This window comes from Adiantum capillus-veneris, chromosome 30, assembly GCF_014529385.1.
Source record: "Adiantum capillus-veneris isolate H3 chromosome 30, ASM1452938v2, whole genome shotgun sequence".
NCBI lineage: Eukaryota > Viridiplantae > Streptophyta > Polypodiopsida > Polypodiales > Pteridaceae > Adiantum > Adiantum capillus-veneris.
In genome coordinates, this window is record NC_140960.1 from 49581107 (window position 1) to 49725285 (window position 144179).

Genomic DNA, 144179 nt, shown 5'->3' on the forward strand with positions numbered 1-144179 from the left:
TATGTCTTCATCCAACTTCGTCAGTCGAATGGTGCATTGATTCGCAATGGTGCTCCACTTTGTTGTTGTTGTCATAGAAGTCTTCGTTTTGCAATGCATTCTTGTGCTTCTGCTTGAGCTTCCTCTCGTACTCTCTATTTTTCCTTCATTCATTGTTTTCCTTGATGAATTTGTTGGAGCATATCCTATGTGAGTGGTAGATGATATTTCTTTAGTCGACATCCACTAATCCAGTTTGGCATTTCTTCACTTGCTAATGTAGCAAGCTTGACAGCTCCACTTTGTGATAGATCACTAATCACAAATGGTCCCATCCCTCGCTTTTTAAGTTTCTTGGCATGTTGCTTCAAAGTATAAACAAGTACATAATCACCTGTTTTGAACTCCTTGGTGCGCACATGCTTGTCAAAAAACTCTTTTTGTCTTCTCTTTTTAGCATAGATTGAAGCTACAGCTCTCAAGAAGAGTTCATCTAGCTTTTCAAGATCATCTATTCTTGAAGAGAGCTCATGCCCTGTCCATTCTAAGCGTTTAGCTACTCGTAGAGTTGGAATTAAAAACTCTATGGGTAGTATAGCATTTAGGCCAAACACCATGTTGTACGGTGTTGTTCCTATTGATTTTTTGTAAGCTACCCTGTATGCCCATAGTGTTGAGTGTAGCTGCTGATCCCAATCTGTTCTTGACTCTAACACTATTTTAGTAAGAACCGTGCATAGTGTTTTATTTGTAGCCTTGGCTTGTCTATTGGCCTGTGGATGGTATGGAGCAGATTTCCTATGTATGACCATGAATTCCTCTAGCAGATATTCCATGACTTCATTAAGAAAATGTGTCCCACGATCACTGACAATTTCTATTGGTAAACCGTATCGTACAAAAACATTCTCATACAAAAGTTGTAAAGTAGTTCGTGCATCTGCTTTTTGTGTTGCCTTGGCTTCGACCCATTTTGTGAGATAGTCCGTAGCCACAATGATATATTGGGTATGGGTGCGATATGCAGGGGGTGAGATAGGTCCCACAAAATCAATGCCCCATTTTGCAAATGCTCTTGCTCCCAGCATTGGCCGTAGTGGCATCTCATCTCTCTTTATCGGCACCTTGGTGCGCTGACATGCGTCACAAAGCTTTACAAACTCCTCAATATCCATGTGCAATGTAGGCCACCATATACCTACGGTTAGGATAATTTTTGCATCTTATTGCCCGAAAAATGGCCTCCACTTATTCCGCTATGTGCATGTTCTAGAATCAGCAGGTATTCACTTTCACTTGCGCAGATTCTAAGTTGATTGTCCTTTCCTTGCTTATAGAGTTGGTTCCCAATCAACTGAAAGTCACGAGCTTCCAGCCCTATATCTTTTTTCCGTTCTCTTGTTATGTTCTTAGGAAACGTCCTTGTGGTTAAGAAATCAATGATATATTGACTCCATGCAGGTGCAATGTTTACCTGAAACAATATCACGTGATCTACTGGTCATTTGGCACTACATATAATACAATTGGTAACATAAGTATATGTGTCCGCATACATAGTTGGCCAATAAACCCCTAACTGTTTTAGTCTCTGGTGTGTTTTCACTGTTGAACAATGAAATGCACAATCCTGGATATGTGCTTCTTCAAGGTAGCACTACAATTCTTCTGGTTATACATAATCGTAGGATTTGGTCCGATCCTAGATGATACAGCCGTCCTGCTATCAACTGGAAGTTTTTTGTTTGTCGAATTGTTTGTTGTTTGGATCTGTACTCCGTATTATCAAACCTACTTCCAAAGGAAAGAATGCTAACAATTTCCTTTGACCATTTGGGTATCATTTCAACATTGAAAAGACAAGCATCTGGTATGTCATCATCTACTCTTTCAGGAGCTTCCCCATTGTGTATCCTTGAAAGATGATCCGCTCATAGATGGGTTTTATCCTTTTTGACCACCACTGTGAAATCAAACTCTAGCAATATAATAAACCAGCGTACAATTCTCCCTGTATTGCATGGTTTACTTACTAGATACAAAAGAGCTTGATGATCTGTAAAGAACACAAATTTGTTTGCGAGAAAATAATGCCGGAATTCTTTACAGCATAAATCATTCCTAACCCTTCTCGTTTGGTGGTTGTGTAGTTCTTTTCCGCACTGTTTAACTGTTGGCTTGCATAACAAACTGGAAAATCCATTGTTCCGTCTCTAGGTTGAGCCAGAATACTCCCGATTGCAGAAGCATCAATGTGAACATGGAATATCTTTTCCCAATCTGGTGCTTTAAGTACAGGTGTTGATATAAGGTTTTCCTTCAGCTTTTCGAATGAAGCTTCACACTCCTCGGTCCAATCGAAATTGACTAGCAAACAATACAAAAGTTGTGCGATGACCGCATACATGTATATGAATCTTCGATAATATCCATAGTGTCCCATGAATGATTGCACTTGTTTTGCATTAGTAGGCTTGGGTAAGTCTGTTATTACTTTGACTTTGTTTAGGTCAGTGGTTATGCCATTTCTTGAGACAATGTGTTCTAAGATGCGGCATGGCTTAACCATAAATATACACTTTTTCGGGTTAAGACAGATTTGATATGTCCTGCATTTTTCAAATACCTTTTGTAAATGGTCAATATGTTCCTCTCATAGAAGAGAGTGTACACAAAGATCATCCATGTATATTTCTAAGATTATTCTCAGGTATTCTTTAAACGCGTGCGTCATTAACCTTTGGAAGGTGGCTGGGGCATTAGTTAAGCCAAACGGCATAACTCGATACGCATAAATTTCCCATTATGTGGCAAACGCTGTTTTGTGTTGATCCTCCCTTGCAATTGCCAGTTGGGTGTATCCTAAAAACCCATCCAGAAAGGAATAAGCCCGTTTTCTAGCCACCCGCTTAAGTACATGTTGTGTGATTGGCAAGGGATAATTATCCCTTATGCCATGGCTGCATTTACCTTTTTCATGTTTACACACACTCGTAGTTTTCTGTTCTTTTTGGGAACTACCACAATGGGTGACACCCAATCTGTATGTTCAATTTCATAGATGAATTCAGCTTCCATCAGCTTATCAATATCCTCTTTGATTCGTTTATCAAATGTGTCATTATAAGTATAAGGACATTGTTTGCTAGGTTTCGCATTTGATTTCAAAGGAATTGTATGTTGGCATATCGATGGATCAACTCCTTTGAGGTCTTTATAGGACCATGCAAACACATCTTTATACTTATTGAGAAGTTGTGTTAGTCGTTCTTCTTCTTCAGACTCTAAATCGTTTGCTATATAGACCGACTGAGGCTTTTCACCTGGTTCTGCTAGGCCTATTCTTTTTTCATTTTCTGGCCCATCGTAAGATTCTTGGTTGGTTCTTTCCCTGACTGGTGGCGTCATGATGATTTTTATGTCTTGTATGGTAAATTTCCGATAGTGTGATGGTACATTCATGTTTCCTTTCTCTGACTCCCCTTTACCATCACTATCTTCTTCAGTAGTCCATATCTCACGTGAAGACCATTTCAGTTCTTGGTATTCTGTTTATGCTCTAGTTTGGTCCACTCTTGGTCTTTTGTTGTTTCTTTTTTTTATTTTTGCGATTTTTGTGATTTTGTTTCGGTTTTAGCTTTTCGTTCCTGTTTTATTTCCTCTCGCGTTCTTTCCCTTCGATCTTTTACACAATCCTCTGCTTTTACAAGCATCGAATAGTGAGTTTTACCTTTTGTCCTAGGCATCAGGTTTTGTCTCACTTTGTTTCGTGCTCGTTTCCTCCTATAGCGTTCCTGGCGTCTAGGGTGCTGATTAGCAAAATCATAAAACGTGATATTCTCGGTTTCCCTTCCACGCTCACTTGAGGTGTCTGAACACTCATTATCTGCATCATCATTTACTTCTAGATGTTCAGAGGAGTTATAAAACTCTTCTTGTCCTGGTGGTTCTATTGTCTCATCTTCTCCTCGTATAATGCTTACCATGTAGTAGGGTAGAACATCATAGCCATCCTTATCGCAAAATTTTGTTGTTGGACTATCTGTAATGGTACAGACATCCAATGTTTCTAGTATGTGTTCCCATTCTAGAGGTTCCAAGGCATCTTCACGGAAAGGTTCGGGAATGTACTCCTTGTCCTCTATCGCTCTTTCTAGGACGCATTCCTCTCTTCTTAAGCTTCCACAATGTGAAGCTCCGCACATCCATAGCTCTTTTTGTTTCCCTAACCATGCTGGGAGTTCCGATCCTGCTACTGTAGCTGAATCAAACTCTTCCACAGGTGTTTGTTTCACATATTTGTAACTATGGTCTTTCAGGTATATTTTAGTTGTTGTCTTTCCATGTCTGAGGTATATGTGGTCATAACCCCAATCTTGGACCATTTTCAATTGTCGCATGAATGGTCGTCCCAAGATGATCTCATAATTGTTCTTTTTGTTGAAATCGACTATTGCAAATGTATGCTCATACTTGATTCCACACGAAGTGACAATCACTTTTTCTAAGAGTCTTAGAGGCTTCTCCATGAACCCATCTGCCAATTGAAATTTCATTCTGGTAGCTCTTAAAGCTGGGTTTCCCCATTTTTTCCAGATTTCCTTGGTGGCAATAGCAACTCCCGCTCCACTGTCAAGAATAGCTTTGGAAACTACTCCTTGGAATTCTACTCGTAGAGTGGTGTTTCCATCTTCTCCCTCGCAATACTCTCCAACCTTGTTTAATGGTACTGGCCTAGTGTTTAGTTGAGGCCCTGTCCAACTTTCTGATCCCTTCCTGTAGTCTCAAGGTGGGGTCTCTTACTCCAAATTTTTCTAGGCATTTACCTACTGTGGTCCACATGTTTGGCCGTAACCTGAGGAGTTCTGCTAATGTGATTGTGCATGCCACCGGGGTGGACAATAACTCAATCAATCCTTGCGAATCCATCACTTTGTTAGAAGAAAGTCTTTGAGATGGGATTGCTCTCACTTCCGACTTGGCTTCATACTCTCCTAGGTAAGAGGGTAAAGTTTTCAGAGAGTCTGGTTGGCTGTGTCCCGAACTAATTGATCCTTGGTCTCCCCCTTGTGAATGTATCTCAAAATTCATTTGTGACCTTGACTCAAATTCTTCAATAGGAGGTAAGGTTACATTGTTTTCTTTTATGTGATATTCATGTGGTTACTCATCCTATTAGCCTCGTTGGCCTCACGGATTTGCTTCCATAGATCGTCTAGACCGTTACAGTGCTTACCCATTTATGTCAATGTTTTAGGCTGGAACCCGTCTCTTGCCTCATCTGTTGTATTTGGCACTATGATAGGCTCTCCTCTGGACTCATAGGCATTAGTGAGTCTTTCCTTTGTTTCTACTTGTTCCTCTAAAGTTGGTTGGATAAGGGTTGGAGCTGGTGCCTCATGCCAATTTGTAGGTTTACCCAGCAGGTCTTCCATCAATGATTGAGCTATTTCGATCATCTTTTTACACATTTCCAACCTTTGTTTTTCTATTTCCGCATATGGATAAGTCATCCACCTTTGCTTCTGGGTTTGGTTCTTTTTGAGTCTGGCTTCATAGGCTTCTAGAAGCGCATCCAACTGCTCATTTACCTTGTCTGCCAGTACAGATCCTCCTGATCCTGCACTTTTGGGCTCTGCTATTTCCCTGGGTGCTATGGTTGCCGTGGTGTGTGAGCTTAAGCTAGCTAGATCCTCTAACCGCTCTAATCTATCCTTTGTATGTTTCAACTCCTCGGATAGAGTTGTTTGCTCTCGCTCTTTCTTGGCTTTCATACGCGCCTTTCTAGCTTTCCAAGTGCTTCTCTGATTTTTTGTTTCTAAACTTTGGGCATCGGTTTTTGGCTCTTCCATTATGGGTTCGTTTGTCATCCTTTGAGCTTGGGCTCATGTCACTGCCTGAATAGGTATGATTGTTTCATTTTCTGACCCTCCACTGGAAGGTACTGTTTCTAGCATGTTCAAGGTGGTTTTTGCTCCTTTGCTCGGGTTTTTAGGGCAATCGGAAATCAAATGAGTAACTCCACATTCGGTGCAATATGCGTTGACTCTAATGATTTCATCATGAGGACAGTCTCTTAGTCAATGGTCTCCACCACACTTGTAGCAGGGTACCTTGAGTTGTTGAGGTGCTCCTTGAGCTCCTCTTTGTTGGTATGCATGTCTCTGTCCACTCATGCCTCCGTTGGCTATGAACAACAATGTTCGTTCATCTAAGCTATATCTTCCTTCTCCTATTGCCTGTGCAGCTATTGGTGGTCATGTACTTCCTATCATGCTCCATGGTTCTGGTGTCGAGGGTTCATCTGGTGGATAATAGACAGATTTTTTCGCATCTCCATTGGGATCTTCATAATATGCATGCATAGGCACCAAAGCCTTATCCTATGATTCGGTTATGGTTGGTGTGTATCTTATACCGACTGGTCGTAATCCTGGTAGGGGTGGTTGTTGCCCCAACACCAGTTGTGGTCTTTCTACACCTACAGGTCCTAGTAGGTTGCTTGCTTGATACCTAGGCATCGGTGGAGCTTGAGGAGAAGCTACCGGAGCTTGGGGAGCGTAAGGTCTCTCTCTCACATATCCCTTGTTATAATAACATTCTTCAGTCCCATGGTTTGTCCATTTTTGTTCAATAGCACACCACTTGGGCTATTTAGCCTGGGGTTTGGCGTACAAGTTAATCTTTTTTAGCACTTCATCTACAAGCTGCTCTTGGTTTACAGCTACTTCTATTTTCGGTGTTGTCTTAGAAGACTTGCTTCCCCTCTTTTGTCAAGATGAATCATCGCGAAGGTCCTTGAACTCCCCCTCTTTGTAGACCGCACAATTGTCCACAAGGTAAAGAGCCTCCTTGGTCAACTCATTCAACGCCGTGCTCCTCTTCATATGTAAGTCTTTTTGGAGATCCGCATTCCTTAGTCCTTGGATAAATATAAGCATAAGTCTGGACTGAGTTGGCAGTTCTTCCACAGGACAGAACTTAACATATCTTTTTAGTCTTAGGACTGCCTTTCGTACAGATTCCCCATCTTTGTGAGAGTTCCTGAATAAATTCATCAAACACTTCCTCCATAGACTCAAAGTCTCGACGCTCTACAGAGTCAAACCAAGTGGCAGCGTCATCCTCTAGGGTTAGTCCAAACCCTGCAAATTGGGTAGGGAAGTCTAACACCTCTTTAGCCCTAATTACACGCACAAAGGCTGCTACATGGTCTCTTGGGTCTCTGCTTCCTATGTATTTCTTGTTTACCCATTTTTGCACTTGAGAAGGTCTAATTCTACGATGGTCTATAAACCTCATCATTGGATCTCCACGTCCTAATTGATATACCTCCTCAGGTCTTTTGTAGTAAGCTGGTTCCTCTCCCAGTGGTGCTTCTAAGCCATAATTTTTAACAGTTCTCGCCAAAGATGGTTCATCTCTTCAAACTCGTTCTAAGGGTGGCCCTCCAGGCTCTGTTGACCCTTGAGTCTTTGTCTTACTCTCTCCTTGATACCTTGAATGGACTGGTGGTTCTTGCAGATCCCTTAGCCCTCGTGCGGCTTGATAACCATCTCGGTTTCGGTCTTGCTCCATTGTTGTCGACTGTCGAAGACATGCCTACAATGATGGCTGGTTTGTTGGTTGGTTTTGGTTGTTGATTGCCTGCGGCGGTAGGGTGGAATGTGAGGTAGCGTCATACTCTTCAAAAAAGGGATTTGTCGACTTGCTTGGGGTGTAGGTGGCTCTTGGAACTTCCTAGGGGCATATGCTGATGCTCCTGGACCTGTTGCCCTTTCTACCTCCTCTGCAAGAATACGTTGGTATTCTCGCCTGTATCTATCCACAAAAATTATACCCTTCCCCATAGCAGTTTCATAAGAGAATAAGTAAAGAACCTTGTCTTTGCTCAATTCGTTTAAGTACGGTTCTTTGCTGCAAAAGTAAGTGACTATACCCTCACTCTAATGCTTGTAGATTCCCACGTTCTCATTATAAGTTGGAACCCTGGTTGTTTTCTTGTCATACATAAAAATAGCTCCGGGCCGATCAATGTCTGGTGGCAGTTCTTGAGCTTCTGAAACCATTTTACCTTTCGCCACATTATCTCCATATCTGTTGTAATCTTCAGAGTTAATGACTATTAGATAGTGGTTTCCCTTTTCGTCTGGGAATCTATCTCCGTCATCATAGACTAGGGTTATCTCCAATCTCTGTGCTGGCCTCTCTTCGATACAAATGCACTTGTGTCCTCGATAGTCAGAATAGACTAGGGATCCCCTCGAGTTTGTTCCCTCTAAAAAGATCACATTGAGTTTGGAATCATTCAAAGGATTTAGGGAGGTGCTTCCTCCTGGCATTGGTCCGTCATAGGTGAAACCTCCTGACTGTTGACTACCCATCATGAAGAAAGATTTGTGTGATGAAATGTCAGTATCACTACCTTCCTCAATAATCGGTGCTAGCGGATCTAGCCTTGCCTGAGTTACACTCTCCTCTGTGGACACTAATCTACCTTGGTCACCTGCCACCTTCTGGTCTCTAAAATGTATCTTCCTGATCTTAAATTCATCAAACTTATCAATGCAATTTATCACAAATCCAACCACTCACTTGGCAAAGGATCAGTCTCCACACAACTTCTTGCTGAATATACCTGTACACAAGCGTTTAATTTCGGTAATCGAATCAAAGCATTTATCTGCTAGAGGTTATCTTAGTAATGATTGGTATAACTGGAGAGTTAATCTCAACCACTACTATATTTTATATACTGCTGATGTTCTGGATGAGGCCTGCTATTCTGGAACTGTACTTCCCTCGGATGTTGGTCAATTTACGTGAAAAAGTCTGAATTCAGTCTTTGCTCCGTCAAATGGACAAACGAGGTCCAAATTTACTTATGAAAGAAGTTTTGGAACCCTTGAGCCAAATGGAATCTCACTGTCTAAGCCTAGTCAATTTTTCTCTTCAGTAGGCCCCAATAGACATCCTACACTTAGGATGTCTCCTGCTTTGTTTTGCTTGGATTTTTGCACTATGGATTGCCCTTGATGTGAAGAGTCTACAACTGTTTTTACTTTTTGATTTGGACACCTATAAGCTGGTCAATGAGTCAGAAATCTGTTCCAACAACCTTTTGTTGCTGATCTTGATCAATCTAACCAACTCCAATTTGAACCAAAATTGACTAGGGGGCTTGCCTCAGGCTATACAACACCTTGCTATGCCCATTGTCAGTATTTGGCTTCAATTTCTTGCTTTAGACATCCTACACGTAGGATGTCCTTTTTCATCAGAATGGCTTCAAATTCAAAACACAGGCTCCCCTTGAGTTGCTGATCACTTTGGTATGCTCAAAATTTGGTTTGGAGTGCAAAATCACAGAGAAGACATCCTATGCGTAGGATGTCTTTTTGGCCTATTTGACCCCATACTTGACCCACAGCTTCCCCTTGATGTCAGAAACCCAGTGGTATGCTTAGATTTTGGTTTGGATTTCAAAAGTCCCCAATTTTAGCTGTTCTTGCCTTTTTCAGTCAAAAGTGCTAAAGTCTGCTTTGAACCCAATTTTCTCACCCAAATGAGGTGAAACCCCTCTCAGTCACTCAATATATCATGCAAATCATGCTCATGCAGCCATCTTATGGTTTTGGTCTTAAAATAATGCTTTGGCACAATTTGGGTAGGATGTCTGGCAATTTCAATCTATCTGGCCTTATCCTGTCAAGATATGGTCAAATTTCCACTTTCCAATTGAAAATAAGGTAAACCCCACCTTCTGAACACACTGGTCAACTCAAAATCCCAAAATTCCCACCAGATTAGCCTATAGACATCCTACGCGTAGGATGTCTCTTGGCTTGAAATTACTTTTTTTCCTGACAGAAATGCTCCTGATGCTCTATAGCTCTATCGGAAACACTCACAGTAACTTTTAGACTTCACTTAGGCTTTCAAACACACTTTTGCGTCTTTTACAAACTTGTGATGGATTTACCAAGCAAGTATACATGCATGAAGTGCTTTAGATCCTGAATCATAATGTCCTACTTACTCTACTCCTACTCATCATGTGAAATGGTGATAATGGTGTTTTGGTTGCTTTCTGGCCTCTCCGGACTCTCAAGATCTCCTCTCACCGCTTCTACCACTCCAGCTCCTACTCAAGAACTCAACTAATACCTAAAACTATCTTAGTCTACCTAAATCTACCTAAGTCGAAGGATCTAGGCCAGACACACGCTTCCTAGACTCCCTCTAAGACCTAGAGAGTCCTCCACCCTCTGATCCTATCTAAATGTAAAACAAGACTCTTGGCAAGCCAAAAATCCCTATCCTCAAGGACTACTCTCGGTCACCTACCTAAGGTTTTCGTCCCCGGCAACGGCGCCAATGTTGGACGGATACGTTGCGACGAACGTCAGCACAGCGAGAACTCACTTAACATATAATGTCAGCTAAGGACGAAGCTCGACCCCCGCAGGCGCATGGAAGCAAGCATAAGGTGTCAACCTACACTCGACCGACTCCTAACTAATTCCTACAAAAGTCTCTACCAATTGTCTAAGTCACAGTCTTCAAGAGTGCATAAGAGGAAACTTCCTACAAGACTGTCTAGAGCCGAACACCCATCAAACAGTCTCGAAACACCATAGAACTTGTAAGGTCTCTGACCCCGATCAAAAAGAGCACCATTGTACCTTGAAATGAACATAATGGAAAAAGTTACTATTTTTAGCAGTTTTTCAAATTCTGTCAGTGCCATGATGTTTAGAATATTTTAAAGCTTCGAAATGTGAATTAAAATAATTTTTGTAAAAAAATTCCAAAAATAGTAAGTTTTTGGTCACCCGACCCGTCCAATTATGACCATCTCGAAAAACTGCACTCGTACCCGAAATTTGAAAAAAATGCATTTTCGGACCTAGGGGGCTTCTAAATATGGCAGGTACTCGGGGCAGTACGCCTTAGATAGAGCTTGCTATAGCAATTTTCGGCATCAAAATCCGACTCGTATGACCCGTTTTAGCCTAAAACCAAATTTCCCAAAAATTGTCCTGGAGGGTACCGGGGGCCCGAGGCTGTGTGGAAGCAGGTTTCAGCCCAGCTTTAGCAGCGAGGGGGCACCCTTTTGCCTCGTGGGAGTCTTGGGGGAGTTTCCAAGCTTGCTACTAAGTGTGAGAGTCAATTAACCAAGCCAACTGGACACTTGGTGGGTAGGCAATTGGACTTGCCATGCTTAACTGAAGTAGCTCCCAGATGCAAATAGCAGCCAAGATCAATTTTCAGCTTGAGGAGGCCTATTTAAAGGTGTTCTCTCTCTCTCACACACACACACACACACATGCTCACACACACACCCAGTACACACACACACACACACCTACACACACCTTGAGGAGGTGCTGCCGGCACACACACAGTTTTTGAAGGAGGAGCAAGGAGGGAGGTGCTGCCGAAATTCTCATCTTGAGGATTCATTTGGATCAGAAAATCAAGAGGATTCTTAGCCCCTAATCACAGTAATTATGGTTTAATTCCGGATCTTCTTAATTCTCATCATTATTCTCCCAAATTCTTCGTCTACTATGCCTACTTTTAGCTATAATTCCCAATAGCTGCTCTCTAAGTTTACATAGCCATACTCCATTACATAATCATCATTCAATTAGTTAATTTATGCAGCCATTCATCATTTTTAATTAAGGATTAATACATGATTAAGAGAGATTTCTCTCTCTAGGCAGCATAGTTAATAAATTGTCAGCCGGTAATAATGTAGATTTGATGAAATTCACCCTTTTACCATTCAAAAGTAATGTAATTAATTAGATTCAAAAACTTCTCTCACATTAAGATGTGATTAAGGCTAAAATTAATCCGTCATTAGGCCAATAAGAAGAAAGTTTTCCTTCACATATGCATGCGGTAATTCTGCATCTTCAAATTACACTAGGAAAGTGATTGAGCTGCTTAATTCATCTCTCTTGTAGATTAATTAGTAAAATTATGAAATTCTTAATCATCTAAGCCAAGTAATTAACTTTAGAGCCGGTTCCCGTAGGGCAAGTAAAGTATTAACCATAAAATTTCTAGGTCTCGAAGGAGAAATCTAATCCCTCTTGCATAAAGAGGACTCTTTAATGATTCTAATCTGCCATTTGGTTTGTTATGATGCTTCCGGACTTTAGCTCTTTTCTTCAAGTTTATCATTTAAAGTAGTGAGTATAAAATGGCCCCGGTTAAGAGAACTCGCTTGGGTGGTGCCCACGACCGCGAGGCGGAAACGAGCAATGTGAACGGAAAGGGAAAAGCTCCCATGGACGAACAAGCACCGGCCATCTCACGATCCATTGACGAAGAAATGGAAGAGGTAGGTCACAATTTTATTCAGTTGTTTAATTAACATTGCACACGTTTAGCTAGGAAAGAACATATCCCCAAACATGTTGGAGAAATCCGACGGAAATCTGGGCATTTGAATTCATTGTACCTTTAAGTCAAAGGTAGGAAAGAAATGATTGATGGATATACTATTTGCAATAGGAAAGAATGTCTGCTAGGGAAAATTTAGCTCGACATGTTCATTCTATTTCCAATGTTGAATTAGTCCTGACCCCCCTACTGATCACAGGGGGCAGATTTCCTCGTTAAGGGCTCTTGAATCCACGACTTGATTTCTATGCGGTGGATACCCACGACTTGCTTTCTATGCGGTGGGAACCGACGTCTTGCTTTCTATGCGGTGGGAGTGTCCATGTCGTGCTTTCTATGCGGTGGACATACCTAGTTGTATGGACAGCTAGGCGACAACGGGAGGAGTAAACTCTCGTTGGAGGGGGGATGTTGTACCTCCAGAACATTGGAATTTTAATGAATAAGTTTGAGTAGAATTTTTACTAGAATACTGTCTTGGTGCCGCTTTGCAATACTGATTGAAGGGCTGTCTTAATGAACATTGTGATTAGGAATTTAATCAAGGAATGTTTATGTTGAAGAATCATTGTGGTAGTAATTAGGACACACAAGGAAGTGTGAGTGTGGGGGTGGAAAGTGGGGGCTTGGATCAAGTTGCCAATGCCTATGATAAGGGTGGTCCCGATTGGTCGGGAACTCTCTGTCCCCATAGTGTTTATATCGATACTAGTAATACTCATTGCCCCTAGAGCGGCGAAGTCTCAAGTGTACGTGCCTCTAAAACATGGGGAAAAAGGCACTCGAGGTTTTCTATCCTCTTGGAAGGTGGGTCTTAGGATCGCTAGATAGAATAAGTACACTTCCCCTGCGAGGTGGAGCTAGATCTCTTGCTAGTAGGCTCGAACTCGACTCACTTTCTGATGAGAGATCGTCCGCTAGTTGAACCCTGAACCACTTTGTTTACTTCCGCTATAGATCTAGTGGCCACCAGGTTCACCATCAGATCTGCCGTCTTGATATGGCGGGGTGGGGACCTCACACTTGGTATCAGAGCCTAGGTTAGGCTAGGAAATAAAGTCGTATTGTTTGAACATTTAAAAGGAACTGAAAGTATATAGGTAGCTGATCCAAATTCCTTGCATTGGTGTTGCAGGAAGACCCCGTTCTAGAATATCGAAAGTTCCAAGTGTTTGAGCTTATTTATGAGCAAGCTCGACGATCCCCAGTTTACCAATTTAGGCGAGATGTCATGGAGATACTGATGAAGGCTCATACGCCACACTCCGCTCGCATCGATAGAGGATGGGGACTTGATTGGACACTTGCAGGAGGGGTTTACTACATCAACGCTGGGAAGCTAGGATGCCTGGCTACCGATTTGAAGAAGATACGTTGGGGAGAAGAGTTGAGGGTGGTGGAGTTATTCTACCTGCTGTCTACCCGATTGGACTTGACTATCTTAGGCGACTCCAATCAAACCATCAACGACTGGCTCTTGGAAAAGGTCACCGAGGTGATCCCAGTGAACAGAGTCATAACTTTTGGAGTACCAAAAGAAGAATCCCGACTTGATATCTTAGTTTATTATCCACTCAAGGATGAGTACAGGAACTACTTCACGAACAAAGTAGTGCATCATGTGAACACAATCTCCTAGGCGTATCTTATACTGCACATTACTTGCGGGTTGGTGCCAAGAATGCAAGATAGTACTTGCGGGTTGGTGCCCAGGTTGAAAGTTAGTCACTGCGGGTTTGTTCTCAGGTTGCAGGACAATTTAGTTGTATGGGCAACTAAAGACACTGAGAGCTATAAACTCTCACCAAGAGGAGTGAAATCTTGGGGTTTTGATATTTTAATGAAGAAGAGTCGTATGTTGTTTTTCTTCTAGGAAAGATTGTTTTGGTGTCAATTTGATAATGGTTGAAGGGATGTCTTAACGAGCTTGTGATGAATCTTAAAAAGGAACTTTGTGTATGAACAATCATGTTGTAGTAATCAGAAAACAAGAAAAACAAAGTCTGATTGTGGGGGTGGAAAGTGGCGACTCGCTCAGGTTGCCGATCAAGGATGGGTGGTCTTGATTAGTCAAGAAACTCTCCGCTCCTCATTGATAGAAAAAGCAAAACTAGAGACTCGTTGTGCCAAGAGTGGATAAGTCCCAATTGTGCGTGCCTCTGAAAATTATGGGAAAAAAGGCATTTGGGGTTTCTCTCTTTTGGAAGGTGAGAATTAGGAACGTTAGAATATTGTGCTAGTTCATGCTTTCCCTGCGAGACAAGGCTCGGACCCCTTTTCACTGGCTCGAACTCAAGTTACCTAGTGATGAGAGTCTGTCCATTAGAAATCTTGTCTATCTGACTATGCTTTTCTCAATCGATTAGGGCCTAGCAATCTGTCAAGTACCCTCCTTTTGCCAAATGGGTATGGTAACGGGGTGGGGACCTCACACGTGGTATCAAAGCCTAGGTTAGGAAACTGGAAAAATTGTTACTGTTTGTAAATTTCAAAAAATTAATTGAATACTTAAATTCGAGAACTTACTAGCATCGATGTTTCAGGAAGATGCCAACACTGAGTATCGCAGGTTCAAGGCCTTTGAGATAATTTATAATGAGGATTCTCGTTCTTCAAATTTTGCTTTTCGATGCAACATGATGAATATTTTGATGAAGTCTTTCTCTCCTCCATCAACAAGACTCCAAAGGGGATGGGAACTTGCATGGAATTGCGAAGGTGGAATCTTCTACATCAATGTGAGGAATCTTGGATGCCTCTCCTCTGATCTAAAGAAGCTTTTGTGGAGGAAAGAGATGCGAGTTATCCAACTTTACTACTTAGTTGGTACTACTAGGGATGACTACATTGTTATCTCTGAAGATGGCCTTGACATGACCTTAATGGAATCGGTTTTCAATCAAGTGGTGAAAATGATCTCAACTTATAGGGTCAAACCTATTTCTGTCCCTGATATCTTTCCTCAAAATAAGAGTCTTGTATTCTACGAACCCCGAAAAGATGTGTATAAAAGCTACTACACAGATGAAATAGTGGATTGTAAAAACTTATCCACAAATACTTATCGATTGTACCACTATGTCCCTAGAAATACAGCTCTAAGAATCATATATCTTTTTAGCAGAGCTAACTTTTGTATACATCATAATAGAATAAAAAGATGCCCATCTAGCTTCTTCATGAGATCTCAACTGATTTCCAAATTTTGTCTAAAGTTGTGGAACTTTAATGCACCTGGTATTGCGTTAAGTTTTAATCAAACCATCAACAAGCGTACTATTGTGTAGATACCGTCAAATTCTTTATACACAGCCGTACAGGAGAAAAACTTCTCCTTAAACAAGCACAACCACCCACATTCAAAGGCGAGGGAACCCATGTCGAGCGTGATGATGAAGCCTAGATTGAGGCAATGGAAGACTAATAATTTTGAAGCTGCAGGGACCAACCTATAAAGCAAACTATGCTTGCAATGTTTCATCTTATTGGTGATGCAAAAATATGGTGTAAAGTTGATATGGTTACTAAGGTATCTCAATTGATGCTTGTAAAAACTACCTTCACTACCTTTGAGATTAGTTGAATCTTCGTAAAGGAAATATTTAGACTTCATGGTCTAGCTAAGAGAATTGTTAGCGACAGGGATGCAAAATTTGCCTCAAAGTTTTGAAATTCATTCTTTTAAGCCATTGGAACACAACTGTGTTTTAGCACAGCATATCATCCTCAGACAGATGGTCAGACTAAAAGAGTAAACCAGGTGATTAAGGACATTCTTAGAGCATATTGTTCACAGGAACCAAAGAAATGGATCCAATATCTTCCTTTGGTTGAATATGCCTATAATTCCTCTGACCATAGAAGCATAGGCATGTCATCCATGGACCCATCTCTTATAGAATAATTGATTATGAGCACGGGGGCACTACATGAGGTGTATCACCCAAATGGGTAAAGAGTGACACTTCTAATGGCTAAGTAGGAGCTTGTGACACCTCTACTCATAATTTTAGCAAGAGGGGGCGAGCTAGAGAGGTATGTGGCTGATTTGGGCAACAAGGAACCTCCAAACCCTATATAAAGGGCATTCACACTCAATTTTAGACACGCTTGAACACACATTGGAGATAGGGAGACTCTGTTGCTGTGGCTACTCATTGGTGAAGTTTCAACAAGACTTTGAGAGATCAATAACTCCAAAACACATTTGGGTAATGTAAATCACTTAATTAATCAAGGCTATTATCAATATCTTCTCTCAATTGGAATCCTTTTTAATTTTTGCCATATTACAATTAGAATCCTTTCCATTTACTACCATATTATTATCCAGTTGGAATCCTTTCCAATTGCTACTCTATTATCAAATGATATACTCTTATTTACCTATCCTCAATTGGAAATCAACCATCATTATACCTATTTTATGGTAGTTTCTCTACATTGCAAAGTAATGAAGGTCTCACTACTCGATTGCATAATCAATTGTGGTGATTGCATTCACAATTCTTCACATCAATGTAACATAGATGCTTGTATAAACAATTGTGGTGATTGCATGCACAATTCTTAATCAATGTAAAAAAAATGCTTGTATAATCAATTATGGTGATTGCATGCATAATTCTTCATCAATGTAACCTAGATACTTGCATGAATTAGCTATCATATTCAAGAATTTTGTCCAACTAAAATGATGGATTGTTCTTGAAAGTAGATATATGTGATTGATCATGTGATTAGTGTATGGGTTATAACGCATGTTATCATAAGACTATGGCAATATTAAGCAAGCATATGATTTTGGGTTGATGTGTGGAATAACCCTATATGTTTTTGAATGAAAACACTTATAATCATTTACCCTACTTCCCTTGGATTCTTATACTTTAACTTACAACTTCGCGAGTTAAGTTAAGTATCTAGTAGTGGGGATGGCACCTAAGAGAACTCGCTATGGTGGATCACACGATCAGGAAGCTGGAACCAGTGATGGTAAAGGCAAAGGAAAGGCCCCGATGAATGAGGATGTGCCACTTATCCCACAAAGTGACGTTATTACTCAACAACCTGTAGGAATTTTCTTTTTGTTCCTTGTATCACGAATAAATAGGAAGGGGAAAACTACCTAAACATTGGGTCATTCCAAATTTTAAACCGCACCAGTTAAATTTGTTTATGTTCTTCAGTTGTATTGATAGGAAAAGATTGTTTGGAAAGTAGTCTGTTTGCTGATAGGAAATAAATGTTTGCCTAGTAGAAGAACTCTTGAATCTTCTTCATTCAAAAATTCTATGCTGATATAGCCATAACTCCCTTTGATATCCAGGGAGGAGAGGTTAGTGGAGTGAACGCTAAAGCAGTGCACATGGTTGCACACATCTTGGGGTTGGTGCCCAGAATGCAAGATAATACTTGTTGGTTGGTGCCCAGGGTGCAAGTTAGTCACTGTGGGTTTGTACCCAGGTTGTAGGACAATTTAGTTGTATGGGTAACTAAAGACAACAAGAACTATAAACTCTCGCCAAGAGGAGTAAAATCTTGGGGTTTGGATATTTTAATGAATAAGAGTTGTATGTTGTTTTTCTTCTAGGAAAGATTGTCTTGGTGCCGATTTAATAATGGTTGAAGGGATGTCTTAACGAACTTGTGATGGGAATATTAAAAAGGAACTTTGTGTATGATGTAGTAATTAGAAAACAAGAAGAACAAAGTGTGGGGGTGGGGGTGGAAAGTGGGGACTGGCTCATGTTACCAATCAAGGATGGGTGGTCTCGATTAGTCGCAAAACTCTTTGCTCCTCATTGATAGAAGAAGCAAAACTAGAGATTCATTGTCCCAAGAGTGGAGGTCCCAATTGTACGTGCCTCTGCAAATTATGGAAAAAAGGCACTTGGGGCTTCTGTCTTTTGGAAGGTGAGAATTAGGAACGTTATTCCATGATTTCCCTGCAAGACAAGGCTAGGACCCCTTCTCAATGGCTCGGACTCAAGTTACTTGGTAACAAGAGTCTGTCCATTAGAAATCTTGTCTATCTAACTACGCTTTTCTCAATCAAGTGGGAACTACCGCTCTGTCAGGTACCCTCCTTTGCCAAATCAGTATGGTAACGGGGTGGGGACCTCACACGTGGTATCAAAGCTTAGGTTAGGAAACTGAAAAAATCAATATTGTTTGTAAATTCCAAAAAAATAAATTGGAGACTTAAGTTTGAGAACTTACCAGCAATGATGTTTCAGGAAGATGCAGATGCCGAGTATTGCAAGTTCAAGACCTTTGAGATAATGTATTATGAGGCTTGTCATTCTTCAAATTTTGCTTTTTGATGCAACATGATGAAGATTTTGATGAAGGCTTTCTCTCCTCCATCAACAAGAACCCAAAGGGGATGGGAACTTGCGTGGGATTGTGAAGGTGGAATATTCTATATCAATGTGAGGAAGCTCGGATGCCTCTCCTTTGATCTAAAGAATCTTATGTGGGGGGAAGAGCTATGAGTTATCTAGCTTTACTACTTTGTTGGTACTACTAGGGATAACTACACTATTATCTCTGAAGATGACCTTGACATGACCTTAATGGATTGGGTTTTCAATCAAGTGGTGAAAGTGATCCCTACTTATAGGATCAAACCCATTTCTGTCCCTCCCTGATATCTTTCCTCAAAATAAGAGTCTTGTATTCTATGAACCCCGCAAAGATGTGTATAAAAGCTACTAGATGAAATAGTGGACTGTAAAAACTTATCCACAAATACCTATCAATTGTACCACTATGTCCTTGGAAATCATATAGCTTTTTAGTAGAGATAACTTTTGTATACATTGTAATAGAACAAAAAGATGCCCATCGAGCTTCTTGATGAGACCTAAGCTTTGTACATATCTTGATATAAATAAAGTTATGACATCTTGAATTTAATACGTTATCTGATTTCCAAATTTTGTCTTAAGCTGTGGAACTTTAATGCACTTGGTATTGCGTTACGTTTTAATTAAACCATCGACAAGCGCACTATTGCGTAGGTACCATCAAATTCTTTATACGTGGCCATACAGGAGAAAAAAATCCTCTTGAAACAAGCCCAACCACCCACATTCAAAGGCAAGGGAACTCATACCGAGCACGATGAAGCCTGGATTGAGGCAATGGAAGACTATTTCGAAGCTGCAGGGACACAACCTGTAAACCAAACTATGCTTGCAATGTTTTGTCTTACTGGCGATGCACAAATATGGTGGAAACAACATATTGCAAGGACTTGGGTGTTTCAAGATCTTCTCAGTCTTGGGAGGATATAAAAGAAGCGCTTACAACATGATATCTTCCACTCACTCATCGAGACGCCAAAATGAATGAGTTCTTTGCTCTAAAACAGCTATCCTTATCGGTGGGAGAGTACTACTCCAAATTTGTAACCTTGCAAAGATATGCCCCAAAAATGTCCATTGAGCACAACAAGTAGCACGATTTTGTCAAGGATTGAATCATCCCTTGGATACCCGTCTTGAAGCAATGAGACCCACTTCACTTCAAGATGCTCTCCTAAGGGCAACACCTCTGGCTAAAGAGACGACTAGGAATCATGGAAGAGGAAACTTTAGAAACCAAAGGGCTAGGCAAAATAATTAGAGCCCTAGACCTTCTAATCAATCTTGTCAACCTCTCCTTGTTGTAGCATCAACTACAATAACTCAACCATAGCATCCAAATGTTTGTTGCTTTGAGTGTAATGAGTTGGGTCATTACAGGAGTCACTATCTTAAAAGGAATGTAGCAAGAACTGCAAATGCCATTCCTGTAGCTCCAAATGGTATAGGCCAACATGTTTGTCATGGAGGAAGGAACACAGGAAGAGGTTTTGGAAGAGGAGCAATGGCTTAAACTCATGCCATTATAATGGAAGAGCCAATAGTAGGAGACCAAGCTAAAGACAGAGCAACTTTACAACCCTAATGCTCGCTAGCAATATGCAGTCATTCAAGAACCGGGTTGTGGAAGCATACACTCATTTTTCTCTCCTAAATGCATGAGGAATGAATGCTTTGCCATACATGTCAAAGGCTGGGAACTTGCCTCTGCACTGTGTGCGAGCCTTGAAAGGTTGCAAACACATAGTTAGAGAGTCCTAGAAAGCTCAAAGAACAATGGTGTGTCACTCACCTCTGAATTCTTTCGTAGTGAAGGATCATGTTCTACAAAGTAGAAGGAGCTGCCGCCGATGCCGCGCTCTACCGCCTCGCCACTGCTGATGTCGCTGCAATGTTGGATCTCTCTCTCTCTCTCTCTCTCTCTCTCTCTCTCTCTCTCTCTCTCTCTCTCTCTCTCTCTCTCTCTCTTTAGCATACACACGCACCTACACAAAGGAGATGGAGCAAGAGCACTTCTTAGCTTACACCTCTAAGAATGAGGATTTTTAGGTCAAATAGACCTTTTATAAGAGTTTGGCCCATTCAAACATAGGTACCCATAGTGGTCTATCGTTGTACAAATATTGTAAAAATAAGATAAGTGGTGCGCCTCTCATGGGCGATTACATACACACCTATTGGGCAGACAAGCCCGGTCCATTACTCAATCAAATAAATAATATGCATCTGTTGAAGGTGATAGGGTGTCTGTGAGAGTTAACACTGCCCCCCTTCCTAATGTAGATTTTGTCCTCGGAAGCTATTGAAATGAAGTACGTTCGTCGAGGTGGAAGAGCATCCGAGATTGAATGTTCTTAGCCTTATCCAATCACTACAAAATCAACCAAAATTGGCACAGTAACCGTCTTATCATATACCATTAAAAAGCATATGCAGTTGTAGGCAGACAAGCTGATTGGTAATAGAATATTAAACTATTAGTCAGCAATAAACATTAAACTGTAATATAATCAAACGCATAAACAACTGTAAAGGTCAAAAACTAAATAAGTCTGGGTTTGATAACTTAACGGTCAAAAGGTACTAGAGGTCAACTATTAATACCATGGGCAAGCTTCTCAATTTTCCCTGGTCAATTAAGTGGTTTAGTCGCAAGAGCCAAGTATTTTGTGTCCAAAGGCTGCCTAGAGGCTATACCTAGAATACCTTGTAGTTAAGATACGATAAAAGGGATTTCTCATGACATCATCACTTGACTTATTTCCTTTTCTTTGACCCCTCAAAGTCTTTTCACATTGATTCAATTTTGATGTGTGTGCTTATTTTGTATGCCTTGGGTTTGTTTCTTTTCAAGGAAAAGCGCCCACACCGGGAACCTCTAGGGCTCTAGTACCATATGCGATACATGTGAGTGAAGTACCAAATCAAGCTTGGATTTCTCTTCTAGCTCAAGATTTTGCATTGTGGCATTTTTGAAAAAAAAATTGTTTGCTCGTTTTTTAGCATTTTAATTTTGTAACTTTGGGGGGTCATATAACAAAATTTCCCTCCTCGGGCTCATCAAACTAGTAAACTCCCTTTATAATACTTAAGTTAAAGGTCAATAGGGACTAAAGTCCGAAGGCGATTCTTGGTTAAGTTCAAGAACTATCCTACATTGGATGCGAAGTGGATGGAGGAGGAGGACCTGGCAGATACTCCTCAGATTTTGAAACTTTACCTCGAGGCTTTTGGTTTAGGCTTTAGCATAGTCTACTCCAAATGGAACCCAAAATTCAGCTTGGCTGGAGATCTGGTGCAGTGGGATGCACAAGAGGGGAGTTACTCCGCTCCTTTGTCAACAGATGCCTTGATTTTGATACTAGAGTCACTGATGTCTCTTTGAGCTTCAAGGATGTTGACAGCTGAAAGTATTTTGCTGTATGACTTTATGAAATGGAATTCCTGAATATAATAGTGATTTGTTCTTGACTTCTTTTTAAGTGCAGGAACTGATACACTAGAAAGCCCTAGTACATTGCACACAATGCTGCATAAATTGGATTAAGAACCTAAAGTAACCATTGATTATTAGGAAGGCATTCCCCATGGTATTAGTAGAAGATCTCTAACTCCTAACTTGGTCAAACTAGCTTAATTAGACTGCTTGATTTTGAAACCTAAACAAGGGATTATGACATAAAATTATATAAAATCTAATGTTTAATCTAAGAAAATGTGCGGAATATTGTGCTACCAATCACACTTTAAGCAGACAATCATGGATTCAAAAACAAAGAAAAGGGACAATGCTAATGGTCAAGAAACACCTGTTTGTGTTGATGATCATGCTTGATTTGAAGAGTGAACAAGAGATAGATTCCATGAAGGTCCAAATTCTAACAACATCAATATGTTCCTGTACACATTAGGAAACACAAAGAATACCTCTAGGAGTCACATCAATGGGAAGAGGCACAACCCTTATTGAACACAATCAAACAACATAAGAAACCCTAACCTAATTATTTGCACTCCCCCTAGAGAGTCAAGGAAATAAGATATTGTAGATATTGGGGGGAAACCCCAAGGCTAAACCCCTATCCTCATCATTGTCAAGAAAACAAAGTCATCATCCGTGAGACCATATGTGTCATCCGTGTAATCATGTAACTCTTCCTCATCATTAGAGGCACAAATGTTCACTAAGAACATCACTAGACGTCTTTAGTCATCTTGGTCAAGAGGGTAAGTTTTTGTAATCGGAGAGACATCCTCTACTAAGTATGGATCAGTCGTGGTCAAGAGACGTATCAGCCATTCTAACTCCTCAAAATTCCTCTCACACGCTAGCGTATCTACCAAATCCCATTCACATGCAAGCACCGGGTAGACTATGTGAAACACTTGTGCAAAGTAAATAGGGTACCTCTCACCCAAGGTAGGAGTCGATGAATCTATCATACTAGCCATATCTCTACACACAAATAGATGATGGTTAAAGTGCAAATATTATAAGGGCCGTGTCAAAAGGTCGTGCCTTTGTGCATAATGTGTTTTTATGCTTTTGTGTTATGTATAGAACTCGTAGGTTTCCATTTTTTTGTTTGGTGGCTCTTGTTCTTTTACTTTTTTATTTTTGTTTTTTGTGAGTATAAGGCTTTATATATACATTACCTAAGATTGGGAGATTGAGAGGTCAGGGAGGAAGGTTGAGAGGGGAGTATGGGACGGTAGTCTAACCTCACTATCCTATCTTATTGCAGTTTTAGCGATAACCACAATTAAGTTGTCAATCCATGGGATGAGGATGACTTGACTAGTGCATAAAGGCTACAAGAGGTTGTCAATCTCTTGGAAAACAACAAACAACTCAAACCTAACTCAAGCTACACTCAAGTGACTGAAATCACCAAAAGCCAATCGCTCATCGGCAAATAAATCACATCCGTTACATCATCAAATGACATCCAAGCATAATGAAACTTCTAGAGCAAGTCTATTAGACCTAAGCACACATGCTTATGGTCTCAAACCCCCACTTTAGTTCAAGTGCCAAAATCGCAAATATTAACAGCAGTGGATTTTTTACCTAGTCGTTTTCAACCCAAAATGCGTTTTCAACCCAAAATGCACCTAAATGCTTAGCAATGATTCCCCAATACCTTAGCTATTCTTAGTTTTTTAACGTCAATGCATAGAGCTCTTACATGCGGTTGCAATGCAACAAAAACAATTGCAATGTGACAAGGAGTAGGAAGCACGAGAAGGAGAGAAGTGAGCGCCGTTAGCTCATGATGTATTTCATTATCCAAAACTTTCAGATAACTTACAAAAATTGGCTTTTATACCTTAGACAAGGTTTTTGGTGGTCAAAACTAATAATTTGGGAGCTCTAACTAAAGAAAGGTAATGACAGGTTGATACAGTCTGGAAGCTTGTAGCCCCGGCTCATCAATTACAAGGTTTATCCAAAAAATAGCAGTTACATTATTCTCGATTTATCAAGAATATAAGTGTTTTACAATGAGAGCTCCAAAAAATGGTATTCGTGGTATTTGTGTTAGCTTGCTGCTAACATTCTCCCCCTCCTCACCTGTGTCACCCCTTGACACAGCTTTATGGGCTGAAGTAGTCTTCGGGTTGATGGCTAGCAAGGTGGTCATTAAGCACATTGAGTGCCTTTTGGTCTTTGATCTTTCTCTCTTTATCTGGAACTTGTGCGAACTGCATGGTGACTTTGTTCTTCAGCTCCCCTCCTGAGTAGCCTACAAAGCGTGATGTTAGGTTGTTGATCACTGGCCCAAATATTTTTGTTCGCCAAGTGAAGAACCCTGTGTAGAACGCTTTCTCGAATGCCAGCATATTGTGAGAAGGTAAAAACATGCATCTGGCGTAGAAGCCATACAGGAATTCTTCGGAAGGTTGCCCACTGAGATCATAGCACAACCCTTTGTTACTATCAAGGAATGACATCCACGCGGTGTCTAATTGCTCTGGCTCATGGAATACTTCGATGCAGGCGAGTAGCATTCAATAGATTTTGTATAACATTACACATGATAAATCTGGTAGACTTCTGAAGAAGTACATGGTGCCTGTTAGGGTTTTCACCATGTACTCCTCCGTCGGTGGTCCCTTGTCTGGAGCAGGCAATCTGGGGTAATTCAACCAAGTTGGTCGCTTCTTTACTAGTGCCTCGTGTGCTTGCCAAGACATTACTCTTGATATAGGATAGAAATTTGGATCCTTTTGCAGGGCCGCATGTTCTCTTGTGAACAAAATCAAGTACCTTGGATTATTGTTCAACCAACTCGGCCTCCACTTTGGTTGGTCTTGATCTGCGCCTTCGACTTGCATGTCTGTATAAATCCTTTCTTTCACTTATAGCAGTTCCACTTTAATTAGAGGATAGGGTAGGGATTTTTGGTGCCATTGCACGTTGATTTGATTGGAAGTGAGTTGTGTAACATTGAAGGAGTGAAGAACTCTCAGCTCCCAATCCATTGCTACTTTCCACTGCTCATCTACCTCTTGTGTAATTTTTTTCTTCAGTGCATCTTCTTCAGCCTTTGAGATTTGGACCATTGGCACTGTGTCTGATTCAGTTATGTGTATTTAAAACTCTTCTATGCCACTTAGCTCTTCGACTGGCTGCGTCTCCATCTCAGCAAATAAAATAGAGGGGATCTCTACATGGGGCTGCTCTGAAGTGCCTCCCTCTTCTTGGGTTTCCGGCCGTCCCTCTCTCAATAGCTGGTTGGTTCTTTTAAGTTTTGCTATTTCTTTCAACAGCTCGTCTTCTCTTTGGACCCACATCAAAGCCAGGTCTCTGTGCTGAGAGTGCTCCAACTTAAGCTCCAGCTGGAGGTCTTTATTTTTCTTCTCTAATGCCTTGTAGAACTCATTTGTGCCTTTGATCGAGGCCACTGCAGGATTTTATCTGATTTGTCCCCAAAAAAAATGCATCATCATTTATTCTTTGTTCCAAGTACTGTAGGGAGGCATTGGCTACATCCAACTAAACCTGAATCTTTTGAGATGAAAACGTCGTGGTTAGAAGTTCGTTTGTGACTTCTGTCAAACAACTGCTCATCTTTTGCTTTGCATGCATCTAACAGTTTTGTAAGAAAATCTCCAAGCTCCTCCATCTCTTTCTGTTGCTTATCTCTAGGGAGCTAATGTTGTTCAACTTCCGCTTGCAACTCTTGCACTTGCCTTTGTAGATCGGTGATGACGTTGAGTCAATCGTCTAACTCCCCTTGGAGTGAGTCAATCAGCATCTCTAATTCCTTGGCCCTTGTGCTACGACTTAGTGATGCTGAGCGAAGTCGTTCAGTCATGTCTTGCATTTGCTTAGCATATTCATTCACTTGCAAGACCACTTCATCGTTTGATTGACAGTCTTTGTTTCATGCTAGCTGACTTGATGTTTCTATAGCTTCTTGTGTGTCCTTCGGCGACGTCATGGCGGATGTTTGTTGTTGCCCTTGTGGCTATGGTTGATCTTCTGGTTTGTCATCCTGAGGCTTCATGGATGCCTTGGCCTTCTCTTGCTATGTTGAGGTAGAGGGAATTTCCTCAGCCTCCTGTTCTCTGGGTTGCGCAAACTTCTTGTTGTCCTCTGATGGTGCAGGACTGACTGCCCTTTATGGCTCTTCATCATGCTCTTTTTGTTGCTCTTCTGTAGACTCAGCTGCCTGTTTTGCAGTTTCAGCAACCTCACTTTGTTCATGCTCTGTCTCCTTGCTAGGTTCAAGTTCTTTGGCTTCATTATTTGATGAAGGTGGTGGACTCGGCATAGGGTGATCATGCTCTAAAATGGGTGAAGAAGGGCGAGGAGACACATCACCGTGATCATGTTGTGTTGCTCCTTGTTCAGTTTCTTCCTCTTCTTGCTTTTGTTGTTCTGCCGCCTCTTTCACTTTTTGTGCCGCTTCTTGGGTTTCCCTTAGCTTCAAAGCTTCTGCTCCTTGATACATCTTTTCTAGGGATTATGTGGGATCTTCAGCCTGCTTCCTGGTATGGTGCTTGGTTCTTGGTCCTTTAAGCTCAATGGACACCCACTTTGCCGGGTCTTTACCTTGTGCTTGGCGACTACATCCGTAGGAGTGCTTATCTCTTTCAAATTTGGTTTGCTTTTGCATAGGTACCTCTTGGTGTGCTGCCACGGATTTTCTCTTCATTTCTTCAATTCTAGCTCTCCTTTCTTCGTTATCCAAGCTTTCACTGTTGTGCTGTTCTGGAGAGCTCTCAGCAGACTCTTCATCCGACTTGTATGATCTCTTGGCAGAACTTGTATCTTGAGGAGAAGGTTATGTTGGCACTATCCAAGTGTTCTGATCTGGGGTAGACGGCAAGTTGTCGTCCATGTCGATGGCATGGTAGGCAATCCTGGTCAAAACCTCTGGTGCACCCAGATAAGTGATTTTCCCTTCTTTTTTTTGTCCCTTTCAATGTGGACAAAACATATTATGTGTGGTCAATTGATTGCCTAGTTGTGGATTTAATAACTTGCGTAAAGGTTGTGGCAACCGCACGATTTGGTGTTGTACACCTTGGCGGTCTTTTTGCAAGGAAGTGGAAGTGCTGGTGGTACAACCTTGCGGGCTCTTCCACCTGCTTGTGGCTGAGGTTGGAAAATGTTGCAGTGACGGTTTCCTTGGTTAAAGTACCTGCCGTATTTCTATCTCTTGCCCTCGTTGTCATTCCTTATGTTGGCAGTTTGAGTGTCTCTACCACTATTTCCTTGGTAATCACCACTTCAACCTTGTTTCCTTGTGGGTCTGAGATCTGAGCGGTTCCATCTTCTTTGATCGTGGAGAAAAGCTCGTAAGCCTTCTAGAAGTCCACTCCACACGGATCTTGTTCGTAAAATTCCCTGAGACCAAGCCTTCTGTTGGCTTCTTTGGTCTAGGGCTTTGCGGTGACATCATATACTTCTTTGTGTAGAAGTTGCAATTCTACCTGGTGTCCCTCTTTGCTCTTGAATCTGCCAGTGAACACTGTGGTGTTATGCTCTTCTAGTTGTTCTCTTGAAAGATAGGTTTCTTTGGCGGTTTTGATTGACTTGGGGTCTAGTTGGTATGCTGGTAGCTCTTGCAACTTTTCTTCTTGGTTGAGCTTCTTCTTGGTCTTCTCTGCTGCTTGCGTGGCTCTTGTTCAGTGAATAGAGTGTCAAAGCTAGCAGATTTGATTGATTTTTCTCTGAAAGGTCCTTCAGTCTAAAATGCTGACAAATTTGATCCAATTTTTGTTAAAACAATTTTTGAACATGCATAGATGCATAAAAACATGTAAGGAACAAAATTATAAAGTCCAAACAAAAAATTGCAACAAAAGTATATAATCGCGATTATTTACAGCTGAGTAATTTTTTCAACTTTTTGCAAACTTGGTATTACAAGCTTGAAATATATACCAAATAGATACTCTGAGTGGAATATGGGCTCATTTGGATGCATAGGATGAAAATGGTGCCAAATTTAGGCTTTAGGTCTTTGAAACAGTAGATGTAAAGAGATTTTGAGATTCTGAGCTCCAAATTTGTTCAAACTTGTCTAGTGGGCTTAGCACATCATGTACTTGGATGTATGATGGAAAAATTGAAAATTTCTCCAATTTTGGCCACAAAGTAAATAATTGCGATTATTAACTTTTCTACCAAAATTGACATGTTTTGGTACAATTTGGTTCTACGCATTGTGTAGACCTTGTGTATGTGATAAAAGGTGATTTGGATCAAAAAATGTGGCTTATAACTCACAATTTAGCTTGCAAAGACTTCTTTGCGTGTTTTGGCAATTCTCCAAGTTAAATGTGATCATTTTGGCTCATACTTGAATTTTGGCATGCATTAGGTGTGTCCAAGTGATAGATAATGTGATGATGCAACTTTCAAGCAGAAATAGTGCAAAAATAAATAGTCGCAATTATTTACAGCACTCACATTTTTCTTGCAAAACTTAAAATTTTTGACACAAACACATTCTATACACCTAAAACAAGTCCTAAATTGAATTTGGTAAAGTTTGGTCTTGCCGGCATCACTTTGTGCTTTGTTGACTCTGAAATTTTTTATTTTTGTGACTACACTACCTGTTGAGTTGGTTAGTCACTTTTAAGGCTATTGACTTGTCCGCAACATAGTCATGAAGCAACTCATCCAATTTTAGCCTATTTGGAGTCAGTTTGACCTCATATGTTGAATTTGATGCTTTGTAGCCTTCGAGCCGTTTTCTTCTTTTCGAGTCTTTACCAATCGTATACATTGTGTATAGACCTCGTAGGTAAGTTGTTCGTGGAGTCAGAACCCAATTCTGGCATCTGCCAAAAACCTAGCCTAAACTTACATGAAAGTATATGGTTAAACATTCCGAACCGTATAGGCAAATATGAATAAAGTGACTTTCTTTGGGGGTTATCGTTTGTTGAGTGAGTATTATATGGTCAAAGTGACGTGATGGAGTCAGATTCTAAATTATAGATCTGAACTTGATGCATTGGTTTGAGGTCAAACACTTTCATTTGCATGTTTTGCATGCTCCTGAAAATGTCAAAAAAGTTGTTTTTGCACATGTGTGAAGTTATGGTTTATGGTTGACCTAAAGTTCGGAGTTGTTTTGCATCATGATTATGGAGTTGGGATGTTATCATATAATGTATGGGAACTCATGGATTGATGTGGATGCCTCATGTGCATGGTTATGATTGCTTTCCAGCTTTCTAAGTTAAAACTAGCACTATGTGCTAGAGAAGTGAAGTGCGGATGTGATGCATCAACTTTGCATGGTTGGATGTTGTCAAAATTGGATTTTTATATCATGATTAGTCACTGGTTGGACTCGTTTTATGCATGAAAGAATCACATCTTAAGGGTCACATGTGTGTAGACTCCGACTGATTACAGGGGATATATCAAACTCCAAGTGTGGGAGTTGGTTCAATGTGATTATGATTTATGGTTAAGGACTGAGATTCCCTCATGGATTATGGTTGATATTTAATGGTGGAAGCCGGTGTGGCTTATGATTTTTTTTCTGGATTGAGTTATGCTGCCGAAATGCTACCATAATTTTTGCAGCCATGTTATGTTCTAAAGTGGTTATGCAGGATTGGTCATGCCTCACCCAAGTAGGGTGGAGAGCTCACCCGTGTGATGTGATTGGATTATGGTTTTTGGATTGGATCATGAAGTGATCCAGATGGTTTATGGTAGACGTATAAGGGTAGAGACCCTGTACAATCTAACTGTTTGGAAAAGGAATTGTTTGTGCATCTGGGAAGTGCTACTGTGATTGGACTCATGTGTTATGTTTCTCATGGGAGAGTCGCTACAAGACTAGGATCACGTACATCACTAAGCCTCAGACTAAAGGGTCGCTGACCTAGGGGTTTGCTGGATTGGGGGTGTTGCCTAGGTCTTCTTCTTTTTGTTACGCTCAACTACACGATTAGTGCGTCGGGGTTGAATGACCTACATGGCTAATGCATTGGGGATCTTGCATTGGCTTGGCCTAAACACCCGATGCTACGTGGCACCTAAACTAGTATGGTTGGTGTTGATACCCTACCAACTACTGGTATTGGGGATCCTTGCAGAGCTCGGGTTCATGGAGGGACGCGAAGCAGCCTTGCCTATGTCTGGCTCAGATAGGATGGAGGTGTTCTGGCTTGCTCCCGGCGAAGTGAAATTCTCTCTGTCCGTAGTATAGCGGAAGTGGATGGGTGGACCGGTCGATCCCTACACAGAGTCCGGTGCTCTGCTAGTTATTTTGTCATAAATTTTTTGATGTTATGATATACCCAGATTTTGTCATTGCATTAATACATGGGTTGCCTGTTCCATTTAGATGGGCATTTAAAGATTCTCTGTTGTCAATTTCTCATGTCTCTATGCACTCTATTTCACCCTCCACTATATTTTCTCTCTCTCTCTCTCTCTCTCTCTCTCTCTCTCTCTCTTCCCACAACATGGTGTACACATATATTCACCCTCCACAATGTTATATTTTTTCTTGAGTATGCTTTCATTCATAACACCCATTCAGGGGTAGCACTAGTTGCTAGGTACCTCTGGATGCAGTCCAGCTCATGGCCTAAACTCCATGCTTGGTCGGGCACTAAGAACTCCTCCCCTATACAAATGCTTCCGCAACTCTGATGTATATTGAAAATTGTGTAAAAGTGTAAACTGTATATTATGTGCATAGACCCCTAGGGAGGGGTATCTCTCACTCACCTTGTGACCTTGTAAACAAAATTGTGCTTGTTGAAGGGCCTCAAAACCCATAATAACCATGTGTTCTCACACATTACTTAGAGTCTAATGCTTGTTCACTTGGACTGCCTCCAAAGCATTCTTGGGCATCTTCACTGCAATGTCAAATCTTGCAATAGCACCATCTACACTATGTAAGGGAGTCCACACTCCAAGCTTGCACATCCAACAACATAGTGGAATCGTATGTACAAGGAGGTGCGAAATTCAAATAGCGTATTCCAATACCTGAAGCTCCAACCTTACAACGGTACCGGTCCCCATTGTGCATGCCGTCCACAAAACCCTAGTCCTCTTCTAAAAGCCTTCCTAATTCCTCATAATGCACATCTTTACATACAAGCATTGTGGTAGTCTCCAGAAATCCAAACTCTTTAAAAATGTGCACAAAACAGTGAAAAGGCAAACACCAACTCAAGCCCACAGACCTAGAAGCTTTAGAGTATTTCAAAGAGTTTTGGACATCTATTATCATCTTTTGCTTGAAAGATGCTACCGACCACAAATCTGGCACCGGGCACACCATACTTAATAAGGAAGCTAATTTGATGGGTTCAAGCGTTCCAAACTCTTGTGTAGAAGTAGGCACAATATAGGAGTGAGAATAGAAGAAAAAACTTCTTTGAACCAATTTGGTTGGGCAAAGATGTGCGAACATTGTTGCTCCAATATCCGTATGTATAGCATTGAATGTGCCGGAGAGACTATGTAGTGGCTGCTCCTCCACCAACGTGGATGAAAATGTGACTATAAATGCATGGCAAATCTTAAGTATGAATCCATAATAACATTACACTGTGATTTCACACCTAGCTTTGTATTCTCAAAACATGTACTTACAATGTGTTGAAAATCGAGGTGGTTGTTGAAATTGCATGCTTGACATTGAGAAAACATGATGCACAATGGCTACGGTCCCCTTGTCTTTGCGGTTCTTGAAGTCAAGGAGATTTTCTTTCCAATGATGATCCAAGTTTACACAATTGTGCACACGATGAGGGCCAATAGCAGATGGTTGCATGTATACCCAAGCACCTTCGGTGCACTCTTGTGGCACCTACTCATCATCTATACCTCTAGTTTTGTGGCATGCAAGTGTTGTGACCTCATCCTTTGGCCACCTTTGCGAAGTAGAGTTGGCCATGTTGAACAAAAGAAAATTAGGAGGAGGAGCAGGACCTTGCTTGTGGCTACAATGTAGGTGGGATAAAGTGATAGGAGAAGGTGGTTAACCCTTGCTTGGTGTGGCAATGGAATGAGAAGGTGGATAACCCTTGCTTCGTGTGGCAATGGAAGGTGGTAGGGGAGGAGAGAGGAGCTTCCTTACTACATCAATGGAGATGGTGTAGAGAGAGAGTGTTGGAGTAGAGGATGAGTGTGATGGTTGCAACCAAGGAGGGGTTGAAAAAGGGGTTCTAGAGAGAGAAAATCACTTTTTGCCTAAGGACTACTTTTGGGGGGTTCTACATAGTAAAAAAAGTTTTTTCAAAAGCTCTTAGAAAAATTTAGATTTTAGGGTTTTTGTGTACATGTTTTGACTTTTCGAGATCAAAAAATGCTTTTTTTACCATAAAATAGATTTAGGGAGGTTTTAAGAAGATAAAATTTGAGTTTTGAAAATTTTGAAAAATTTCAAAATTTTGGGATTTTTTCAAAACCGGATAAAAAAGGAGGGAAGTTGGAGGTTCCATATGGCCCACTCCCCCCCCCCACCCCTTCTCACTAGGTAAGAGCCCATTAAGAAGTGTAAGACTACTTTGTCCCCCTACATTTTTGAGGGCATACAGTGTGTCCACCAACCTCTTCTCATTGGTTAGCCTCTAATTAATCTTAATCTCGAAGGGCCCCTAGAGGGTTCATATTTTTCCTAATACATTCTGACTGGAACAAACCAAGATATCAATGGCGAGTAAAAGCTCAACAACAGTCATTATTGGTAACAAAAGCTCAGGAAATCAGCGTGCTAAAGCATCCTGATGGTACAATCAAGCAAAGAGCACGCAAGCTACAAGAGTTTCTCTTTGGAAGACAGCAACAACAAGCCTCGACATCAGAAACCCTTGAGTTAATCACTCAAGACCCACCTCTTGCACAACATAATGGTTCGAACTTCATTGATCTTCAAAGCATGGTAGAGCCAACTACGCATACACACAATCATCCCGGAGTACACCATCTAGGAGGGGTGGAAGAGTATTGATTAATTAAGGGCAATGTTTGAAGAGGGAGGAAAAAAGTTTAATGTTAGCGCGCGATTTTTTGCAAAATTAACTAATAATGCCCTTATATATCATCAACAGTGAAATTTAACCGCCGATAATATCTCCCCGATGAGTGTAAATAGTGTATATACTATCAAAAAATTATCAAAAAATAGTCCTTTTTGTTTATTTTTTATCATTTTTCTTAATATTGAGACTTAAAAATGGAGAAATCCAACAAAAAACAATGAAGCTGTGTTTTTCAATGGATTTTCTTAATTATTGGATTTTCACTTTGCTTTTTTAGTGCATTTTGTTATTTTCTTTGATTTTTCTAATAAACATGTCAAAAATTAATAATAAATAGCAACGGAGCTCAGATGAAAAAAATGAAGACATGGTGGTGATAAACAAGACAAGGTAGACAAGCACAAAAAATTTCAATCAAATTGGCAGATGGAAGCGGGAAGCTTAAATTGGGCGGTCAGACCTACTTTTGCAGAATTCTTGCAGAATGAGCTACAGGGATCCGATTGGGGAAAGTTTTGAGTCTAACATAGATTTCACAGCCTAGTAGGACTAACAGGGGAATTTGGAAGAAATTGGTTCAGGAAGTCCGAATACAAATACCCAAGGTAGGCTAAATTTCTATTTGTTGCCTTTGGAGAGAGAGCATTTGACTTCTTCGCGGGTACTTTCCGGAGTCTACAGTTGTCCGTTTTCAGCATCGTCTCACAAGAGACATGAGGGTAAGTTCTTTACTCATCAATGATCCATTTTGTACGGCCGGTAGCTAGTCTAAATGATCCATTTTGTACGGCCGGTAGCTAGTCTAAACCCTAGAAAAAACCCTAGACTCCGAGCAGTGCACGGAGACCTACAACCAAAAATCGACCATAGTGGCCTGTCAGCTCAACCAAATCGGGTGAGATTCTAACTGTAGCATGCCCCAACATATTAGAACACTTCTATATTCACAGTTGACCATTCGGAAAAAATCGAGGGGGACCCCAAGTAAACAAACCATAGAACATATCAAAACAGTTCGGTTAACTCAAGACGTTGTCAGGAGTTTTTTGGAGCAAGGGATTGCGCATATGTACATATACATGCATGGTGCATCAAATAAAGAATTGCCCATTTTTCAGAGCCAGGTGGTTACGTGGGGCCCACATGTGTACAGGTAGGACAGGGTGTACATAGTGCATCGATTTTCACTATTACCAGTACCACTGTATTTTTTCTACAATAAGGAGGAGTTGGTAGCGCGTAAAAATTTTCGAGGAAGCTATCCGCGGGCCGATGACATGAGGTAAGCAGGTGCGTCACATGGCATCTAATGGCGTCAAGAGGGCGAACGGGGTCAATATTTGCACGCGGATGAGGACGGACACAACGTGGGTGTTTACTTGTGAGAGTTATGCAGAAAGGTCATCATTATGACCACTTTTTGGGGCCACTTCACGTGGTTGCGAGACGCATTATTGAAAAGAAATGAGTGCCAGGTGTGCGGATGATGCAAAAAGGTGACAACTATGCACTGCGAGGTCAGTTTTTGGCCTGTTCGGGGTCCGTTTGAGGTCATCTAAAAGGCCAAGGGTGCCCTACTAATAAAGCTAAGTGTGGGAGCTGAAAAAACGGAGAGAAGACCAGAAAAAACGTGGAGAAGAGAAGAGGAACAGCCGCAGGTGTGTTTTTGGTGTTTTTGGAGCCTGTTTTGGCCGTAAACTGCTCATCCGAGGTCGGATTTGAGCACTTTGACATTGTAGAATGGGGTTTTGGGCCGTTCCGGACACGATGACGCTGTCCATTTTGCCAAATTCCTCACTCTTTTTTTGTTGTTTTTGCTGTGTAAGTTTCTCCTATGAGCGAAGCTTCCGCTCCAATTTGTGATTGTATCTGGTATATTTTACACATTTTGTGTGAGCTATTTGCCCATTCGTGTTGGCCCAAGATCATTTGTATCATTTGTTCTCCTCTTTTGAGCTGAGTTTTTTGGGTGTGTGTGTATGTGTGTGTGTGTGTCTGTGTGGAGTGGGCAAGTTGGATAGTTTCTCTCCTCTCACTCCATAGGTGTGTTTCCTGTCTCAGCCAGGTGTGTTGTGTAAGCCGAGTGGTGCCCCCTAGTCTGTGTGTGTATCTTCCCAAGAGTGTGTGTCGGGTCGTTATAGAGGCGTTTTGTGTTTTTCCATCCCGCTCACATTCTTTTGGTGCCCCCACGGAGGATCTTCTTCGAGTACCTTCTGCTTCGAGCTTCAAGCTTCGAGATTCGGGATTACAGGTTGTAGGTTGCAGGTTACAGGTTATAGGTTACAGGGATAGGTACAGGTACAGGTACAGGTGATTCACACAGGTACAGGTAGCTGGAGTACAATGATATACTAGCATTGGTGTCACTTGCAGTTGTTGTGGGTATGCATCACTTGGCGCTTGTTTGAGCGCATTGTCTGCTGGATTGTACGTTACTTGTGGAAACTGCCATTGTACGCATTTGTGGAGCCATACTTGGTTGTATTTGGCAGTCCCAGCCATTTCTGAGACTTGGTCTAGAAGATAGTCATTTCTGAGACTTGACTATACGCGATTTGCATTAGCCTTCGTGTGAGGGTCGATAGCGTGAGGTTTTTATTGAGCTGGGGGATTCTCAAATGTGGAGATCCTTTCAGTGATATAGGTAGCTGGAGCACCCCTTTTTGTGACCTCGCCATAGGCTATGTACTAGTGAGTCCTACTTGATGCTCGGGTTCTATTGTTGACAGTTTATGCATACTTGTCAGGCTCTGGGCATTTGTTGACACCATCAGATTGTAAAGCATTTAAAGTGGAAAAATTACATCTTTGCTCTAAAATTGATTTTGACACCATCAGATTGTAGGCGAGGCTGAGGGGAGGTGTTTTGCATGTTCTATCCCCATTTTTGTTAGTGAGGTACACCGATCGTGATCGGTGTACCACCACCAAATTGTGATTTGACCATATGGCTTTGTTCCTGACCTTGTGGGGAGCACATTGATGCGTTCTGTGCCTGAAAAAAGTTTTGTTTGGATGCCTCTAAGGGCCCTTGACCTCTTTGACCCGATCTGACTTTGATTTGATCCCTTCGCCCGTTTGTGCAATGATTCGCGCTTGCATGAGTAATAGACTTGATCTTTACTTGATAAGGAACATACCTGTGAAATCTGGTGTGAAATGCTGGCTCCGACCGTCCGTACGGGGTAGAAACGTGGGAGCTCGCTCTAGGGCAAAAAGCTCTCTCCTTCTCTCTCAAAAGGTGAAAATGAACAATGAGCTAGAGTTTGGTCTACCTGGCCTATATCTTCCGGAGATTTTCGTGAAACAGGGCTGATTTTCCTCACATTTGATCCCGATATAATCTGCATACCACTTGTGGGTCGAACCGCTTGTCGTTCCGGCGTCGTATGACCATTTGATGCGATTTTGGCGAAATGTAGTCATGATTATAAGGCTGAAATTTGACATCTTCAGATTAGCTTCATATCTTCCATGCTTGATAACCTTATCATGATACTTCGGCGTTTGCTTCCAGAACTTGATTCCGACACTTGTGAGCAAGATTTTTAAATTTTTGATGTTTTATTAACAAAAATCAAACAAAATAAATTGAAAATACTTATTAACTGGCAAAAATTAGCCAAAATTGTTGTACTCACCCCTAAGCATATATTTTCTCTAGAAGCATCCCAATGCTCCGGATTTTGTCATTACAGCTCATTATTATGCTAGTCGGATGATACAAAAACGCTAAAATTGCCAGGTTTTGATCGAATATGTTCGAAATTGAACTCTAAATAATGAAAAAACACACACATTATGTACATATATACACGCTGGATCCCTTAATGGCCCTGATTGTTGCTAGATTCATCAATTACTCCCCCCTTCCTTGTCTGAGTTGTCCCGGACGAAGGTTGGGTGCATGTGCATAGGTTTGGAATTTTTGTCTATGCATGGCCGTGTAATGTGGCCCTATTCTAATGTTTGAGACAATGCGTTGGGTAACAAGGTGCTGTGCAAGATACGGGGACTGAATGTAGTTTTTAGTGGTTTTTGATGGCGAGGGGAGCTGTTTATGGAACAGAAGAGCTTGCAGTCGAATTGCTCTTTGCTTGATTGTTGGTGTTGTGATGGAAACTTTTTTTGGAACCCATTTGTATGCAGTTTGTTGCATCTTTACAGATTCTACTTTAGTTTTCACAGGTTTCCAATGCCATTTTGGAGGTTCAGGCTTCTTGTTTTGAGTTTTGGGTTTCCTTTCGAGCTCGGTTGCCGAATCTTTAGTTTTATCCAGTTTTGGCTGCCATTTCCACTTTGAAGGAACTTCTGAAGGTCTTTGAGATGATGTTGCTTCCGTCTGGAGTTTGTCCTTAGGTAGCCATATCTTGCTCGGTTTATTGGTCAGCAATCTTTTCTTTATCCGTACTTTCCGAATAGCCTTTTGTGGTGTTTTTGGCTGATTAGCCTGTTGCTTTTTGTCGATGGGGATACTTGGCCACGAGTGATTTGTTTTGGCAAATGGAGTCATGTACACGTTAGAGTCGTGTGTGTACCTTAACGCATGTTCTGACCATTCATTGATTGCATTGTACGTTCTCATCCATGGAACTCCCAAGCATATTGATTCTCTGATTTCTCCGTCTTTCATTACGAAAAATTGATGAGGACAACTATTTCCATCAAGATTGATTGGTAAGTTTACTATCCCCAATGTTGGCATTGTTGCACCGTTTGCTGCTTGTAGATCACGTGTAAATTGCACGAGGGATTCATTTGTAAGCATCCTGTAAGTGGAGAAGTTGACCGCATTGACTCTTGCTCCAGTGTCAATCAATGCTCGTTGATATCTGTCATGCGGGAGTCCGACATTGATGCGAACATCAATTTGGGTGATAGGGAGCGGATCTCCTATGAATTACCATGAATTCATCCAATAGGAATTCGATCACCTCATTGATGAAGTGAGTTCATCTATCGCTCACTAGCTCAATTGGTAAGCCATATCTGGTGAAAATGTTCTTATACAAAAACTGTGTTGTCGTTTTTGCATCATTTCTGGTTGTCGCTTTAGCTTCCACCCATTTTGTTAGATATTCTTTTGCCACAATAATGTATTGAGCATGCGTTTTATATCCCGGAGGCGCTATCGGTCCTACAAAATCTATTCCCCATTTCGCAAACGCTCTTGCCCCCATCATTGGCCTTAAGAGCATATCATCTCGTGCTCTAGGAATTTTTGTTTTCTGGCAATCATCACATCGTTTCACAAACTCTTCAGCGTCCATGAATAGTGTAGGCCACCATATGCCTGCAGTAAGAATTGCTTTGGCCATTTTGTCAGCTGAAAAATGTCCACCATCTTGTCCACCGTGTGCTTGCTCTAAGATAGGAATGTATTCCTCTTCAGTCGTGCACATTCTCAATTGATTGTCTTTTCCCCTCTTGTAAAGAGTGTCCTCAATCAGTACATAGTTTTTTGCCTCTTTCATGATTGTTTTGATACGTGATCTACTCATCCCTTCAGGAAGTATCCTAGTGGTGAGGTATTAAACAATGTAGTTACTCCATCGAGGTGCTACAGATAATCTGAATAGAGCTGCGTGCTCTATTGGCCTGTGAAGTGTGCATTTAACAAAAGATTTGACATGCATATGAACATTATGTCACATTTTTTGCCAATACACACCCATTCTCATCAATCTCTGATACATCTGTGCATGCCCATTGTGAATCCCCGTTGTTTGTACATGAGCTTGGTTTAGGTACAATTCCCGTTCACTCAATTCAACACAAAGCCTAAGGATTTGATCCGATCCCTGTTTGTATAGCCTGCCCGCCAACATTACCAATGATCTGGATGTTGCAATGGTAGATGGTTGTCTTGTCACATTCAATGACCCGATAGTCAGCAAAGGAATTACATCCTCGCTCCATCTTGGTACCATTTCTATGCTGAAAAGATATGCATCTGGCAAATCATCATCAACTCCTACAGGGTTTTCCCCATGCATCATTCTAGATAAATGATCTGCTCTTTGGTGTGTAGTTCCTTTCTTGACTACTACCGTGAAGTCAAACTCAATCAGTATGATGAACCATCGAACAATTCTCCCCGTACTGCAAGGTTTGTTTACTAAGTACAACAGTGCTTGTGATCAACGAAGAATACAAATTTATTGGAAAGTAAGTAGTGTCTAAACTTTTTCACCGCATAGACCATACCCAATCCTTCCCTCTCAATTGTTGTGTAATTCTTCTCTGCATTGTTCAGTTGTCTACTGGAGTAACTTATTGGAAAATCCACGTTGTTCTCCCCAGGTTGTGCAAGTATGCATCCTATTGCATACGCTGATGCATCTACGTGGATGTGAAATATCTTCTCCCAATCCGGAGCCTTCAAAATTGGAGCGGAAATTAATCTCTGCTTCAAAGTTTGAAAAGCTTTCTCGCACTCATCCATCCACTCAAATTTAGTTATCAGCGCATAAAGTGGTTTTACAATTATAGCGTATGAGTAGATAAATCTGCGATAATATCCACAATGGCCCATAAATTCCTGTACCTCTTTCACCTTTACTGGTTGTGGTAGATCAACAATGACGTTGATCTTCTCCATGTCTGTCGAAATACCGTTTTTGGACACTATATGTCCCAATATTTTTCCATGTCTTACCATGAAGACATATTTCTCTGGATTCAGGCAAATCCGATACACTCTGCATTTTTCGAACACCTTGGTCAAGTGCTCTATGTAATCCAATCTTACAAGAGAGTGAACGCACAGGTCATCCATGTAAATTTCTAAGAACTGTCTTAGATATTCTTTAAAAGCATGACCCATCATCCTCTAAAATGTGACTGGTGCATTTGTTAAGCCAAAAGCCATTACCCGAAATGCAAAAATACCCCATTCAGTTGCGAAAGCTGTTTTGTGCTGATCCTCTGGCTTTATTGCGAGTTGGTTGTAACCCGAACATCCATCTAAGAAGCTATAAGCCTCTTTGCCTGCCACCCTTTCTATTACATGATCAGTAATGGGTAGGGGATAGTTGTCCCGAATTGTAGCAGCGTTTACTTTCTTGAGATTGACGCACGCTCTTAACTTTCCATTTTTCTTTGGGACCACCACAATCGGTGAAACCCAATCGGTGTGCTCAATTTCATAAATAAACTCTGCCTCCTTAAGTTTATCTATCTCCTCCTTGATCTTTTTCGCAAACGTTTCATTGTAAGTATAGGGACATTGTCTGTTGGGTTTAGTGTCATTCTTAAGAGGTATTTTGTGTTGACAGATACTTGGATCCACCCCCTTAAGATCTTTGTATGACCATGCAAACACATCTCTATACTGTTTAAGAGTAGCTAACAAAAGATTTTCCTCATCTTCACTATGATCCGTGGCAATAATGCAGGTTTGGATCTTCTCCTGGCTCCGCTAGATCTATTCGTTTGGATTTTTCAGGACCGTCGTATGATGTACCCAGTTCCTTCAATTCCCTCATAGGTTGTTGCACTATGATTTTCCTATCTTGTATGGTATACTTCTTATAATGGGAAGGTGCATCCATCTTGTCAGAACTCGTGTCCTCATTTGTTTCAAAGTCAGTCGTCCATATGTCTCTGAGGGTTCTCTTGAGCTTATTGTACTCTGTTTTCCTCTCTGTTTTGGTCATTCTAGACCCTGTTTTCCCCCCTTCTTGCGACTTAGCTGTTTGCTTTCGTGTTTGTTCTTCTTGTTGTTTTTCCACGGTTTAGTTTCGATAAACCGGCCTGTGACCTCGTCCTTAACACAATCATCAGCTTTGACAAGTTTTAGATATCCCGTTCTGTCATTGACAAGAGGCATCGGATTATGCTTATTTGCCCTTGATTTCCTCATTCTCTTGGATTTATACTGCTCTTTTCGATTAGATTTTTGGTTAGGAAACTCGTAAAACCTGTCCTGCCTCGATGTGTATTTCCTATTCGTCTCTAATGCACTTGATCTCTCATCATTAGCCTCTATCAGTTGGATTTCATCGTCCAGTGATGGAAGATCACAGCTTAGTGACCGCAAATTCCTCCTCCGTTCGATTCTTGTCGTTCACTATAGATATCTCATCAATTATTCTTTTACACTCGGTCTCACGTGATGGTTCTTCTTGTTCCTCGCTCTCCGATCCTGACTCGAGGATGACGCTAGCCATTTGCAACGTTACTAGGTCGTATCCTTCTTTGTCACAAAAATTTGTAGGTGTGCATTCGTTACACATACGTCCAAGGTTGACAATATTTGAGTCCACCCGAATGGCTCAAATAAATGTTCCGGGAAAGGTTCTGGGAAATAAGCCTCGTCTTCTACGGATCTTTCCAAAACGCATTCCTCTTTGATTATGTCGCCACAATCAGATGCTCCACACATCCAGACATGCGCTTTCGTTTGCATCCATGCAGGTATTTCTTTTTCATTTAGAGTGGTTGAATTAAATTCTTGCACTGGTGTTTTTGCAACGTCTCTATAGCTATGATCCTTCATGTTGATTTTCGTTATTAGCTCTTCGTGCCTTAGGTAGATTTGGTCGTAACCCCAATCTTGTATCATTTTGAGTTGACGCATAAATGGTCGTCCCAAAATAATGTCAAAGTTGTTCGTTTTTCCGAAATCCACCACAGCAAAGGTGTGCTCATAGTTAATTCCACACGAAGTTACAACTATTTGGTCCAGGATTCCCAATGGTCTCTCTACATACCCATCTACGAGTTGCAGTTTCATTCTCGTTTTCCTGAGAGCTGGACGGCCCCATTTCTCCCAGATTTGCTTTGTAGTTATCGCCACTCCCGCTCCACTGTCTAGGATAGCTATCATTTTAATATCCTGATATTCAACAGGTAAGGTTGTATTACCCTCCTCGAATTCACAATAATCTCCGACCTTGTTTATGGGCACTGGTTAGGCTTTGGGCTGACTTTTCTGTTTGTTTTCTTCTCCCGTAGGGTTTGTCAGAAGAGGAATCTTTACTCCTTTGTGCTCCATATGTTTCCCCATGTCTTCCCATAAGTGTGGCCTGACTCTCAAGAGTTCAGACAGCGTGATTGTGCATGTTATAGGTGTCGATAGCATCTCTTGAAGACTTTTTGAGTCAACCATATGTGGAATAGTTCTCATCTGGGATGGAACTAACCTTATCTCCGATTGTGACTTATGTTCACCTATAAATGAAGGCAGGGTTTTCAAGGATTGGGCTTTGTTTTCCACCGAAATCTCCGTTCCTGCATCCCCATACAGCGATTGTATATTGGCTGGATAAAATCCGTTATCCAGGTTAATTTCAGGAATTGGAGCAGACTGTAACGTCGCGCTTCTGTTCTTTCTGTTTCTAATTGTTTCCCATAAGTGTTGTGGCCATTGTTCTTCAACTTCTGGAATTGGCATTATTGTCATTGACTTAGCGTCATCAGTTGTGCTCGGCACCACTCGATGATCCAGTGATAATATCGTTTCAGGCCTGGGTTCGTTTGCTTGTTTTGGTTCATCGATTTTTAGTTTTTCTCGCTCTTTGTGAATCAACACTTCTTGTTCTGGGGTTCTAGCCATCTTAGGTTCTATCAATGCCTGGGCTGTTTCAATGAGGTGTTTACACATTTTCAAACGCTTCAATTCCACTATGGTTGAGGATAAGTTAACCATCTCTGCTCTAAAGTTTGGTTTGTTTTTAGCCTTGCTTCGTACGCTTGTAATAGAGCATCTAACGGCTCTAGCACTTTCTCAACCAAGACTAATCCCCCTGAGGACGCTTTCCTCGGCTTGTTGTTAACCTCAGCAGTTTTACTCTCTCTCTCTCTTGTTTCAGTTGCTCCTTTGTTTCATGCAATTCATTTTGCATGGCAATTTGGCTGTTCACCCTTCTTGTTTTCATCCTGTCTCGTTTCGCCTTCCAGGATTTTCGCTGGGTTCTCACGGATAAACTCTCATTTTTTGTGGGTATAGGCAACTCTACCCTTTCCTCCACAGACTCGTTTTTCCTTAAGTCCTTGGCTTGGGCTCTGGTTATCGCATTGATTTGGATCATGGGATTGGTTTCTGATCCGCTGCTTGCACTTGGTATCACCCCCACAATATTCATAGTCGCTTTTCCCTTATTGTCCGGATTCTTTGAGCAATCTAGAAATATGTGATTCACACCACATTTGTCACAAAACCCAAAAATTTTCACTCTTTCGCCTTTGAAAGGACATTTACGCTCCCAATGATCCGTACTTCCACAGCTATAGCACTGTCCAATTGGTGTTTGATTTTGAGGACGTGGTCCCATAACTTGTCTTGCTCTATTAGGATATCCTCTTGGTTTGTAATTCTGGTTCGCAATGAACATTAACGTTCTTTCGTCTACCAAATATTGATCTCTCGAAGGTTGTGCTACATACGTTGGTGGTGCCATACCCTCGCTATTTTCCCACGGTTGATAGGCTTTGTCTGCATACATTTGTGATTCAGGTTCCGTTGCGTAAGGCTCATTCGGTTCCTCAAAATAAGGAACTTGAAGTGTACTATTTGTTCCTGGTGATGCTTCACAAGGTTGAGTATACCTAATCATGGCCCTATTTTCCTCTGGTAATGGAGGTTGTTGACCCAACACAGGTTGAGGTCTGTCTGCTCCTGCTACCAGATTCATATTTGGTTCAACTTGATATCTTGGAGGAGGTGGTTGGGATGGTCCAGCTGGAGGTCCATATGGTCTTTCCCTCACATAGTTCTTGTTATAAAAACACTCTTCTGTGCTATGATTTGTCCATTTTTGTTCTATGGCGCACCATTTCAGTACTCCTCCATTCACAACTGGTGCTTTCGGCTATTGTGGGCACCACAGCGTCGGATGATCCCCCCCACATATGTCACACTTCCTCGTCTGAGACTGTCTCATCACCGGATTTGATCTCATATGTTGCTGCATTCTCTTCGTTACCTCCTCTAGCAATTGATCAGCTGTTAGCATCAAGGACGCCTGGGCATCTTTCTTGGTAGAGGGTTTGCTTTTAATCGATGAAGAGCCACTGGTTACTGAATCAGTATCCTCTGACACTTCCCCATATGCTTTGGAGTTATCGACAAGATATAACGCTTCCCTTGTAACCTGTTGAAATGTGCTACATGATTTCAAGTGAAGGTCCTTTTTCAAGGTTTCATTCCTAAGTCCTTCAACGAAGAGCATAGACAATCTCTCATCCTATGGTAATTCTCTCCTCGGGCACCTCTCAATGTATTGCTTGAATCTCAAGGTTGCTTCCTTCACTTTTTCATTCTCCCTTTGTTTAAAAGCGTATATCTGCGATACAATATTATGCTTTATACCCCGTTTTGAGAATTCTTCCATGAACTCGCGCAATACATGTTCAATATTCGGACAAGTTTCAGGGTTTAAAGGTTGAAACCATGTTAAGGCCGTCCCTTCCAAGGTCAGTCCGAATCCTTCATATTGAGTATGGAAATCAGTGATCTATTCTTCTCTTAAGACTTGCTTGAAGAGCGATACATGTGCATATGGATCCCCCGATCCGCTATACTTCTTCGACATGCACTTCCCTACTTGGGATGGCCAGATTCGTCTACGGTCTGCGTAATCAATCTCATTGCTCCCGTGTCTCGACTTAATCATTCTCGTGCATCATGGAGGTCGTAGGTTGCTCTCGTTGGCTCCCCCGTCCCAAATCTACTACTAGGAGGCAAATGTGATGGGGTGGCTGTAAATGTCGGACCTACAGCCGTATGTGTAGAGATAGGAACTGCACTACCTCGATTCGTAGCCATTGATCCTTTGGAATTTAATGTTCCCATGGGGCTTGGCATCGAATAATGAGGTCGGCTGAAAGAATCAGCTACATGAGTCCTCCCTCCACCTGTGGTCAACAGTTCTGGCATGATAGTTGTAGGTGCTGGTCTTAGTGGGCTTGGAGTGACATAATACTGATGAAGTGGTCCCCAAAGTAAGTATATACTTCCAATTATTTTTTATCGATTGCCGCATATCGTCTTCCATACTTATCGTATGCTGCAATTTTCGTTTCCGCTCCCTCTGTGTAGGTGAAGACATAAGGTCTTTTCCACTCAGTTATCTCCCCGACGTAGGGTTCCTCGCATCTATAATAGAGATCTTGCTCTTCATTATTATACTTGTATAACCCCAAGTAGACATTATCCGTGTTGATTCTCAACATTTCGTTTTCTCGCCTTAATCTTGCATTAGGTAAGCTCATTGTTGGTGCCTTTTCCTCATGTTCCTCGTCTATTTGGTTTTTGTGCCCATCAATCCCCACTTGTCTACAATGTTAGGATTCAGGACTACCAAGTACATGATACCCTCGTCGTCTAGGTACCTGTCTCCGCTATAGCTCACAGGCACTAAGTCCTTGAACTCACTTGGTCTATCTTCTATTTTCACACAGTAGCGGTCCATACCATCTTTGTATATCTTGGCACCTTGCTTGTTGTCATATTGATACTTGATGAACAATAGCTTTAGTGTGACCGAGGGGTCTGACGGTCCTGCTGCCATGTTTTCTCTTCCATTTAGTTTTGAGTGTCCCAAGTGTTCTGTGAAATACTCGGAAGATCTCTCTGAAGAAGTATCGGAGACGCCTTCTTCAAGGATCGTCTCTAACGGTCGTACTATCCCTTGGTTTACACTCTCCTCTGTTGATGCAACACTTGTTTGATCCACTAAATTCAGGTGTCTGGTGTTGATTTGTTTTCCCGATCTCAAAAACATGAAGAAAGTGGGATTTACTGACTGAATCCAAACCTCTTACCTGGAGATCGGTCTAATCTTCCAATTCCTGCGACTGCATGGACTGTTACTTGATCGGTCTCTGCAAATGAATACACTGGATGGCTATGAGATCACTGTATCATTCCAACTGTCAGCAGATTCAACACTTCAAAATGATCTCAACACAATTTTGCTTGCAGATTATTGACAGTATGTCCAATTTGAGTTTTGACAACTCCTGGTATCTTATATAGTCTAGTTCTATGAACATGTCAGAAATGAACTCGATCTGGGCCAGAGGTGTTGAGATGTCGAGCTCTACATCTTGAGCTGGCATCCACTACGGGTCTTGGCCGCTTACGACATTTACTGACTGGCGCGTTAGGTGACCGACACGGAGGATCTATGCCAGTGATTCTACAGCTGGACTACACTTATAGTGCCAGCCTAGTACGCTTCTAGCGAGTTCACACTTAGTGACCGCATGTACATATGTGCTACTTTTTAGTTTTATCACTTAGTCATTTTGTACTCTCTTTTCTGTGAGAAAAAGAAGAAGCTTTCCATCTCTGTGTGCTTTGTGCTTGTCTTGTGTAGCTCTCTTGCATCCTCTTTCTTTACAAGAGGTACACCGATCGCGATCGTACTTCTGAGCCCAAATAATATGAAACTTCACCAACTTGTTTACAAGGCTATTTTAAGACTACCTGCCAGACACTTGTATTTGGACTCAAAAAAGTCAATTTTTTACCATTTCTTGGTTGGAAGTGTCTGTTTTCCCAAATTTATCATTTTGACTGGATTTTGATGTTTGATTTGGGATTTGAGAGATACCTGGGGTTGTCCTGTGTACAAGCTATCCCTCTGTATGGTTCCTTCCCAGTTTTGATGTGTTTTGGTCTACTGAAAGTCAATTTCTAAGCCAGTTTAGTAATTTTTGACTTGGATCTGTATTCAGATGGTTTGACAGGTATTTTGAGGTTTCTCGCTCTAGGTCCTTTAGACTTTTATGTTTGTATACACATGGGGATCCCACAGATAAAATATGGTCAAAATCTAGCACTTAGGTACACCGATCGCGATCGTACTTCTGAGCCCAAATCAGACCAAATTTGGTATGCTTGTAGACACTGATGTTTTAAGGCTATCCCCAAAGTCTTTTTGCATTTGGATCACCAAAAGCCAAGATTTTGCACTTTCTGGGTCTGTCAGGCTAGTTTTATGGATGATAGTAGACAGGTTCAGTAAACAAGCTCATTTTATACCTGTCAAAAAGACTATCAAAGCCCATCAAATGGCAACCCTCTTCATTTCACAAATTTTCAAGTACCATGGCTTGCCAATGTCTATAGTGTCTGATAGAGATCCTAGAATGACCAGTAATTTTTGGAAGGGTCTCTTTGAGAATCTAGGAACAAGGCTAAACTTCTCTTCGGCCTATCATCCACAAACGGATGACCAAAGTGAAATAGCTAACCTAACAATTCTCGATCTACTAAAAGCATATGTAAAGGAATTAGATCAAAGATCCCAATGGGGGAAGTACTTACCCTTAGTGGAGTATGCTTACAATAACACTGTACATACTTCCACGGGAAAAGCACCTTTCGAGGTAATTGAGGGAAGATCAAAAAGTCCCTTGCTACTTAAGGTACATGGGAAGATCTTCGCTTCAGATGAGTATAGCCGAGACCTACAAGAATCTTTTCAAAAGATTAAGGATGCTATCTCTATCTCACAGCAAAGGCAAAAGGCTGATGCTGACAAGCAGAGAAGAGCCCAAGCCTTTAAAGAAAATGATTGGGTCTTGTTAAAGTTTCCCAAGGCTCGATTAAGGTACACGACGGGCAAGAATCCTACGGACCACCAAAAGTACTATGCTAAACTAGCAAAAAGGTACTATGGTCCCTTCCAGATTCTTAGGCCAATCAATCAGATGGCCTATCAACTCAAGTTTCCCAATCATTGGCTCATACACAATGCTTTCCATGTGAGCCTATTAAAGCCTTACAAAGGAGAGCCACCTCAAGAACCAACTATTGAAGACTCACCGGAGATCGGGGACCAAGAGGAGGTGTTGCAGCCCGAGTCCATTCTCCGACATGAAGACAAAGTATTAAGAGGTGGTAAGACTATCCGATGATATCTTATTAAGTTTAAGAATTATCCTTTTGAAGATGCTAGATGGATGTAAGGCATACAATTAAAGGATAACCTAAACCTTGTCAATGCTTACAATGCTTCCCAAGAGTAAGCAAATGTACAAAATGTTAAAAATAAACAAAGTTTTTTTTTTGTCGTATAAGACTCTCCTTTTCTTTATTGTGCACAAAACTGAAGTAGTATGCATGCTTAGATCAAGTTTGCGGAGACGACGTCTCCCAAACACCAAGTAGAGCTTGTCACTCTACTATGGAAGATTGATAGGACTAATGTGCATACATGCTTGCGGCAGCCTCAGGCTCTCAAGCCAAATGGACTAGTCATCCATTGTGGAATGATGTCGTAGGGTAACATAGGGATCCTCTACCCGCTAAGAAAAGGACTCATGAATATGCTTTATCTTCTCTACACCATAGTCGAGGACGACTATAATTTCAAGAGAGAGGTAATGTCATAATAATCAATATCTAATTCTCCTAAATGATTTTCTCATATTAAACTGATCATTTAATGTGGGGAAGTGCCAGGGGAGAAAACGCTAGAATATTGGTTAAGCTAGCAAACCGGCCATAGTAGGGATCCAAAGGGGGGGCCATCTGCAAAAGAGCCATGTGCAACAATGGGCTAAAAAGACCTTAAGGTTCAGCCCATTAAGACTTCCAAAATGCTAAGGTTCCAAAATTCAAAGGTTGTGTCCAAAGGTCAACCCTAGGGGAAATTGGATGCTTTGTGTGTAACTAAAAAGTCTTTGCATATCCCTACATGGGAGGGGGCGAGCCCTTCTTCTAGGGGATGAGAGATAAAGTCACACACACACACACACAGGCTCCCTTTACACAAAGGGAATTAGGGACACATGTCAGCTCCCTAGCCCAGATGCCCACAAGGTGTGCCCAATTCCTATTGGATGGCCTTGGAGGTGGACCAATGAGAATTAGGCTAGAGTAAATCTAGTTTAATTAATTTAAAAACACTTAATAAAAGAACCAATGAGAATTAAGTCTCCTAGAAGACTATTGGACAGTCTCCCAAGGGGTCCAATGAGCATTCAGGAGCCCAATGGCTTGCCTGATTCCTATTGGCCAGGAGGCAAAGGGGTCTAATGAGAGTTTAGTTTAATTATTAAATTACCTAAAGCTCTCACAAAAGGGGAAAGGGGGACACATGTTAGAAGTCTATCACTTATGCTGCTTAATAGCCATTGGCTTGACTTGGGGAGGTCCAATGGGGAGCCTGCAAGAGCAAATAGCAAGAGGGCTGGCCCAAGAGAGAGAGAGGGGGCTGATTTCTACAAGGCATTATCACACACACACTCACACAATCTCATGTGTGAAGAAAGAGAAGACTATCTCTTCCCAAGCTTTAATGGAGAGCTCATCACCTACTCCAAGCTTGTGAGATAGAAGCCTACATCGACACACTCTTGGCTTGTGGATGCAAATCCAACCAAGAGTGTGTCGATGTAGCCTTCTATCTCACAAGCTTGGAGTAGGTGACGAGATCTCCATTAAGTCTTGGGAAGAGATAGTCTTCTCTTTCTTCACACATGAGATTGTGTGAGTGTGTGTGTGATAATGCCTTCCAAAAATCAGCCCCCTCTCTCTCTCTTGGGTGAGCCCTCTTGCTATTTGCTCTTGCAGGCTCCCCATTGGACCTCCCCAAGTCAAGCCAATGGCTATTAAGCAGCATAAGTGATAGCCTTATGACATGTGTCCCCCTTTCCTCTTTTGTGAGAGCTTTAGGTAATTTAATAATCAAACTAAACTCTCATTGGACCCCTTTGCCTCCTGGCCAATAGGAATCAGTCAAGCCATTGGGCTCCTCAATGCTCATTGGACCCCTTGGGAGACTGTCCATAAGTCTTCTAGGAGACTTAATTCTCATTGGTTCTTTCAAGAGCCAAGCTTCAATGCCTACTCATATCCTCTATCAAGCTAATTACTAAGCTAAATCTATGCTAATATGAGTGATTATGTGAGGAGATGTACATCTTTCTCGTGCGATACTCCTTCTTCCTCTCAATCTACTCTCATACCTTGCTAGCTCTCACCATCTTCGAAGGTGTGTGAGGTCTTGGGTCTGAGAACGGGGATAATTAAAGTTGTGTTTACTAAGTGTTTTGCTTAGTGCATGAAGCTTTCATCTTCATTGCACTAGCTAGTCTTGAAGGAACACAAAGAATTGTATTGTACAATGTCTCTCTTGATGGGAGAAACCATAATACAAAGCCTTTTGGAGGGGGGACCGGCTCCATGCAAATCCGGTCCTCAACTGTTGTCAATAGCTTAATTTCTCTCTCTTTTGAAAGTATTGTTGATGCTATTTAACTAGCTGTTATGCTTTTTGTTGCTCTCTCCACCCAAGCACTCTTGTAATTCTCATTAGGAATCTATTCTAATGAAATGCCCACTATGTTCATGCTAATTTCCGCTACACATAAGTTTTTAGACCATTAAAGGTTACAAATGCTCTCAAATATAATCAGTTAAGTACATCAAACTGAAACATATACATCATTCATATCCTCATGAGCCTCAGCGGCACCAATTATAACATAATGGCCCTCAATGAATTCTAATTGTATCCAAGCATCAATTTAGAGTATTTAAATCCTTTTAAACTAATTGTTAACTGAGTCAACGTTAGTTAACATGAGCTGCTAAAGATTGAAGACATATGGATGCACATCGAAGATCAACATGAAGAAGCAGTAAATATTGGAGCTACATATTTTTCACGTTTTCCCAAAATGGTCATGTTGTAAATTCTCGATTTATCTCAAGCCATTGTAATATTTTAATGTGTTACGGGCTCAAGGGAGTTCCAAGATGCAAAGAACAAGTCACTTAGTGTGCCTAGGTAGCAGATTCAGTAAGTGGTGGAGCCCTAAAGGCCTTGGGTGCTCGGACATTGCATATTTTTACCCTAGGTATATAAGGCAGTGTGTAGAAGAAATCATTTGTTGAGAGTACTCTTTGGTGAGAGCTCTTGAAGTGTGTGGCTATGGAGTCCTTGAGATTCTCCTTGCTCATGTGACTTGGTTAACACTAATCAATGCTTAATTATCTCTCACTATTTTTCTCTCATGCTTCTTATGATTGCCTATGCTTAGATTAAGTAGATTGTAACTAATTAGTGGTTTATCCCTCTCTAATCTTGTGTGATTGCCCTCTTTTGCTTGTGTGTGCATGTATGTTTAATTAAAGTGTGGTGCTTGATAGATCTATGTGTATGTGCTTGCAATTAGTGTGTTGCATGATAGGATTAGTGTTGTGTGCATCTTGCAATCGTTAGTGTGTGTGATTGGTTTGATTGGAGGTGAAGGGAAGTGGATATTGAGATTGCCCATCATTGTGGCTTAGCTCCTCCATAGGCCAAGAAGCTCACCTCATAGAGTTAACCATTCATATTACCATGATTAGCTCACTAATCGTGTGAGTGTTTCCATACCCTAGCCAGGTAGCTCATCCCTCCGGATTGATAATTTTTTTGGTCATTGGAGCTATTGCAACGATAAAACGCCCAACATTTGGTGCCGTTTTTGGGGACGATGCCCTATGCTAGTGTAATTTTGGCATAATCAGATGTGCTTCGTCACTAATTTCACTTGTGTGTTCATGGTTTTGTGGATTTTGGATGTGTGTGCATGAAGCAATGTGCTCATTATTCCCTAATTTGTCACCATATCTTGCTCATTGTGTGTTTACATACTCTACACTAACCCCTTGCTAATTTCACTAATTTTTGCTAGCTTACATACTAATTTCGTATGAATGATTGGAGCTTTCAACCATTCAATCGATCTTCAATGGAAAGGTAATCAAGGTGGTATTCTCAACTTCCCTAGAATCTAAAGATGTGTAGAATTGTGTAGAGACTCCACCATGATGCAATGTAATGTTGATGCTATGTTATTGCAATGCAGTGTTGATGATATGATGCTATGAAATTTTTGGATTGTTTGTTTTCATGCCGTCGTAATGCCAAAATTTTCAGATTTGATGGCGTATGAAATTGACAAGTTCAATTGTTAATTGGTGAATATGCGTTGCTAATTGTGTGCCTAATTGATCTAATTGCATGCTTGAATGGTCAATTGCAAGTGTGTGTGTACTAAAATCAAGTGTATGTGCATTTAATTGAGTGTGTGTATGCTTAATTTTAGGTGTGTATACATTATTTTGCCTTGTTTGTGCACCTAAAAATCAATGTGTGCTTAATGATTTTTCAATTGTGATGATTGATTTGTGTTTTGCTCATGCCCAACTAAAGATTTGTGAAATCGCATTGCAATTTTGACAAGATTTACCCTTTTGTGTGCGTACCTGAAGATTGGTTAAAACTGCCAATTTATTAGTGTGTGCCTAAAAGGTACTTAATATGCATTATTAATTCAATGTTTTGATTGCATGTTTTATGTGTGTAATGGTCAATTGCTACGTCTTTTGAGCTTAAAACAAGGATTTACACACTCTAAATGCGTCAAATTTTGACCTAGTTTTGTCGATTTAATTGCCTACTTTGGATTTTATTGATCAAATTATTTGACAATTGAATTGATTTGCTTTTATATGGCTGCACTAATCCCATATGTGTGGAGAATTGTTTTAAAAAATGGTATTTTTTGGATAATTTTTTCAATCTTTTGGTAATTTTGCTAATTTTTTATTTATTCCATAAAAAATTGATATCTTCCAATCTTTACAAGTTGTCTTAATTGTGTGTTTACGGCTTGATTTTGAGCGCATTTGGGCTTTCATTCATCAATTTTTGAGCGTTTTACTATTTTCGGAGACTAGGTTGTTGATTTTGTCGAATTTGACATTTTTGGTAAAAAGTACTATTTTCTAGTGTGATTTTGCGCGTTGAAAGTGTTCAATTGTGATTGCCAATGATTTTCTAAGATTTTTAGAAATTTTTGGTAATTTTTTGGATTTGCGAGTGATTTTTAGCGTTTCGGTTAATTTTCAAACTAAACTCGGTTTCTTTCGGTTCCCGAACGTGCCTTTCGGCGGATGGACTTACCTCGTTGGATAGATCTTTATGGTCTCTTAGGATAGTTTCCTATGACGTTAAAATAAATTTCTTCATCTTCTTCTTCTGTTGTCGCAGCGCTTTCTTTGACTCCCTCTATGTGAACACACTCCACACACACTCCAACTCTCCCTCTAACCTTCTCTCTCTCTCCTTTAGTTGAACTTTATCTACATTTTCTTTTCTTTGACCACCTGCTTCAATCAATGTTGACTCCACTGGCTGTAATATTGCACTTTTTGTTTGCAATTGATGAGCATTGTGTACGTGCTTTTGAGTAACCTTTGATCTTAAAAGGTCCACTATACTTTTTGGTAGAATCTATCTCTTCTATGGAGATTTTGGTGGTGAACTTTGTGTAGCTTTTTGAACTTTAGGTTCTTTTGACTTTGACTTTTCTGTCACCTGTTCTTGGAGCTTGAGGCTTTGCATCATCTTCAGATAGTCTTTGACATCCGTATGGATTTGTACAAGGTCATGATCTTGTTGATATTCGTTCCCATGTACATCTTGATATGCATATGTGAGCTTGATCACATATAGTTGTTTGAACATTGTTGGATTCGTTGCCTTTTGACTTTGATTTCTAGAGATCAACTGAATTCTCTAAATCTGGCTTTACTCTGATCAATAGGATCTTGGCTCCTGTGTTGCTTTTGCTACTCATCAAGTATCTATGGCCTTTTGAATCTGCATATAAGACTTTATCTCCATTGTAGCCATATAGCTGTAAAATCTACTTTGTTGCAGTTGTGTATGTGTTGCCGGTGCTACTAACTTGTTCTGGTGTACTTGAACTCACATCTCGATATGAGTCCATGTTGGCTTGTTCTATAAAAATTGTCTCCTAGCAGATTTTGATATTAATTAGCAGAATTTTTGCTACTCAGTTTTGATTAAACTGCTTGTGACAAAGCAATTTGCAATTGATTTCTCTTCAGATTCACAAGAGTTGATTGACTCTAGCTCGACAGTAGTCAGAATTGATCTGGGCCTTTGAAATGATGAAAATTAGGCTCTCAATAGCCTAATCTGTAATCCACCGTGATTTGTGCTTTGTTCCTCTGATTAGAAGCTAATTTGCAATGCAATTGATTGCACTTTCCAATTTCTAGCGTGCCAAATTTTGAAGTTTGTTTGTCGCTCTACTGCTTCGAGTTGGTCTTTTTGCTTGTTTTTTTTGGGCCGCTTTTTTCTAATTTGGGTCGCTTTGCGCGGTGTAATTTTCTCGGCTTCACTTTTTTTTACTTGTTTGCTTTTGCTCGGTTTGCGGCTCTTCTGGCTTTTTTCACAGTTTGTTCTGTGTGAGGTACACTCCCCGACGTTGCTTTTTGCTTTTTTGGATCTTTTTTATTTTCTCTAGCACTTTTTGGCTTTATCTGATACTTTTTGCAATTTTCTTTTTTATTTTATTTTTTTTGTAAAATTTTAAATTTTTTTTAGCATTTTTATTATTTTTTCTATAAATTTTAATTTTAATATTTTTTTGTGAATTTTCTATTTTTTGGATTTTTTAGGGTTTTATGAATTTCTTTTATTTATTATGATTTTTTCTGGTCAATTTTTGAATTTTTATGAATTTTCTGCGAGTTTTTGTGCATTTTCATAGTTTTTGTGAAATTTTTGTGCATTTTTATTTATTTTTTTAATTTGTTTTATGAATTTTTGGTGAGTTTTTCTTTTTTTGGTGATTTTTCGATCCTTTTTCTGATTTTTTATTGGATTTTGGAAAAATTTTATTCTTTTTTGTGATATCTGAAGACTTTTTTGTGATTTTTAAAATTATTTGCTTTCTGTTTGTTTGTCTTTTTTATTACTAATATACAAATAAATAAAATGAAAGTGAGAGAAAAGAAAGTGAAATTGAATTGAAATGAAATGAAATTTAGAGGGAATTAAAACGAAATGAAATGAAATTAAAATGAAATTGAAAAGAAACAAATGAAATGAATACAATAAAAAAAGTCAATGACACAAAAAAGGAAAAAGACAAAGCTCCAGCAGGCAAGCAGGTAGCCGTTCAAGAAAGAGAGAAAGAGAGGTCCCCTTATTTTTTCTTTGTCTTCTTGTAGCTTAATGAATTGTGTGTGTAGGGCACGTTCACGCATGTGTGTATGTGTGTGTTGGTTGACGATGTTCACGCGTACAGAGGAGGGAGACGAGAGACATAAAGTTAGAGAGAGAGTGAGGAAGGATGAGAGGGAACGTTAATAATCGTTAGTTTTTTGAGAGAGAGAAAGAGAGAGTGAGAGTGGGAGTGTATTGTGTGTGTGTGTGATCGGTGGTGTTCACGCGCCACGAAGCAAGAAAGCAGCGACAACAAAGGAAGAAGGAAGAAATTTATTGTATTTCAACGTTGTAGGAAACTATCCCAAAAGACCGTAAAGATCTATCCGACGAGCAGAGTTTATGCGCCAAAAGGCATGCTCAGAATTGAAACAAGACGAATTTAATCCGAAAATTAGTCGAAACGCTAAAAATCACCAGAAAATCCCAAAAATTCACTAGAAGGATCCAAAAAAATTTCTAGAAATATTAGAAAATCATCAACAATCATCAACAATCACAACGAATTACTTTTGACACACATAAGCACACAAAAACTAGCAATTTTTATCGAAAATACCAAATTCGACAAAATCATCAACCCGGCCTCTAGAAATAGCAAAACACTCAGAATTTGACGAACGAAAGCCTAAATGCGCTCGAAATCAAGCCCTAAACACACATTAAAAACATCTTGTAAAGTCCACAAAATATCAATTTTATATGGAATTAAGCAAAAATTAATGCAAAAATTAGAAAAAAATTACCATAAATTTACAAAAAATTATCCAAAAATACCCTTTGTTTTAAAAAAAATTATCCACAGATTGGAGATTAGTGCAGCCAAATAAACTCACAAAAATCACATTAATTCAATTGCCAAACAATTTCATCAATAAAATCAAGACTAGGCAATTAAACTGACAAAATTAGCGACAAAATTAGGTCAAAATTTGATACAATTGAAGTGTGTAAATTCTTGTTTTGAGCTCAAAAATGCAGCAATTAACCATTACATACATCAAACATGCAATCAAAACATTGAATTAATCATGCACTTTTTAGTCATACACACACGCTAATAATTGACAGTTTTTGCCAATCTCTAGGTGCACACACAAAAGGGTAAATTTTGTGGAAATTGCTATGTGAATTCACTAATTATTAGTTGGGTATGATCACAACACAAATCAATCATCACAATTGAAAAATCATTAAGCACACATTGATTTTTAGGTGTACAAACAAGGCAAAATAGTGCACACACACCTAAAATTAGGCAAACACACACTCAATTAGAATGCACACACACTTGCAATTGACCATTCAAACATGAAATTAGATCAATTAGGCACCCAATTAGCCATGTACAATCACCAATTAACAATTGAACTTGTCAAATTCATACGCCACTAAATCTTAAAAATTTCGATATTACGACGGAATGAAAACAAACAATCCAAAATTTTTCAAAGCAACATAGCATCAACATTGCATTGCAATAACATAGCATACATTGCATCATGGTGGGATCTCTACACAATTTTACACATCTTTAGATTCTAGGGAGGTTGAGAATACCACATTGATTACCTTTCCAATGAAGATCGATTGACAGTTGAATGCTCCAATCCTTCGTAGAAAATTAGTGTGTAAGTTAGAAAAATTAATCAAATTAGCAAGGAGTTAGTGTAAAATTAGAGTGTGTAAACACACACCTCGCAAGATACGGTGATAAATTAGGGAGTTATGAACATATTGCTTCATGCACACACATCCAAAATCCACCAAAACATAAACACATAAGTAAAATTAGTAGTGAAATTAGTGAGGAAACACATCTGATTATGCCACAATTACACTAGCGTAGGCCATCATCTCCGGCAATGGCGCCAAATTTTGGGGGTCCCATTGTTGCATAGCTCCAATGACCAACAAAATTATCAATCCGGAGGGATGAGCTACCCGCTGGCTAGGGCATGGAACCACACGATTAGTGAGCTAATCATGGCAACACGAATGGTTGACTCTATGAGGTGAGCTTCTCGGCCTATGGAGGAGCTAAGCCTCACAATGAAAGGAAATCTCCACATCCACTTCTCCTCACCTCTAATCAACCCAATCACACACACGAACGATTGCAAGATGCACACAACACTAATCCTATCACGCAACACACTAATCGCAAGCAATCACACATAGATCTATCGAGCACTACACTCCAATCAAACCTACATGCACACACAAGCAAGAGAGGGCAATCACACAAGATTAGAGAGTGATTAACCACTAATTAGTTACGATCTAGCTAATCTAAGCATCATAGGCAATCATACGAAGCATGAGAGAGGCATAGTGAAAGAGATTTAAGAATTGATCAGTGTTAACCAAGTCACATTAGGTAGGATAAGATCAAGGATTCCATAGTCACACACCTCAAGAGCTCTCACCAAAGAGTGCTCTCAACAAATGAGCTTGAGAATCCTAATTTCTTTTACACACTACCTTACATACCTAGGGTAAAAATATGCAATGTCCGAGCACCCAAGGCCTTTAGGGCTCCACCATTTATTGAATCTGCTACCTAGACACACTAATTGACCTATTTTTTACAGATTGGACCTGGCATTGAGCCCATAGCACATTAAAATATTACAATGGATTGAAACAAATCGGGAATTTACAATACGTGACCATTTTGGGAAAATGTGTAACTCCAATCTTTACTGCTTCTTATTCATCTTTGATGTGCATCCGTAAGGCTTGGGCCTTTAGCAGCTTTTGTTCACTGACATTGACTCAATTAACACACACTATGTAGACCAAAAAGGGCAGTTGTACAAAAAGGATCAACTAGTGTTTGAACGGTCCACATATCAACTCATACAAGTGCATCGAGTGATAAATCAGCAAGGATGGTTCATATTAGAGGAAAGAATCTATTATAGCCCATCCTCTCTAGAGCTGAAGGATATTACCTGAGTGAACCCAAAAATCTGTTCAGAGCCAAACTCTCCTCCGTTGGAAATCAGACTTCGATGTTGTAAACAAACGAGCATATACTTTGACCAAAACAGTCGTAGATATACATGAGAGTCTACCATCTATGATGCGTTGGGTCCTAAAACCATAGAAGCTCATATCATAGGAGACCCATGCGATAAACAATATCAAGGAAAAGATAATTCTATCTATAGCTTGACTTGGGGAATAATTTGTCATGTTTCAAGGAGATACATAGGAAACTATGCTAAAGGTTTACTGATGCCAAACATCAACAATGCTACCCAAAGTGTACCTTCATAGTCCCAAAAGGTGAGACTAAAGCAGACCCAACCAATTTTGAACTCTTACAATGAAGCAGGCTATAGTGATCACCCTAGGAAGTGGGGAGTTGTAAATCCATCAAGTTCAGCTTATGTACCAGGAAGTGCTACACCATTTAGAAGCCCTAGAGCCTCTAGCAAGAGACCTCTTCAAAGCAGAGACCATTGAAAGATCATATGGTTGTTGGAAGTTTCCAATTGACACAGATTCCATCAGAGTCTATAGAAAAATTCTTATATGAAGATCATCAAGGATAAAAGTTTCAACTGATCTCCACAAATCAAAGACAAAAGCCGATAAATCCAATAATGTTCAAATAGTTACATGTGACCAAGCTCACATATGCATATCAAGATACACATGGTAACGAATATCACCAAGATCAAGACCTTGTACAAACCCTTATGGATGGCCCGGCTGAAGTCAAAGACTATCTGAAGATAATGCAAAGCCTCAAGTTTCCAGAATAGGTGACAAAAAAGTCAACGTCAATGAAAGCTAAAGTCTTGAAAGCTGCACCAAGGTCACCACCAAAATCTCCTCCAAAGAGACAGATTCTGCGAGAAAGTACAGTGGATCTATTAAGGTCAAAGGTTACTCAGATGCAGGTGGAAATGCTCAACAATTACAAAAAGGTGCAATATTACAGCCAATGGATTCAACATCAATTGAAGCAGGTGATCAAACCAAAGAAAATACAAATAAAGCTCAACCAAAGGACTGTTAGTGCCTGATATGTTAGGGTACTTACCTTTTGGACTTTTAACTAAGGTCCTAGCTTTAAACCTTAGGAGCATGTTCACACAAGGTCTTTATGCCTAGGTAGTTGGAACTACCCGAATGGCCACATGGCGAGTAGCAATTTTTGGATGTAACCGCCATGCAGTTTTTGCAGTTCTCTACAGTTGTACTGTTGTTCTTGCTGTGTAGTTCAATGGTGATGGTGAATATACAGTGAATGCAGTACTTTCTTATCCTTATTATGGTGTTTATTCTTCATCTACTATGCAGTTTTGTGATTAAATGTGTAGTCTCCTGCCTCGTTTTCCTTCATACTGCATGTTTCTTGCACTTAACACCTGTTAGGGCTGTGAGCCCCTAACACTTTGGTGATCTTGATGTGTGTGTCTTAATGGACATGGGAGCGAATTACAGTAATATCAAAGAAATGGTGATTTGGTTATGCTGCAATGTTTCTCACGCTTTAACCACCGTTGTCTCAATCTTGTTGGTGTCTCTTTATGAAGATGGGAACGAGTTTTTGAAATCTTGGGAGTATTGGTGAAGCGGTTCCTGCAATTGGTTCAAATTCAGCCTAAACCATATGGTACTGAGGAATTCAATAGGCACTTGACGTGTTAGTCGACCTCAACCACTTGAGGGAATTCTTAAACTGGGTAACCCCACAGGAAGAGTTTGAGGAACATACATCAAAGTTATTGGAGGATTTATTCAGAATCTGCCAAGGGAAATCAAAATTACAATGTTGACAAGTTGCAGGTGTTTACAGGGGTTCTTGGCAGTTTTTGTGTAGGCAGTTTTTGTGCACTCTATAGTTTGCATTTTGTAGTTTGTAGTTCAATTGTTTACAAGTTGCAGATTACAGTATTTTAGTTTGCAGAATGCACTTTCAAATTTTTAGTTTACATAATGCAGTTTCAAGTATTTCAGTTTGCAATGCAGCTTAAGTAGTTTCAGAGTTTAAAGAGGTACAAATTCTCTCTATTCTTTTGATGTGTGACTAATGGAAAAGAAGAAGAAGAAGAAAAAGTGTGTTATTTGTCAAAAATATGGATACTCTACAAAGCAATGTCCTTACATGTGTAATCCTTGTCAAAAAGAGGATGTTTGTGTCAAGTATTGCATGCCAAAGTTGTGCAGGGACTTGTAGTTTCAAAACTTGAAGTTTCAAAGCCTGAATCTGATTTTTCAGTACCTGAAGTTTTTCGACCTGATTTTGATGTTTTTGAATATGGGATCAAAGTTGTAGATACTCAAAAAATTGAAGAGAAAATTTTAATGCAAGAAGGAGATGATGTTCAATGTAAGGGAGATGTAGTCCAAAAGATGATGAAGGAAGAAGGAGGAAGCCAGGAGCAGCTCATGAGCCAAAGGAGCTAAGAGGGCTGCCAGTTATCCCCAAACCTCACATCGAAGAGACTCACCTCTTTGAAAGAAGAGAATACAAATTACCCAAAAGAAGAATTGGTGATTGAGAAGAAGGGAATATAAGTGGGTGTGAGCCAAAGAAGCCACCGATATCCCATACAAACCCATATACCAACCTTGGAAATCAATCTTGAAGAGGTTGAAATTCAGGAAGAGATCAGATTACAGTGTACTGAATGGGAAGAGACGAATATAGTTGAAGAAATAATGTGTTTTGGTGATGAGGATGATGTGATGAATCAATTTTTGATGTATCTTGATGAGGAGTATCCTACAAGTGTCTATCAAAAGGGTGTTTATGTTGATGGAGAAGTGTATTTTGGAGTTTTGAGGACTGAAATCCAATTTCCAGGAGTGGATATGATTTATTTAGCTTGTGAAGACAAGGAGCTTGAATTTGAGGTCCCTGAATTGCAAGTTTCAATGTTGAAGGTCCCTGATTTATAAAATTACATAATGCAGATCCTTGAACAAAAACATACTGATTTGCAAAGAGATTTTGTTGCTGAATTTCATGAATTTCAAAGTCTTATTGTTGCTCAAGCAATGATCATCAACAATCTCTCATTAGATTTGAAGAATGAGAGATATTCAAATCAGGTGGCAATAAATCAAGCCATTTTTATGATCGATCGACTTCAAGAAGAGAAGAAATCATTAATCAAGAAGTGTTCACAGGATCAGTATTTTGTCAAAGATATTCAATAAGCAGTTTTTGACAAAGAAGAAGAAAACTACAGGTTCTCAAAGTCCAACATGGGGTGTTTGCAACAAATTTCTACTTGTGTTCAATGGTGTGGAAGTCTTTCTTGGAATTTGCTGATTATTTTCTTTTGGATCAAGTGGAAAAAGGCTTTGGATGAAATAAGCATGAAGGATGTTGTGGAAGAATATGAAATCAAAAAATTTCAAATTCAGGTTCAGGTGCAGGAGATTTTTGAAGTGCTGGAAGCTTCATCTTTGCAATATACTGAATACTTGCAAGAGGCAACTGAACAATTATAGAATACTATTTATTTGCAGGAGACTAAGTGTGTGTTGAAGTATGAATATTTACAGGGGACTACACTATACTTGCAAGGAAAGAGCACTACAATGTACTTACAGGGAATTGAACATATGCAAGAGACTGAATATTTGCAGGAGATTGTATACATGAATCAGGAAGTGAACTTTTTTCTTGAATGCTTGCAGTGGATTAAATGCATAAAGTGGAAGCAAAGTAGGATAATTTTGTTTAAATTGAAACTATATGAAGACTTGAAGTCTCAATTTGTGATGGTGAAGGGCCAAAAGATTCAGGTACTGCAATTAAGACAGAATGAATGATATGCAAAGATGGATGTTTGGGAACAAGGAGATCAGAGGAACCTGAAGAAGAAGTATGATGACTTAGAACAAGAATATGATCAAATGAATCAGCAGGTGCAACTTAGCTCAAATCAAGTACAAGTGCAGATGGGTACTATTATGGAAGAACAGGTACAAGATGAAGTTCAAAAGAATCAAGTTCAAGATGTATTGCAAGATGCAGTTGCAGTGATAGATCCTGAGGAAGCAGGAACAAAACAGTCAACTTCAAATCCAATTTTTATCATTGAAGATGATATATCACCTGCTAGTAATGTCAAAAGTACAAATGAAGCTGTTCAAGTTTCATAAGATATGAAGGTTGCAGAGACAATTGAAATTCCAAAAGAAGTTGAAGTTGCAGGGGAAATAAGCAAGCAGATTGATACTGATCTTGATGATACCGATTTTCAAAGAAGTTCTGTATCTGAATTTGCTGAACTACAAAGTTTTATTATTTCTCAAGAAGAGATGATCCATAATCTTTCTTTGGAATTGGAGAATGAGAGGTATTCAAATATGGTTGCAGCAAATGAAGTAGTTTCTAAAATTAGTCAGCTTCAAGAAGAGAAGGCATCATTGATGGTGGAGATTTCTTAGGTTCAAGCTAAATTTGACTTGCATATTTCTTACTGTTATGAGGATCATGATGCTCTTCAGAAATTTTTTTGGACAAAAATAGTGAGATTGAGGATTTGAATCTTCAACAATATGAGTCTTCTTCATACATTGATGTTATGGAAGGTGTTTTGAATGATGATGCTGTCATCAATGATCTTTATGATGTCGGTGCTTTTGCAAATTCAGTCAAGGAGATTGAAAGTCCATCTTTTTTCAATCAATTTCAGTTTACTGATGAAATTCTTGAAGATTTGTACTCCTTATGTGGTCATGTTCCTGATTTCAATGGTGTTTACGATGCTGAGGAGATGGTTTTGGCTGATGATTATGCAAGCATTTTGCAAGTTCTTGATGACAATGAAGTGGGTTTCCTGAAGATGGTTCTATATTTCTATGTGATGTTACTGATGGAGGAGATGATGTTGATATTCTTATATCTCATTGGTTTTATGTCTTCATGCTTGGTGACATAAGGGAAGTTGTTCAGAGAGCCGAAGTCAAAAATTTCAGTTTCAGGGAGATATCACTGATTCGACAGTTTTGCAGCTATAAAGTGGATTTCTTTATGTTTTTGAGAGGGGATGTGAGAAAGCCATCTTGGTGGTGTTTTTTATGTGTGAAGGAGAGCTCAAATTGTTATTTTCAAGCCTTGAACCAAATTAGTTTGATGAATAAGCAGATCCATTTTGGTGTTTCTTGAATCAAAATTTTTAGGATAATTAGTTGTATTGGCATATGAAGTCTAAATCAGGTTTCCCAATGTTTCATCTACATGCAGAGTTATTGGATATGTTCAAAAGGCAGTGTCTAATGGTTGCAAAATTTTCATCCTACCTTGAATCTTTCTTCAATATTTTTGAAGAGAAACCTAAACCTGACCCTAAACATGAACTTGATAATGTGTTTAGTAAGCCATACCAGGCCTTTGCTGAAGAAGAGGCTAAGGAAGAAAATATGTTGTTGCAGAAGAAGTTCACTAAATTGAAGGATCATTTTATATAGATGAAGTATAAGGGGGAACAAAAGGTTCATGAACAACTTGAACCAGAGGGTGTTGAATGTGAAGTGATATTTATGGATATTGCAAATCACGAAGTTTAAGAGTAGCTAATTGAAGATACAATTCCATTCACAAGACAGGAGAATGAGGTAGAGCATTTTCATCGTGGGGAGGCATTATTGAACACCGTTGAGGAGGTGTTGAGTAAGAACAACATACAATGGATGAGGTTGCAGTTTAGATAGAAGTAAGTATTGACGCAGAGGAAGAAGCAAAGGAGGAGAATTGGTTATTGCAGAGGAAGTATGATGAACTGAAACATCAGTATCAGGAATTGAAGAAGCAGTTGGAGCAACAGGACAACATCAACCTAAACAATTGCATGCTTAGAGTGATACTGTAATGATTGGATAAAACTAAAATTGAAGTTCAGGTGTAGTCTACTAAAGATGCAGGTATAGTTAAAGCTGAAGGTGAAGAGGAAAGTGGATGCAATATTTGGTGAAGATGGTAAGGAAGTTGCAATTGAAGGGGAAAGTTCAAAGCAGATTGAAGATAAAGATCATCTTGATGTTGAAGTTTTTGATCAAGGGATGGGTTCTCACAATGTTTGAGAAACATTGCCCACCTGGTGCGCCAGGTGTTAGTGCCCGATGTGTCAAGGTACTTATCTTTTTGGACTTTTAACTAAGGTCTTATCTTTAAACCTTAAGAGCATGTTTACACAAGGTCTTTATGTCTAGCTAGTTGGAAATACCTGAATGGTCACATGGCGAGTAGCAATTTTTGGATGTAACCACCATGCAGTTTCTGCAGTTCCTTATAGTCGTACTATTGTTCATGTTCTTTAGTTCAATGGTGATGGTGAATATACAGTGAATGTAGTACTGTATTATCCTTATTATGGTGTTTATCATTCTTCTACTTTGCAGTTTCGTGATTAAATGGCAGTCTTCTGCCTCATTTTCCTTCACACTATGTGTTTCTTGCACTTAAAACTTGTTAGGGTTGTGAGCCCCTAACAAGAACATTGTCACAACAAAAGGATCAATACAAAAAGAACTCTTGAGACGATCAAGTGCAACATTGTTGGTGAAAATCAAGAAAATCTATCAAGTGAAGTAAAGCTACATTTTCAACTAGACAAGAACCTCGTGTATTTTTGCACTTAGAAAAGATGTGGCAACCACAGCTAGAAGATGCTTCTGAATTTGTGAGCATATCAGGAAACAAACGAGCAGAATGCTGGGGAATCATCTCCACCACCATTGAAGTAAGTTCACAAATCATCAAAGCTCAATTCCACGTGATCATATCAAAGGATATGCGAGACGATTTCATAATGGGAATGCCAATGGCCCAGAAGATATTAGAGGTACAAAATTGCAACATGAACGAATCATCACAGACAGCAAAGAATGAAGACCAAGATTGGTCACCCGCGGATGACATCACAAAGTCCTCAAGCATAATTAACATGTAGATTGATATCAAAGCAGATCTTATTGAAGATGATTCATCTCCATCTAATAGAACTTTAGAAGCAATAGCTACTGCAGATCAAACAGAATAAAAAGCAACCACGGAAGCTATTGAGCAGAGAATGCCACCAAAGCCAAAAGTTTAGAAGAATGAGGTTGCAAAAAGTCAAGAAGCAATAGGAAGTCCAAAGATCAATCACTCATTGCCAGTTAAATCAGGTGATGTAAGTCAGAGTGGAAGACAGAGTGTCAAGTCACCCACCATAGAGACACAACTAGATCAAGATGAGACCATGACAAAAGCAGGAGAGAAATCTTCAATAGAGCCTCCAACGAGAATAACTATAGCCCTCAATAGTACAAATGGAGAAAGTGTTAGATGCAATGCTCTACTGGATAACAAAGCAAAGTACAGTATGGTTGCAGACAACATCCAAAGCATTATAGAGATTACTCAGGTCAAGCCAGATAACAAAGAAATCATGGGTAAGGCTACAAGTCAAGAAGAAATGGTTGCTACCCTTAGCATCCAAAATCATGAAGAGTAGGTAAAGTTTTAGGTGAAGCCTTCAAAGGAAATGCTTGTAGATGTAATCCATGGGCATCAGTGGTGAGATCAACACAAGGCCTACACAATGCTTTCTTTTCCAAGAGGTAGCAAGCAACAGTTACAAGTACCGTTAATGCTAGATTCAGAGTTGTAGAACTCACAAGAATCAAAGACAAATATTGCAGACAAAGGTAAAGCTAAAGCGGACCTTCCATCAATTAGCACGAAAGGTGTGACAGCATATGCCTCCACATTAAAGAACCCTCATGGATTAGCTTCTTCAAGCAAGTTAGGCTTTCAAAACTTCAAGTCAATTGCTGACCCAGCTGAAACCTCTAAGGAGACACCCAAAAAAGCAAATATTTTTCAGCCAAAGTACTCAAGAAAGTAAAAGATAGTCAAGCAAGTGTTTGTTCCAAGCAATTTAGTCAAAGTCAATGATCCAGTTTGATTTAAAGATGGGAAATCAACACAAAAAGACAAACAAATGGGATGGATAGCATCACAATGGAGCTTAAAGGAACAAGAGTACTATGGAGGTAATAGATAGATATGGGTACCAAAACCGTAGGTTAGAGCATATGAAGTAACTTCAAAGTCCCTCCCAAGAAAGAAGGCCCGCAAGGTATCAACCTCGAAAATCCTAGGATACCTAAGAAGCAGGTATACAACAAAACAACATTGAAAGATGCTGAAGTCTACCACAACCCTCAAGAGGATATAGAAAAAAGACGGATCTCAAAGAATCTTCCTCTTGGACAAGGATTCTACACAGGTTATACAAAGATTTTTCTACCAATCAACCACAAGCCAACTGCAACTACACCAAACCTGCATGAATATCTCAAGAGCTCAACAAGACCTACAACTCAACAAAGTCAACAAAGGAGATACAAAGGTCATCAACAGATTTGGATTCCTAAGTCTTCCAATGCTCCAAGTCAAAATCCAAATGCCGATAGCCAACAGAGGAATACAACAACATCAAAGACTCCTATCAACAACAGGCTCGATTGGAGTATCAAACAGATAATGGAGTGTTCACAGTCAAAGAAGGACAAGCCAACCAACACGAATGCATATTCAAAGATGATAAAATAGGTATGGAAAAAGAAACCTTCAATGCCAACTTGGTCCTTCACTTATCCTCTTTTTGAGGATTCAAGCTTACTTTTACCTGAAGAAATATTTGTAGTAAGCACAAGATGTAAAAGTTCAAGTCTCCAGGGTGCAAAAAACACTCTTTGGCATAGGCGGAGTCGGACTATTGAGCCATAAAATGAGCACGTCGTAGTTATTAGGCTTACACTCAAGCTAGAAGAGTTTTGCATATCTAAATCAAGTCGGTCATGCTGGATGAGATGAGCATAAGAGTCGAAGTCTATTAACTTAGAATTGGTGGAATGTCATAGAGTCCAACACTCACACATAGTGAACAATAAGATGAGATCACATATCCTCGTCAACAAAAACCTTTCTTAAAGGGATTCCAGATTGCAAATCCATGCCGAATGATTTTATAGCTACACCATCTTTCTGAAGGACCCCTCAAAATCCTTCCTACATAGCATATTGTTTTCCATGCATTTTTGTGTATGTATAAACAGGATGTCCCATCATTGGACCTATGCATTAGACACTCTTTTTGCTACCACATATGCACCTTCAGTGGACTACAAAATGCTCCATCATCCTACCCTCTCATATTTGTTGCCTTTTTAATTCCATATCTATCAGCAAATAATCTCTTGAGTACTTTATTATTATCTACAATGCTAATAAGTACTCCAATAATGCGCGTATCCCAAAGGAACTTTTTTCCCACTGGGTTTTTCCCCTTTGGTCATCCAGGTATTAGACCCTAATTTAGAACTTCATCATTCTTCTTCCCTTGTTCATACTTTTCATAAATAAATAGCAACCTCATCATATTACAATGGACAAATGCAACATCATCTCTCACATTGGGCATATTCGGACCAATGAAGATGCTGTAACAAATTGAACCTCATCAACAAACTCAATGACAAATGAAGACAATCAACCCATCAACAACCAATCAAAAACTTTCCACAGCCTCCATGGATAGTTTTCAACAGTGCCCGAGGACGGGCACTAAAATTGGAAGGGGGGAATGTTAACTGAGGCAATGTCAATTAAGAGGAGTTGCTAAAGATCGAAGACGTACGGATGCACATCGAATATCAACATGAAGAAGCAGTAAATTTGGAGTTACACATTTTTCATGTTTTCCCAAAATGGTAATGTATTGTAAATTCCCAATTTATTTCAAGCCATTGTAATATTTTAATGTGTTACGGGCTCAATGGGAGTTCCAAGCTGTAAAGAACAGGTCAACTAGTATGCCTAGGTAGAAGATTCAGTAAGTGGTGGAGCCCTAAAGGCCTTGGGCGCCCGAACATTGCATATTTTTACCCTAGGTACATAAGGCAGTGTGTAAAAAAAAAAGGGTTCTCAAGCTCATTTGTTGAGAGCACTCTTTGGTGAGAGCTCTTTAGGTGTGTGGCTATGGAGTCTTTGAGATTCTCCTTGCTCATGTGACTTGGTTAACACTAATCAATGCTTAATTCTCTTTCACTATGCCTCTCATGCTTCTTATAATTGCCTATGATGCTTAGATTATTTAGATCATAACTAATTAGTGATTAATCCCTCTCTAATCTTGTGTGATTGCCCTCTTTTGCTTGTGTGTTCATGTAGGTTTGATTGGAGTGTGGTGCTTGATAGATCTATGTGTGTGTGCTTGCAAACTAGTGTGTTGCATGATAGGATTAGCATTGTGTGCATCTTGCAATTGTTAGTGTGTGTGATTGGGTTGGTTGGAGGTGAAGGGAAGTGAATGTGGAGATTGCCCATCATTGTGGCTTAGCTCCTCCATAGGCAGAGAAGCTTATTTCATACAGTTAACCGTTCATGTTGACATGATTAGCTCACTAATCGTGTGAGTGTTTCCATGCCCTAGCCGAGTAGCTCATCCCCCCGGATTGATAAGTTTGTTGGTCATTGGAGCTATTGCAACGATGGAACCCCCAACACTAACCTATTAGGATTTACTACACACACCTACATCTACTTAGGTTTTTACTATACCAAATGTCATAATAATCAATATCTAATTCTCCTAAATGATTTTCTCATGTTAAACTGATCATTTAATATGGGGAAGTGCCAGGGGAGAAAAAGCTAGAATATTGGTTAAGCTAGCAGACCGGCCACAACAAAGGAAGAAAAATACAGATCCAAAGGGGGGGGGGGTATTCGTAAAAGAGCCATGTGCAAAATTTGGCTTAAAAGACCCTAAGGTTCAGCCCATTAAGACTTCCAAAATGCTAAGGTTCCAAAATTCAAAGGTTGTAAGACCATATTAGGTATTTTGGTAAAAATCTCACATTATGGGAATCTCCAAATCGACTAAATTCATGTAATTTGGGAATTTTCCACTTAAAGTGGGAAAAATTGAGGTGTGTGGTTAGTAAATAAAGTGAAAATCTCATAGGATTGTGGTGTTGATAAACACCAAAAGTCAAGAGGATGTACAACACATGGATTTGAATAATAACTATAAATTACATAAAACAAAGGAAGATACAAAGAAGATTTTGTTTACAAACTGACTAGTACAGTCGCAATAGAAGCTCCACATAATTCTGCTCCACATTTGATACCATATCTGAACTTTGATCCAAGTGTGGTTGATATGAACGAGTGAGGCCTTCTTTGGCTTTTATAGCATGCCTTTCTGGAATCTTTATTCTAGAAAATGGTCCTTCTTTGTTGGGTCTCCAGGACTAAACAATTGCATCTACAGTTTCCCACACTTGTGGGTCCTTATAGTTGACAGCCCAATAACCCTTCCAACAATTACTATAAGCTTGAGTATCTGTCATCCCACTTTTTCTCGCGCAAGGAGCCCAATATTGAATCAAGAGTTTTCTGTAGTTTGGTGATGTAGGCTCATTATCAATGTCAGATAAAGCCATTGCAAGCCACACTGGATAGATTTCTGTGTCACTCGAAACAAGCATAAGAAAGTCACCTTGGTGCACATCAGACATAGGGTCAAACTCTTCCCTTGGCCTATCTCATTGAGGCCCACAAAAATGATCGTTCAACTCTTCAAGGCCTAGGAATCTTTTTGCTCCTTGTTGCAAATTCATTGTAGTGCTTTGTAGGTGAGAATATTCTTGAGTTTTTGGCCAAAACATTTCAGACAAGACTCCCTCTGATATGATTGCTTTTCCAATCTCTTCAATTACCTTACTCCAATAATCTATCACGGGTCTATAATATCGCGGAATACTTGAACCATTCCCTAAATTTTTCAAAATTTTATATAGTTCTTTATCCCAAAATGACTTCTTCTGGGCCTTGACATACTCCGCCATTTGTACTAGAGGTGGATCTCCATGTGGTAACATTGGCTTGCCTTCTGTGTTTGTTTTCCAAAGGCGAATACTTCCACTCCAACTTGATACACCTACATGTGCCTTATATTGCATCATTGGTGTCTCATCCTGCATAAAGAACCTGAACTGAAGCGGTTTGGAATGTCCAACAAGTATGTCTTGTCCATCACAAAGATAGCCATCACAATATTGCTTGAAATCGGGGATCTTTGTGAGAAAAAATGGAGCTGGAGATGAAGATGAGCTGTTTCGTAATGTATCCATCAAATGTGGCAAAGTATAGGTTTGTGTAACTCTGAGCTTCTCTGAAAACCTACTAAACATGGAGTCTATGTCCTCATGTGTATGCCCAACCATTAAAAATCCCAGCTGGATGGTTTTGAAAACACCCCTTGCAACAAGCATTGACAAATAGGCAAATAAGTATCGATTTTTGTTTTCCCCTACACAATTATCCAATTGTAGCAACAAGTTCTCTGGCAATCTGCGAAATGTTGACCCCAATTCCTCTTCTGCAATTTCTGACGACTGCACAATGGGCTCTTTTCCATCACTCAAGTTATGGTAATCCAAAGCATCCCTTGAGTTCAAAGCATGTAGTAGTGAAATATTGCTCCTTGGAAGTCCATTTGTTACTAGATCACCAAGAGGATGCTTATCTATCCTCTCTAGGTTATGTAAACAATTAGCAATTGAGCCAATTGTAAGATTTGGATCAACTGGCCACAAACCATTCAAGACAAAGTGTCTGTAATGACCTTCTCCATGTCCATGAGTGATCATGCCAATCAATGCCACCTGGATTATATCTTGAATCCACACCCTTGGGAACAATGTGTAATCTAGGAATGGCAGTCTTCTTTTGATCCATCTTATCATGGATTATGCATACATATTTTTGTGGTTGAGTTTCTGAATACGTGCGCCATGCATAATATAGGCTTCTGCAACTCTTTTTTTGTGCCATGTGAACTTCTCTCTCCCTCAAGAGAAGAGCTCTCTCTTCAAGAGAAGGTTTAGCTTCTAACCTTGCCTTGAGTGAGCTACAAATATTGCACTTAGAGAACTCACTCGTCTTTGTTAAAGTGACATGTGGGTACTCTTTGTTCCAAATTCTACCAAAAGAAGATTGGGATAGCTTCTTCTCATAAGCCATTTGGTCAAGTGTCGTGTTGATTTCACATAAAATATCCACTTGTTTGTATGTTGATGGAATCACCAATTGAGTCTCTCTTGAGCCATCTAGCAGTGTTCTACTTCTATGTGGCATCTTCTCAGAGTTGTTTTCCACAAACTCATTTAGTAGTGCTCTTGCTAAACTAGTATGTTGAAGTCCCCTTCTCAATGTACATGTGTTCCCATGTACATATTGGCGCACACCATTTTCAAAGTTCTCCTTGTATCGATAAAATGATGTCTTTGGTATTCCATGTAGCTCTAACCATGCTCTACAACAAACAATAGAGCCATTTAGCCTGAATTGGTATCGTGACTTCTCATCTTTCTGATAACATATAGAAAGAACATCATAAACATAATTAGTGCGTGATTTTTGAGACTCTCCCCAAAACTGTTGTCGTAACCTTGTCACCATATCACGATCTGCAAACTGGCAACATTTTTGTGCACAACAATCAATGCATGATACCCTTTGAATTGATTTGTTTGAAAGGTAAAAAGTCGAAGCTGATGCTGCTTTTGATTTTTGAGTCCTGTTCATGAAAGTGTATCGTCTCTTCCTTGACAACTGGACAACATTACTTCCATCAAGTTTTTTTCCAACATTGTCATCGTTGGATACATCCTCATATGTAGCATGCATGCCATCAACAGGAACAAATCGTTGTAATGGGCTCCCATTCAACATTGTTGTCTGCTTGATGGGCCACTTTAGCAAAGTGATGCTACCCACTTCAGTCCACATCATCAATGCTTGCATTTTTCTCTTTCAGATACCCACACCCACACAATCAGGACCAAGTTCCTGAAAGTTGACATAATCATGTGGAAATACATATAAGATGGTCCCTTCATTCATGGTTTGCATCATTGTGTCATCTTTTAAAAGGACCCTCTGATTTCTCCAAGACTCTCGAATCATTGCTTCAAATTCTGGGCTTGTCATAGGTATTGCATCTGTAACTAGAGGATAAGAATGATCATGTTCTTCATCACCATTGTAGCTTTCCTGTGGATCAATTAAGTTCCCATTTAATACAAAAGATTGCAAAAGAAGCTTTGACCATCGAACAACACTCCATAATGAGCCTTGGAGAGATGAAGTATCCATCGTAGGAAAAGGTAGGACCACATCCTTCAAGCATTCCTCCACTAGTATGGAGACATTTCCTTGCCCTATCTTTGTACCACCGCAAGTGGAATCTGGATCTGTTCTACACACACAGCCAATACCAACAATTTCATTGTCAAGTATCATATGTACTTTCTCCCCAGATTCAAAGTCCATCCTGTAAGTGAAAAAGATTACATTGTTAAATCCATTGTTATAGAAAAATACTCTTCAAACAAAAAATCATGCTACAACATAGAAAAGGTTTGCATAGGTTGGACAAGTGGTGAACCTTGAGACCAAATCCTCCTTGCTATATTAATGGAAGCAAGGTTGGAAATTATGGTGGATCTTGAAACCAAAGCATCCTTGCTATATTAGAGCATAGGTTGGACAAGTGGTGGACCTAGTTGTAATACCCACTGCCACCTATCAACTACTATAGGACTATGCTTTCCAATGTCCAAGTATCCCTTGAGGCTTTCAAGGTTGAACACGTGGTGGACCTTGAAACAAAAATCCCCTTTCTATATCAGAGCATAGCTTGGACAAGTGGTGGACCTAGTTATAATGACCAATATCCAAGGTGAAATACCTTAGGACCTTGCTACCTTGCTTGCCAATGTTTACGTAGCCCCTCATTTCTTTAATCGAAGCAAGGTTGGACAAGTGGTGGACCTTGAAACCAAAGCCTCTTTGCTATATGAGAGCATAGGTTGGACCTAGTTGTAATACCCACTGCCACCTATCAACTACTATAGGACTATGCTTTCCAATGTCCAAGTATCCCTTGAGTCTTGCAAGGTTGAACACGTGGTGGACCTTGAAACGAAAATGCCCTTTCTATATCAGAGCATAGCTTTGACAAGTGGTGGACCTAGTTATAATGCCCAATATCCAAGGTGAAATACCTTAGGACCTTTCTACCTTGCTTGCCAATGTTTACGTAGCCCCTCATTTCTTTAATGGAAGCAAGGTTGGACAAGTGGTAGACCTTGAAACCAAAGCCTCTTTGCTATATGAGAGCATAGGTTGGACCTAGTTGTTATACCCACTGCCACCTATCAACTACTATAGGACTATGCTTTTCAATGTCCAAGTATCCCTTGAGTCTTGCAAGGTTGAACACGTGGTGGACCTTGAAACGAAAATGCCCTTTCTATATCAGAGCATAGCTTTGACAAGTGGTGGACCTAGTTATAATGCCCAATATCCAAGGTGAAATACCTTAGGACCTTTCTACCTATTGCTTGCCAATGTTTACGTAGCCCCTCATTTCTTTAATGGAAGCAAGGTTGGACAAGTGGTGGACCTTGAAACCAAAGCCTCTTTGCTATATGAGAGCATAGGTTGGACCTAGTTGTTATACCCACTGCCACCTATCAACTACTATAGGACTATGCTTTCCAATGTCCAAGTATCCCTTGAGTCTTGCAAGGTTGAACACGTGGTGGATTACTGAAACCAAAATCCCCTTTCTATATCAGAGCATATCTTGGAAAATTGGTGGACCTAGTTATAATGCCCCTCCTTTCTTTAATGGAAGAAAGGTTGGAAAAGTGGTGAATCTTGAAACCCAAACCCTTTGGCTATATATAGAGGATAGCTTGGACAAGTGGTGGGCTTAGTTGTAGTATCCAATGTCCAAGGTCCAAGGTGAACTATGTAAAGAACTTACTTCCAAAAACAAAGTCGTACAAGTGGTTCTCCTTCAAATCAAAACCTCCTTAGTGTATCAGAACATAGCTTGGAGAAGTGGTGGACTTAGTTGTAATGGTGAATGTCCAAAGAAAACTATTATAGGACCTTGCTTCCCAAATCAAGTTTGGACAAGTGGTGGATCTTGAAACCAAGTGGTGGATCTTGAAACCAAAACCCCCTTACTGTATTAGAGCATAGCTTAGATAAGTGGTGGACCTAGCTACCATGGAAAATGTTCAATGTGAACTGCTACAGGACCTTGCTATTAAATGTCTAAGTAGAGCTAGCTTCTGTAATGGAATCAAGGTTGGGAAAGTGGTGCATCTTGAAACCAAAAGCCCTTTATTGTATTAGAGCATAGCTTAGACAAGTGAGGGACCTAGTTTTCATGTGTGATGTCCAAAGAAAAGTATTACAAGACCTTGCTTTCCAATATTTGAATTGGTCAAGTGGTTAAAAAAAAGTATAAAACTTTGACCATTTTCTTCTCGAATTGCCAAAAAGCTAGTTTTAGACACCCCTAAATGAAAATGGTTTAGGGTGGCCTTAAACAACGTTTTTTCAAAGACTTGAACAAAAGGCTTGCCGAAGAGTAATGAAAATTTATTATGGCTTGAAGTGCCTGAGTATGTGAAAACAAGCCTAGGTTTTCCACGAGGCAAAAGGTGACATAATAAGAACATTGGAAACTTAGGATTGACCATGTGGCCTAAACTTTGGCAAGTGAAGTGGTGGCCAAGTTTTGTGGCACAGTGTGCACTTGGTCCTATATGTGTTGACCACTTGGCTAAATCTAGGACCATAAGGCCAAACCTTTGGCACCTTAAATATAGTATGGGACATAATCTAGAACTACTATAGTAAATTAGTAGTATAGTTAATATGTTAATATTTGTATTATATTTAAGTATATGCTAAATATAATTTATGTTCAAAATTTCACTAATGAAGAATGTTCCCATTTAGCACTCCAGATGCGGGGTCTTAGGGCAATGCCACAATGGGGTGACAAGGCAGCGCTTCCACATGAGGTTTGGGGGTAGCGCTCCTGATGGGGATGTGGAATATAGCGCTCTCGATGGCGGGGCTTGGGAGGCTGATTTTGGGATATTGTTCCGGGCGGGGTCCGGGGCAGCGCCCAAAGATTTTTTTTAAAAAAAGTGAATTCATAGTATAGAGTTACGCATGTTTTGCATATTTTCAACCATGATTTCTTTAATTTTGATTGTGTGAATTGGTTAATGTTTTATATTGCTTTTGTTTTTTTTAATCCTATGATAAAACATGGACTTGTAGCATACGTGGCATTCTAATAAACCCTATCAAGATTAGGCACAGAGAGAGCGCACGAGCAACGCACACAGAGAAAGCAGGCGAGCAGCAAACACACAGAAAGCGCACACGGATCGCACACAGTTGGAGTATACGCGCACGTAGAGGAGCAAGCCCGGCATCGTACACAACACACAGGTGGAGCGCACAAGATTGAAAGTTCGCGCACAAGATAAAGAAACAGCAGCGTACGCAACGCTTTCTAGAAGGGCAGGATCGGGCATAGCTTCTTCTCAGGAGACATTGCACACCTCACGAATAGAGAAAAAATAGGTATTTCTCTCTCTCTCACTCTCTGTCTTTCTCCATATAGAGAAGATGGTTCTCTGTAACTCTTCTTGCACACACACTCTCTCGTCAAAAGACAGAGATACGTAGTTTAAAAATATCCCCGCACACATACACATATTCCCACACATCGTCTTCCTCTCTTCCACATACATAACCATAGTGAAATCTGTTATCTTGTTGTCTCTCTCTTGAAAATACATGCACATATTCCCACACATCGTCTTCCTCACTTCCACATACATAACCACAGTGAAATCTGTTATCTTGTTGTCTTTCTCTTGAAAATACGTGCACATATTCCCATACATCGTCTTCCTCTCTTCCACATACATAAACACAGTGAAATCTGTTATCTTTCTCTCTCTCCTCTCTCTAGAAAACAGGTATTTCTCTCTCTCTCTCTCTCTATCTATCTATCTCTGTATCTTGCTATCTCTCTCTTGAAAATACATGCTCATGTATGTGTGCGTCTGTGTTATCTATGTGTATGTATGTATATTTGTGTTATTTCATTGTAATACTCATACATAATGCAGATACACAATTACACTTAATTACGATATGCACACATAGTATATATACATACATAAATATCACAAATAACTAACACATTGTAATACTAGGAAACTTGAATGGAAGACTTACTTGCATGATCTGTTAAAGTCAATTCTTGTAGCGAGTTCTGGATGTATGCTGAGCTGATTTTCCTCTAATTTATTTGTAGATATGATTGTAACTTATGTTTCTAAAAAATAGTAGTGTTGTTTAGTGATGCACCTAATGGACATAAATGGTTGAAACTAGGACATGTAGACCAAAAATACGTGTATTTCTTTGGATGAATATATACACTTTTTGGTGACCCTTACCACAAGTGGTGGACCTTGAGACCAGTGGACTATAAGGACCTCCAAACAATACCTTGTACACTCAATCCTTCTTGGTATCTAGGTTGGACAAGTGGTGGACTTTTTTTCAAATTCTCTAACCACTCTCTCTAACATGGTGACATAATTTAGGTGTGATAAATTCATATCTATGCAAACTAATATCACTTTAGGCTTGTTAATTTGAATTTGTTTGAATTTATGTACAATATAATGATTTGAGGTTTGCATATTTGAATTTAGGTGGTATAATGATATCTTTTTGTGGTAAACTTGAATTTAAAATCAATTTCGCGTGGAATATTTTAAATTTAAGTGGTAAAATTTAAATTTTTATAAAAAAGTTTGAATTTTAAAATTTGGGCGGGATATTTTAAAATTTAGGCGGGATGTTTAAAATTTGGGAGGGATATTTTAAATTTAGGCGATCAGATTTTGAATTTAAAATTTAGGCGGGAAGGTTTTGAATTTATAGCGAGATCTCTCTTACATAAGAGAGTATAGGTTGGACAAGTGGTGGACCTTAAAGCTAGAGCATCCATGCTACTGGACATGATAGGTAGGGAATCTAGTTGAATATTGTATGTATAATATATATGTAATAGATCTAGCTTGTACAAGTGGTGGACCTTGGAACAAAACCCCATGTAAAACAAATCATGCACATTCCAAGTGGTGAGAAAAAATATCATTTAAGATATAGCCTTATAGGTTGGACAAGTGGTGGACCTTAACACCAAGATATTCTTAATGTAATGACATAGAGTGGAAAACTGGTGAATCTTGAGACCAAACCATGCTACTAGCGATAATAGCTTGGACAAGTGGTGGACCTTGAAAGTAATCCCCCCATCTACGAAATATCGTGGGTTTAAGGTATTTTGATGGAGCCTAGCATCTTGGAGACATGGTGCAGCTTGCTTCTCTTCATGTTTCATTGGAGCCTATCTTGGTAAAATGGTGGAGCATCCTTCTCTCCATGTTTCAATGGAGCCTAGCTTGGACAAGTGGTGGAACTTTGCTTCTCTCTATGATTCAAGTGGTGGACCTTTGAACCAAACCCCCATGTAAAACCTATCATGGTCACTCCAAGTGGTGAGAAAGAATAATCTTTAAGATATAGCCTTATAGTTTGGACAAGTGGTGGACTTTAACACCCAAATATTCTTAATATAATGACCCAAAAGGCTACTAGCGATAATAGCTTGGACAACTGGTGGACCTTGAACGTAAACCCCCCATGTTTCAATAGACTGAACTTCGACAAATGGTGGAGCATCGTTCTCTCCATGTTTCAATGGATCCTAGCTTGGACAAGTGGTGGACCTTTGTTTCTCTCTATGTTTCAATAGAGTTAGCTTGGACAAGTGGTGGACCGTGGAACCAAACCCCATGTAAAACCTATCATGGTCACTCCAAGTGGTGAGAAAGAATAACCTTAATGATATATCCTTATAGGTTGGACAAGTGGTGGACCTTAACACCCAGATATTCTTAATATAATGGCATAGAGTGGAAAAGTGGTGAATCTTGAGATCAAACAACTCAGGCTACTACCAATAATAGCTTGGACAAGTGTTGGACCTTGAATGTAAACCCCTCATCTACGACATATCGTGGGTTTAATGTTTTTCGATGGAGCTTAGCATCTTGGAGACATGGTGCAGCTTGCTTCTCGTCATGTTTCAATGGAGTCTATCTTGGACAAATGGTGGAGCATCCTTCTCTCCATGTTTCAATGGAGCCTAGCTTGGACAAGTGGTGGACCTTTGCTTCTCTCTCTGTTTCAATAGAGTTAGCTTGGACAAGTGGTGGACCTTGGAACCAAACCCCGATGTAAAACCTATCATGGTCACTCCAAGTGGTAAGAAAGAATAACCTTTAAGATATAGACTTATAAGTTGGACAAGTGGTGGACCTTAACACCCACATATTCTTAATATAATGACATAGAGTGGAAAAGTGGTGAATCTTGAGACAAAACCACTCATGCTACTAGCGATAATAGCTTGGACAAGTGGTGGCCCTTGAATGTAAACCCCCCATGTACAAAATATCGTGGGTTTAAGGTATTTCGATAAAGCCTAGCATCTTGTAGACATGGTGCAGCTTGCTTCTCTTCATGTTTCAATGGAGTCTATCTTAGACAAATGGTGGAGCATCCTTCTCTCCATGTTTCAATGGACCCTAGCTTGGACAAGTGGTGGACCTTTGCTGATCTCTATGATTCAATAGAGTTTGCTTGGACAAGTGGTGGACCTTGGAACCAAACCCCCATGTAAAACCTATCATGGTCACTCCAAGTGGTGAGAAAGAATAACCTTTAAGATATAGCCTTATAGGTTGGACAAGTGGTGGACCTTAACACCCAAATATTCTTAATATAATGACATACAGTGAAAAAGTGGTGAATCTTGAGACAAAACCACTCATGCTACTAGCGATAATAGCTTGGACAAGTGGTGGACCTTGAACGTAAACCCCCCATGTTTCAATAGACTTAGCTTCGACAAATGGTGGAGCATCGTTCTCTCCATGTTTCAATGGAGCCTAGCTTGGACAAGTGGTGGACCTTTGTTTCTCTCTATGTTTCAATAGAGTTAGCTTGGACAAGTGGTGGACCTTGGAACCAAACCCCCATGTAAAACCTATCATGGTCACTCCAAGTGGGAAGAAAGAATAACCTTTAAGATGTAACCTTATAGGTTGGACAAGTGGTGGACCTTAACACCCACATATTCTTAATATAATGACATAGAGTGGAAAAGTGGTGAATCTTGAGACCAAACCACTCAGGCTACTAGCAATAATAGTTTGGACAAGTGGTGTACATTGAATGTAAACCCCTCATCTACGAAATATCGTGGGTTTAATGTATTTCGATGAGGCATAGCATCTTGGAGACATGGTGCATCTTGCTTCTAGTCATGTTTCAATGGAGCCTATCTTGGACAAATGGTGGAGCATCCTTCTCTCCATGTTTCAATGGAGCCTAGCTTGGACAAGTGGTGGACCTTTGTTTCTCTCTATGTTTCAATAGAGTTAGCTTGGACAAGTGGTGGACCTTGGAACCAAACCCCCATGTAAAACCTATCATGGTCACTCCAACTGGTAAGAAAGAATAACCTTGAAGATGTAGCCTTATAGGTTGGACAAGTGGTGGACCTTAACACCCACATATTCTTAATATAATGACATAGAGTGGAAAAGTGGTGAATCTTGAGACCAAACCACTCAGGCTACTACCAATTATAGCTTGGACAACTGTTGGACCTTGAATGTAAACCCCTCATCTACGACATATCGTGGGTTTAATGTTTTTCGATGGAGCCTAGCATCTTGGAGACATGGTGCAGCTTGCTTCTCGTCTTGTTTCAATGGAGCCTATCTTTGACAAATGGTGGATCATCCTTCTCTCCATGTTTCAATGGAGCCTAGCTTGGACAAGTGGTGGACCTTTGCTTCTCTCTATGTTTCAATAGAGTTAGCTTGGACAAGTGGTGGACCTTGGAACCAAACCCCCATGTAAAACCTATCATGGTCACTCCAAGTGGTAAGAAAGAATAACCTTTAAGATATAGACTTATAGGTTGGACAATTGGTGGACCTTAACACCCACATATTCTTAATATAATGACATAGAGTGGAATAGTGATGAATCTTGAGACAAAGCCACTTATGCTACTAGCGATAATAGCTTGGACAAGTATTGGCCCTTGAATGTAAACCCCCCATGTACAAAATATCCTGGGTTTAAGGTATTCGATGAATCCTAGCATCTTGGAGACATGGTGCAGCTTGATTCTCTTCATTTTTCGATGGAGCCTATCTTGGACAAATGGTGGAGCATCCTTCTCTAAATATCTCAATGGAGCCTAGCTTGGACAAGTTGTGGACCTTTGCTTTTCTCTATGTTTCCATAGAGTTACCTTGAACATGTGGTGGACCTTGGAACCAAACCCCCATGTAAAACTTATCATGGTCACTCCAAGTGGTGAGAAAGAATAAAGTTTAAGATATATCTTTATAGGTTGGACAAGTGGTGGACCTTAGCACCCCGATATTCTTAATATAATGACATAGAGTGGAAAAGTGGTGAATCTTGAGACCAAACGACTCAGGCTACTACCAATAATAGCTTGGACAAGTGTTGGACCATGAATGTAAATCCCTCATCTACGGCATATGATGGGTTTAATGTTTTTCGATGGAGCCTAGCATCTTGGAGACATGGTGCAACTTGCTTCTCGTCATGTTTGAATGGATCCTATCTTGGACAAATGGTGGAGCATCCTTCTCTCCATGTTTCAATGGAGCCTAGCTTGAACAAGTGGTGGACCTTTGCTTCTCTCTCTGTTTCAATAGAGTTAGCTTGGACAAGTGGTGTAGCTTGGAACCAAACCCCCATATAAAACCTATCATGGTCACTCCAAGTGGTAAGAAAGAATAACCTTTAAGATATAGACTTATAAGTTGGACAAGTGGTGGACCTTAACACCCACATATTCTTGATATAATGACATAGAGTGGAAAAGTGGTGAATCTTGAGACAAAACCACTCATGCTACTAGCGATAATAGCTTGGACAAGTGGTGGACCTTGAATGTAAACCCCCCATGTACAAAATATCATGGGTTTAAGGTATTTCGATGAAGCCTAGCATCTTGGAGACATGGTGCAGCTTGCTTCTCTTCATGTTTCGATGGAGCCTATCTTCCACCAATGGGGATCATCCTTCTCTAAATGTTTCAATGGAGCCTAGCTTGGACAAGTGGTGGACCTTTGCTTTTCTCTATGTTCCATAGAGTTAGCTTGGACAAGTGGTGGACCTTGGAACCAAACCCCCATGTAAAACATATCATGGTCATTCCAAGTGGTGAGAAATAATACCCTTTAAGATCTAGCTTTATAGGTTGGACAAGTGGTCGACCTTAAAACCTAGATCTTCTTAATATAATGACATAGAGTGGAAAAGTGGTGAATCTTGAGACCAAACCACTCATGCTACTAAGGATAATAGATTGGACAAGTGGTGGACCTTGAATGTATACCCCCCATGTACGTAATATCGTGGGTTTAAGGTATTTCAATGGAGCCTAGCATCTTGGAGACATGGTGCAGCTTGCTTCTCTTCATGTTTCAATGGAGCCTATCCTTGACAAATGGTGGAGCATCCTTCTCTCCATGTTTCAATGGAGCCTAGCTTGGACAAGTGGTGGACCTTTGCTTTTCTCTATGTTTCCATAGAGTTACCTTGAACATGTGGTGGACCTTGGAACCAAACCCCCATGTAAAACATATCATGGTCATTCCAAGTGGTGAGAAATAATACCCTTTAAGATCTAGCTTTATAGGTTGGACAAGTGGTCGACCTTAAAACCTAGATCTTCTTAATATAATGACATAGAGTGGAAAAGTGGTGAATCTTGAGACCAAACCACTCAGGCTACTACCAATAATAGCTTGGACAAGTGTTGGTCCTTGAATGTAAACCCCTCATCTACGACATATCGTGGGTTTAATGTTTTTCGATGGAGCCTAGCTTCTTGGAGCATGGTGCAGCTTGCTTCTCGTCATGTTTCAATGGAGCCTATCTTTGACAAATGGTGGCGCATCCTTCTCTCCATGTTTCAATGGACCCTAGCTTGGACAAGTGGTGGACCTTTGCTTCTCTCTATGTTTCAATAGAGTTATCTTGGACAAGTGGTGGACCTTGGAACCAAACCCCCATGTAAAACCTATCATGGTCACTCCAAGTCGTGAGAAAGAATAACCCTTAAGATATAGCCTTATAGGTTGGACAAGTGGTGGACCTTAACACCCAGATATTCTTAATATAATGACATAGAGTGAAAAAGTGGTGAATCTTGAGACCAAACCACTCATGCTACTAGCGTTAATAGGTTGGACAAGTGGTGGACCTTGAATGTAAACCCCCCATGTTTCAATAGAGTTAGCTTCGACAAATGGTAAAGCATCCTTCTCTCCATGTTTCAATGGAGCCTAGCTTGTACAAGTGGTGGACCTTTGTTTCTCTCTATGTTTTAATAGAGTTAGCTTGGACAAGTGGTGGACCTTGGAATCAAACCCCCATATAAAATATATCATGGACATTTCAAGTGGTGAGAAATAATACCCTTTAAGATATACCCTTATAGGTTGGACAAGTGGTCGACCTTAGCACCCAGATCTTCTTAACGTAATGACATAGAGTGGAAAAGTGGTGAATCTTGAGACCAAACCACCCATGCTACAGGAGATAATAAGTTGGACAAGTGGTGGACCTTGAATGTAAACTCCCCATGTACAAAATATCGTGGGTTTAAGGTATTTCAATGGATCTTAGCATCTTGGAGACATGGTGCAACTTGCTTCTCTTCATGTTTCAATAGAGTTAGCTTCGACAAATGGTGGAGCATTCTCTCTCCATGTTTCAATGGAGCCTAGCTTGGACAAGTGGTGGACCTTTGCTTCTCTCTATGTTTCAATAGAGTTATCTTGGACAAGTGGTGGACCTTAGAACCAAACCCCCATGTAAAACCTATCATGGTCATTCCAAGTGGTCAGAAAGAATACCCTTTAAGATATAGCCTTATAGGTTGGACAAGTGGTGGACCTTAACACCCAGATCTTCTTAATATAATGACATAGAGTGGAAAAGTGGTGAATCTTGAGACCAAACCACTCATGCTACTAGTGATAATAGGTTGGACAAGTGGTGGACCTTGAATGTTAACCCCCCCTGTACGAAATATCATGGGTTTAAGATATTTCAATGGAGCCTAGCATTTTGGAGACATGGTGCAGCTTGCTTCTCTTCATGTTTCAATCGAACCTGGCTTGGACAAATGGTGGAGCATCCTTCTCTCCATGTTTCAATGGAGCCTAGCTTGGACAAGGGTGGACCTTTGATTCTCTCTATGTTTCAATAGAGTTAGCTTGGACAAGTGGTGGACCTTGGAACCAAACCCCTATGTAAAAGCTATCATGGTCATTCCAAGTGGTGGTAAAGAATACCATTTAAGATATAGCCTTATAGGTTGGACAAGTGGTGGACCTTAACACCCAGATCTTCTTAATATAATGACATAGAGTGGAAAAGTGGTGAATCTTGAGACCAAACCACTCATGCTACTAGGGAGAATAGGTTGGACAAGTGGTGGACCTTGAATTTAAACCCCGCATATACAAAAGATCGTGGGTTTAAGGTATTTCAATGGAGCGTAGCATCTCAAAGACATGGTGCATATTGCTTCTCTTCATGTTTCAATGGAGCCTATTTTGGACAAATGGTGGAGCATCCTTCTCTCCATGTTTCAATGGAGCCTAGCTTGGACAAGGTGTGGACCTTTGATTCTCTCTATGTTTCAATAGAGTTAGCTTGGACAAGTGGTGGACCTTGGAACCAGACCTCTATGTAAAAGCTATCATGTGCATTCCAAGTGGTGGTAAATAATACCATTTTAGATATAGCCTTATAGGTTGGACAAGTGGTGGACCTTAACACCCATATCTTCTTAATATAATGACATAGAGTGGAAAAGTGGTGAATCTTGAGACCAAACCACTCATGCTACTAGGGAGAATAGGTTGGACAAGTGGTGGACCTTGAATTTAAACCCCGCATATACAAAAGATCGTGGGTTTAAGGTATTTCAATGGAGCGTAGCATCTCAAAGACATGGTGCATATTGCTTCTCTTCATGTTTCAATGGAGCCTATTTTGGACAAATGGTGGAGCATCCTTCTCTCCATGTTTCAATGGACCCTAGATTGGACAAGTGGTGGACCTTTGCTTCTCTCTATGTTTCAATATAGTTAGCCTATATTAGACAATTAGTAGACCTCGAATCTCTCCATGTTGTCTAGAGCTGAGCTTGGACAAGTGGTGGACCTTACTTCTCCCTTCCCTTAGTTTACTAGCTTAAAAGATTACTATGTATACTTGCTTAGATCTAACTTGAACAAGTGGTGGACTTTGTATTCACACAAACTTAATTCATTACAAAAAGGTATATGCTAAAATAACATTTGGTTTTTTTTGTTTCAGGAAAGATGGCTCCAAAAAAACAGGTTGCAAGGGTTGCTGTCTCAGTTGACTATACTTGGAATGATCTTAGGAAATGGTATTTGGATATACATGGTATAGAGGGTGCACAATTTCATAAGGTGCATCTATTTATTGCCAAAAAGGAGAATGACAACTTGTTTGAAGATGTTGGACAAGTTGTGGAAGCATCTATCTCTGTAGTTGATAGTCATCCGGAGGTGGAATGCATTGACATTCTAGTTCCAATGAATCTAGAATTTCAACTATCTCCAGGAGCATATGCATTGGAGCGCATGTCTAGAAACAAAGAATAGACAATGTTTTCTCGAGGATGGAAGTTTGTAGAATCAAATCCAAACATCACAGCAGATCAACTTCAAAGCTCCATCATTGCCACACTACAACGAAAAAAGGTGAAAGCTTCACGACCACCATCCACAAAGAAGCAAGCAAAAGTGCAAAAAGTAGCAGCTAAGCGAACTAGTTCCATTTTGGATGTAGACAAGGCATCTTTGGCATCCTCATCAACAAAGGGTTCAATGTCAAAGATGAGAATTGTGGATCCAGATGTTTTAGAAGCTGAGGCCATGAAAGGACAAGAAAAAGATACAGGTGGAATGAATAAGTACATAAATTATTTTCCTTTCCAATATAGGAATTTGATATCCCTATTCAAAATTGTTGGCTTGCTCCTGATCACTATAATGCACGTATTATGGATAAAAAACACGCTGAAAGTGTGTTATTTGGATTTTCACGGAGTACGACCAAGCCTGCAGCATGTGCATATTTGATGCCTGTTCGAAATGCAAAATCAAAGAAGGGGACTCCTTTGGCAGTAGAAGAGGTAGAGGAGCAAAAAATTAAAGATTATCATTATTGGATTCTTGATGGGCAGCATTCAATCTATGCTGCAAAAGTTTTGCTTCACAATGAACAAAACAACAAAGAGATATTTGAAAGACTGATTAGCGTGTATAAATTTAGAAAGGCTCGCATTGTTGTGAATGCTCCTCCATTTGTTGCAACTGCTATATCTGCCATTGCAAATGAGGAGGCTCAGGCATTGTATGTCAAGCAACCTTACAGCCAAATATTGAGACATTTACGGAGTCAATGGATCTTCTCAGGACGACCACCAAAGGCAGCAAGTGGAATTGCAGAGGGACATGCATCTCGTGCCGGATGGGATGTAAGTTATTTTCTTTGTCTTTTTGATAGTGTTTAATTAACAAATCTTGCTCAATAGTTTAATTATTTCTCTATTTATTTTTAGGCTTTTCTTCGATTGGCAAGAATGAGTGCAGCAGCAAGTTGGATTGCTAAACAGGCACACATGGTCACGTACTCTGATTTAGTTTATGATTGCTGGATAGAAATCATTGAAAAGCTAGAAGAGGAGAATAAGAAACCCCCAACAACTGTATTTAGATACCTTTGTGGCCTTGAGGAATCAGAGGTAAAGACTATTCAAGAAGAGATTAGAGATGAGAAGATTTTACTGTCAAAGAGTGCAAAGGATGGTGATGCAACTGACATGTATGATCGAATCAAGCAGTTGAAGCAAGACAAATTGATTCAAGATGCACTTCTTGAAGGCTTCAACAATTTGAATGAGTCTTCACCATGTAAAGACTGGGAGGAGGTGGTCAAAATGTATAACATCAATGATGTTGTTTATAAAACAATTTTAATGCTATGCGAGGAATGGATCAAATCTAGTTTGACGCGTGGAACAAAGAAAATGGCTTTTCCAGATGGAGCAATAAAATACATGCAATGGGCAATTCACCTTCAAAAGGAGAAAACTGAGCCTAGAGATTTGCCATGGTCAATCTATGTGGTGAGCCTACAAATGGAAGGCAATCTCTACTTGATGCGCCACTTCAATAATAAAGTGCCTATTGGCTTATGTGTTTTAGATATGACAAAAAACGTTGGAGGCAATTTGAAGTGGAGTGAGGAGACATTTAACAATGCTTTGGATGGGATCTTGGCTATTGCTGGAGGGTCAACAGATCCTGGATTTGTCTTTCTTGCATTTGTGGATTTCACTAACTTCACAAAATTGCAATGTGCCTTTCACGCCATGGGAGATAATCTGAGCTACCATTGTTGTGGTGCATTGCATCACTTTCCATCAGCTCCTTGCAAAGGAGCAATTCAATTCCTAACAGTTATTGCCTTCTTGGGACAAGGCAATGCATTTGAAGACCTGAGAAGAAGATCAGAGGAACATCCCATGCCAATTGATTGTTCTCTTCTTCAAGTAGCAGATAACGATATGTCAGATTTGCAATATTTGGAGGCCAAAAAAAGAGCTTTGGTCAAGCACTACATTCGTACATATTGTTTTGAAGACCGCAAGCTTGTTGATGTTTTTGGTGATGGCTCCTTGGTTGCACAAGAAGGAATACAACAGAAAAAAGAAGTTATATGCTTAATTGATAGTGTGGAGGAGGCAAAAAACGTGGAGACCATGCTGCTAGACTTTGCTAAGTCTCATGAAGATATAGAAAAATGGGCTGGACTTCAACAATCCACTTCGCAATCAGATGACATTGTGCCTGTTACAGAGGAGTGCTCTCCACAAAGAGAAGAAGAAGAACAACAACAACATCCTCTGTCAATGGAGGACTTTTTGGAAATGGAGACACGTATGTTTTGAGTTTCTTGTGCATGTTAGTGTTTCTTGTTACTGATTTGATACTCTTAATGTTAGATTTTGCTTTATATAGTATTGATTGAGTTTGTATTTTTATCTCAAGCATTCAAGGTTTGAATGTAAATAATAAAATACTTGAGTTTTTGAATGGTGGATCTTTAGACTAAAACTATAACATTTAATACTCACAAAGACTTAATTACTTAAGAGCTTGAACTCAATAAGTTTTGGACCTTTTATCAATACCCCCTTGATATGATACATTAGATCGTAGCATGGTTAAATGGTGATGCTTCATAAATTTAACCTAGCTTAGACAGGTGCTGGAGCCTAAATTTAAACTAACCTTGCTAGAAGGGAGCTTATGTTTGGACTTTGAGAACTAGCATAAGTAATCAATTAGAGCATAGATTAGACATGTGGTGGTGGCCTTAGAGACCAAAATCTTAATGAGCTTGGAAAGGTATTTAAGTACTGCAATTTACTTAGTTTTAGTACTCACTAAAGGCATAGCTTGACAAAAGGTGGACCTTACATGGATCCTAATTTCAAGAGGTGTGGTAGACCTTCAAACCAAGATCATATAGCTTGGACATGTGGTGACCTTGCATGGAGACTAGTTTAGACAAGTGTGGTACACCTTGTAACCAACACCCATTTGTTATATTAGCTTGGACAAGTGGTGGACCTTGCTTTTATGTTTCAATGGAGCATATTTTGGACAGGTGGTAGACCTTGTTTCTCTCCATGCTTCAATGGAGAGAAACATTAGCTTGGACAAGTGGTGGACCTTGCTTTTATGTTTTAAAGGAGCATATTTCGGACAAGTGGTAGACATTGTTTCTCTCCATGGTTCAATGGAACCCACCTTAGACAAGTGAAGTACCTTGAAACCAAACCCCCATAATACAACCTACTAAATAGGTTGGAAAATTGGTGGTATATGAAACCATCCATGATAGAGCATAGTATAGGTGAAAACGTAGTGGTCCTTATATCAATTACCCATGCATAGCTTGGACAAGTGGTGGACCTTGATTCTCTCTATGTTTCAATGGATCCTATCTTGGACTATAGATATATCTTACTTATTTCCATGCTTCAATGGATTGTAGCTTGGATAAGGAGTGGACCTTCAAACAAAACTCCACAGCATAGCATATATTAACAATTCATGGGTTTTATAGAGATTTTCTTGCCTATTTTGGAGAGTTGGTACACCTTTATTCTCCATTCTTCAATGGATCTGAGGTTGGACAAGCGGAGCTGGAGAAGTGGTCAACCTTAAAATGAAACCTCCCATGCTACAACCCATCATAGATCGTATATGTAGTGGACCTTGAAACTCTTTTATGTCCCTAGCTTAGAGAAGCATTGCACTCTTTATTATCTCCATACATGAAGGCAAGGTTGGACAAGTGGTGGACCTTCAAACCAGAATCTCTATGCAATAATAGGCAAGTGGTGGAGCTTGTTTTCTCCATGTTCCAATGGAGCCTAGCTTAGACAAACAATGGAGCTTGCTTCTCTCCATGTTTCAATGGATCCTAGCTTAGAAAAGTGGTGAGCTTTGATTCTCTCCATGTTCCAATGGACCATAGCTTAGACAAGTGGTAGACCGTGAAAAAACCCCCCGTATACAACATATTATGGGGTTTTCATGTTTCAATGGCACCTAGCTTGGACAAATGGTAGAGCTTGCTTCTCTTTATGTTTCAATGGATCCAATCTTAGCCAAGTGGTGGACCTTGAAACAAGAATCCCCCCCCCCCATGTACAACGTATTATGGGTTTTGAAAGCACTGGGAGAAAATAATAGCTTTGATAAGTGGTGGACCTTGCTTCTCTCCATGCTTCAATGGAGCCGAGGTTGGACACATGTTGGAGAGAAGATGGTTGCCCATGAAATAAGACCATGCATGCTATAATCAATCATATGTTGTACACATGGTGGACCTTGCAATTGTTTTATATGCCTAACTTGGACAAGTGGAGGACCCTTGATTACCTCCAGATATCAACAACAAGCCAAGTTTGGACAAGTGTAGTACCACCAAACCAGAATCTCTATGCTACAATAGAGTATAGGTAGGACACGCAGTGAACCTTGATATCAAACCATCCATGCTACTAGAGATGATAGGTTTCACATGTGGTGGAACCTTGTATCAATGTTCTATGTGTAGTTTTTGACTAGTGATAGACCTTGAAACTAATCCCTCTAGGCTACAAGAAAAAAGAGATGGATGAGGAGGCTAGACTACTTTTGTTGCATCAATGCATCCCATGTTACCACATATACTATAGGGTTCTTGGATAAGTGTTGGATCTTGTGTCAATGCTCCATGTCTAGCTTGGACAAGTGGTGGACCTTGGTTCTCTCTATGCTTCAAATGGGCAATAGATTGGAGACACAGTGGCCTTTTTTTTCCAATGATTTTATTTTTGGAAACCTTGGAGGCACCATGTAAGAGGCACTCTAAGTCTTCCATACAATGGACCTATTGGACTATAAAATAATGATATCTTTCTTTGATATTGTCATTATTTTATGCATAATATTTTCTTCTTTTTGCAGACACAAAGGAGTTAAGTGATATAAAAACTAGATGTATTTCACACTATGATTGGCATGAAGATCCTTTTGGGACACCAACTTTTCCTATTCCCAAAGATGTAATTTTCCATATTAACGGTGTGGATTTTGAAGTGCGACTTTCATGTATTGAAGGAGCTGGTTATGGGCTATTTGTGCATACTACCCTGGAAAGTGGTTTGACTATTCTAAACTATGGAGGGCATAAGTATAGATTTCAAGACTGGAAAAAGATATGCAAATATTTCCAAGAGCTTATAAATATTCTCTTCTAGAGGATCCAAACATAGAAGAAGAGGAAGATCAATCATACATTATTGGTTGTGTAGAAGAAGGAAACGTGTCGGGCTATATAAATAGTTCTCACAGTACAAATGTCTGTCCCAACGTACGCTATACATTTGATCCAAATTTGCCACCTTGGCATAAATGCACCTCTTCACACATCAAGTCAGAAGAATATGGCCATGTATGCATTGAGACTATTTGTCAAGTTGAAGCAGGAGAAGAGTTGTTTGCTGACTATAACTTTACTTGACATTGTAAAGTATTGTACATGGATGGAAATCTCAAGTACATGCATCATTTTCATTTTTCATGGATGAAATCTCAAGTGAATATAACATTTGATTATTGTTTAGTTTATGCTCAACGAGAATCTAGAGTGCTCTTATGCTTTGTGTGTTGTCTAACTTATTTGACTACCTTGGCCATAGAATCTTGATTCTACTCTAGATTTGTGATAAATCTTACCAAAATTTAATCAATGTCTAGGTTGGACAAGTGGTGGGGCTTCAAACATTACTGTCTTAAACAAGTGGAGTTATCTTACTTGAATAAGTGGTGGCCTTTGAATCCAAATCTAAGCCAAATCTCTAATTATTTTCTTGTAGTCTAGGTTGGACATTTGGTGGACCTTGTATCCATGTTTCCTCAACAAGGGTGGCTTTTAGTTTTCACTTTAAGTACTCATCTTTAATAAAGTGTAGGATGGAAAATGTTGAGTTAGTAGATTGTATTTTAGACAAGTGGTGTTTGGTGTACGAATGCTGAAAATGGTTGCAAGGATTCTAACAACGACTTTACCTTAAATAAATTTCTTACTAGGAGTTCTACATATAAATATGGTGAATAAAATTCTAGTGGTTTTGAGATACCATTTGTGTGTGTGTTTTCTAGATTCACAAACTGGGATGGATAATGCTCCTATGGTTCAGTCAACAACTATAGAATCCATAGATTCTATGGTTTCTAAAGTGCCCAAGATGGATGATATTTCTATACTAGAGTCTAGTGTTGTGCAACTTGAGCAAGCTTCCAATAATGAGAACCAAGAAATCGATGCTTCAAAAATGCAACATACATCAAAAGAGACTGAAAAGTCCACTCACGAGCTATTGCCAATTGGTACTACGTCATGTAGCGTAGATGTTGAGAAATCCATGCTTACAATTATATTGGATTTAAATGGTCTATTGTTGAAACGTTCCCCTCAACCATCCTCACACCACAACTCAGTGCAAATGGATTCAAAAAGATATATTATACTCAGGCCAGGTTGCATCCAATTCTTGAAGACTATTTTACAGAGGTTTAATGTTGCAATTTGGTCGACAGCTACTAGGAATAATGTGTATCAAATCCTTGCAGCACTAAACAACTTAGCTGAGGATACATTGCCTTTCTTTGCAATTTGGTCGCAAGATGTTTGCTACACCGCTCAAACTCAAAAATTGTTTAGACCCGACAATCCAAACGTTGAGGCAATGTTCAAGCCTCTAGCCAAAATTGCCATGGGGTTTGAATGTGATCCACAAAGAACAGTGCTTATTGATGACTCTCCTTACAAGGGATGTATTTCACCAGCAAACAATTGCATTTTTCCACCACAATTTGATGATGAGAAGATGGTTGACAATATGCTCTTGGAGGAGCTACTGCCATACTTGATTCAGCTTGATGAGAGAAGGGATGTGCGTGATTTAATTGCTTCTAATCGTTATGGACAACCTATAGTGACAAATGATAGTGAATACAAACAAATCATGGAGTATTGGAAGAAACAAAATGATATTTGGTCAGCTAAGGTGTTCTTTACAAGAAGAATACCACCTGCAAAAGGTGACAGGGATGAAACTATGATTGAAAATGCAAGTGACACAAGCCACCGCAATGAAATGAGAAGAGCCCAAATACAAGAGATCTTAGCAAAGGAGCGTACACCCATTGAAAGCATGAAGGCGTCACAATTGACCACTTTAGCTAGGCAATTGGGTTGTAACACAAAAGGAGTTTTGAAGGCTGAGAACAATCTTCTAAGGTTGGATAGAAAGCAACCCTAAGGTACTAGTGACATGTCATATATTCTTGATACACATACTTGAACACTCATGTGCATGGTATCTAACAAATCTTTCTTTTTATTCCTTCCTGCAGGATCTTACAAAGGATACTACTAGATGGAGCTCAATGAATAGAGATTTTGATATGTTTGCTCAAAATAATGAAGCAGTCACCTACATTTTTTGTTTATCAATTTCTTGAAGACTTTCTTTTAGTTTGTAATCATCAAATGAAATGAAAAGTATCCTTCTTATAAGATTGTTGATCTTTTTCTCGTTCAAAAATTTCAATTGTGATTTATAGTTTTGTTAGCATGAGATTGTGCTTTTTTAGTTTGAAGAAAATTGTCAAAGATCCAAGTCTTTTTGGCTTTACTTAAGTTATTAATTGTGAAAGATCCAAGTCTTTTTGCTTTACTTAAGTTATTGATTGTCTATGTAATAGTCCTTGAAACAATATCGGATGGCTTTCTTGCTCCCATGTCTCACATTGGTCTTTAGGTAAGACAAGTGGTGACCTTGAAAGTATGGTCTCATATCTCGATCAAGTGAAGAGACATGAAGCTTAAATATCACTACTATGTATCTAGTGTTAAACTCCATCAAGAAAAAGATACTAGAGTGCCAAATTGCAGTCTAGTTTAAGTGAAAATCCATTTGAGCTAAGGTAAAACTTATAGTGCCTCATTTTTCTAGGATTCTACCCCATCAAGGAAGTTAGAATCTAGCACAAACCAATTAAGACTCTTTTGGAGCCTAGATAGGACAATTCGTGGAACTTAAGAGACTTATTATTGAGTTAGAGTCTAGTTTAGATAAGCAAAAGATCTTCAAACCAGCACTTGACTTTCTTACTATTCAATATTCAAAGTCCCTTGAGGCTAACAAATTACATACTACTATTGTAACCTAACTAATGAGTAATTATATAGATCTAAGCAAGTATATATAATGAGTCTTCAAACTAATAAACCAAGGGAAGAGAGTAGCAAGGTCCACTACTTGTCCAAGCTCAGCTCTAGACAACATAGAAAGATGCTAGTTCTACTAATTGTCTAATTATAGGCATGGAGAAATGATAGAAGGTTGACCACTTGTCCAACCTATCATCTCTAGTAAGATGGGAGGTTTGGCCTTAAGATTCACCATGTAACCAACCTATACATCATTGTATTATGAAGAGTAGAAAAGCAAAGCTCCACCACTTGTCCAAGCTAGTTCTAAAATCCACATGGAGATAAGCAAGCTCCACCATTTGTCAAATCTCTCTTCCATTAAAACATGAAAAAACTCAGCTATGTTGTACAGGGGGGACTTTTTTCCAAGGTCCACCACTTGTCCAAGCTAGGATCCATTAAAACATGGAAATAAACAAAGCTCCACCACTCGTCCAACCTTTAGAGTTGCAAAGTGTATGGGTTGTCTAAACTAGGTATGGGAAAATAATTGAAGGTCCACCACTTGAAACATGGAGCGAAGCAAGCTCCACCATGTCTCCAATATGCTAGACTCCATTGAAACACCCCTAACCCATGATATTTTGTACATAGGGGATGTACATTCAAGATCCACCACTTGTCCAACCTAGTATCCCTAGTAGCTTGATAGCTTTGGTCTCAAGATTCACCACTTGTCCACTCTATGTCATTGTATTAATAAGGATTGGGTGTTAAGGTCCACCACTTGTCCAACCTATAAGGTTATATTTAAATGGTTTTTTTTCTCACAACTTGAACTACCCATGATATGTTTTACATGGGAGTTTTGTTTCAATGTCCCCACTTGTCCAAGCTAACTCTATTGAAACATAGAGAGAACAAGAAGCCACCACTTGTCCAAGCTAAGCTATATTGAAACATGGAGAGAAGGATGCTCCACCATTTCTCCAAGATAGGCTTCATTGAAACATGGAGAGAAGAAAGCTCCACCATGTCTCCAAGCCAGGATCCATTTAAATGCCCTAAACCCATTTTATTTTGTACATGGGGGGTTTTATTTCAAGGCCCACCACTTGTCTAACCTATTATCCCTAGTAGCACAAGTTGTTTGGTCTCAAGATACACCACTTGTACACTCTATGTCATTATATTAGGAAGAACTATGTATTAAAGTCCACCACTTGTCCAAGATAACTCTATTCAAACATAGAGAGAAGCAAAGGTCCACCACTTGTCCAAGCGAACTCTATTCAAACATAGAGAGAAGTAAAGGTTCACCACTTGTCAAAGCTAGGCTCCATTGAAGCATGGAGAGAAGTAACCTCCATCATTTTTCCAAGATAGGTGCCATTCAAACATGGAAAGAATCAAGATCTACCATGTCTCCAAGATTCTAGGCTCCATTGAACACCCAAAACCATGATATTTTGTACATGGGGTGTTTACATTCAAGGTCTACCACTTCTCTAACGTATTATACCTAGTAGAATGAGTGGTTTGGTCTTAAGATTCACCACTTATCCACTCTATGTCATTATATTAAGAATAACTGGGTGTTAAGGTCCACCACTTGTCCAACCTATAAGGGTATATCTTAAATGGTATCCTTCACCACTTGTCAAGGTCCATCACCACTTTCCAACCTGTAAGGTTATATCTTGAATGATATTTTTCCTCATCACTTGTAATGTCCATGCTATGTTTTACAAAGGGGTTTTGTTCCAAGACCCACCACTTGTCCAAGCTAACTCTATTGAAACATAGAGAGAAGCAAAGGTCCACCACTTGTCCAAGGTAGGCTCCATGAAACATGGAGAGAAGGATGATCCACCATTTCTCCAAGATAGGTTCCATTGAAACATTGAGAGAAGCAATCTCCACCATGTCTCCAAGCTAGGCTCCATTGAAATACCCTAAACCCATAATTTTGTACATGAGGGGTTTACATTCAAGGTCCACCACTTGTCCAACCTATTATCCCTAGTAGCACGAGTGGTTTGGTCTCAAGATTCACCACTTGTACACTCTATGTCATTATATTAAGAAGAACTATGTGTTAAGGTCCACCACTTGTCCAACCTATAAGGTTATATATTTTAAATGGTATCCTTTCTCACCACTTGAAATGCCCATGATATGTTTTACATGGGGGTTTCATTCCAAGGTCCACCACTTGTCCAAGCTAACTCTATTAAAACATATAGAGAAAGAAAGGTCCACCACTTGTCCAAGCTAGGCTCATTGAAACATGGAGAGAAGGAACCTCCAATGTTTCTCCTAGATAGGCTCCATTGAAACATGGAGAGAAATAAGCTCCACCATGTCTCCAAGTTGCTAGGCTCCATTGAAATACCCAATACCCATAATATTTTGTACATGGGGGGTTTACATTCAAGGTTCACCACTTGTCCAACCTATTATCCCTAGTAGGTTTGGTCTCATGATTCACCACTTGTCCACTCTATGTCATTATATTAAGAGGAATTGGGTGTTAAGGTCCACCACTTGTCCAACCTATAATGTTATAGCTTGAATGGTATTTTTTCTCACCACTTGTAATGCCCATGACATGATTTACATGGGGTTTTGTTCCAAGGTCCAACACTTGTCCAAGCTAAATCTATTGAAACATAGAGAGAAACAAAGGCCCACCACTTTCCAACTAGGTTGCATTGAAACATGGACCTTAATACCAAATTATTTCTAGTAGCATGAGTGATATTTTGTACATGGGGGTTTACATTCAAGGTCCACCACTTGTCGAACCTATTTCCCTAGTAGGTTTGGTCCCAAGTTTCACCACTTATCCACTCTATGTCATTATATTAAGAATAATTGGGTGTTAAGGTCCACCACTTGTCCAACCTATAAGGTTATATATTAAATGGTATTTTTTCTCACCACTTGTAATGCCCATGATATGTTTTACATGGGGTTTTTGTTCCAAGGTCCACCACTTTTCCAAGATAACTCTATTCAAACATAGAGAAAATAAAGGTCCACCACTTGTCCAAGCTAGGCTCCATTGAAACATGGAGAGAATGATGCTCCACCATTTATCCAAGATAGGCTGCATTGAAACATGGAGAGAAGCAAGCTTTACCATGTTTCCAAGCTAGGCTCCATTGAAACACTCTAGGGGGTTTTATTTCAAGGCCCACCACTTGTTTAACCTATTATCCCTAGTAGCATGAGTGGTTTGGTTTCAAGATTCACCACTTGTACACTCTATGTCATTATATTGTGTTAAGCTCCACCACTTGTCCAACCTATAAGGTTAAATCTTAAATGGTATCCTTTCTCGCCACTTGAAATGCCCATGATATGTTTTACATGGGAGTTTCATTCCAAGATCCACCACTTGTCCAAGCTAACCATATTTAAACATAGAGAGAAACAAAGGTCCACGACTTGTCCAAGCTAGGCTCCATTGAAACATGGAGAGAAGGAACCTTCACCATTTCTCCTAGATAGGCTCCATTAAAACATGGACATAAGTAAGTTCCACTGTATCCTAGATGCTAGGCTCCATTGAAATACGCAAACCCATGATATTTTGTACATGGGTGATTACATTCAAGGTCAACCATTTGTCCACCCTATTATCCCTAGTAGGTTTGGTCTCACAATTCACCACCACTTTTCCACTCTATGTCATTATAATAAGAGGAATTGGGTGCTAAGGTCCACCACTTGTCCAGCCTATAAGGTTATACCTTGAATGGTATTTTTTCTCACCACTTGTAATGCCCATGACATGCTTTACATGGGGGTTTTGTTCCAAGGTTCACCACTTGTCCAAGCTAATTCTATTGAAACATAGAGAGAAACAAAGGTCCACCACTTTCCAAGCTAGGCTCCATTGAAACATGGACCTTAATACCAAATTATTCCTAGTAGCATGAGTGATATTTTGTACATGGGGGTTTGCATTCAAGGTCCACCACTTGTCCAACCTACTTTTCCTAGTAGGTTTGGTCGCAAGATTCACCACTTGTCCACTCTATGTCATTATATTAATAATAATTGGGTGTTAAGGTCCACCACTTGTCCAACCTATAAGGTTATATATTGAATGGTATTTTTTCTCACCACTTGTAATGTCCATGATATGTTTTACATGGGGATTTTGTTCCAAGGTCCACCACTTGTCCAAGCTAAATCTGTTCAAACATAGAGAGAAAACAAACGTCCCCCACTTGTCCAAGCTAGGCTCCATTGAAACATGGTGAGAATGATGCTCCACCATTTATTCCAAGATAGACTCCATTGAAACATGGAGAGAAGTAAGCTCCACCATGTTTCGAAGATGCTAGAGTCGATTGAATACCCAAAACCCTGATACTTTGTACATGGGGTTTTACATTCAAGGTCCACCACTTGTCCAACCTATTATCCCTAGTAGCATGAGTGTTTGGTCTCAGGATTCACCACTTGTCCACTCTATATCATTATATTAAGAAAAATTGGGTTTTCCATATCTATATGGATCTTTGCTTGGATAAGTGGTAGACCTTGAGACCTAAATACCCATTCTACACTAGAGCATTGGTTAAGCCTTATGCACTTCAAGCATACCTTTAACAACAAGTAGTAGTTATTAGTTGACTTAAGTCTAGTTGAACTCCATGGTATTGAGACTAAGAGAGAGTGGTAGCATAAAAAAGAGTCAGGATTTTAATTTGACTTTCTTTCTATTAATGAGTAGATCATAGATGGATTTTGGTATCTAATAAAACCTTAGGGTAGACAATGTAAAACTCATGGTCTATTGTTGTGTTTGCATTAAGTGTTCTTTGTTCTTTAATTTCAGAACCATTACAGAAAAATGGATTGGCTATATGCTGGCATAAATTGAAGAAAACTATTGAATTACCCATCCAACCTCCTCCAATATCCTTGTCCAAGGAGAATGAATCACCCGTCCTTATCACCTACCACTTTCTTCAAGGAAATCAAAAGATAACTTATCTTGGATCCAGAGGTGTTTACTTCTCAAGGGGTGTAGTGAAATCACAATGCCTTGCTAGTAGGTTTGGTCGCAAGATTCACCACTTGTCCACTCTATGTCATTATATTAATAATAATTGGGTGTTAAGGTCCACCACTTGTCCAACCTATAAGGTTATATATTGAATGGTATTTTTTCTCACCACTTGTAATGTCCATGATATGTTTTACATGGGGATTTTGTTCCAAGGTCCACCACTTGTCCAAGCTAAATCTGTTCAAACATAGAGAGAAACAAACGTCCCCCACTTGTCCAAGCTAGGCTCCATTGAAACATGGAGAGAATGATGCTCCACCATTTATCCAAGATAGACTCCATTGAAACATGGAGAGAAGTAAGATCCACCATGTCTCGAAGATGCTAGAGTCGATTGAAATACCCAAAACACGTGATACTTTGTACATGGGGGGTTTACATTCAAGGTCCACCACTTGTCCAACCTATTATCCCTAGTAGCATGAGTGGTTTGGTCTCAGGATTCACCACTTGTCCACTCTATATCATTATATTAAGAAAAATTGGGTTTCCATATCTAAATGGATCTTTGCTTGGATAAGTGGTAGACCTTGAGACCTAAATACCCATTCTACACTAGAGCATTGGTTAAGCCTTATGCACTTCAAGCATACCTTTAACAACAAGTAGTAGTTATTAGTTGACTTAAGTCTAGTTGAACTCCATGGTATTGAGACTAAGAGAGAGTGTAGCATAAAAAGAGTCAGGATTTTAATTTGACTTTCTTTCTACTAATGAGTAGATCATAGATAGATTTTGGTATCTAATAAAACCTTAGGGTAGACAATGTAAAACTCATGTCTAATGTTGTGTTTGCATTAAGTGTTCTTGTTCTTTAATTTCAGAACCATTATAGAAAATGGATTGGCTATATGCTAGCATAAATTGAAGAAAACTATTGAATTACCCATCCAACCTCCTCCAAGACCTTGTCCAAGGAATGAATCACCTCCTTATCACCTACCACTTGCTTTCAAGGAAATCAAAAGAGTACTTATCTTGGATCTAGAGGGGTTACTTCTCAAGACAATTGAAATGAAACATGGAGGTTCTATGCCATCTTGGGCTCAACACATGCGACTTGTGGAGGATAAAGATGAAGTTTATCATGTGGTGCGACCAGACGCACAAAGTTTTTTGGATTTTTGTGATGATTACTTTGAGCTATGGACATGGAGCTGCTATAACTTAACAAGGGTGCAACGCATCACACAAAAATGTTTTCCTGAGCAGTATACCAAGTTCAAGGTGTTTATGAGTAACAAAGATATTTGGAAGATATTTGAGGATTTGGATGCAAACAATACCTTAATTTTTGATGACACTCCATATAGGGTGATGTGAAACATGCCAGGGACATATCTTATATTTTCAAAGATGTGGAGGCAAACTTCCGAGCAACTTCAAAACTTCTTCCAGAGAACCATAATTCCATGGTTGGTAGGATGGTTGTATGCAAGAGATAAGAGAGTCTATACATACAACACAATTGTAAATTAGTATAGTGATTCTGAGACAAATTATGTCCTTGGTGTGTCCTTGTCAACACGAAAGCATTGAATAAATATGGCCATAAGATGCTTTTTTTATTCTAGTGTGTATCTTTAAACATTTGTATAATTTGATATAGTATTTTTTATAAAAAAACAAAGGTGTGTCAATTTTATGAACACTTGAATGGAGTGCACCCTACTCTAAGGGGACTTCAATGTACTATTGGAGTGCATCCTATTGTAAGGGGACTCTGATGTATTGCTAGAGTGCACCCAAATTTTTGGGGACTCATTTTTTATTTGATTGGGGCCTATGTTGGGTCATATAGTAAAAGAAATTCATTTTTTGTCAATTCATATCGAGGTTGAATTTATTTGTAACTATGAGAGAATTGATGTTTGATGTCAAAATAAAACTTGTAAGTATGGATCAGAGAATTCATGGACTTTAAATATGTGAGGGGGATCTTTTTCTTGGGCACAAATGTTTGCTTCAAGAATTTTGTCATTACATACTTTATGTGAAAGAGTTTTAGAACCTAAAAGACTTTGAAAACAAAACTATGGAATCTAAGTGCATGTATTCTTGAATGGCTTGAAAGTTGATGTATACATGCATGTCGCCTTGATGAAGATTTAGATCTGACAAGATGCAAAGCTAGAATTCTTGGACGTTACCTTTGTCAATTTGGTAATAACATATTTAACTTTCTTTTATTATGGGTGGAAAATATATTATTATGTGCATTTGAAACCTAATTGCTTGACCTTCAAACCAAGATTCCTATGTTATTTTTTCATATACTTTTTTGTAGTGAATTAAGATTATGGATACAAGGTCCACCACTTTTTCAAGCTAGATCTAAGAAAGTATATATACTGAGTCTTCAAACTAGTAAACCAAGGGAAGAGAGAAGCAGGGTCCATCACTTGTCCAAGCTTATCTCTAGACAACATAGAGAGATGTTAGGTCTACTAATTGTCCAATATAGTCATGGAGAAATGATAGAAGGTTGATCCACTTGTCCAACCTATCATCTCTAGTAAAATGGGAGGTTTGGCCTTAAGATTCACCATGTAACCAACTATACTTCATTGTATTATGAAGAGTAGAAAGAAAAGCTCCACCACTTGTCTAAGGTAGTTCCAAAATCAACATGGAGAGAAGCAAGCTTCACCATTTGTCCAAGATAGGTTCCATTAAAACATGGAAAACCTCATATATGTTGTACATGGAATCTTTTTTCCAAGGTCCACCACTTGTCCAAGCTAGGATCCATTAAAACATGGATAGAAACAAGGCTCCACAACTCGTCCAACCTTTATAGCTGCAAAGTGTACCGGTAGTCTAAACTAGGCATGGAAAAATAATAGAAGGTCCACCACTTATCCAATATATTATCTCTAATAGCATGGGAGGTTTGGTCTCAAGATTTAGGAATTGGCTAACCTGTATTTCATTGTATTATGATGAATTTGGTTTTAAAGTCAACTACTTATCCAAGCTATAAGTTTATATCTTGAATGGTATTCCTTCCCATCACTTAGAAAACCAATGATATGCTGTACATGGGGGGGTTTGTTACAAGTTCCACCACTTGTCCAAGCTAGTCTCATTGAAACATGGATGAAGACAAGCTCCACCATTTGTTAAATCTAGACTCCATTGAAATCTAGAAAATCCATTCTATGTTGTACATGGGGTTTTTGTTTTAAGGTCCAACACTTGTCCAAGCTAAGATCCATTGAAACATGGAGTAGAGAAACACTCCACCACTTGTCCAAGCTAGGAAACATTGATATTAGTTGGCTTAGTTTGAAGATCCACCACGTGTCTAAGGTAACTCTATTGAAACATAGAGAGAAGCAAAGGTCACCAACTGTTCAAGCTAGGCTCCATTGAAACATGGACAGAAGCAAGCTCCACCATTTCTCCAAGATAGGCTCCATTGAAACATGGAGAGAATCAAAGGTCCACCATTTCTCCAAGCCAAGCTCCATTTGTCCAACCTATAAGGTTATATCTTAAATGGTATCTTTCTAATCACTTGGAATACCCATGATATGTTTTACATGGGGGTTTTGTTCCAAGATCACCACTTGTCCAAGCTAACTCTATTGAAACATAGAGAGAAGCAAAGGTCCACCACTTGTCCAAGCTAGTCTCCATTGAAACAAGGAGAGAAGCAAGCTCCATCATTTCTCCAAGATAGGCTAGCATGGATAAGTGCACCTTGAAACCAACCTTCCTATGAGGCAATAGAGCATATGCTACATATTTTATGTATGCCCCATGCCTCAAATTAAAGAAGTTATAGATTAGAAGTGGACCTTGCTTGAATGTCACATGCAATAAATTAAGAAAAAATAGCCAAGTGGATTGTATTCCTCAATGGATCCTTGCTTTCACAAGTTGTGAACCTTGAGTCACTTTTACATTAACTTGGACAAGTGGTGGACCTAGAAACCAAGCTCTCCATGTTGAGATAAGTTGTAGGTAGGACAGTAGAACATAGACAACGATAATGGATGCAATATACTCGTCTCCTAATAATCCAATTGATTGAAACCATGGTATTTTAGTTGTTTTCATTGTGTATTGTATGTGCATAAAGTGGAATGAGACCTTAAGAAAACTCAAATTTTTGACAAAATCTCTATATTTTATACATGATATATTGAAAGTTGTCCAACCTGGGAATTGGGATTTTCCCACTTTACCTAATATGGTCTTTGTGTCCAAAGGTCAAATATACGGGAATTTGGATGCTTTGTGTGTGTCCCAAAAGTCTTTGGCAATCCCTACATAGGAGGGGGCGAGCCATTGCAAGTAGGGGATGAGAGAGAAACTCACACACACACACACATCACACACACACAAGCTCCCTTTTAACCACAAGGGAATGAGGGACACATAATCAGCTCCCAAGTCCAGATGCCCACAAGGTGAACCCAATTCCTATTGGATGTGGCCTTGGAGGTGGACCAATGAGAAATTAGGCTAGAGTAAAATCTAGTTTTAATTAATTAAAAACAGATTAATAAAATAGCCAATAAGAATAATCTCTCTAAAGACTAATGGATAGTCTCCCAAGGGGACCAATGAGCATTCAACAGCCCAATGACTTGCCTGTATTCCTATTGAGCCACGAGGAAAAGGGGTCCAATGAGAGTTAGTTGAATTAAATAATTACCTAAAGAATCACAAAAAAGGTTGAAATGGTGACACGTTGCAAAGGCTATCACTTATGCTGCTTAATTACCATTGGCTAAGCCTGGGGAGGTCCAATAGGATGCAGCAAGAGCAATAGTCAAGAGGGGTCGAACCAAGAGAGATAGGGGTTGATTTTTCAAATGCATTATCACCTACACACCACACTAGATCATGTGTAATGTAAAAGATACACTCTCTCCTTCCAAAATTCAATGGAAAGCTTATCACCTACTCCAAGCTTTGATAAGGGAGGCCTACACCACAACATCTTGGCTTTGTGATGCAAATCCAACCAAATCCCCAAGCTTCAATGCATGCTCATCTCCTCTACCATGCTAATTACTAAGCTAAGCTATGCTAAATGAGTGATTATGTGAGGAGATGTACATCTTCTCATAAGAATACTCCATCTTCCTCCAATCTACTCTCATACCCCGCTAGCTCCACCATCTTCGAAGGTGTGTGAGTCTTGGGTCTGAGACTGTGAGGGATTTGATGTTGTGTTTATAGTATTTTGCTAGTGCATGAAGTTTCCATATTTATTGCCAGCTAGTATTGAAGGAACACAAGAAATTGTATGTAAAATGTCTCTCTTGATGGGAGAAACCATAATACAAGCCTTTTGAGGGACCGTCTCCATGCAATCCGGTCCCCAACTTTTGTCAATTGCAATTTCTCTCTCTTTTGAAGTATTTTCATGCTATCTAACAGTGTTGTGCTTTTTGTTGCTCTCCCACCAAGCATTCTTGTTAATCTCATTAGAAATCTATTCTATGAAATGCTCGCTATGTTCATGCATTTTCCGATCACCAAGTTACTAGGCCATTAAATGTTACATTGGCATCAAGCACAAGGTTTCTCTTTCTGCTCAAGAAGGGAGGTCCTCAAGCTAGCTATAAATGGTTGGTACTATTAATTGCATTGAGTAAAGAATAGGGATTTTTCAGCCTTGCAGTGCGCCTGCCTTTGTGCAGTTAACGGGGCATCACCCTCGAGAGATATGGTCTTAATAGTGGAGTCCTATGGGGCTTGCCTACAACTTAGCCACTATTGGCTATTAGAAGCTTGACACGAGCCGGTGTTGTTTGGTGTTGAACGACCTCTTTCTATTCCTTGCAATTAATGGTATTTGAGCCACGGGTACAGTAGACTGAGTGCTTTTTCTAAAGGGGTAAAGAGGAGTAGCAACTAGGTCTGAAGTTCCAAAGTACACCTAAAAAGTTTACACCCAAAAGTTGTTAGAATGGCTGACAATATTTAAGAGAGTGAAATTAACATTGATAACTTTGATTTTGCTAATGAGCAAGCTACTAATGATGCCCCAATGCTTGTTAACTATCTTCTTTCTAGGCTTCAACAAGCCATGGGCAATCCATCCCTCCAAAGTGAAGTGCAATGGTAGCTTCGTGCTCATGGGATTCTCCAAGATCCCCACCATGGCGAGAGAACACCTAGGAAGCCTCCTTGTGAGACTTTCAAAAGAGGTCTCTCTTTGATTTGGGAAGAAGAAGAGGATCCCTATGAAGAGCTCAGAAATTTTCTCCTTGATGACGCATCTCCTTCTCAAAGGAGAATTCAAGAGCCTCCACCGAAGGAACGAGAAAGAAGTGAGTCTCCGGCCACCTCGACGGAGATGGCTCCACAAAGACGGCGAGCTAAACGCTCTCCATCACCTCCAAAACGGAGAAGACCATCGCATACTTCTCCACACCATACTTCAAAGAGGGATGACAAAAAGCAAGAGAAGAAAAAGGCGAGAAAGAGGACACCCTCTTCTCCATCTTCTTCATCCTCTTCCTCTTATGAAAGTTATGGTCAAGACAACAAAGATGAAGGCAAGAAAAAGGCGAGAAATAGGTCACCCTCTTCTCCATCTTCCTCAAATTCTTCATCTTCTAAAGAAAGTGATGGTGCAACCTTTGAACAATCCAAAAGAAGAGGCCATTGGAAATCCTATGCCGCGTGGAAGAGGTCATCCAAGCTCAAGAAGTTCAAAGAGGGAGGGAAGAGCATCTCTTTCCTTACCTACGATGGCACTTTTGGTGCTACAGACAAAGTCTTGGCCTTTATCCAACAATTTGATGCAACATTTGGAGATGAGGGCTTCACGGAGTCCTCTAAACTACGTCACGTAGCTATGCACTTTCAAAAGTCTGCCAAACAATGGTGGTCTAGCCTACGGGCCAAGGGCAAAGGGTGAAGCTCCAGGAAACATGGAAATCTTTAAGAGCTTCTATTATGAAGCAGTTTTTGGCCACCGATGCCAAAGACAAAGTACTCACCGAATGGAGAAGCTTAAAGCTCTCTCCCTATGAATCTATCCACAAATATGTAGACAAGTTTTGGGAACTACAACTCAAAGCCACTGTCTTCAAAAAGTTGGATTTTGGAGAGCAAAAGTAGCAATTTTGTGCGGGTTTAACCGAAGAAATGGTGGAGTATGTCAACTCCCAAAGGCCACGCACCATATCGGCGGTAATACATCATACTATGGTGGCCTCTCGAATCAATTTCCAAACAAGGGCTAAGAGGAATTCTAAGCCCCCTGAAAACAAGGGTGCCAATGAGCCTAAGGGGAAGGACAATGTCCAAAAGTCTCCTAAGGGCAACTCCAACAAAGCTAAAGAGAAGGGAGTTTATAAAGGCAAAAATAAACTCTCTCTTGAAGAGCTTGAGCGTTATCACAAGGATAACCGGTGTTACAAGTGCGACAAACAAGGGCATGTGTACCACGCTTATCCCCAAAAGAACAACCGCCATGATCCTCCTAGAGCTACCTTGGTCAAAATCCAAGAGGAGGAAACTCACCACAAAGGATCTCCTCTATGCCATGCTTGGGGAAAGGTAAGAGAAAATGATGCTTTAATTCTGTTTGACCCCGGTTCTACTCACAATTCTATATCTATAGAGTTGGCCACCAAGCTAGGCATACAAACCTACAAGATGGGAGATGTCCTACCCGCAGACGGTGCTTTCAAGGGGCAAGAAGCTCTAGTCACTCCCTTAATCGAGAAATTGAGGCTCCATGTCCAAAGCTATGTGGACAAAGAGGACTTCTTTATCTCTCCTCTCAAGCATGAGGATGTAATCCTAGGAGCCCCATGGTTTGATTGCATGGCGTCCAATGTTAAATTCCTCGCAGTTCTACATGCCTTAGACTCATGGAAGCACTATTTGTTGGGGACTCCTTTCATCACACAGACCAAGCTCTCCAACAAAAAAATGAAGTGGACAAATTTTCTTTCGCAATTTCATTTTCAAATTTCTCACATTGCTGGCAAGCATAATCAAGTAGCCGATGCACTCTCAAGACGGCCGAGAGTGAATGCGGTTTCCACAACAACTCACAATGATCTATCTTCTATGATATATGAGTATGCTATTGATCCCGATTTTAGATATGTGATTTCACCCCTTGCACTAGGGAAGAAAGAGGAACCATTTAATTTACAAGATGGTTATCCTCTCTATGGCAATGGAATATGCGTTACTAGCTCACTACGTGAGAATGTAATGTATGAATCTCATGCTCCTCCTTATGCAAGGCATAGAGGGATTCAGTCTACCCTAAAGGGCATTGAAACATATTTCTATTGGCCTACCATGAAAGCAAACATACAAGAGTATGTTTCTAAATGTGTGGTATCCAAAAGACGAAGTTTGATAGATGGAAGAAACTTGGATTGCTTCAACCTTTACCAATCCCTAATTCACCATGGGAGAGCATATCCATGGATTTTATCTTTGGATTGCCTAAGTCTATCCATGGAAATATGGGAATATGGACGATAGTAGAGAGGTTCAATAAACAAGCTCAGTTTATACCTATCAAAAATACTATCAAAGCCCATCAAATGGAAACCCTCTTCATTTCACAAATCTTCAAGTACAATGGCTTGCCAATGTCCATAGTGTCGGATAGAGATCCTAGAATGACCCGGTAATTTTTGGAAGGGTCTCTTTGAGAATTTAGGAACAAGTCTAAACTTCTCTTCGGCCTATCACTCGCAAACGGATGGCCAAAGTGAAATATCTAACCTAACAATTCTGGATCTACTAAAAGCCTATGTAACGGAAGTAGATCAAAGATCCCAATGGGAGAAGTACTTACCCTTAGTGGAGTATGCCTACAATAACATTGTACATACTTCCACGAGAAAAACACCTTTTGAGGTAATTGAGGGAAGATCAAAAAGTCCCTTGCTACTTAAGGTACACGGGAAGATCTTTGTTGCAGATGAGTATAGCCAACACCGACAAGAATCTTTCCAAAAGATTAAGAATGCTATCTCTATCTCATAGCAAAGGCAAAAGGTTGTTGCTGAAACGCACAGAAGAGCCCAAGCCTTCAAATAAAATGATTGGGTCTTACTCAAATTTCCCAAGGCTCAATTAAGGCACACAACGGGCAAGAATCCTACGGGACACCAAAAGCACTATGCTAAGTTAGCAAAAAGGTACTATGGTCCCTTCCAGATTCTTAGGCCAATCAATAAGATGGCCTAGCAACTCAAGTTGCCCAACCATTGGCCCATACACAATGCTTTCCATGTGAACCTCCTAAAACCTTACAAAGGAGAGCCACCTCAAGAACCAACTATTGAAGACCCACCGGAGATCGAGGACCAAGAAGAGGTGCTGCAGCCCGAGTCCATTCTCTGACATGAAGACAAGGTACTAAGAGGCGGTAACATTATCCGATGATATCTTATTAAGTTTAGGAATTATCCTTTTGAAGATGCTAGATGGATGCAAGGCATATAATTAAAGGATAACCTAAACCTTGTCAATGCTTACAATGCTTCCCAAGAGTAAACAAATGTACAAATGTTAAAAATGAACAAAAATTTTTGTTGGAATTAGGGTTGCAGAGAAACACACACAGCTTGGAGAAGACGAAGGAAGCTCAAGGCACACAATAGAGAGTGTGTTACTTAGTGTGCAATGGAAAGATAGATAGCCCTAGAGTGATGGGCGTATATACAATGCACGGGGGAAAAAACCTCCTAAAGAGGGAAAAAATGCCCCGGCGGTCCTAGTGTGTTCACACACATCACTACCACATGTATATGGTAACAAATCCCCCCTGGAGTGATGCGGTGAACGAGAGCTGGCACATGAGTAAAGGGAAGTGCCATGCCCTGAGGACAAGATCAGTCCACAAAGGGGAGTAAGCCCAAAGCTTTGCGGAAAGCTTCAAGCTTCTCACGAGACAATGCCTTTGTGAAAAGATCTGCAAGGTTGTCCTGTGTTGGCACATAAGCCAAGCTGATCTCTCCTGCTGAGAGCCTCTCCCTGACATAGTGGTAATGCACCTCAATGTGCTTTGTGCGAGCATGAAAAACTGGGTTCCTCGCAACTGCCAATGCGCTCTGACTGTCAGTGTAGATAGTGTTGGCAGTGTCCTGTCCAACACCCAAGTCAGCCATAAGGCGTCTGAGCCATACACACTCAACCGTAGCTGTGAAGACTGCCCTGTACTCAACCTCACAACTCGAAGTGGCCACAGTAGGTTGCTTCTTGCTCAACCATGATATACATGAACTGCCAAGCATGAAACAAAAACCACTTGTGGACACTCGCGTGTCAAAACAACCAGCCCAATCTGAGTCCGAAAAAGCATGTAAGTCTGGCGGCAATGATCCCCCCTTGGGATAAAACAAGCCAAGATGTAAAGTGCCACTAAGGTAGCGGAAAATCCTCTTGACAGCCTGCCAATGCTTAGACCCTGGGCTATGCATAAATCTGTTGACCTGCGAGACTGCAAACTGAATATCTGGCCTCGTGTTGCATACATAAATGAGGCAGCCAACAGCAGTTTGGTAAAGAGTGACATCAGCAGGATCGCCAGCATCATGTAGACTCAACTTTAAACCTGTTTCCATGGGAGTGGCAATAGGTTTGCAATCCTCAAGTCCAAACTTACATAGCAATGTCTCTATGTAACTTTTCTGACACAAGGCAATACCACCATCACACTGCTTAAACTGTATACCCAAGTAATGATGCAACAGCCCCAAATCTTTCATCTTGAAAGTAGCATTCAAATCAGCCTTAAATTCAGCAATATGTCTCTCATTTGGTCCAGTGATCAGCAAATCATCAACATAAAGAACCACAATGAGAAATACATCATCCTCACGCTTTACATACAATGTGATTTCTGTTGGACTGTTACGAAAGCCTCGTTTAACCAAATGAGTGTCAGCTTTCTCATACCAAGCACGAGGAGATTGCTTCAACCCATACAAAGCCTTCTTACATTTGCACACTTTGTCCTCTTGTCCTTTTATGACAAAACCGCGAGGCTGCGTTACATAAACTTCCTCAAATATGTCACCATTCAAGAAAGCAGTAACAATGTCTGATTGATGTACATCCCAACCAAAATGAGCTGCCAATGCACATAGAAAACGCACAGTAGTCATACGACAAGTGGGAGCAAAAGTCTCTTCATAATCTATGCCTTTTTGTTGTGCATAACCCTTTGCAACAAGTCGAGCCTTATGGCGATCGATCTCACCATCCGGCTTGCGTTTCAACTTGTAAACCCACTTCGTACCAATGGCCTTTTTGCCAGGAGGCAAATCACATAAAGTCCATGTGTCATTCTCTATAAGTGCATCATATTCTGATTTCATGGCAGCAATCCAATTTTCTGAATTCTGTGCTTCATCAAAAGACAGAGGCTCCTCAACATCATGTAAACTAGACACAGCCAAAGCATAACAATCTGATGCATAAGATGCATGGCGAGAGCCTGAACGAGTACGACTAGATAAAGGTGCATCCAATTTACTGTCACGCAAAGTGTGCACCAGCCATTTTGGCATACCTCTAGCCTGCTCATTTTCAGCCCTTTCCTCATCAAGTACATCATGTACATCTGCATCAGTAATAGGCTATTCTAAAACGTTTTCAGAAACCCCCATAGGCTGTACATTTGCCTCATTGGAACTTACATTCGTATTTCCACCACTGAAAAGAGGCAACAAAGTGTCATAAATGTCTTGTGAGCTTACATTACTGTCTCTAGTACATGACAGCAAGGGTTGAACAGAATCTTCCACAAACACTACATCCCGTGAAACCAAAATACGTTTTGTTTGCGGATGATACAACCTGTAACCTTTGCTTTCAGCACTATAACCAACAAAAATACATTTGACAGCCTTATCATCCAATTTTCTGCGCTGCACTTGTGGCACCAAAGCATATGCCAAACAGCCAAAAACACGCATGTGCTCAATAGAAGGTTTTCTATCATGCCATGCTTCATATGGAGTAATAGACTGCAAAGCTTTCGTAGGACACCTGTAAGTACATAAGTGGCACACATGATGGCCTCAAGCCAAAAAGAATGCGGCAAAGCTTGACTTTTGACCATACATCGTGCCATTTCCGTTAGTGACCTGTTTTTCCTCTCAGCAACACCATTTTGCTGAGGTGTATAAGGCACTGTACATTGGTGTTTTATCCCACGACTAGCCAGAAATGCATTAAATTCATGAGACATATACTCCCCCCCTCGATCGGAACGGAGGGTGCCCATAGTACATTTTGAGACATTTTCAGCCATAGCCAAAAATTGTTTGAAGCACATAAAAACTTCGGACTTTGCTTTAAGCGGAAATACCCATGCATGCCTGGAGTAATCATCAATGAAAGTCACGAAGTACAGGTAATTGCCCAAGGACGGAGTTTGCATGGGCCCACAAACATCACTATGCACAAGCTGCAACCTGCATGTGGCCCTAACTGAACCATCCTTTGGAAACTTAGAACGCTGCATTTTACCCAGAATACAGCCTTCACAAACATGTTTGATAGGTGCTTCAAGAGGCGGCAAAGAAGCAACCATATCAGATTTCTGCAAACGCAGCAAACTGGCAAAATTCAGATGACCAAAACGTGCATGCCAAAGTTTTGCATCTGAAATAGCCCTTGAATCTGCAACAGCATTTGCAAAATTTTGTCCACACTTGTCATACAAAGTGAGCTTATACAGCCCACGGCACAAAAGCCCAGATGCAACAATTTCATCACCAAAACTGAGATCATGAACTGTACATCTGTCATCCACAAATTTGACTACAAGTCCAAGTCTAGCAAGTGCGGATACAGACAATAGATTCTTCTTGATCCCAGGTACATAAAGTGCATCAACAAGTGTGAAGGAACTGCCATTAGCAGCAGTGAGCACAATCTTTCCAACTCCTTGAACTGGATAAGAGGCGTTGTTGGCACAAGTGACTGAATTGCCATGAGGGACAGACTCGAGAGAGGTAAACAATTCACGATGTGAGGTAATGTGCTTTGTAGCACCACTGTCGAAATACCACACATGTGAATCTGCAGCAACTGACAAGCATGCATCATGGACAGCAGGATTGTAAGTGCACTCTGCGCTAAAAGCCCATTCTGCATCAACATCAGCATCACAATCTCCTTTCACAGAAGACTCAACAATGGCTGCATTTGTAGTGGAACCAGCATTTGCAGTGGAACCACCCTCTTTCTTCTTAGCCTCTTTGGCCTTCAACTTAGGACACGACTTGATCAAGTGATCATTGGCTTTACAATAATGGCAACGCATCTTCTTTTTGCCCTTATCACCAGAATTGCCAGACGAAGTGCTGCCAGCAGAAGCATTAGGAACAGAATTTTTGCCACTCGCAGCAGAACCATAAGAAGTGGCTGCATTACTGTTACCACCCTTTCTTTGAGAAGCAATAAAAGCCTGTTCAACTGCACGCTGCCTAGTCCTGTTTTTTCTAGAAAGTGACTCTTGCAACAGCAATGTGCATAATGCATCAAACTTGACAACTTCAGGATTTCCTTGGGTCATCAGTCTCCAAGTACTAGCAAAAGTCTGGTAGGAATCTGGTAAGGCATCAAGAACAGTCTGCACAAGGGAACTGTCAGAAATGACTTCACCTGCAGAAATGAGTTGCTCATTGATATCCTTGACACTAGCAAGGAAAGTGTCCATATCATCTTCCTCATGCATAATCTTCGACTCTAGCTCTTTACGCAGCAAAGCAATTTTAGCCTCATTGCGGCTTGCATAAAGACCTGCTAGAATATCCCAAGCCTGTTTTGCAGATTTTGCTGAACGGATGTGAGGAATAATGGTGCGCTTCACAGACAACGCAATCAATGCATGAGCCTGCGCATCCTTAACATCCCAACGAGCTTGTTCTGCTGTAGGCAAAACAACTCTAACAGCTGCAATCCTTGCAGCAAGACCTGCAACATCCTCAATATCGCCTACATCTTCAGAACCAGGACGTACATCAATGCCCTGCACAATGTTCCAGACACCTTTTGACACAAGAACATGTTGCATCATATAAGCCCACATAGGGTAGTTGTCCCCATCCAACCTGTCCTCAGCAGCAAACATCTTGAACACATCTGTGTTGTTGTTGTCAGCCATGGTAAATGCTGCACCTGATGTGAAAACTGCCCGAAAATAGGAGAAATGGAGCGGGAACAACTTGTGCTATATAGCACAAACCGTAGAAGACTATAAGGCACCTGTTATGCAGAAAACGGCACTGACAGAAAATTTGCACAAAATGATGAAATAGCCTATGCAGTACTGCCCGTAATGGAAACGGAGGCCGAAATGAGCCCAAATCAAAATTCTGAGCAGACCGAGCTCTTTGAGCTCGCCCAAAATATTTGTCGACCTGCGAACGCTTGCCAAAGCTCACTGAAATCAGAGAAAGTGAGCAGGCGTGTGCTGGAGCAGCTGGCGACTAAGCCCGGGAGGACGTGACCTGCTCTGATACCAATTGTTGGAATTAGGGTTGCAGAGAAACACACACAGCTTGGAGAAGACGAAGGAAGCTCAAGGCACACAATAGAGAGTGTGTTACTTAGTGTGCAATGGAAAGATAGATAGCCCTAGAGTGATGGGCGTATATACATTGCACGGGGGAAAAAACCTCCTAAAGAGGGAAAAAATGCCCCGGCGGTCCTAGTGTGTTCACACACATCACTACCACATGTATATGGTAACAATTTTGTCTTATAAGACTCTCTTTTTCTTTATTGTGCACAAAAATGAAGTAGTATGCATGCTTAGATTAATTTTGCGGAGACGACGTCTCCTGAACACCAAAAAGAGCTTGTCACTCTACTATGGAAGATGATAAGACTAATGTGCAGACATGCTTGTGGTAGCCTCAGGCTCTCAAGTGCCAAATGGACTAGACATCCATTGTGGAATGATGTTGTAGGGTAACATAGGGATCCTCTACCCGCTAAGAAAAGGACTAATGAATATGCCTTATCTTCTCTATCCTATAGTTGAGGACAACTATGATTTCAAGAGAGAGGTAATGTCATAATAATCAATATCTAATTCTCCTAAATGATTTTCTCATGTTAAAGTGATCATTTAATATGGGGAAGTGCCAGGGGAGAAAAATCTAGAATATTGGTTAAGCTAGCAGACCGGCCGCAATAGGGATCCAAAGGAGTGAAAATAGGGATCCAAAGGGGGGGCCATCTGTAAAAGAGCCATGTGCAACAATGGGCTTAAAACACCCTAAGGTTTAGCCCATTAAGACTTCCAAAATGCTAAGGTTCCAAAATTCATTGTTGTGTCCAAAGGTCAAACATCAAGGGAATTGGATGCTTTGTATGTGTCCTCAAACATCGAGGGAATTGGATGCTTTGTATGTGTCCAAAAAGTCTTTGGCAATCCCTACATAGGAGGGGGCGAGCCTTTCAAGTAGGGGATGAGAGACAAACTCACACACACGCACACACAAGTTCCCTTTACACAAAGGGAATGAGGGACACATATCAGCTCCCTAGCCCAGATGCCCACAAGGTGTACCCAATTCCTATTGGATGGCCTTGGAGGTGGACCAATGAGAATTAGGCTAGAGTAAATCTAGTTTAATTAATTTAGAAAAACTTAATAAAACAACCAATAAGAATTAAGCTCTCTAGAAGGCTATTGGACAGTCTACCAAGGGGACCAATGAGCATTCAGCAGCCCAATGGCTTGCCTGATTCTTATTGGCCAGGAGGCAAAGGGGTCCAATGACAGTTTAGTTGAATTAAATAATTACCTAAAGCTCTCACAAAAGGGGAAAGGGGGACACATGTCATAAGGATATCACTTATGCTGCTTAATTACCATTGGCTAAGCTTGGGGAGGTCCAATAGGATGCTAGCAAGAGCAAATAGCAAGAGGGGTCGACCAAGAGAGAGAGGGGGCTGATTTTTCAAAGGCATTATCACCTACACACTCACACTAGCTCATGTGTGAAGTAAAGAAGACTCTCTCTCCTTCTCAAGCTTCAATGGAAAGCTTATCACCTACTCCAAGCTTGTGATAAGGGAGGCCTACACCAACAACTCTTGTCTTTGTGATGCAAATCCAACCAAGAGCCAATCTTCAATGCATGCTCATCTCCTCTACCATGCTAAGCTATGCTAATATGAGTGATTATGTGAGGAGATGTACATCTTTCTCATAAGAATACTCCATCTTCCTCTCAATCTACTCTCATACCCCGCTAGCTCTCACCATCTACGAAGGTGTGTGAGGTCTTGGGTCTGAGACCGTGAGGGAAATTTCAGGGATTTTAATTACGCCATGATGCATTTTGTTAAATGTTAATTATTGTTGTTATTATCACTATTCTTTTCATGTTAATAACATATCTAATGTCATGACCTACGAAAACCAATAGAAAACATAGAACCGACGGGACAACCAACAATCCCGGCAGGCCCGGTGGGATTAATATGAAACCCGGGCCCGTCGTGTACCCCCTCTATATTTGGCGGCTCTATATAACCCTTTTATAGACATCACATCACATCACCTCTTCCTCTAAATTTGGTCATCCTTTAAAATTTAGAAGAAAAACTAAAGGTAAAAAAATGAATAGTCTTTTAAAAAAAAAAAAAGTTAATGTAACTCTGATCATGGATCATGAATTCTTTTTTGGACTGAACTGATTCTTGAAAGGAGGTAGAAAGGTGAATCTTTGGGTCGGTATCTCTACATTTGGGATGGACTGATCTCATGTTTGGTTCACCATTATATTTGCTAAATTGATTGCTATATTGATTATAACTTCTATCATGGGTCATTAGTTCTTTTTTGGACTGAACTAATTCTTGAAAAGAGATAGAAAGGTGAATCTTTGGGTCGATATCTCTACTTTTGGGATGGACTGATCACATGTTTGATTCACCGCTGTATTTGCTTGCTATTCCGATTAGAGATCCAATCATGGGTCATTAGTTCTTTTTTGGACTGGGCTGATTCATGAAAGGAGGTAGAAAGGTGAATCTTTGGGTCGATATCTCTACTTTTGGGATGGACTGATCACATGTTTGATTCACCGCTGTATTTTCTTGCTATTCCGATTAGAGATCCAATCATGGGTCATTAGTTCTTTTTTGGACTGAATTGATTCATTAAAGGAGGTAGGAAGGTGAATCTTTTGATCGATATCTCTACTTTTGGGATGGACTGATCACATGTTTGATTCACCACTGTATTTGCTTGCTATTTCGATTAGAGCTCCAATCATGGGTTATTAGTTCTTTTTTGGACTGGACTGATTCATGAAAGGAGGTAGGAAGGTGAATCTTTGGGTCGATATCTCTACTTTTGGGATGGACTGATCACATATTTGATTCACCGTTGTATTTGCTTGCTCATGTTCCAGTAGATTGAGGTTTCTTCCCTTCATGCTTCACTACTACGCTTGTGTGTGATATTGATTATAACACTAATGTTTGGTTTGAATAATACTTGAAAGAAGAGATAGAATACTGAGCTATGTTTATTGGTATTGCAGGCATCCAATAAGTATGTCTTCCACCGGGAATGTGAGCGGTGATGTTGGTGTCTCAAGCCTGGCTTCCTTGAGGAGACCTCCTACCTCGATGACAGGTCCTGCTTCACAGGGCAAGCGAAAGGCAGGTGGAAAAAGTCCTGGACCCGAGTGGAATTTTTCCACAAATTTAAATAAGTATCAAGATTGGAAATGTAACTTTTGTGGCGAAGGGAAATCTGGAGGAGCACCAAGAATAAGGGATCATTTTTCTAGGTGGCAATACGAGAATCCAAGGAGGAAAGTGCAAGGGCTTAGGTGCAGAAGAAGCAGCTATGCGCTTAAAAGATTTAATTGGTAAGCTAATTTCCACTAGCAAAAGATCAAAAGTCTCTACTTTCGACCATCACACCCCGGTATCGATAAGATCAAACTAGGACGAGGGATCATTGGGTGTAACGCCCACCAATGGAAGCACTCAAAGCAGGGAACCAACTTCTCATATCGATGGAACTACACCTCCAAACCATGGATCTCTTGACTTTCAGGTAGGATCGTAAAAAAGGAGATAGGTTAGCTTACAGATGAGCTTCAAAACGCTTGCCTTAGAAGAAGCACAACTTGCACTAGCTAAAGCCGTCTATTTCATTGGCCATTGTCACCCGTGATGCATGGAAGTCAGCTTGGAAACGCATTGGGGAGTATGGTGCTGGATTTACCCCTCCAACATATCAACATATGAGAAACCAATTGTTGGATAAATGTTACACAAGCACACAACAGGATATTCAAAGGGTAATATTAAATGCAACAGAACAATCTGGATACACCATAGTTAGTGATGGTTGGTCCAACGTTCAAAGGCGGCCATTGATCAACATCATGCTTGTATGTCCTCATGGTGAATGTTTTATCAAAGCTGTGGATAGTTCTGGTGAAATAAAGTCTGGCAGTTTTATAGCTGACATCATTGGCGATGGAGTTGAGGAACTTGGAAAAGAAAATGTTGTCCAAGTAATCATGGACAATGCCAAAAATTGCAGGGCTGCAGGTAGGATACTTGAAAGTCTCTTCTCTCACCTATATAGTGTTGGTTGCAGTACACACATCTTGAACTTGGTATTGCAAGATTGGTACAAGAGTAATGACACAGAGTGGTTCAAATGGATAGTAGACAATTCTCGCTTAATAGTCAAGTTTGTTTTGAAACGTCAGAGGGTTCTTGACATGTACTATCAAAGGATGTCTACTATGTTAAAACTGCCGTGCAAAACTAGATTTTGCACCAACTACTATACGATAGAATCACTAATAAAAAATAAGAATGCTGTGATGGAGACATTTGTTTGTGCCACTTTTTTAGAATGGAAGGCCGGTCAAAGGGAGAAGATAAAAAGCAAAATAGGGGTGATCAGAGATCTACTAGCTGATCGCCACTTCTGGGATGATGTGGTGGATGTGCACAATGTCATGATGCCAATTATGCTCACATTACACAAAATGGATTCTGCCTTGCCTAACATAGGTAAGGTGTGGATGGCTTGGTGGAGTGTTCAAGAAAGCCTTGCAAATCCAAAGGAGCCCCAGGAGCCAATTGTGAAGCCTTGGAAGACATCATTCACTCAAAAGAGGAGAGAAATTTTGAGAAAGTATGTGCATGGTTGATGGGTTGGAGCACATAATCCACTACACAGCGTAGCTTTCTTATTGGACCCAGAGTATTGGGCAATGGAAATAGACAAACTTGATGAGGAGGTGCTGGAAGTGGTGGATGATGAATGGTGGTAGTGCACCCACCCTTAAACGCCTAGTTGTTAGAATCCTAGCCCAATGTGCATCCAATTCAAGTTCTGAGAGAAACTGGAGTACATATAAATATGTACATTCCACCATCAGAAACTGCCTTCTAAATTCAAGAGCTGAAAACTTGGTGTATATGTACTGCAACCATCGGCTATTGGCAAGAGTGCAAGCTGAGAACTACAAAGAGGAGATGCTGCGCTAGACTTATGATGTAACCAATGATGAGGTGGACGAAGACAGTGAGCTGCAAGGGGAATCTCATGAAGTAGAAACTACATGTACTTTAGAAGAGATTGAAGAGAATTTGGAAATTGAACCAACTTTGACCCGTCGACGGTGGTTTAATTAATAGATTATCGAATCCATTGAGTGACTTATGTTTAAGTTCAGAAACTATTTATCTTATAAGCTTTTTTTAATATTTAGTTTAAGGTTTATACATTTTCTTAATAATAAACGAAGCCCTTAAAAACCTTTACAAGGCCACAAATCACTATTAAAGCTTGGTATTGTTTCCATTGTCTGCATTAATGCATTGTGATAGCTTGCGTTGGCCTTTCTTGATGTTTTCATCTGCAACGCCTGGCCATATGGATTTGACCATTTCTCGGTTAATCCTAGAGTTCACCTCTTTCCATTGTGTACCCACTAGGTTGGCCCACTGGGAGCAACGAGCTGCAATCGAGCTGCAATTCGAGCGGTGTCATTCACTCCACTACCTTGACACATGGATCTGAGACGCTCAAAAGCGCGCTTAGCCCTTTGATTATCATTATCCATATCCTAATTAAACACTATACTTCAGTTACGACATACAAACTTAATGATAATCAATTGCTATAAGAGTAACCACCATTTTACGACATTCAATTGATATAAGAGTAACCACCATTTTATGACAATCAATTAATATAAGAATAACCACAATCTTACGACAATCAATTGATATAAGAGTAACCACCATTTTTTAAATCAATGAATGACAATCAGTGATTCCACATGGCTTATTGCTTGAAACTTAAGAGAAAAAACAAAACTCATAGAAAATTTGTTGTCTATTGAGATATAACAAAGTGTTTTTATTACTCATACATCATCCATGGCGTATAAAACCCAAATTTTAAAAGTGCTTTTATAAGTCAAAAGTCTCAGAAAACCCTGCTTCATAAAGTACATCATATATCCATCAAAAAACGGCTACACTCATTTCAGAGGGAGGGCGTAAGCATCGTTCTGGTTGGGCTTCAAATCTTTCTAATCCTTCGTCCAAAAGGGCCAAGGTCTTTCTCTCTGTAGATTTCTTCCTCACCCAACCTTCCACAACAATCCTAGATATGGCTTGTACCTCCACTAAAACCTTATGTTTGAACCAATCTGTGCTGTAGTAGTCAGAGAACTCTCCACAAAACTTACAAAATTGCCATATCACCCATCCTATGGCGTACACATCTGTGGCCTTGGTCCATGGGCACGGGTGATTGCCATCTAGTAACTCACGAGCTCGCCAAGGATGAAGCTTTTGCCAGTTTTCATCGGTATTGTTGGTCTTTTGTGTCTCTAAGCCAACACGCAGAGACAATCCCCAATCAATTATTCCAATACGGGGAGTGAGATCCTTGGTAAAGTCCAACATGATGTTCCATGGATGGAGATCATTGTGGATCACTCCCTCGTCATGTGCGAATCGGAATGCCTTCACCAAGGCATGGATCAATGAGGGAGCATGATTGCACAGGCTCTTGATACGTGTTTTCTGGTCTTCAAAGGGCTGCTCCCATTTAAAATCTTCAGGGATCTTTCCTTTCCCCTCTGGATGCGCTACAAGCGTCGTGAAAGAGCCATGTGGATGGGGCACTGTCTCCATAAGATCACATAAAGTTCCCCCATTGAAGTAGGGGAATATCAGAAACCATGGCAACGTTACAGAGTGGGCAATACTCCTCACAATCCCTCTATGGTTGAGATCTACCCCACTTTCTGATGCAAAGCTTTCCACTGATGCTTGGCCTGTCCTTTGAACTCCTTGGCACAATAAGTATTCGTTGTAGGAAGGAAACTGATCCCTTTGATTTGAACTTGCCACCCTGTGCCATAAGCCCCTGACCCAAGTTTCTTGATCTTCTTAATGGACTTATTTGGAATGCCCAGAGTCATACTACATTCAGAATTGTATATACTGCTCTCCAGGTGACTGGCAGAAGCAGTAGAACCCGATGTTCCCTCAATGGTAGCCTCCTCAATAAACGGTTCTCCAACTTGGCTACTCCCGACAACTCTAGTGACAGCCATTCACATTTTCTTGCTTAGGACAAACTGTGTGTCTATGTGGGATGCTTGCCTTGACCTCTCCTTTTCAGCTCTCCATCTAGTGTTCCAATGCTCTAGCTTTCCCTTGTCTACTTCTTGAGGGAATTCCTCTTTCAAATGAGAGGCCACCTTGGGCAAATTGCCCACCCAGCTGCTCAGTAATGAGTTTATTGATTTGGTTTTTTTGTCTGGATATAAAAACAACATTTTGCGGGCAATCTCGCTGTATAATGATTGCAATCTAGACTCATCTCCAACAATCTGCGCTATATCGTCGGGATCTAGTGCACTGACGATCGTAATAAAAAATTGTCTAATTTTCTTTTTGAACTCTATCATTGAAGTAGCAGAAGGATCCATTTTGCCTGCAATGGTATTATTGCAAACAACACATTGTGAAATATAACTATGTGCCACTGCATTTGGATCTTTTCTACATGAAAGAAAAAGTGCAATATAGACCATAGATCTCGTACGCTTTTGCAGTGACACACCTAATTGCAATTGCAACCATGTGCCAATGCCTCACCGTACGACAACTTACAAACAGATGCTCCTGTCATTATAGCAGCAACACACCTAGTCGCAATTGCAATTATGTGGCCGAAGCATGAATGACTGGGAGCAACCTTCTAGCAGCAACACACCTAGTCGCAATTGCAACCATGTGCCGAAGCATGAATGACTGGGAGCAACCTTCTAGCAGCAACACACCTAGTCGCAATTGCAACCATGTGCCGAAGCATGAATGACTGGGAGCAACATAAAACATAATCACCCTACGCTTTTGCAATGACACACCTAGCCGCAATTGCAACCATATGCCAGTGCATTCAAGCACGGTTACTTCTTTCAAACAAATGCTCATGTCATTCTAGCAGCAACACACCTAGTCGCAATTGCAACCATGTACCGAAGCATGAATGACTGGGAGCAATATAAAACATAATCATCGTACGCTTTTGCAATGACACACCTAGCCACAATTGCAACCATGCGCCAGTGCATCCACGTACGATGATTTGATAAAAGAAATTTTAAACCTTTAAGTTAACGCAAAAAACTCAAAAAAACATCAATAAAATAAGGAAGGGTTTAAAAAATTACTGCTACACTGCTTTGAGAATGTGGAAAGCTACCAGAAAGTTTGGTGAAGACTTTTCAATGTACCTCTTTTGTGAAAAGACAAGCACCGGCATCACCTTTATATAGCCACGGCGGGCCCGGCGGGCAAATAGCTTTACCCGGTGTGACCGCCGGGAAGATTCACTAGCCCGACGGGCTCGGCGGGCTACAAGCCGGTCTCCAGGTCTCCCTGGAGGTCACAAAAGATGAATGTCAATTAACAAAATATTTGTTATTTTGCATTTCTATTGTTATTAACATGAAATTATAGTGTGATCACGTCATTTTGAAATTATAGTGTGATCATGTTGTGTTTGATAAGTGTTTTGCGTAGTGCATGAAGTTTCCATCTTCATTGCACTAGCTAGTATTGAAGGAACACAAGAAATTGTATTTTAAAATGTCTCTCTTGATGGGAGAAACCATAATACAAAGCCTTTTGGAGGGGGGACCGGCTCCATGAAAATCGAGTCCTCAAATGTTGTCAATTGCTTAATTTCTCTCTCTTTTGAAGTATTGTTCATGCTATCTAACTAGGTGTGATGCTTTTTGTTGCTCTCTCCACCCAAGCACTCTTGTTAATCTCATTAGGAATCTATTCTAATGAAATGCTCGCTATGCTCATTCTATTTTCCACTACACACAAGTTACTAGGCCATTAAATGTTACACCAAAACCAAGTCAAGTAGATCCAATGCCACTTACTTTGACACCTTTGAACTCATACCAATCTTTGTTGGTCAGAATCATTTCATAGAATGAAACTTCATTTCACAATGGATCCACTCATCTTCAATGAAGTCAAATATGAACAAAATCATACATACAAACAATCAAAATATTAAGGCCATGTACCTATTTCTATTGGTTAGAATCATTTCAATAGAATGAAACTTGATTTCACACTAGATCCAAAGTGAAGGCCTCTTTCTAAATGCAGAATGATGTGCTTGGTGGTTCTCTAGTCAATTCTTTGCATGAATGATAAGAGACATTCAATTTAGATAGCTTCAAGCCCCTTTGCCTGCCTACTTTTGTGCAATGTTGGCACTACATTAATTAGTGTTTCTTTAATTATTGAAATTGAATCCACATCATTGTTGTACTTATATGCTAACAAAGTAATGAGACTATGATTTTTTTTTTTACAGCACACCAGAGGCCCACAGGGGGAGGTGCTTATCCCTTCTAAATATTATCTATGAAACATGATCAGGCAAGGGCTGCGTACCATTGGCGGGAAAGAGCCATGTATAGGCATCACCATGGCCACCTAATTGATGCACCACATGTATTTGGAATATCGGAGAGAAGTTGTAGCACCAAGCTAGGAACCTCCTCCTTGGGTGACCCAACCTGGGAGGAGGATGCACTTGAGTTCTCAAGGGCAAGAGCCCTAGCAACATGAACACCACGTGAGCACAAGGGGTCCCTATACAGGGGACCCAACCAAGCATGACTAGCTACTGACAAATTCTACCAATGCTTGAAATTGAAATTTTTCAAAATTGAAGGTGACAAAATCGTCAAAGTTTGGAGAAATTTAGTGTAAAAACCTCCAAATATAGTCAATTTACCTTTAAATTTTCTATCCATAGGTTTTCTAACTTTTAGAAAAACATTTATTTCAAGATGTGGTTTCTACACTATGTTTTTCCAAATGTTGTAGGTTTCTCCTCTAATTTTTTGGTGGATTTTTTAAGAGTCCTAAGACTCTTGTCCACGGCCACTTTGAACATGATGAAGAAGGATTTATGTTTTTGTTGTTTGTCTAAAGACCGTGCAGCCCTCTTTTGGACATGTTTGTAGATCGATCATCCCCTATTTTTGAGACAGCTTTGAGGATGAAGCACCTGATTTATAGCATGCAAAAGACCCTCCATCTTGGCCCTGCTTGCAAACATGCGGAGGATGTCGAGGATGAAAATGCAAGAGATCGCCCGTCACGGGCCATGTCTGCGAACATGATGGAAATGAAGAGTACGAGGATGCAAGAGATACACCGCCTCAGGCCTTGCTTGTGAACACCACCGGGATGAAAAGTAACTCGTAGGCCTTCAATCCTACGTATAGTAGAGAATTGTTTTTTTGTCTTTAAATGTGACATGCAAGAGACTCGGGCCTTGCCTGCAAACACACCGAGAATGAAGTAGGCCTCAATCATTAGTATAGTAAAGAATGGTTTTTTGGCTTCTTGATATTGTATAAAATTTCAATTCTTGGTCATGGAATAAGCTAGCCGGTTTAATTAGTAGCATCAATACAAGGTGATTGTAGTCACAACCAAGAAATAGTGATCATCAGTATGCATCTTGTTTATAAGGTCTTTGCCACCCTTGTAAATGAATACATATATGATATTAGGCCATCCTAATAATTGGAGAGGAGATTCCCATGTAAATGAATACATATATGATATTAGGCCATCCTAGTCATAAACAAAAAATTACTATTTCTGGTAGTTTTTCCACCTTTGATGAGCTAACGATAAATACATTGTTGTAAGATTTTCAAAAATAAAATTTTTACTTTTTTATCATTTTTGTCCAAATATAGAAAGTTTTGAGGTGCTTACACCCACCTAGACGCGACCGTCTTGTCAAAATCTACCCCGTCATGAATTTCCATAAAAGTAGCTACCTGTTTCAAATATTACTAAATATAGTAGGTGTGTCCATCTGACACCTTAGATTGTCATCCTCAAGATTTTCTTTTAATAGCAACTTTCAAAATTAAATTCTGATAAGCCAAGCTCACTCTAGACAATTAATTCTCATCCTAGTATCAACAAATTAATCCCTAAGTCTAAGGTATGCATATGTATGCATGTGCATGGGCATGTATGTGCATGTGTATGTATGTTTATGTATGCCCATAAATGACCCATATCCATGGACCCATTGCTTATAGACTAATTGACTATGAGCATGGGGGAACTACATGAGGTGTATCACACAAAAGGGTAAAGAGGGACACCTCTAATGGCTAATTAGGAGCTTGTGACACCTCTATTCATTATTTTAGCAAGAGGGGCGAGCTAGGGAGGTATGGGGATGATTTTGTCACCAAGGAACCTCCAAACCCTATAGAAAGGGCATTCACACTCAATTTTAGGCACACTCGAACACACATTGGAGATAGGGAGACTTTGCTGCTGTGGCTACTCATTGGTGAAGCTTCAACAAGGCTTTGAGAGATCAATAACTCCAAAGCACCTTTGGGTAATGTAAATCTCTTAATTAATCAAGGTTATTATCAATATCTTCTCAATTGGAATCCTTTTTAATTTTTGCCATATTACAATTGGAATCCTTTCCAATTACTACCATATTATTATCTAGTTGGAATCCTTTCGAATTGCTACTCTATTATCAAATTCTATACTCTTATTTACCTATCCTCAATTGGAAATCAACCATCATTATACCTATTTTATGGTAGTTTCTCTACATTGCAAAGTAATGAAGGTCTCACTGCTAGAAAGCATAATTAATTGTGGTGATTTCATGCACAATTCTTCACATCAATGTAACATTGATGCTTGTATAATCAAATGTGATGATTGCATGCACAGTTCTTCATCAATATAACAAAGATTATTGTATAATCCATTGTGGTGATTGCATGGATAATTCTTCATCAATGTAACATAGATGCTTGCATGAATTATTGTTGGACGGATACGCTGCGACGGACGTCAGCACAGCTAGAAATCACCTAAAATATAATGTCAGCTAAGGATGAAGCTCGACCCGCAGGCACGTGGAAGCAAGAATACGGCATCAACCTACACTCGACCGACTCCTAACTAATTCCTACAGAGCTCTCTACCAATTGTCTAAGTCACAGTCTTCAAGAGTGCATAAGAGGAAACTTCCTACAACACTATCTAGAGCCGAACACCCATCAAACAATCTCGAAACACCATAGAACTTGAAGGAGACCCTACTAATACCAATAGTTCACTCTCCCTAAGGTCTATGAACCAAAACCCCAACCCAAAACACCCGGTGCAAAATCACGTAGGATGTCTGGCCGAAATTTGTAGGTCTTCGTTTCCAAAATCTATAGTGCCTAATGTGTAGTTCTACTCAATGTGAATGCGTGGATATGCTGCAATGCAAAACCGAACAACGTATGCTCACCCAATCACCAGATGAAGCTCGTAGAAGGAGCTCGCAAAACCGGACCGTACGCGCGCAATGTAGGTATCGCCGCGTAGCTCTTGTCGGGGGAAATACGCTGCACTTCTCCGCACTCGATTCCGACCACCGGTGCACATGTGGTGTCAAGATGAAGCTCACACTCTCTCTCGTACACAGTACGCTCACTCACAGACTTCAAAACTTTTTTTTTTTTAAATGACAAAAGGTTTTTTCATTAAGGTCAAAAAGTGGTATATATACCTTACGATTCTCAAACCCTAAAGTTCCAAATCAACCATCTACTCAATCTAACTATCAAAACTGGGATACAATCTGGAAACTTCTATAAGCCCAAATATTTACAACGTGAAAAATCGGGTTTCCTCAATAAATGAATAATTACAAAAAATGATAATCTTCCGAGTAGTTAGTTTCCGTGGGGTGTGTCCAGCTTCTAACACTCCCCCCCTCCTTGCTCATGTCGTCCCCGACATGGCCGCTGATCTGCTTCTTCATCGTATGGTTTCGCGCATCTTGATCAATGATTCGTATCTTGCATGTAGATTCATCATTGTTGGGCCTAAAATATCAATATTTATTGTGAAGTCGCCTGTGTAGAACGCTTCTTCAAAGGCTTGGAGGTGATAGGATGGTAGAAACATTATCCTTTGATACAATGCATGTATCACCTCCTTGGAAGGCTGACCGGACAGATCATAGGCACATCTGTAAGTATCTTGGAAGAAGAAGATATTGTCTGTCACCTGGCCTGGCTTGAATGTCTCAAATACTGCTAAGAGGGTGTTGCAGATTTTCTTCATCATGATGCACGTAAGGTCAGGTGAGCCAGTGAACAATTTGATGGCGCCCGTTAGGGTTTTCACCATGTATTGGACACTTATTCTCTCACCTGCTTTCAAGCCCGACAACTTAGGATAATTCAGCCAAGTGGGTTGGCTCCTTTGTAATATCTCCTGGGCCTTCCACGTCCTGATCCTTGGTAGAGGGAAAAAGTTGAGGTTGTCTCTGATGTTTTTCGGTGCCTCTACCAAATGGATTAGGTATTGTGGGTACTTTGTGAGCCAAGCCTTCCTCCATTTGGGCTGAGAGTCAACTATTAGCCTGACCCCCTCTGGTTGGGAGATATCTGCGTTGTAGAGTGGCACGGCTGGCTCTTCTCTAATCCTCTTATTGATGGTGGCGGCTTCATATTTCAGCAAAGGATATGGCAGAGAGGGTTGAAGCCATTCTTGCCTGAGGTTGCTGGTATCAATCTTCTGGATGGTCATGTACTTGAAAACCCTCTGCTCCCACTCCAAGGCTTCCTTTGTTTTCTCTCTGATCTCCACCTCTATTGCCTTACGCAGCTTTTCTTCCTCCTCCTGTGTCAAATCTTGTGGCTCTTGAGAGGATCCTTCTAGGATTTCCTCTTGCATAGGTGTGTCCACAGGATCTACTACATTTTCTAAATCTATGCCTTCATTGGCTGCTGGCCCTGTGTCCTCTTGCTCTACTGCTTGTTGTTGTCCTCTCAGCTCCTCAATCTACCTTAGGAGTTTCTGTTTTCTTGTTTCAGCTTCTTCGCCCATATTCACGAGGAGGTCGTTCAACTCGGCGTTTATCTTCTCCGCCTCCTCGAGCTTTCTTTTGATAGTTTTCAACTCCTCTTGCATGGATTTTTTTTCTTCTTCCATTCGTGTTTGCATGACAATAGACCCTTCTGTCATCATCAATCTTTGCTTTTTCTCTAGACTCATCTCCTTTTGAAGTTCTTGCATCTGCTCTTCATAAAGTTGACTTTCCGTAGTGATGTGAGTCGAGCTAGTAGCTCTGACTCTGGCAGGAGATGCCCGCAGCCTCTGGATGGTTTGATCTTTCACTTTTAGCTAGTCCTTGAGCTCAAGGACCTCATCCTGGCTGGCTTCTTGATCTATCTCCGCCTTTTCTTTGGCGTTTTGCATGGCTTCAACTTCTTTAGATTCCTCAGCCAGTTGTAGGGTCATGTTATCCCTTTCCCTCTTGGCATCTATCAGTGATTTGCTGAGCTGCTGACATTCCTCTCAACTCCTTGCATTCTTTGGGCTGCTGTCTGAGTTTCCTTGTCCATTTCCTGGCATCTTTGCAATGCCCTTGCTAGGCTGGCCTGTAGCTCCGCTTCTCTCTCTTTCTGCCTTTTACTTTGTCCTTTTAGAGAGTCTACTTCTAGCTTTATCTTTACTTCCATGGCCTTGAGAGCTGCCATCTCACTTTCTGAGGCCATGGATTGCACTCTTAACCCAGTTAACTTTGTCATCACCACATCCCAATCGTTGGAGGGCAGGTGTCCACTGTATCTGTTGCCATCTCTTTTAGTTCTACTAACCTGATGCTTTGCATTTGTTCCTTAGGCCCTGTGCTTGCCAAGTCGAATGCGAGTGTGGCAGCCTCTTCTTTTGTGTATCCTATTTCTAGCAGGTCCAAAAATGTGTTATATGAATCATTTGGCTCTTGTTGCCCACTTCGAGGCTTAGCCTCTTCCTTTGGTTCTGGCCCCTGGCTCTGGTCTTGCTTGGCCTCTTCTTGTTCTTCTGGTTTCTCGTCTTCTTTGTCTTCTTTGAGCCTCAGCAAGTCGTTCTGAGACGGGGATTCAGGCCATCTTACTTTTGTGTGCAATGCCCCATAAATCACCTTAGTGATTAGTTCTCCTGGCACAATATACGTTGGCTTCTTGTTACCCATCTTCACTAGGTTGTCATGTATATATGCTGCATAATTGATTATCTTTGGAGTGCTCTTCATCATTGCCCAAGTAAATGTTGTGCAATTGCACCTGGCAGCATTCTGTACTTTTGTGGCCGCTTTGTGCACATATGGAAGTATTGGTTGTACAACTGACTCATGATTGCCACTCTTGGGTTGGCAATATCTTCAAAGGTGTAGTTTCCTTTCTTCTCATTGTACACCTTGACATCATCCCTTCTTTTAGTTACACTATCCCCTTTGTTGGAGAGGTCTAGTGCATCTGCTACAACTTGCTCGGTGATGACTATTTCTGTTTCTGGCCTGCCTTGCAGATCGGTTACTCTGGCCACTCCATCTTCCTTTATTGTTGTCACAAACTCTCATACTCTCTTTATGTCAACCCCTACCGGCACTGCTTCAAAGTAGTTGTGGAGATCAATCTTCTCCAAGTACCCGGCCATCTTTCTTCTTACGAACTCATTGAGCTCTCGCGGTAGCATTGGTAGCTCGATCACATTCCCTTCAGTGTCTTTGAACACTCCTTGGTATATCTTTAGGTCGTTCGACTCTAGCAGATCTTCTTGGATCCATGTGCTGGTGGGCTGTAGTGTTCCTTCTGATATGACGAAGGGATCCACTTCTTCTAGGTAGTCCTTAATGGTCATTCTTTTCTTCTTTGCCGGTGACTTCGCGGCTGCCATAGATCCTGTTGCACTCAGTAGTCTGAAGTTAGCGTTTTTTCCATATTAGTTGAGAAACTGAGTTTTAACTATCCAAATGACTTGAAATTGAAAATAAAGCTTAAAAGGAACTTGTGAAACTGTGCATGTGCTCACAGTGCAAATCTGGCCAAAATTTTCCATTTAGACATCCTACGCGTAGGATGTCTTTTTCATCAGAATTGGTTGATGCTTGACATGTTGGTAGTGCATGGCTTATGGAACATGGCTATGTGCTTGGATATGGATTTGGGCATCAAAAGGTGGATTTTTTGGGCTGATTCAGTCTTTAGGTCACAAATTGGTTAGAAAGTCCATGACAGGTAGCAAGTGATGTCCAAATGGGTTGAAAATTGGTTTATGGGCTCAGTGCACCATGGTATTGGCTCCCATGATGTCGCTCTTTGCACAGAAGGTCTAAATTATGTTGGAGACATCCTACGCGTAGGATGTCTATTTCATCAAAATTACATGGGATTTGTTCTGTGGGTAGTCCTTGGCCTATGGAACATGGCTATGCTCTTGGATTTGGATTTGGACAAGGATTGATGCTTGTAAGAGGCTGTGTAGTGTTTTTGGGCTCTAAAAAGTGTATCTTGAAGGTGTTGGGGTTCAAAAATGATTAGAATGGCTTCAAAATTGATATATGAGCTCTTGATGATGAGGTGATTGGATCTGGAATGGACAAACATCCTCTGTAGGCCAAAAATGTCAGATAGACATCCTATGCGTAGGATGTCTACTTCACCAATTTTTGCTTCCGACCACACAGATTGGTTGGTGATGTGCTTGTGAATGTGTTGTGCAAGTTTTATGTGATTTGGACAAGATTTGGTAGGTCCATGGCCCATTTTTGTATCTATGCCCTAACTTTGCATTTTTTCATGCATATGAGGTCAATTTTGGTCCAAATGTGATGAAACTTGGTGGATAGCATGTAAAGGTCATTCAGAAAATGTGTATGATGAAAAATGTTGGGATCTGTGTCCAAAACTTCCCTTGAGACATCCTACGCGTAGGATGTCTCCTGATGATTTTTTCATGGAGTGTGCCACTAGTGCCTGCCCTTAGTCCCCCCGAGTCCCTTTTAAGCCTAATTTCAACAAAAAAGTCAAATGGATAGAAAGTAACTCCCTGTGTGGACTTCAGAGCCTCCGAGCCGTTTTCTGACTCTTGGAGTGCTTTCTGGTGATGAAATTTCTTGATGTTGGTCTCCATAGCTTCCCAATATCTTGGGGATTCTTGCCATATGGTTTTTGTCGACTTTGGCTTCAGTGGAGCTTCATTTGGAAATTTGTCGCTCTAGAAGCACCCGTGGTTGTGTTTACATGTCTTCGATGATTTGTGGTGGTCTACGACCATAGGACTTGGTTTTTGATGATCTAGGAAAGCCGCTCGTGATGGTCTCCTATGCTAGGGTAAGATGCCGCCGATGAAGTCTCGTTGCTTCTGGGTTACCAGTTAGGTCGCCGCCTCTACTTGTAGGTCTCTACCGCCCACTTTGTGTGTAAACCCTACGCTAGTTTTCGCAACAAAACGACAAACATGCGGAAAAGCTCAAGGTGGTGAGCCTACCTCTCATGTCTAAAGCTCATTGGGTAGTCGTGCATGTCGTAGAAGCTACTAGAAGGTCTGTCCGCTCTAGGTGGCAGAAGCTCTCTCCAAAAGGTCAATAGTGAGAATGAGCTAAAAATGAGGTGAAAATTTCTTATAATGGAGGTCCCCGAACCACTTTTCATGAAATTTGACATGTGATCCCAACTTCTTGCGAGATGCGGTTTAGGCTCAAAAATTTCTTGATTTGGACTCCATTTGGCCTGTTTACCCAAAATTTGGCATTTCGATCAAAACCTGACCAAAACACGCTTTCCGCTCCAGTCTCATAATTGCATCCCCATTGTACCATAGGTTGTTCTATAGTCACTGATCATCCCCATATTTTTTGTTTTTCATTACGATAGTTTTTCACCTGCTTTGTGTATTTTTAAAGTTTTTCTGCCGAAAATTAGAAAAATTAAAAGGAAAATAGCAAATCAAACCCATAAAATCCCCAAAAATCATAATAAATCACAAACATCACCACAAAACATTATATACACTCACATGTACTTTTTATCGCTGGATTTCTTTGTTTTACCAATATTTTTTCCAAAAAATGGCTATTTCTATTTATATACGCATACCTAGGGGCTTGATTTGGCGTTTGGCCCGATATACCTATAGATACATGTTGTATAAGGGCATATATACTTGGATTAGTCCAAAAAAATTTGTAATCAAACAACAACCCTCAAAATAGGCGAAAAGCATGCCCTTTTTGCTCTTTCTGCTATTGGTTCTGCATTTGAGAATGCCTCCCCCCCTCCTAGCCGGAGTCCTCCCGGATGACAAGGTATCGCCTGGGAGTATGTGTCGTGCATAGGTTGAAAAATTTGTGCTAATGCTTCGTCGATTTTTGGCCCTAATTTATGCATACTCAGTCAATGCATGGGAAAATTAATGATGTGCAAGAGAAGGGAATAAGCAAGATGCTTATTGGCATTCGCCGTTAAGGTTTCCTGTTTTCTTTGCAAGTAACAGCTGTAAATCTACTGCTCTCTATTTAATTGTCTTTTTTGTAAAAGGCAATCGCTCTACCGCTACTGTTGATATAGCCGTACTTGTTTCTATGGAGAGGATTGGCTTGGCCAGAATGGCCATGGACCGTATTTCCTTTGCTTTCCATTGGTAGCTTGTTTTTGCCGGTTTTTGTAGGTGTTTTGCTACTTCCTTGGTTGCCACTGTTTTGTTGCTGATTGGCATCCACATAAGTCTGTTGTCCTTGTGCAAATGCAGTTGTCTGCCTTCCGTTGTTTCTTGTACTGAAGGGAGTTCCTTTTGCTTTTGTTTTGGTATCCAAATGCTAGTAACCTTTGGGTTATTGCTGAGCAGTTTCTTTGGGATCCATATCTGTTTTATGCCCTTGGTTTTTGGTTGAATTATCTGCTTCGGTTGAATTCTTTCGTTGCATTGTTGTTTGTCTGCCATGTCATTTCTATCCTTCTGCATCCATACTTGTTTCCCTTGTTTTGGTAATCTAGATCTTTGCACTGCGGTCGGGAACTTCGTATGTATGTAGTTAGCATGGCTGGCTTTTACCTGTCTGTTGGCCTTGGGTATCATGTTGTTCTTTGGTGTCATTCTTGCTTTTGGCTCTTTTTCCAGTGATTGCATTGCTTACAGCTGATTATTCCGGTATTGCTGAGCAAAGACTATCACCTGTTGTTCTTTTGCATGCTGAATTTTGACTGCATTTTCATTCCAATCTATCTGCACATTGTACTCTTTTTTGCCAAGGTTGTCCCAACATCATTGGGTGTTGTGTGCTTTCATCCTCGACTACATAAAATTTGTGTGGGTAAATATACTGATGTATTTGAACATGCAATATAGTCCATCCCAATGTTTTCAACGAGTGTGATGTACTACTTTCCAGCACTTGAGGAGTAGGATGAAATTGGCCTGTGGTTTTGAGCTGTTGGTATAATCTGTAAGAGATCAAATTTGCTTGAGCTCCAGAATCAAGCAATGCCGTCGATTCAAATTGATTGCTACCCACTTTGACTGCAATTATTGGCTCCTCTATGTCTTCATCCAACTTCGTCAGTCGAATGGTGCATTGATTCGCAATGGTGCTCCACTTTGTTGTTGTTGTCACAGAAGTCTTCGTTTTGCAATGCATTCTTGTGCTTCTGCTTGAGCTTCCTCTCGTACTCTCTATTTTTCCTTCATTCGTTGTTTTCCTTGATGAATTTGTTGGAGCATATCCTGTGTGAGTGGTAGATGGTATTTCTTTAGTTGACATCCACTAATCCAGTTCGCATTTCTTCACTTGCTAATGTAGCAAGCTTGACAGCTCCGCTTTGTGATAGATCACTAATCACAAATGGTCCCATCCCTCTCTTTTTAAGTTTCTTGGCATGTTGCTTCAAAGTATAAACAAGTACATAATCACCTGTTTTGAACTCCTTGGTGCGCACATGCTTGTCAAAAAACTCTTTTTGTCTTCTCTTTTTAGCATAGATTGAAGCTACAGCTCTCAAGAAGAGTTCATCTAGCTTTTCAAGATCATCTATTCTTGAAGAGAGCTCATGCCCTGTCCATTCTAAGCGTTTAGCTACTCGTAGAGTTGGAATTAAAAACTCTATGGGTAGTATAGCATTTAGGCCAAACACCATGTTGTACGGTGTTGTTCCTATTGATTTTTTGTAAGCTACCCTGTATGCCCATAGTGTTGAGTGTAGCTGCTGATCCCAATCTGTTCTTGACTCTAACACTATTTTAGTAAGAACCGTGCATAGTGTTTTATTTGTAGCCTTGGCTTGTCTATTGGCCTGTGGATGGTATGGAGCAGATTTCCTATGTATGACCATGAATTCCTCTAGCAGATATTCCATGACTTCATTAAGAAAATGTGTCCCACGATCACTGACAATTTCTATTGGTAAACCATATCGTACAAAAACATTCTCATACAAAAGTTGTAAAGTAGTTCGTGCATCTGCTTTTTGTGTTGCCTTGGCTTCGACCCATTTTGTGAGATAGTCCGTAGCCACAATGATATATTGGGTATGGGTGCGATATGCAGGGGGTGAGATAGGTCCCACAAAATCAATGCCCCATTTTGCAAATGCTCTTGCTCCCAGCATTGGCCGTAGTGGCATCTCATCTCTCTTTATCGGCACCTTGGTGCGCTGACATGTGTCACAACGCTTTACAAACTCCTCAGCATCCATGTGCAATGTAGGCCACCATATACCTACGGTTAAGATAATTTTTGCCATCTTATTGCCCGAAAAATGGCCTCCACTTATTCCGCTATGTGCATGTTCTAGAATCAACAGGTATTCACTTTCACTTGTGCAGATTCTAAGTTGATTGTCCTTTCCTTGCTTATAGAGTTGATTCCCAATCAACTGAAAGTCACGAGCTTCCAGCCCTATATCTTTTTTCCGTGCTCTTGTTATGTTCTCAGGAAACGTCCTGGTGGTTAAGAAATCAATGATATATTGACTCCATGCAGGTGCAATGTTTACCTGAAACAATATCACGTGATCTACTGGTCATTTGGCACTACATATAATACAATTGGTAACATAATTATGTGTGTCCGCATACATAGTTGGCCAATAAACCCCTAACTGTTTTAGTCTCTGGTGTGTTTTCACTGTTGAACAATGAAATGCACAATCCTGGATATGTGCTTCTTCAAGGTAGCACTACAATTCTTCTGGTTATACATAATCATAGGATTTGGTCCGATCCTAGATGATACAGCCGTCCTGCTATCAACTGGAAGTTTTTTGTTTGTTGTTTGGATCTGTACTCCGTATTATCAAACCTACTTCCAAAGGAAAGAATGCTAACAATTTCCTGTGACCATTTGGGTATCATTTCAACATTGAAAAGACAAGCATCTGGTATGTCATCATCTACTCTTTCAGGAGCTTCCCCATTGTGTATCCTTGAAAGATGATCCGCTCATAGATCGGTTTTATCCTTTTTGACCACCACTGTGAAATCAAACTCTAGCAATATAATAAACCAGCGTACAATTCTCCCTGTATTGCATGGTTTACTTACTAGATACAAAAGAGCTTGATGATCTGTAAAGAACACAAATTTGTTTGCGAGAAAATAATGCCGGAATTCTTTACAGCATAAATCATTCCTAACCCTTCTCGTTCGGTGGTTGTGTAGTTCTTTTCCGCACTGTTTAACTGTTGGCTTGCATAACAAACTGGAAAATCCATTGTTCCGTCTCTAGGTTGAGCCAGAATACTCCCGATTGCAGAAGCATCAATGTGAACATGGAATATCTTTTCCCAATCTGGTGCTTTAAGTACAGGTGTTGATATAAGGTTTTCCTTCAGCTTTTCGAATGAAGCTTTACACTCCTCGGTCCAATCGAAATTGACTAGCAAACAATACAAAAGTTGTGCGATGACCGCATACATGTATATGAATCTTCGATAATATCCATAGTGTCCCATGAAGGATTGCACTTGTTTTGCATTAGTAGGCTTGGGTAAGTCTGTTATTACTTTGACTTTGTTTAGGTCAGTGGTTATGCCATTTCTTGAGACAATGTGTTCTAAGATGCGGCATGGCTTAACCATAAATATACACTTTTTCGGGTTAAGACAGATTTGATATGTCCTGCATTTTTCAAATACCTTTTGTAAATGGTCAATATGTTCCTCTCATAGAAGAGAGTGTACACAAAGATCATCCATGTATATTTCTAAGAGTATTCTCAGGTATTCTTTAAACGCGTGCGTCATTAACCTTTGGAAGGTGGCTGGGGCATTAGTTAAGCCAAACGGCATAACTCGATACGCATAAATTTCCCATTCTGTGGCAAACGCTGTTTTGTGTTGATCCTCCCTTGCAATTGCCAGTTGGGTGTATCCTAAAAACCCATCCAGAAAGGAATAAGCCCGTTTTCCAGCCACCCGCTTAAGTACATGTTGTGTGATTGGCAAGGGATAATTATCCCTTATGCCATGGCTGCATTTACCTTTTTCAGGTTTACACACACTCGTAGTTTTCCGTTCTTTTTGGGAACTACCACAATGGGTGACACCCAATCTGTATGCTCAATTTCATAGATGAATTCAGCTTCCATCAGCTTATCAATATCCTCTTTGATTCGTTTAGCAAATGTGTCATTATAAGTATAAAGACATTGTTTGCTAGGTTTCGCATCTGATTTCAAAGGAATTGTATGTTGGCATATCGATGGATCAACTCCTTTGAGGTCTTTATAGGACCATGCAAACACATATTTATACTTATTGAGAAGTTGTGTTAGCCGTTCTTCTTCTTCAGACTCTAAATCGTTTGCTATATAGACCGACTGAGGCTTTTCACCTGGTTCCGCTAGGCCTATTCTTTTTTCATTTTCTGGCCCATCGTAAGATTCTTGGTTGGTTCTTTCCCTGACTGGTGGCGTCATGATGATTTTTATGTCTTGTATGGTAAATTTCCGATAGTGTGATGGTACATTCATGTTTCCTTTCTCTGACTCCCCTTTACCATCACTATCTTCTTCAGTAGTCCATATCTCACGTGAAGACCATTTCAGTTCTTGGTATTTCTGTTTATGCTCCAGTTTGGTCCACTCTTGGTCTTTTGTTGTTTCTTTTTTTTATTTTTGCGATTTTTGTGATTTTGTTTCGGTTTTAGCTTTTCGTTCCTGTTTTATTTCCTCTCGTGTTCTTTCCCTTCGATCTTTTACACAATCCTCTGCTTTTACAAGCATCGAATAGTGAGTTTTACCTTTTGTCCTAGGCATCAGGTTTTGTCTCACTTTGTTTCGTGCTCGTTTCCTCCTATAGCGTTCCTGGCGTCTAGGGTGCTGATTAGCAAAATCATAAAACTTGATATTCTCGGTTTCCCTTCCATGCTCACTTGAGGTGTCTGAACACTCATTATCTGCATCATCATTTACTTCTAGATGTTCAGAGGAGTTATAAAACTCTTCTTGTCCTAGTGGTTCTATTGTCTCATCTTCTCCTCGTATAATGCTTACCATGTAGTAGGGTAGAACATCATAGCCATCCTTATCGCAAAATTTTGTTGTTGGACTATCTATAATGGTAGAGACATCCAATGTTTCTAGTATGTGTTCCCATTCTAGAGGTTCCAAGGCATCTTCACGGAAAGGTTCGGGAATGTACTCCTTGTCCTCTATCGCTCTTTCTAGGACGTATTCCTCTCTTCTTAAGCTTCCACAATGTGAAGCTCCGCACATCCATAGCTCTTTTTGTTTCCCTAACCATGCTGGGAGTTTCGATCCTGCTACTGTAGCTGAATCAAAATCTTCCACAGGTGTTTGTTTCACATATTTGTAACTATGGTCTTTCAGGTGTATTTTGGTTGTTGTCTTTCCATGTCTGAGGTATATGTGGTCATAACCCCAATCTTGGACCATTTTCAATTGTCGCATGAATGGTCGTCCCAAGATGATCTCATAATTGTTCTTTTTGTTGAAATCGACTATTGCAAATGTATGCTCATACTTGATTCCACACGAAGTGACAATCACTTTTTCTAAGAGTCCTAGAGGCTTCTCCATGAACCCATCTGCCAATTGCAATTTCATTCTGGCAGCTCTTAAAGCTGGTTTTCCCCATTTTTTCCAGATTTCCTTGGTGGCAATAGCAACTCCCGCTCCAATGTCAAGAATAGCTTTGGAAACTACTCCTTGGAATTCTACTCGTAGAGTGGTGTTTCCATCTTCTCCCTCGCAATACTCTCCAACCTTGTTTAATGGTACTGGCCTAGTGTTTAGTTGAGGCCCTGTCCAACTGTCTGATCCCTTCCTGTAGTCTCAAGGTGGGGTCTCTTACTCCAAATTTTTCTAGGCATTTACCTACTGTGGTCCACATGTTTGGCCGTAACCTGAGGAGTTCTGCTAATGTGATTGTGCATGCCACCGGGGTGGACAATAACTCAATCAATCCTTGCGAATCCATCACTTTGTTAGAAGAAAGTCTTTGAGATGGGATTGCTCTCACTTCCGACTTGGCTTCATACTCTCCTAGGTAAGAGGGTAAAGTTTTCAGAGAGTCTGGTTGGCTATGTCCCGAACTAATTGATCCTTGGTCTCCCCCTTGTGAATATATCTCAAAATTCATTTGTGACCTTGACTCAAATTCTTCAATAGGAGGTAAGGTTACATTGTTTTCTTTTATGTGCTATTCATGTGGTTACTCATCCTGTTAGCCTCGTTGGCCTCACGGATTTTCTTCCACAGATCGTCTAGACCGTTACAGTGCTTACCCATTTATGTCAATGTTTTAGGCTAGAACCCGTCTCTTGCCTCATCTGTTGTATTTGGCACTATGATAGGCTCTCCTCTGGACTCATAGGCATTAGTGAGTCTTTCCTTTGTTTCTACTTGTTCCTCTAAAGTTGGTTGGATAAGGGTTGGAGCTGGTGCCTCATGCCAATTTGTAGGTTTACCCAGCAGGTCTTCCATCAATGATTGAGCTGTTTCGATCATCTTTTTACACATTTCCAACCTTTGTTTTTCTATTTCCGCATATGGATAAGTCATCCACCTTTGCTTCTGGGTTTGGTTCTTTTTGAGTCTGGCTTCATAGGCTTCTAGAAGCGCATCCAACTGCTCATTTACCTTGTCTGCCAGTATAGATCCTCCTGATCCTGAACTTTTGGGCTCTGCTATTTCCTTGGGTGCTATGGTTGCCGTGGTGTGTGAGCTTAAGCTAGCTAGATCCACTGGAAGGTACTGTTTCTAGCATGTTCAAGGTGGTTTTTGCTCCTTTTCTTGGGTTTTTAGGGCAATCGGAAATCAAATGAGTAACTCCACATTCGGTGCAATATGCGTTGACTTTAATGATTTCATCATGAGGACAGTCTCTTAGTCAATGGTCTCCACCACACTTGTAGTAGGGTACCTTGAGTTGTTGAGGTGCTCCTTGAGCTCCTCTTTGTTGGTATGCATGTCTCTATCCGCTCATGCCTCCGTTGGCTATGAACAACAATGTTCGTTCATCTAAGCTATATCTTCCTTCTCCTACTGCCTGTGCAGCTATTGGTGGGCATGTACTTCCTATCATGCTCCATGGTTCTGGTGTCGAGGGTTCATCTGGTGGATAATAGACAGAGTTTTCCGCATATCCATTGGGATCTTCATAATATGCATGCATAGGCACCAAAGCCTTATCCTATGATTCGGTTATGGTTGGTGTGTATCTTATACCGACTGGTCATAATCCTTGTAGGGGTGGTTGTTGCCCCAACACCGGTTGTGGTCTTTCTACACCTACAGGTCCTGGTAGGTTGCTTGCTTGATACCTAGGCATCGGTGGAGCTTGAGGAGAAGCTACCGGAGCTTGGGGAGCGTAAGGTCTCTCTCTCACATATCCCTTGTTATAATAACATTCTTCGGTCCCATGGTTTGTCCATTTTTTTTCAATAGCACACCACTTGGGCTATTTAGCCTGGGGTTTGGCGTACAAGTTAATCTTTTTTAGCACTTCATCTACAAGCTGCTCTTGGTTTACAGCTACTTCTATTTTCGGTGTTGTCTTAGAAGACTCGCTTCCCCTCTTTTGTCAAGATGAATCATCGTGAAGGTCCTTGAACTCCCCCTCTTTGTAGACCGCACAATTGTCCACAAGGTAAAGAGCCTCCTTGGTCAACTCATTCAACGCCGTGCTCCTCTTCATATGTAAGTCTTTTTGGAGATCCGCATTCCTTAGTCCTTGGATAAATATAAGCGTAAGTCTGGACTGAGTTGGCAGTTCTTCCACAGGACAGAACTTAACATATCTTTTTAGTCTTAGGACTACCTTTCGTACAGATTCCCCATCTTTCTGTTTGAATTTATGGATTTGTGAGACGGTATTATGAGCTATCCCCCTTTGTGAGAATTCCTGAATAAATTCGTCAAACACTTCCTCCATAGACTCAAAGTCTCAACGCTCTACAGAGTCAAACCAAGTGGCAGCGTCATCCTCTAGGGTTAGTCCAAACCCTGCAAATTGGGTAGGAAAGTCTAACACCTCTTCAGCCCTAATTACACGCACAAAGACTACTACATGGTCTCTTGGGTCTCTGCTTCCTATGTATTTCTTGTTTAACCATTTTTGCACTTGAGAAGGTCTAATTCTACGATGGTCTATAAACCTCATCATTGGATCTCCACGTCCTAATTGATATACCTCCTCAGGTCTTCTGTAGTAAGCTGGTTCCTCTCCCAATGGTGCTTCTAAGCCATAATTTTTAACAGTTCTCGCCAGAGATGGTTCATCTCTTCAAACTCGCTCTATTGACCCTTGAGTCTTTGTCTTACTCTCTCCTTGATACCTTGAATAGACTGGTGGTTCTTGCAGATCCCTTAGCCCTCGTGCGGCTTGATAACCATCTTGGTTTCGGTCTTGCTCCATTGTTGTCGACTGTCGAAGACATGCCTACAATGATGGCTGGTTTGCTGGTTGGTTTTGGTTGTTGATTGCCTGCGGCGGTAGGGTGGAATGTGAGGTAGCGTCATACTCTTCAAAAAAGGGATTTGTCGACTTGCTTGGGGTGTAGGTGGCTCTTGGCACTTCCTAGGGGCATATGCTGATGCTCCTGGACCTGTTGCCCTTTCTACCTCCTCTGCAAGAATACGTTGGTATTCTCGCCTGTATCTATCCACAAAAATTATACCCTTCCCCATAGCAGTTTCATAAGAGAATAAGTAAAGAACCTTGTCTTTGCTCAATTCGTTTAAGTACGGTTCTTTGCTGCAAAAGTAAGTGACTATACCCTCACTCTAATGCTTGTAGATTCCCACGTTCTCATTATAAGTTGGAACCCTGGTTGTTTTCTTGTCATACATAAAAATAGCTCCGGGCGGATCAATGTCTGGTGGCAGTTCTTGAGCTTCTGAAACCATTTTACCTTTCGCCACATTATCTCCATATCTGTTGTAATCTTCAGAGTTAATGACTATTAGATAGTGGTTTCCCTTTTCGTCTGGGAATCTATCTCCATCATCATAGACTAGGGTTATCTCCAATCTCTGTGCTGGCCTCTCTTCGATACAAATGCACTTGTGTCCTCGATAGTCAGAATAGACTAGGGATCCCCTCGAGTTTGTTCCCTCTAAAAAGATCACATTGAGTTTGGAATCATTCAAAGGATTTAGGGAGGTGCTTCCTCCTGGCATTGGTCCGTCATAGGTGAAACCTCCTGACTGTTGACTACCCATCATGAAGAAAGATTTGTGTGATGAAATGTCAGTATCACTACCTTCCTCAATAATCGGTGCTAGCGGATCTAGCCTTGCCTGAGTTACACTCTCCTCTGTGGACACTAATCTACCTTGGTCACCTGCCACCTTCTGGTCTCTAAAATGTATCTTCCTGATCTTAAATTCATCAAACTTATCAATGCAATTTATCACAAATCCAACCACTCACCTGGCAAAGGATCAGTCTCCACACAACTTCTTGCTGAATATACCTGTACACAAGCGTTTAATTTCGGTAATCGAATCAAAGCATTTATCTGCTAGAGGTTATCTTAGTAATTATTGGTATAACTGGAGAGTTAATCTCAACCACTACTGTATTTTATATACTGCTGATGTTCTGGATGAGGCCTGCTATTCTGGAACTGTACTTCCCTCGGATGTTGGTCAATTTACATGAAAAAGTTCGAATTCAGTCTTTGCTCCGTTAAATGGACAAACGAGGTCCAAATTTACTTATGAAAGAAGTGTTGGAACCCTTGAGCCAAATGGAATCTCACTGTCTAAGCCTAGTCAATTTTTCTCTTCAGTAGGCCCCAATAGACATCCTACACGTAGGATGTCTCCTGCTTTGTTTTGCGTGGATTTTTGCACTACGGATTCCCCTTGATGTGAAGAGTCTACAACTGTTTTTACTTTTTGATTTGGACACCTATAAGCTGGTCAATGAGTCAGAGATCTGTTCCAACAGCCTTTTGTTGCTGATCTTGATCAATCTAACCAACTCCAATTTGAACCAAAATTGACTAGGGGGCTTGCCTCAGGCTATACAACACCTTGCTATGCCCATTGTCAGTATTTGGCTTCAATTTCTTGCTTTAGACATCCTACACGTAGGATGTCCTTTTTCATCAGAATGGCTTCAAATTCAAAACACAGGCTCCCCTTGAGTTGCTGATCACTTTGGTATGCTCAAAATTTGGTTTGGAGTGCAAAATCACACAGAAGACATCCTATGCGTAGGATGTCTTTTTGGCCTATTTGATCCCATACTTGACCCACAGCTTCCCCTTGATGTCAGAAACCTAGTGGTATGCTTAGATTTTGGTTTGGATTTCAAAAGTCCCCAATTTTAGCTGTTCTTGCCTTTTTCAGTCAAAAGTGCTAAAGTCTGCTTTGAACCCAATTTTCTCACCCAAATGAGGTGAAACCCCTCTCAGTCACTCAATATATCATGCAAATCATGCTCATGCAGCCATCTTATGGTTTTGGTCTTAAAATAATGCTTTGGCACAATTTGGGTAGGATGTCTGGCAATTTCAATCTATCTGGCCTTATCCTGTCAAGATATGGTCAAATTTCCACTTTCCAATTGAAAATAAGGTAAACCCCACCTTCTGAACACACTGGTCAACTCAAAATCCCAAAATTCCCACCAGATTAGCCTGTAGACATCCTACGCGTAGGATGTCTCTTGGCTTGAAATTACTTTTTTTCCTGACAGAAATGCTCCTGATGCTCTATAGCTCTATCGGAAACACTCACAGTAACTTTTAGACTTCACTTAGGCTTTCAAACACACTTTTGCGTCTTTTACAAACTTGTGATGGATTTACCAAGCAAGTATACATGCATGAAGTGCTTTAGATCCTGAATCATAATGTCCTACTTACTCTACTCCTACTCATCATGTGAAATGGTGATAATGGTGTTTTGGTTGCTTTCTGGCCTCTCCGGACTCTCAAGATCTCCTCTCACCGCTTCTACCACTCCAGCTCCTACTCAAGAACTCAACTAATACCTAAAACTATCTTAGTCTACCTAAATCTACCTAAGTCGAAGGATCTAGGCCAGACACACGCTTCCTAGACTCCCTCTAAGACCTAGAGAGTCCTCCACCCTCTGATCCTATCTAAATGTAAAACAAGACTCTTGGCAAGCCAAAAATCCCTATCCTCAAGGACTACTCTCGGTCACCTACCTAAGGTTTTCGTCCCCGGCAACGGCGCCAATGTTGGACGGATACGTTGCGACGAACGTCAGCACAGCGAGAACTCACTTAACATATAATGTCAGCTAAGGACGAAGCTCGACCCCCGCAGGCGCATGGAAGCAAGCATAAGGTGTCAACCTACACTCGACCGACTCCTAACTAATTCCTACAAAAGTCTCTACCAATTGTCTAAGTCACAGTCTTCAAGAGTGCATAAGAGGAAACTTCCTACAAGACTGTCTAGAGCCGAACACCCATCAAACAGTCTCGAAACACCATAGAACTTGTAAGGTCTCTGACCCCGATCAAAAAGAGCACCATTGTACCTTGAAATGAACATAATGGAAAAAGTTACTATTTTTAGCAGTTTTTCAAATTCTGTCAGTGCCATGATGTTTAGAATATTTTAAAGCTTCGAAATGTGAATTAAAATAATTTTTGTAAAAAAATTCCAAAAATAGTAAGTTTTTGGTCACCCGACCCGTCCAATTATGACCATCTCGAAAAACTGCACTCGTACCCGAAATTTGAAAAAAATGCATTTTCGGACCTAGGGGGCTTCTAAATATGGCAGGTACTCGGGGCAGTACGCCTTAGATAGAGCTTGCTATAGCAATTTTCGGCATCAAAATCCGACTCGTATGACCCGTTTTAGCCTAAAACCAAATTTCCCAAAAATTGTCCTGGAGGGTACCGGGGGCCCGAGGCTGTGTGGAAGCAGGTTTCAGCCCAGCTTTAGCAGCGAGGGGGCACCCTTTTGCCTCGTGGGAGTCTTGGGGGAGTTTCCAAGCTTGCTACTAAGTGTGAGAGTCAATTAACCAAGCCAACTGGACACTTGGTGGGTAGGCAATTGGACTTGCCATGCTTAACTGAAGTAGCTCCCAGATGCAAATAGCAGCCAAGATCAATTTTCAGCTTGAGGAGGCCTATTTAAAGGTGTTCTCTCTCTCTCACACACACACACACACACATGCTCACACACACACCCAGTACACACACACACACACACCTACACACACCTTGAGGAGGTGCTGCCGGCACACACACAGTTTTTGAAGGAGGAGCAAGGAGGGAGGTGCTGCCGAAATTCTCATCTTGAGGATCCATTTGGATCAGAAAATCAAGAGGATTCTCAGCCCCTAATCACGGTAATTATGGTTTAATTCCGGATCTTCTTAATGCTCATCATTATTCTCCCAAATTCTTCGTCTACTATGCCTACTTTTAGCTATAATTCCCAATAGCTTCTCTCTAAGTTTACATAGCCATACTCCATTACATAATCATCATTCAATTAGTTAATTTATGCAGCCATTCATTATTTTTAATTAAGGATTAATACATGATTAAGAGAGATTTCTCTCTCTAGGCAGCATAGTTAATAAATTGTCAGCCGGTAATAATGTAGATTTGATGAAATTCACCCTTTTACCATTCAATAGTAATGTAATTAATTAGATTCAAAAACTTCTCTCACATTAAGATGTGATTAAGGTTAAAATTAATCCGTCATTAGGCCAATAAGAAGAAAGTTTTCTTTCACATATGCATGCGGTAATTCTGCATCTTCAAATTACACTAGGAAAGTGATTGAGCTGCTTAATTCATCTCTCTTGTAGATTAATTAGTAAAATTATGAAATTCTTAATCATCTAAGCCAAGTAATTAACTTTAGAGCCGGTTCCCGTAGGGCAAGTAAAGTATTAACCATAAAATTTCTAGGTCTCGAAGGAGAAATCTAATCCCTCTTGCATAAAGAGGACTCTTTAATGATTCTAATCTGCCATTTGGTTTGTTATGATGCTTCCGGACTTTAGCTCTTTT

At 40.3% G+C, this 144179-nt stretch overlaps 1 pseudogene; it reads left to right on the forward strand.

Annotated features, from left to right (window-relative positions):
- The first annotated feature begins 61597 nt into the window (after positions 1-61597).
- LOC147417921 (uncharacterized) lies at positions 61598-62396 on the forward strand (annotated as a pseudogene).
- The last annotated feature ends 81783 nt before the right edge of the window (positions 62397-144179 follow it).